This window comes from Agelaius tricolor, unplaced genomic scaffold (genome assembly GCF_023055355.1).
Source record: "Agelaius tricolor isolate 1412-34295 unplaced genomic scaffold, bAgeTri1.0.p SCAF_33, whole genome shotgun sequence".
Taxonomy (NCBI): Eukaryota; Metazoa; Chordata; class Aves; order Passeriformes; family Icteridae; genus Agelaius; species Agelaius tricolor.
The window spans coordinates 1,131,717-1,238,050 of NW_027269293.1; the positions used below are offsets into that span (position 1 = coordinate 1,131,717).

The 106,334-nt window shown below is 58.6% G+C and overlaps 6 protein-coding genes, 1 long non-coding RNA gene and 2 other non-coding genes across 15 annotated transcripts; 3 read left to right on the forward strand and 6 right to left on the reverse strand.

Moving 5' to 3' along the window:
- Window positions 1-288: 288 nt before the first annotated feature.
- Window positions 289-4,431, reverse strand: LOC139602403 (perilipin-3-like). 4 transcript variants are annotated; one of them, XM_071452243.1, is made up of 8 exons: window positions 4,120-4,431; window positions 3,165-3,226; window positions 2,895-3,090; window positions 2,570-2,652; window positions 2,305-2,485; window positions 1,536-1,882; window positions 1,336-1,449; window positions 289-962 (listed from the first exon to the last, which is right to left on the reverse strand). In XM_071452243.1, exons 1-8 carry the CDS (start codon window positions 4,259-4,261, stop codon window positions 540-542), a joined length of 1,548 nt encoding a protein of 515 aa, XP_071308344.1. In that variant the 5' UTR covers window positions 4,262-4,431; the 3' UTR covers window positions 289-539. The 4 variants fall into 4 exon arrangements, with proteins under 4 accessions (XP_071308344.1, XP_071308341.1, XP_071308343.1 ...); XM_071452240.1 differs by having other exon boundaries at window positions 1,536-1,888; XM_071452242.1 differs by having other exon boundaries at window positions 1,536-1,885; window positions 4,120-4,410.
- A 710-nt stretch (window positions 4,432-5,141) lies between these two features.
- SEMA6B (semaphorin 6B) lies at window positions 5,142-24,714 on the reverse strand. Its single transcript, XM_071452225.1, has 17 exons — window positions 24,299-24,714; window positions 12,221-12,369; window positions 11,683-11,812; window positions 11,317-11,377; window positions 11,095-11,157; window positions 10,664-10,765; window positions 10,220-10,310; window positions 10,027-10,146; window positions 9,849-9,937; window positions 9,209-9,426; window positions 8,864-8,995; window positions 8,497-8,646; window positions 7,838-8,032; window positions 7,430-7,570; window positions 7,199-7,276; window positions 6,987-7,045; window positions 5,142-6,910 (listed from the first exon to the last, which is right to left on the reverse strand). The coding sequence occupies exons 1-17, from the start codon at window positions 24,697-24,699 to the stop codon at window positions 5,934-5,936; spliced, it is 3,156 nt and encodes a 1,051-aa protein (XP_071308326.1). The 5' UTR covers window positions 24,700-24,714; the 3' UTR covers window positions 5,142-5,933.
- Window positions 24,715-26,346: 1,632 nt separating this feature from the next.
- Window positions 26,347-36,894, forward strand: LOC139602077 (keratin-associated protein 9-1-like). The gene is made up of 2 exons (XM_071451585.1): window positions 26,347-27,549; window positions 36,705-36,894. Exons 1-2 carry the CDS (start codon window positions 26,378-26,380, stop codon window positions 36,892-36,894), a joined length of 1,362 nt encoding a protein of 453 aa, XP_071307686.1. The 5' UTR covers window positions 26,347-26,377.
- A 7,733-nt stretch (window positions 36,895-44,627) lies between these two features.
- Window positions 44,628-47,889, reverse strand: LOC139602407 (uncharacterized). The gene is made up of 3 exons (XR_011683189.1): window positions 47,811-47,889; window positions 46,555-46,807; window positions 44,628-46,433 (listed from the first exon to the last, which is right to left on the reverse strand). It is a non-coding gene; the product is annotated as an uncharacterized lncRNA (long non-coding RNA).
- Window positions 45,199-53,490, forward strand: TNFAIP8L1 (TNF alpha induced protein 8 like 1). Of its 2 annotated transcripts, none has more exons than XM_071452246.1 (2): window positions 45,199-45,901; window positions 52,092-53,490. In XM_071452246.1, exon 2 carries the CDS (start codon window positions 52,094-52,096, stop codon window positions 52,652-52,654), a length of 561 nt encoding a protein of 186 aa, XP_071308347.1. In that variant the 5' UTR covers window positions 45,199-45,901; window positions 52,092-52,093; the 3' UTR covers window positions 52,655-53,490. The 2 variants fall into 2 exon arrangements, with proteins under 2 accessions (XP_071308347.1, XP_071308348.1); XM_071452247.1 differs by lacking the exon at window positions 45,199-45,901 and adding an exon at window positions 48,598-49,759.
- A 1,099-nt stretch (window positions 53,491-54,589) lies between these two features.
- On the reverse strand, window positions 54,590-58,152 carry MYDGF (myeloid derived growth factor). The gene is made up of 6 exons (XM_071452248.1): window positions 57,942-58,152; window positions 57,206-57,256; window positions 56,628-56,689; window positions 56,272-56,353; window positions 55,654-55,726; window positions 54,590-55,349 (listed from the first exon to the last, which is right to left on the reverse strand). Exons 1-6 carry the CDS (start codon window positions 58,119-58,121, stop codon window positions 55,270-55,272), a joined length of 528 nt encoding a protein of 175 aa, XP_071308349.1. The 5' UTR covers window positions 58,122-58,152; the 3' UTR covers window positions 54,590-55,269.
- A 2,149-nt stretch (window positions 58,153-60,301) lies between these two features.
- DPP9 (dipeptidyl peptidase 9) lies at window positions 60,302-79,901 on the reverse strand. Of its 3 annotated transcripts, XM_071452229.1 has the most exons (22): window positions 79,703-79,901; window positions 77,876-77,963; window positions 75,354-75,456; window positions 75,203-75,257; window positions 72,488-72,600; window positions 71,652-71,825; window positions 70,993-71,161; window positions 70,713-70,826; window positions 70,322-70,450; window positions 69,764-69,825; window positions 69,148-69,248; window positions 67,633-67,810; window positions 67,285-67,450; window positions 67,123-67,202; window positions 65,183-65,335; window positions 64,939-65,074; window positions 64,059-64,204; window positions 63,389-63,535; window positions 63,093-63,245; window positions 62,430-62,572; window positions 62,021-62,132; window positions 60,302-61,604 (listed from the first exon to the last, which is right to left on the reverse strand). In XM_071452229.1, exons 2-22 carry the CDS (start codon window positions 77,929-77,931, stop codon window positions 61,512-61,514), a joined length of 2,583 nt encoding a protein of 860 aa, XP_071308330.1. In that variant the 5' UTR covers window positions 77,932-77,963; window positions 79,703-79,901; the 3' UTR covers window positions 60,302-61,511. The 3 variants fall into 3 exon arrangements, with proteins under 3 accessions (XP_071308330.1, XP_071308328.1, XP_071308329.1); XM_071452227.1 differs by having other exon boundaries at window positions 75,203-75,456; XM_071452228.1 differs by lacking the exon at window positions 77,876-77,963 and having other exon boundaries at window positions 75,203-75,456.
- Window positions 79,902-80,392: 491 nt separating this feature from the next.
- On the forward strand, window positions 80,393-80,464 carry TRNAG-UCC (transfer RNA glycine (anticodon UCC)). Its single transcript has one exon. It is a non-coding gene; the product is annotated as a tRNA-Gly (tRNA).
- A 347-nt stretch (window positions 80,465-80,811) lies between these two features.
- On the reverse strand, window positions 80,812-80,884 carry TRNAV-CAC (transfer RNA valine (anticodon CAC)). Its single transcript has one exon. It is a non-coding gene; the product is annotated as a tRNA-Val (tRNA).
- Window positions 80,885-106,334: the final 25,450 nt, after the last annotated feature.

Here is a 106,334-nt window from a genome sequence, read left to right on the forward strand (position 1 = left end):
GACGTCGGGGATACCCCGGGCAGGCCCAGCCCCTCCACGGCGACAAGTGGGACAAAGTTCAGTGCCACACGGCTGCGGGTCACAGTCCAGATGTCCTGGCACCTTGTGGCACCCTCTGTCCCAGTACCCCAGGGAATCCCGTCCCACTGTCCCATCCTGGCACCCCCTTATTGAGCCCCCCTCGGGGGTGCCCCCGGCTCTGCCGCCCGTGCAGAGCCCCCCGGTGATCCCGGCACGGTGGCTCTGCCACAGCACTGCAGGCTCTGAGTCATTTTAAGGCCAAAAAAGTTGTTTTCTTCCTCTTTAAACTGGTTTGAAGCTGTTAAGACACGAAATTCCAGTACTCCCGGGGCTTAGGGCAGCGCTGGATCCCAGACAGGCTCACACTGTGTCCTCCATGTGCCACCAACCCCACAGGAGTCCCCGGCCGTGACGCTGGGGTCCCACGCTGGGTCACCAGGTCCATCATCCCCTCCTTCCTGGGGGGACTGGGGTTCGTGCCCCCGGGTGGGCGGCTGCTCCCCCAGCTCAGTGGCACCTCAGTGCCGGCCGCAGACCTGGGGGGCAGCGGGCACCCGGTGCGTCCCCCCCACGGTGACACAGCCCTCCCACTTGGACATATCCACCGGGACGTCCTCCGGGTACTCCACGAGCGCGGGGGCGAAAGGTCCCACGAGCCAGGGCAGGGGCGTGTGCTGCCCCACGTGCTCCAGCAGCCCCTCGAGGCTGAGCTGCGCCCGCGTCACCGCCTCCCTGCTCTGCGCCAGCACCAGCCCCGACAGCTCCTGGAAGGAGCGGGCGCTGGCCAGGGAGGCCTGGATGCCCTCCACGCCGTGCCGGACGTGTCCTGCCGTCTCCTGCACGCTGCTGGGGAACGCTCGGGCACCCACGGCCAGGTGGGAGCAGGCGGCGTGGAGCTGGTGCAGGAGCCCCTGGAGCATGGCCAGAGTCCGAGCCTCCACCTGCGGGGTGGGCAGTGGGGGCTGGGGGTGATGGACCCCACCCCTGCCTGGATGGACCCACAGCTGGATGGACCCACAGCTGGATGGATACACAGCTGGATGGATCCACAGCTGGATGGACCCACAGCTGGATGGACCCACAGCTGGATGGATCCATAGCTGGACTCCATGGCTGGATGGATCCACAGCTGGATGGATCCACAGCTGGATGGACCCACAACTGGACTCTGTGGCTGCTGTTCCACCCCTGCTCCAGGTGTCCCCACCCCAGGTGTTCCCTTGCCACGTGTCCCCACCCCAAGGGACTCGATGGCTGCTGTTCCACCCTCTCCAGATGGAGCCATCTGTCCCCCACAGTCCCCCCACCCCGTACCTCGCTGTCCTCCATGGGCACCGCGTCCTGCTGGCTCCACTCCAGCCACAGGTGATGCAGGTGCTCCCGGGTGCTGTGCCAGGGCCCATCCGTGCCCTGCTGCCCCTCCTCGATCTGGGGGGAGGTTCAGCCAGGTGGGAGCACACCTGGGGGTGCCTGGGGCCGGCACGGCGCTGGCACGGTCCCTGCCCCATCCTTACCAGCCGGATGACGTGGTGGAGCTGGCCCAGGAGGCGCTGGGCACGGAGCCGTGCCCGCTGCAGGTCGCCCAGCGAGCGCCGCAGGGCCCGGTGTGGCAGCCTGGCTGACAGGGAGCCCACGCGGACAAAGTAGCTCTGCCACCGCCTCTGCCGCTCCTGCGGGGCCACCTCCGTGCCCCTGGTCACCTCTGTCCCTGCGGTCACCTCCGTGCCCCTGGTAACCTCTGTGCCCATGGTCACCTCCGTGCCCCTGATCACCTCTGTGCCTGTGGTCACCTCTGTGCCCGTGGTCACCTCGCTGCCTCTGGTCACCTCCGTGCCCGTGGTTACCTCTGTGCCTGCTGCTGCTGCTGCTGTGGGACCAGGGGTGAGGGCAGCGTGGCTGGGCCATCCTGTGCTGGGCACTGGAGCCCAGCATGGGCACTCGCAGGATGCTTGGCCACCAGGTCATGTGGAGATGCCACCCTAAGCGCCAGGTGGCCTCTGCGGTCACCTCAGCTGTGACATGGGGCCAGCTCTGCTAATGTCACCCAGTGCCAGGCTATAAATACCCAGGCGGGCACATGGGACTATATCTGCTCTTGGGTTTCCAGGTGAGAGTTCATGCAGTGCCATCCCCTGTCCTTCAGACAGGGACTGTCCCCTGTGTGGGGTCACGGTGACCTCACTGGCACCACTGTGGGACCACCACCAAGTATAGCCAATGCCAAGACTGAGCAACAGGGTGAGGGCCTGGCACTGGGAGCTTTGGGAGATGGTGGGCACTCACCCAGCTGCTCCTCTGTCCCAGGGAGGTACCGATCCAGCAGCTCCTCTGACTTGCCCAGCACGGTGCCCACGCCTGTGGCCAGCAGCCGCCCCACGCCCGCCACGGCCCCGAGCGCCGAGCGCGTCCTGGCCACGGCCCCGCTCACCGTGCCCGACACCAGCTCCCTGGTCCCGGCCACCACCTGCCAGGGGACAGCCCAAGGACAGCTTGTCCCCACTGCTCAGCCAGCCCCGGAGCCCTGCCCGTGCCCCCTAGGTGGCGTTACCCTCTCGGGGGGCTGCTGCAGCATGGGCAGCTTCTCCTCCAGCTTGTCCAGCCCTCTGCAGGCAAACTTGTTGGCGGTGGAAACTGGGGATGGGAAAAGAGGTGAGTTTAGCACCCTGCTGCCTTGCAGGAGCTCTGCCAGGGCAGGGTTTTGGGCTACCCCAAAACCTGTGGGGTGTTTCCCCTCCAACCCTCCAGCTTGTCCAGCCCTGTATTCATCGCTGATACAAACTGGAGATGCGAAACCAGGTCCTCCCTCTCCTGGTTCCTCAGCCAGTTTTGGGGTCCCCCATCCCTTAGGGTGCTGTCCCCCACCCTGCACTCACTCTGGGGCTCCAGCCGGGTGAGGAGGGGCTGGGCCCCGCTGGCTGCCGCCGCTGTCAGCGTCCTCAGGCCCTTCTCAGCCACGCGGCAGACGGAGCCCACGCACGGGTGCCGCTCCTTGGTGCGCCCGTACGCCGAGGCCACGGCCCCGCAGGCACAGCTCACCAGGGGCAGGCTGGCCACGCGGCTCACCACGCTCTGAGGGTGGGGGACAATGAGATGGGGTCCCCAGAGCCACCCGCAGCCCCCCCGAACCCTCCATGCCCCCCTACCTGTGTCTCCGGGCCGGGCTCGGCCGGCGCCGCAGCGTTCTCGGCCGACATGGCAGCGGCGGCTGTGATGGGGACAGGGAGATTTTGGGGGGCCATGGGTGGGTGAGACTGGTGGGGATCCCCCTGGGGATGACACCCCCAGCACCCCCCAGCCCCTGCTCCCCGAGGGCCAGGAGCCCCCAACTCCTGACCGGAGTGGGAGCGGCTGGCGGGTTCTGAGGGGCTCTCGGTGCTGTTTTGAGGGGTCTGAGAGGGGTTTTGGAATGGGGTTGGCCTCCTTCCCTGCCAGGAAACGGGGGGACTGGCTCCCCTCAACTCCTCTTGGACCCCCCTACCCCCTCCGGGATCCCCACACCCCCTTTTGGGCCGGGGAGGGGTTTTTGGGTGATTCAGCGAAGCCAGACCGGACTGGTCTGTCGCAATCCCGCGCTGGGGACTGGGGACGTGCCGCCCGTCACCGCCGCCTCGGCCGGGGCAGCCCCCGCAGGGATCCGAGCCCCGGCAGCCCCTCCGGGCCCCCGGCAGCCTCCCCGGACCCCCGGCAGCCTCCCCGGACCCCGGCAGCCCCCCAGGACCCCCGGCAGCCCCTCCGGACCCCGGCAGCCCCTCTGCCCTTTGGGGTCTCCCGTGGCACCCCCGAGCTGACCCTGTGCTCTCCGGGGACGAGTTCCAGGGGGATTCGGGGGGCTTCAGGCGGGTCACTGCGGGGGAGAGCTCCCCTGGGACCCTGCGCTGTCCCCCGGAGTTTCTCGGTGTCTCTCTGGTGTCCCTGGGGTGTTCCGGGGACCTTGGGACCCCCGACCTCCCCTGCACCCCCCGGAGGCCCCCGGGGACCTCCGGACTCCCCCCGGGACCACCCGGAGCCCCCCCCGGAGCGTTTCCAGAGCCTCCAGGGACGCCCCCGGCCCCGTTTCCCGCCCTCCCGCTCCCGCCAAGCCCCGGGCTCGGTACTCACGGGGCTGGGGGTGTGGTTCTGTCGCGACCCCCGGGCGAGATCGCGACCCCGGGCCCCGCCCATCCCGCACCCGCGGGGAGCGGCGGGAGCCAATCAGAGAAGGGGCGGGGCCGGATCGCAGCCAATGAGGAGGGACGGGCATGACCGGGGGCGTGGCTTGGGGATGGGGCGCGCTCGCCACGGGGTCCGGGGACGGCGGCGGGGACAGCGGGGACAGCGGGGACAGCGGGGACAGCGGGGACAGCCCAGCCCGGGCGGCGGGAACGAGCCCCCGCTCACCCCTCACGTGTCCCCGCGCCGAGGAACCCGTGGCCGGTGTCCCACCCCCGCCCCAGGCGTCTCCGCCCCCGTTATCCCCTCCTCCGGTGTCCCCAGCGCAGGTGTCCCCTTGCCACGTGTGCCCTTGCCACTTGTTCCCACCTCAAGGGACTCAGTGGCCGCTGTCCCCACCCTCTCCAAGCGTCCCCATCCCAGGTGAACCAACTCCCGGAGACCCGACAGTCGCCAGCCGAGGTGTCCCCAAGCCAGATGTCCCCAGCCCCCGGTGTCCCCACGCTAAGGGACCCAATGATTGGCGCCCCCAACCCCAAGGAACCCAAAGCCGGGTGTGCCCACGCCACTTCAAGTGTCCCTTTGCCAGATGTGCCCACCCCAGGTGTTCCCGTGCCACCTCAGGGTGTCGGGTGTCCCCAGCCCCTGCGGGTGCTCAGGCCAGGGGACAGAGGAACGTGGGTGACCCCCGTGGGTGGCCTCGGGGGGTGAGAGACAGCCGGGAAAGGGGACAGGCAGGGGACACGGTGGGTGTGGGGTGGCACCGCCTTATCCCAGGGGAATTCATGGGGAAATAGGGTGGGGACATTCGTGGGGCCGGGTGCGCGGGTGGGTGCGCGTGTGCGCGCTGGGTGTGCGGGTGCCCACGGAGCGGGTGCCACCCCGTGCCCCCCCTGCCCTGTGCCTCCCTCCCCCGGCCGGTCCCGGCTCCCAGGGGGGGTTAAGAAGATGCCGAGGCGGCGGCGGGGGAGTCGCCTCCGGTAACCGGGTGTTTATTGGGGCCGCGGGGTACAGCCCGCGGGCGGCCGCATGCATGGCCGCTGGGGGGGGGGCTCCCGCCGCCCCCTGCCCTATTTACAGCCTGCCACCCCCTGGGGACCTGCCATCCCCCGGGGACCTGCCACTCCCCCGCGACACGCCACCCCGGGTGGGTGCCGGGCAGGGGTGGCACCGAAAGGGCACCCTTTGCCAGCAGAGAGTGGGTTCGGTGGGGACCCCCCCGCGGTGCCCCCCACCCCGGCTGTGCTTTCCAGGAGGGGGTGGTGCCGGGGGAGAAGGATGGGCACCCCCCAGGCTGGCACTGGGAAAGGGCTGACCCCAGACTGGGGGTGGGATGTGCCCCATCCCCAGATAACGCCACACTCGGGGGACCCCCAGCCCCCCGCACCCAAAATGCTCACCAGGTTCCATCACCACAACCAAAGCACCCCCAGGTGCCACTGCGGGGCTGCGGGCTGGGGGGCACAGCCCAGTGCCCGTGTCCGTCTGTCCATCCTGCTGCCCCAGGCACGCCCCTCCCAGGGTGCTGCGGGCCCTGGCTCCGGCCTGGGGAGGGGACACGGTGGACGGTCCACCCCGGCACAAGGGACAACAACGCAGCCGGAGCGCAGGGCACTGCCCCACGCCAGCCGGGGGCACGCAGGGGGTGCCTGTCCCCCCCTCACCCCACGCCCGCAGCTCCTGCCCCGCCGCCCGTCCCTGTCCCCAGGGAGCCGGGGTCCCCATCAGTGTCCTGGCCGGGGGCACGCACACAGGCTGGCACCCTATTTTCCCGAGGGAGTCCGCTCCACGCCGTAGCGCAGGAGGTGGTGCAGGTCCGTCAGCGGCCGCGGGGTGCCCGGTGCCCGCGCTGCCCGCGCTGCCGTCCCGTGCCGCCCGTAGCCGCCCGCCGCCGCCTCGCCGCTATTGAACGTGTGGTTCCTCTTGAGGTGGGCGCCGGGGCGGCCCGTGCCGTTGTTGGCGTTGAAGTTCAGCTGCTCGGGGTGCCAGGGCGGCCCCTCGGTAAAGTCTCCCCCCTCCCCGCTGGGTGCCGAGACCACCCGCCGGCGCTCGGGGCTGGGGTGCGGCGTCCCGCCGAAGTCGCCGTAGGAGCCGCGGGGCGGGCGGCGGGCGCCGGCGGGTGGGTGCTGCCGGGTGCGGGGCCCCTCCTGAGGGTCTCGACCCCAGTGCCCGTCACCTGAGGAGTCGCTGAGTTCGGCCTCCAGCTCCTGGTCCACCAGGATGGCGTGGCAGGAGAGGGGGATGCCCCGCGGCGGGCGGCCGGAGCCGCCGTGCCCCCGCCCGGCGCCCGCGGGGCCGGAGCCGCCTCCAGGGTCCCGCAAAGCCGCGTTGATGATGTTGTGACTCTGCTCCCAGGTGCAGTTTTGGAGGGCGCCGGGGCAGCGTTTCTGCTGCAGCGGGGTCTGCTCCGGCGTGGGCAGCACCCCCGAGTCCAGGTCGTGCTGGGTGACCTTGCCCAGCTCCTTGGGCCACCCGTTGGGCATGAGCGGGGCCAGCAGAGCTCCCCGTGCCCGCCGCTCGCCCAGGCGGCTGACGCTCACCACCGACTCACTGTGCGCCAGGATCGTCTCCTTGTCCTTGCGCCGCGCCAGCTCCTTGCGGTCCCGGTGCCCGATGAACCAGCACACGCTGAAGCCGGAGATGACGGCGCCGATGACGAAGGCGGCGACGGAGGAGATCACCAGGAGGTTCACCGACACCAGCCCGTCCGGCTCGTCCACGAAGCTCTCCGTCACCAGCCCTGGCGTTGGGGACACGTCAGGGACCTGCGGGCGCCGCCACCGCGTCCCCGAGCCCGGTGCCGGCCCCGCACTCACCCTCGCACTCGCCCAGGTGGGACGTGCTGCCGCCGCCGATGTCCTGCTCGAAGGCCACCCTGGGGGTGCAAATTGAGGGGGGTCAGTGGGCCCCAAATGGCCCGGCAGGGTCTCCCAGCTCCCTTCAGCGAGCAATGAGTTGGTTGGGGGCTGCAGGAGCTCTCTGGGGACACCACTGTCCCCCTGCACGTCCCCAGGGCCGGCAGCGTTACCTGGGGCTGGGCTCCAGGAAGATGCAGGAGCCCTCGGGTGTCCAGCCACAGTAGGGATCCCGGCTCCCCAGGCAGTTCCTGGCAGGGAGCAGAGATGTCAGGGTCAGCCCCGATGGGGGGACACAACAGCCCGGTCTCCACAAGGGACTCTGTCCCTGGCCCGTGCTGTGCCTCAGTTTCCCCAGCCATGTTCCCAGCCGTGCCGAGCCCTGCCCAGCCCCAGGCACTCACTTCATGCAGCCTGAGTGCTGCTGGCAGCGAGCCACGGGCACCCTGGCCACGCACGGGGGGAAGGCCAGCAGCAGGGACCCCGCAGCCTTGTCCAGCTCCAGCCCCAGGAGCCGCCGCTCGTCCTCCGTGTCCCGGCCACACCTGGGGACAGGGCAGAGCTCGTCATAGCCCCAGCCCTGGGGGGCCCTCCACAGAGCCTGGCCCAGTCCAGAGGAGATTTCCTCATGCATTCCCCCCAGCCTTGCATCCCTCTCATCCATCCATCCATCCATCCATCCATCCATGGATCCATCCATCATCCATCCATGGATCCATCCATGGATCCATCCATCCATCCAACATCCATCCAAGCACCCCACCCACCCCTTTTACTGCCCCCTCTCCTTCCCCTGGCACCCTGGCACCCACCTCCCAGGCTGGTAGGTCTCAAACTCCTCCAGGAAGATGCTCTGGCTGCCAGGGGCAGCGGGCACAGGGCTGCTGGTGGCGTTGGGCAGGATGAGGAACTTGAGCACGGTGCCGGTGCTGGAGCCCAGGAACACCACGGTGTGGTTGCCCCAGGGCCCCGCCGCGTTGTCCACCACGATCTTACGGAGCTGGTACCTGCGAGGGGGAGGGAGCAGTGCTGGGGTGTGGGGGAATCCAGGGGTCCCCAGGGAGGGGAAAGGATGAGGCCCCCAGCCCCACATCCCCATCTCCATGTCCCCGTCCCCAGCCCTATGTCCCCAGCTCCAGGCCCACATCCCTGTCCCTATTCCCAGCCCCCCATCCTCAGCTCCCTGTCCCCATTCCGTGTCCCTGTCCCCATTCCTGTCCCTGTCCCCATCCCTGCTCACGCCCCGGCTGCCCTGCCGGCGGGAGGCTGTGGCCCAAGAGCGCAGCTTAATTAATTCCCCATCAAGCAGCAATTAAGGCAGATTTAATTAGGACGAGACAATCTTGACTGTAAAGTGTCTGAGATTTATCAGCTCTCCCAGTGATGGCACAAGCATGGAAAGGCAGCACAGGAGGCCCTGGCCAGCCCCTCCCAGTGCCCCCCAGTGCCCCCCAGCCCCCCGGGCACCCACCGGGTCATGGTACGGAGGATCCAGGGGGCGTTGCCCAGGGCCGGCACCGCCTCGTCCATCAGCGGGTGCGTCTTGACGAAGTTGAGGATCTCGTCGGGGAAGGCGCTGGAGGAGTTGTAGCGCATCCCCGGGGAGGCGCAGCAGCCGGGCCTGCGGCCAGGGCACGGCTCAGTGGCGCTGTCCCCAGAGGGTCCCCAGCCTGTCCCCAGCCCCGCTGGTACTGGCTGTGGTTGTCATCACCCCTGTCCCCACCCCAGCAGAATGGCTGCCACTGTCCCTGTCCCCATCCCTGTTCCTTTCCCCAGTCCCACCACTGTCCCTGCCGCTAACAGTCCTTGCCAGCTCTGTCCCCAGCCCTGTCCCTCACCGTGGCTTTGGCACCATGTCCTCTGGCACGGGTGTCCAGATGGACTCGGGTGATTTCTGCTCCCGGAACCGTCCCTCGAAGACGGCGGCCACCTGGGTCATGTCGAAGGCGCAGACGGCAGAGCCGGGAATGCTGTGGGGACACGGCTGTGGGGTGAGCACGGGGAGGCCCCAGCGAGTGCCAGGGGCCCTGCACATCCCAAATGGAAACGAGTCCATTTCCTGTCCAGGACCCATCCCAAATCCCACTCAGGATCCAGCTTTGATTCCACTCAGACCCCAGCTGGCACCCAGCTCAGACCCCACTGAGCCCAGGCAGTCTGGGCAGGGCACAAAAGGCTCTGACCTGTTGGTGGGGGTGGAGAACACGGCCAGGACCACGGGGCGCCCGTCCAGCTCCAGGATGTCCGTCACGGCTTGGATGACGTTGAAGTAGAAGTGGGAATCGCCCGGCACGGAGCAGTTGAGCCGGGCCTTGAGGAAGGAGGTCCACTGCTTCTCCAGCACCCGCTGCGAGCCCCCCATGTCGTTCTTGCACACCCGGGCCACCCGTGACACCACCACCTGTGGGGAGGACACCCGTCACCACCCAACCCCTGTGTCCCTGTCCCCACCCAACCCCTGTGTCCCTGTCCCCACCCTGGGTGTCCCTGTGGGCATCCCAGAATGGTTTGGGTTGGAAGGGAGCAATGGGATCCTCTAGCGTCAAGGGAAATATAGGCTGGATATTGGGAAAAAGTTTTTTACAGGAAGGGTGATAAAGTTCTGGAATGTTCTGCCCAGGGAGGTGATGGAGTCCCCATCCCTGGGTGCGTTTAACAAAGCCTGGATGTGGCACTGGGTGCCAGGGTTCAGTTGAGCTGTTGGGGCTGGGTTGGACTCAATGACCTTTAAGGTCTCTTCCAACCCAATGATTCTGTGAATTCTGTGAATTCTGTGAATTCTGTGAATTCTGTGAATCTCCCTCCCAGTGGGACGTGTCCCACCTTCTCCAGGTAGTTGAACTCCATGGCGATCTCCCGGAAGAAGAAGTAGACGTGGCTCCTCCATTCCACGGCGTGCACGAAGTAGGGCTCTGCGGGGACAGCGGGGTCAGGGATGGCCCAGCCTGGGGTCGCAGGGGACACGTGCCCTGTCCTGGCACGGCCCAGGGTGGGGACACACCTTTGAACCACTTGGAGTCGTGTTTGACGGTGCGCAGGGTGGGGCTGTCCCCGAGGCTGCGGTAGATGACGGCGTCGATGGCCAGGAAATCCGTCACCGTGGCGGTGAAGAGCATCCCCCCTGCAGGGGACAGGGTGTCAGCGGGGCTGGGGGACACGGGGCCCGCTGTGACACCGGCAGTGCCACCACTGACCTGTGAACAGGGCCACGTTGGCGTGCTTGGGGTCGTAGGGACACCGGGCCATGCCGCTGATGTTGTCCCCGATGGGCTCCAGCGTGTCCATCTAGAGCAGGTGACAGGGGGACGTGAGGGGACACCCGGGCACGGGGGGGACCCGGGGTCCCCATCCCCAGGGGGGCTCTGGCTGCAGTTGGCACAGGCAGGGTTGAAGGTGTTGATGCTGCAGAACCTTCCCATGGGTGCCCCTTTCTGCCTTCACCCCAAAACCCTTCCCATGGTTGCCCCCTCCTTCCTTAACCCCAAAACCCTTCCCAGGGGTGCCCCCTCCTTCTCTGACCCCAAAACCCTTCCCAGGGGTGCCCCCTCCTTCTCTGACCCCAAAACCCTTCCCAGGGGTGTCCTGTCCTCCCCTGACCGCAGCCCCCCTCCCTCACAGGGACCCATCCAGGGGCTCACGCTGTAGTTGGCGCAGACAGGGTTGAAGGCGTTGGTGCCACAGACAAACAGGAGGCTCTCGTTCCTCACCAGCAGCACCTTGATGAAATTTCGGCACTCTGCCTGTGCCAGGAGAGGGGACCGTCACCCTCAGCACCCCAAAACCCCCCTCACCTCATCCCACCCCACCCAGACCCTCATCATTGCCAGGGGACGGCTTGGAGGGGGCTGTTCTCACCCCAGAACCGCATTTATGGGAGCTGGGAATGGGATTTCTGGCCCCCAATAATTGATTCCAAATCAATTTAGCCGATCAGCCAATAAACCAGTGACACAGCCGCTGGGAGGGAGTGGCGTGGTGACACTGGGGAGGGGACAGGGTGTGACACGGCCACAGAGGGTGCTCAGCCCCCACCCGGGGGTCCCCAGGGGTGCAGATGCCACAGCTGTACCTCGTGCTTGCCCTTCATCCTGCAGATGCTGATGTCGTGCTGGTTCGAGCGCCACGTCAACTTCTGGGTGGGGAAAAGCAGTGTGGGCATGGGGACAAGGCAACAGCACCCCCGTGAGACCCCCCTGAGGCCCCCCAGAGCTCCCTGAGGCCCCCCAGAGCTCCCTGAGACCCCCAGCACCCCCCGGGACCCCCCAACACCCCTGGCACCTGCAGCACTTACCCGGTGGTAGCGCATCTCAGCAGCCCCGCTGGGCTCCAGGCTGACCCGATAGACATTGTCCCTGGGGAGGGGGACACGGGTGTCACCACCCCCCAGCTGGGATGTGCCCCTCAGCATTGGGGGTACGGGATCCACCCCCACCCCCCCGGGAAGGTTTGGGGTGCTGGGGTGGACAATGAGGAAGGTTTGGGGTGCTGGGGTGGACAATGAGCATCACCAGGGCAGTGTCAGTGCCGGTGACCCCCCCAGTGCCCCGTGGCAGATTTTGGGGTGCCCCAGGCAGGGTCCTCCCCAGCAGAGAGGAGTGGGGAGGCTGTGGGGTGCCCCCCCCGGTGGAGGGGAGGCTTTGGGGTGCCAGCTCCAGACCTGTCCCCGATGAAGAGGGTCCTGTTGACCTTGAGGATGCGCTGGATGTTGAGGCGCTGGGTGCCCGCCCCCTCGGGGCCCCCCGGGCGGGCGGTGCCGTGCCCCACGAACACGGGGTAGTGCTTCACATCTGGGGGGGCACGGTGGGGGTCACACGGGGCCGGGCACCCCCACACAGCCCGGGTCACCTCCCTCCTGCCATCAGCCCAAAATCCCTCCCCACCAGTGCCTCCCACCTGCCTTGACCCTAAAGCACCCCAAACCCCTTTCCATAGGTACCCCTAAAAGCACCCCAAAGCCCAGCCCTGGTTCTGTCCTCTCCTATTCCAAAACCCTCCCTTGGGTGCCCCCTTCTCCCTTCACCCCAAACCCCCCAGCCCCTCTTCCCTTTCCATGCCAGTCCATGCCCCCCATGCCCCAGTGCCCTCCATGCCCCAGTGCCCTCCATGCCCCAGCCCCTCTCCCTTTCCATGCCAGGCCGTGCCCACCATGCCCCAGGGCAGCCCCCCTGCTCCCCCCAGCCCCGGTGGGCACTCACAGTCGGGGGGGGCCACGGCGATGGGTCCGGGCTCCTCGGGGAAGGTGCCCCTCGCCGTCCTCTCGGCCGCCAGCAGCAGCAGCAGCACCAGGGGGACGCGGGCTGGGGGTGCCATGGTGGCCCCCGCCCTGGCCGGGCACCCACCGCACCTGCGGGCACGGGCAGGGCTGGGAGGGGCAGCACCCACCGGGAACCCCCCCGGAGCACCCCAAACCTGCGGGGATTGGGGCCGTGCTGGGGCTTTGTCACCGGCAGCACGTGGGGAAGGCGCTGCCGGTGACACGGCAGGGCTGGGGACATGGGGACACATGGACAGAGAGACACGGGGACAAGAGGGAAGCCACAGAGGCTCTTCCCCCTCCCCAAACGCCACCGGGATGTCTTGGAAAATCTCCCGGGACGCCTCAGAGCGTCACAGCACCCCCCATGCAGACAGCCCCGGTGCCACCGCCACTGTCCCCTCACCACGCCGGGCCACCATCCCCACCTGCCGCGCGTCCCCGAGGGGCTGGGGCCGGGCTGGGTAATTAGCAGCCGGGCAGGGAATTAATTGATCATTAATTCCATGGGAGCCGGCAGCGGGAGCGATCGAAGCGGCGCCCTCCTCCCCCGCGGGGAGCGGGCACGGTGACATTGTGCGGGGTTGGGGACGGTGACATTGTGCGGGGTTGGGGACGGTGACACTGTGCGGGGTTGGGGACGGTGACATTGTGCGGGGTTGGGGACCGTGACATTGTGCGGGGTTGGGGACCGTGACATTGTGGGCGCTGGGGGTCACGGGACGCGTCCCCAGCCCCTCCGTGGTGTCACCGGCCCCGCGTGAGACCCGGCTCTGTCCCCAACCCGTCCCCTCTGCGGTGCCACAGCCCCGGGGACATCTGAGCCCGACCCTGCTGTGTCACAGCCCCGGGCAGGAGGTGACCCCAGTGGGACCCGACCCTGGTGTCACAGCCCCTGGGGACAACTGACCCCATCCCCAGGGTGTCACCACCCCTGGGACACCCAACCACGTCCCCACTGTCTGAGGGACACCCAAACCCGTCCCCCCAGTGCCACAGCTCCCAGTGACGCCCAGCTTTGTCCCCACGGTGTCCCCAAGAAGCAGGAAATGAGCTGTTTGTGCCCGCTTTGTCACACGGCGGCACCCGAAAGCCACCAAGCGCCGGAGGGAGGAAAGGGGACCCCAAAAAGCCACCCCAGGGCAGGGCTCGGTGTCCATCGGCCACCTGAGAATCCTCGGGGGGTTCGAGGGCCGGGGGGGCCGCGCCGCAGCCTGGGGACCCCGAGCGGGGCTCCGGTGTCACCGTCCCCAGCCGGGTGGTGACAGCGAGCGGCGCAGGGTAAGCGGAGCCTCCGGCGCCATAAATGCCGGCGATTGTGCGGGAAAAGAAAAGGCAGCAGCGGGAAGAGGGGGGCACGGGGAGGAGGGGGCACGGCGGGGAGGGGGACACGGCCACAGGGGGGTGACAAACAGGGACCCATTCACGGCGGCGGCGGAGCAGGGGGACGGTGCCCAGCCTGGCTGTGGGGAAACTGAGGCAGCGTGGGGGGGACAGGGGGATGTGCCGGGGGTGAGGGGGGGGCTGCACTCGGGTATCCCCGACACGCAGTGGGTGAGCGGCCTCGGGCATGGCCCTCATCCCTGTCCCTGCTGCGTGCCTCAGTTTCCCCAGCGCAGGGCACGCTCAGCCCTCACCCCCACACACAAAGCTCGGGGGGGCGGGGGGAGCTGCTTGACCTGTCCCACCCCCCCCTCCCCAGCATCTCCGCGACCCCCGGCACTGGGGACTGGGGCAGGAAAGGGGGGGCAGCCCCAGCTCTCCCCCTCTTGCTGCAATCCCAGGGGCTCTGAGCGCAGCGGGATCTCTGATCCCACCGAGGGGGTGTCCATGCCGGGGGGGCCCCCCCTTCCCGTCCCTTCCCGGGGGTGTGGGAGCCCTTCCCGTGCCATCCGCGCCCCCCTCCCCGCCCAGCGCCGCGCTCTGCCCACCTGAGCTGCTCCGGCCGCCTCCGCCGCCGCCCGGTGTCACCGCTGTCCCCTGCGCTGGCAGGGGGGTCCCATGCCCGGGGGTGCCACCCCCGCACCCCCTCCAGGACGCCCCGGCGTCCCGAGAGCCGCTCAGCTGTCACATCAACCCCCCGCGACCCCCGGGGAGGGGGCCCGTGCCCCCCGCCCGCGCCAGGTGGGAAGGTAGGGCTGATGTCACCGTAACCGGAGCCACCAACCCCCCCCCCCCGCCCCGGCAGCTGTCACCGGGGGGGCACCCCTGGGACCCCCCCCGAGCGGCACCGCGGCGTCCCCACGGGGAAGCAGCAGCACGGAGCCACCCGTGAGACACCCCCGGCCACGGAGCAGGGACAGGGGGACAGAGGGGACACCCCAAGCAGGTCCCCCATTCTCATAAACCCCCTAGGAGGGCACTGGGAAAGAGGGGGGGACACACCGGGAATGGGGGGGACACCAAGAAGGGAGGGACGCCAGGGAAGGGGGACACAGCCTGGGAAACACGGGGGACAGTGGGAAAGGAGGGGACACTGAGAAAGGGGGAGACAGCGGAGAATGGGAGGGACACTGCAGAATGGGGGGACATTGGGAAGGGGACGGTCTGGGAAAGGGGGGACACACTGAGGGATGGATGGGGGGTGGCAAAGGCGCAGGACACCAACAATGAAATCCCTGAAAATTCAACTTTTTGGGAATTGCCTTCCTGGTGTAATCTCAATGCCCACATCCCTCTCCGTCCGTCTAATGCCGGATTTTGGGGTCATTTCCTTCAGAAGGCGCCCAACGCCAATAAGAAATCAGTAATTAGTTATGCTAATGAGGCATTTACACACCCCCCACATGCTCCAGCCCCCCAAAACGTGGCCCCCCGGTACTCGCTCCGTGGGGTCACACGGTGCCACCCCCATTGGCACAGAGGGGTTTGGGGGTCACCGGCAGAGCCCCCCCAAGTGCCCCCCCCCCCAATCCCAGCTGCTGCTGCCGCCGGGGCTGGGGGGCTGAGCCCCCCCCGGGTTTCCGTTCCGGGGCCGGTTCAGATGGCAGAGCCAGGAAGCAGCTGTCCCCCACGGCAGGGACGGAGCAAATGTCACCCCGGCCACCTGGCACCGCGCGCTGGCCTTGTCCCCGTCCCCGTCTCCTGCCGCGGGTCCCCCCCTTTGCGAGCGGGTGCGGGCAGCACCCCCAGAGCCGCGGAGCTGCCGAGAGGACGGGGGAACACAAGCACCGGAAGGGTCCCCGCGTGGTGACAGGGACGGGGGGGTCCCCGGGGGGGGACACAGCACCCACCATTTACCTTGGCGCTTCCACGGCCCCGCCGGCGGCTCAAATGTCCCCCCGGGCCTCCCGCTCCGGTTACCGGCTCCGCTTACAGCTGCCGTTTATAGCCCCGCTCCCTGTCCCTTGTCCCTTGTCCCCGTCCCCTCCCCATCGCCCACCGGGTGGGGACGCGGGCTCCGAGCCCCCCAGGACACCACCAGCGACCGAGGGCGTCCGGTGCGGACCGTGGTGCGGACCCCGCGGTCACCTTGGGTGGCTTTGTCACCCACCGTGGGTGCCCAGAGGTGGCCCCAGTTGCTGGGAGCCCCCTCGATCCCCCCCAGGGTGCCACCCATGGGTGCCCCGACGCGTCCCCTCCAGCACGCCGCCGGTGCTGGTGGCCGGCCAGAGCCGCATGGTGATTTGCATATTAAATCCAGGCTCATCTGCATATTAAGAACGGTTTCCTAGCGAGGAGGATCGCGCGTCACGCCGAAATAAACCCCGGGGAGGGGGGGACGGGACACAGAGGGGGTGGCAGACGGAATGCTGGATCCCCCCTCCCCAATTCACAGCCCTTGTCCCCTGTTGTCCCCCCCCCCCCCCCAGTTCACTGCCTTTGTCTCCTTGTCCCCCCCGGTTCTATGGGACAGGACCCTCCCGTCCTGCTGCTCTCCCCAAGCCACTCGTCCCTGCTGGCACACATCCCCCCCTGTCCCTCCTGTCCCCCCAAAAACTGTCACCCCCCTTGTCCCCAAAGGGCAGGCACCTCCAAAACACCCATTGCCCTCATCCCCCTCCTCCCCAAAGCCCCCCTTGTCCCCAGGGCACTCACCCTGCTCCTGTGCCACCCCAGGGGCTCTGTGCCCTGGCGGGGTCCCCTCGGTGTCACCCTGCCACCCCTCTTTGTCACCCGCATGGCCCCAGGGCGGTGACAGGAGCAGATCTGGCAGCTCCGAGTCACCTCCTCCGGCCTCGTGCCTCAGTTCCCCTTCAGGGAGGGAAGAGGAAACCCCCTGTTCCTGCCCCAGCCTGGCACCACCCTGGGAACCCCCACCCAGAGCCCTGCCAGTCCCGGGATGGCACCACCCCGGGCACCCCGCCTGTCCCCAGGGGTTCCTGTCACCTCCTGATGGAGCCCCCGTCCCCAGTGTCCCTTTTCTGTGTCCCCGTGGGATCCCTGGGGGGCAGCAGCGCCTGGCTCGGCCCCATGGAGACCCTGCAATAACACCTGCAGTGTTTACATCCGGCTCAGGGAACCCTGCAATTACAGCCAGGACAGGGAGCCCCGGCATTCCCGGGATGGGAGGCAGCTGAACACACCCACAGCACCCACAGGCACCCAAACCCACCCCAAATTAACCCCGAACCCATCCCCAAACCCACCCCAAACCCACCCCGAACCCACCCCAAATTAACCCCAAACCCACCCCAAACCCACCCCGAACCCACCCCAAATTAACCCCAAACCCACCCCATGGTTCAGAGACCAGCCTACAATCACAACCCACCGATCCCAGAGCCAGATGAGCTGGAGGAGGCTCTGGGAGGTCAGGACCAAGGGTCAGTCCCAAAGCCAGATGAGTTTTTAAGCCCTAACAAAGTTGGGATGATGGTTTTGGGGGGTTTTGGGGGTTTTTGGGGGTTTGCTGGATTCAGGTCTCCCCTCCCTGTGCCAGCTCTGCTGTCCTGCTGGGGACAATGGGGCTGCTCCACTCTCCAGGCCCAGAACCAGCAGTTCCCATTAGGATTATCTTCAAACTCCTACTTGTATTTAAATAAGGTTAAATTTAAATATCTGCTGGCTTCAATGGGCAGAGAAGGGCTGGGGGTGGCAGGTCACCTCAGTGTCACCGCAGTGTCACCTCAGTGCTGTGCCCTGCTGTGATGATGGCCCTGGAGGTGGCACTCAGGGTGCTCCATTCCCTCCTGGAGCCCTCCACCTCCCAGGGACACCCGGGGATGGGGACACCAGAGGGGACAGGAGACACGGCCACCCCCAGGAAATCTCCTCCTGCCACCCCCGGTGTGCCCAGAGGGTGACAAAGTGACAAGTGGCTTCCGGTGCCAAGGTGTGGGTGAGAGCACGTGAGCCTTCACCCTCCTCCTCCTCCTTCCCACCCTCTCCATCCCGCTCTCTGTTTTGGAAGTGTCCTCTGAGCCGGCTGGGGACAGGTGGGGGCTTTGTGGGGTGACACCCACCCCCCCCAGCCCCATGAGCCCCCAGCTCAGGGCCCCATGGGGCTGGGATGGGCCCTGGCAGTGCTGGGGGACGGGGGGAGCGTGGGAGGGGGAGGAGGGAGGATGCAGGAGGTGCAGGGGATGTGCAGATGGAGCAGGGATGTGGGATGTGCAGGGGGACGTGGGCTGGGAGGCAGCGGGGAGGATGGGATGGAGGATGGAGGATGGGATGGAGGATGGGATGGAGGATGGGATGGAGGATGGGATGGAGGATGGAGGATGGGATGGAGGATGGGATGGAGGATGGGATGGAGGATGCAGGCTGGGTTAGGGGACACAGAGTGGAATGTGGGATGGGATGCAGGCCAGGGTATGGAGTGGGATGCAGGTCAGGATATAGGAAGCAGGCTGGGCTGTGGGATGCAGGATGCAGGATGAGATGCAGGATGGGCTGTGGGATGCAGGATGGGATCCAGGCTGGGCTCTGGGATGCAGGCAAGGCTATGGGATGCAGGATGGGATGCAGGATGCAAGCAGGGCTCTGGGATGCAGGACTCAGGCTCGGGGATGCAGGATTCAGGCTCTGGGATGCAAGCAGGGCTGTGGGATGCAGGATTCAGGATGGGATGCAGGATGGGATGCAGGATGCAGGCTGAGATGCAGGCAGGGCTGTGGGATGCAGGATTCAGGCTCAGGGATGCAGGATTCAGGCTCAGGGATGCAGGATTCAGGCTGTGGGATGCAGGATTCAGGCTCAGGGATGCAGGATTCAGGCTCAGGGATGCAGGATTCAGGCTCTGGGATGTAGGATTCAGGCTCGGGGATGCAGGCCGGGCTCCGGGATGCCAGCGGCGGCAGAACAAAGGGCCATTGTTCCCAGCGCCGCCTCTGCGCTGCCGCCTCGCCGGAAGGTCCGAGCGGCCCCGCCGCCCTCGGAGCTGCTCCTCGTTCTCCCGGCACCCACCGGGCACCGCTGCCACCGCTGCCACCGCCACCACCGGCGCCAAAAGCCTCGGGGCGCGAGGGTGTCCCTGTCCCCTGCCAGGCCCTGCCAGGTGTGCCAGCTGTGCCAGCTGCCAGCTGTGCGTGGGGGGTGTGCACGGGGTGGCACGTGTGTGCGGGGGGTGTCACCGTGTGTCATATGTGTGTGTGTGTGTGTGTGTGTGTGTGTGTGTGTGTGCAGGTGTCGGTGCGCACAGCAGGTGTCACACGTGTCACATGTCACAGTGTGCGTGTGCAGGGCTGGCAGGAGGCAGCGGGTGACACACATGTGCAGGAATGTGGGCACCAGCTGGCACCTGTGTGTGACACTGTGCGGACACCGGGTGGCACCCATGTGCCTGTGCCTGGGGTGTCACGCGTGTGCAGGTGTGCAGGGGGTGTCACACGTGCACGGGTGTGAACGGGGTGCCACACGTCACATGTGTGCCGGTGTGTTCATGGCTGTGACACGTGTGCAGGGGGTGTCACACGTGTGCAAGTGTGCAGAGGGGTGTCCCACATGCACAGGTGTGTTCACGGCTGTCACACGTCACACATGCACAGGTGTGTTCATGGCTGTCACACGTCACACATGCACAGGTGTGTTCATGGCTGTCACACATGTGACCAGGGCTGTGCAGGCATTGCTGGCACAGCAGGGACGGGTTATTTTGGGCACATGGCAAGGATGGATCCCAGCTCCCACCTCCCAAAGCTCCACCTTGACCCTTCCCGGTTTCCCGGCGCTGTGTCCCAGCGTTGCCGGCGGGAGGCGATGGATGGGGCGGTCAGAAATGCCTGCGATGCTCCCACCATGCATCTCTCGGGGTGACCCGTCCCACCCTCCTCCATCACCCTGGGGCTGTCCCCAGCACCGCCTCCCTCCACTCCCGCTCCCTGCTCCGTGCCTCAGTTTCCCCACCCGAGCCCCCCGCAGGCTCCCGCAGCCGCCGCTCCCGAGGGCCGCTGTGTCCCCTCCCGCGTCCCCTCCCGTGTCCCTCCCAGATCCCCCCGGCGCCAAACCCGGCGCTGAGCTCGGCCGCGGCGCTGCCGGGTTTGATGGGATTATCCCGGCGGGCGGGATTACACGGGAAGAGTGAGGATTAGGCACGGCGCATCGGCACGACACTGCCACTGCCACCACTGCCACGACACTGCCACTGCCACTGCCATTGCCACGACACTGCCACTGCCACTGCCATTGCCATGACACTGCCACTGCCACTGCCATTGCCATGACACTGCCACAACCACAGCCACTGCCACCACTCTCACTGCCACTGCCACTGCCACTGCCACGACACTGCCACCACTGTCACTGCCACAGCCACAGCCACGACATTGCCATTGCAACAGCTACTGCCATTGCCACAGCCACAGCCACTGCCATTGCCACCACTGCCATTGCCACCACTGCCATTGCCACCACTGTCATTGCCACCACTCTCACAGCCACTGCCACAGCCACCACCACCGCCACTGCCATTGCCACAGCCACTGTCATTGCCACGACACTGCCACCACTGTCACCGCCACCACTACTGCCACCACTGTCACTGCCACAGCCACAGACACTGCCACCACCACTGCCACCATTGTCACTGCCACAGCCACTGTCACTGCCACAACACTGTCACAGCCACCGCGGTGCTGCCAGCTGCCCGAACTGGGCTCAACTGGGAGCAACTGGAGCCTCGGTGTGGTGCCAAGCCCCAGCCTGGCAGGGCTCCTCCGGGAGCAGTGGCTTCAGCAGCCGCTGTTTAATTAACCGGCTGCTGGGAGCCGGCACAAAGAGACGAGAGGGATCTCTTTATCCCCCTTTTTTTTTTTTTAATTTGACAAAATTGTAATTAAATAGGGAGCAAAATCCCGGTAGCACACGGCAGCCCCTCTGGGAGCTCCTCCGTGCCAGCCCACTGCTCTTCCTCTCCCCCTGCTTCACTCAGGGAATCCAACCCTTCATCATCCCCTTCTGGGGATGCCACCACAGCCTGGGGGTCCCTGGATGGCCCCGAGGCCACTGTGTCCCATTTGCTGCTGGGCCAGGCACTGCCAGGGCTGCAGAGCCTCCTTTGGGTGCCCCGTTCTGGTTCCACCTCCAGCCCCAGCCTGGGCATGGGGGGCAGAGCCCAGAGCTCCCCAGGACGCGGCTCCCGAGGCTCCGGTGCTGATCTGGAGGTGCCAGCGGCGATGGGCACCAACAGATCCCAGAGCTGGGATTGCTCCTGCTTTGCTTTGCCACTCTTTGTGTCCCCCAAACACAGCGAATGCCACCACAGTGGCACCACAGGGAAACCATCCCGACCCTGCCGGCCTGGCACAGTGAGGGATCCAGCCACCCTGGACAGTGCAGTGTCCGTGTGTCCCTGCCCTGTGTCCGTGTCACCGTGCCCGGTGTCCCTGCCCTGTGTCCATGTCACTGTGCCCAGTGTCCCTGCCTGGTGTCCGTGTCACCGTGCCCAGTGTCCCTGCCTGGTGTCCGTGCCACCGTGCCCGGTGTCCCTGCCCTGTGTCCGTGTCACCGTGCCCAGTGTCCCTGTCCTGTGTCCGTGTCACCATGCCCGGTGTCCCTGTCCTGTGTCCGTGTCACCGTGCCCAGTGTCCCTGCCTGGTGTCCGTGTCACCATGCCCGGTGTCCCCACCCTGCCACGAGCTGGGATCCGGCCCCAGCACGGGAGATGCTCCAAGGGCCCGGCACAGCTCAGCCCACTGAAAAATGAAATCGCATCCAAACTGGCAGGTTTAATTAAAAATATTCCAGCTTGTCTGGGGATACAAACCGCATCCGGCACTGCAGCAGGGATCTGCATCCAGCTCCAGGGCCTGGTGAGCAGAGCCCGGCCGTGCCCCCGCAGCGCCGGGGGAGCGCTCCTGGCAGCGCAGCAGTTACTGGTTTAACTGGGAGCCAAACCCAGCCAGGGCCGAGGGGACAGGGACACCCAGCCCGGTGGGGACAGGGACACCCAGCCCTGTGGGGACAGGGACACCCAGCCCGGTGTCACTGTCCTGTCCCGTGCCTGGGGGCTCCTGCTGGGGCTGGAAGGGACGCACACACAGCAGGGCCCTGGGCTGGGGGAGCACGGGAGCCCCCCCAGAGGGGACAGCTCTGCCGTGGGGGGCACACATGGGCATCCCTGTGGCCGAGCTGGGCTGTCCCCCTTTGTTTATGGGAACGGCACCAGAACCATGGGGGGCTCCTGGGAGGGGGGATGAGCTGTGCCCCCCACACCAACACCTGGCACTGCCACCGGCACCCCCAGAGCTGAACCTGAGCCCCGGAGCCACCTCCTGTCCCCCTGCACAAACCGTCCCCGTGCAGCCACGTGCCCCGGTGGCAGCGGTGGCAGCGGTGACCCAGTTCCTGTGGCACCCCAGGGATGCTGCCCGGGGGCTGCAGAGCCACCCTGGCACCCGAGACCCGCCAGGATGGCACCCCAAGACCTGGCGGGGACACCCACAGCACCCACCCCATGTGGGAGACACATGGCACTGCACGGACCTGGCACCCTCGGCCTCATTTTGTGGGGTAAATGCCGGGGGGACACACAGGGGGACCCCCAAAGCGACCCAACGCCTCCCCAAGGCTGTGTCTGTAGGGCAGGGAGCTCAGGGAGCCCTGTGCCCCCTCCCAGCACATCTCGGGGTGGGACCCGGCCCTGCCGGACCCAAAGAGACCGAGGGGGACACCCGGAGGGGGGACACGGCGGTGCCACTCGTGCCATTGTCACCCCCACCCCTCCCAGGCGAGCAGTGCCCCGTGGGGGGGTCACTCATGGCAGGTGCCTGAGCCCCCCCGCACCGCAGGGCTGGGGCATGGATGGGGGGGGTCCCCTCTGCAACCCCCCGAGCTCATGACCTGGTTTGGCAGAGGGAAACTGAGGCACGGCGGGAGGCAGAGCTCACCCAAGGTCACCCCGTGCCGACGGCACAGCCCCGTGGGCATCGCCCCCCCTGCTCTAACGGGGGGTGCTGAGCCCCCTCCCCAAAGCCCCTGCACAGGGAGGGGCTCCCCACTCCCCTCTGCCCCATGGGGGGGCCTGGGGGGCTCGGGGTGCCCCAGCCCCCGACTGCTCTGGGAGATGTGGGACATGGAGGTCAGGCTGGGGGGGGCAGGGGGGTTTGCGGGGTCTGGGGGGGCTCGGGGCACCCGAAGTGAGGGTGGCAGGGGAGGATGGGGGTCAGGCAAAGCCCCCCCCCAGCCGCGGTGGTTTAGGGTCCTCCCTCGCCTCGGTGCTGCGGTGCTGAGCCCCAAAAGGGGGCACAGAGCCCCCCCAGCCTGGCAGGCGCTGCCTGCACGGCGCCCCCGGCCCTGCCCTGATATCGGGGGGGTGTCAGAGCCCCCCCGTGCACGGCGGGTCCCCCACTCCTGCCGGGTGCCCCCCCCAGGTCTGGTTCCCACCAAGTTACAGCCCCGAGACAGAGCCGGGCACCCCTGGATTTGTGGGGATCTCGCTCTGCCCCCCACCCAGCCCTGCGGGATTGTTTGAGGGGGGGCGCAAGCACCGAGCCCCCCCAGGCTGAGCCTCGCTGCTCCCTTTTGGGGGCTGCATTGGCCGGACCCCCCCCATTTCCGTCCCTCTGCCCCCCCAGGCCAGCAGAGGCTGCCCGGGGTGGGGGGCACAGACCAACCCCTCCTTTTCACCCCCACCCCCCCAAAAAATAAAAACAACGAGCTCTGGCTGCTTCCCAAAGAAACAGCGGAGGCAAAACGGAGCCCGACGAAGCAGAGACACCCCCCGATCCCCATCCTCATCCTCATCCTCATCCTCATCCTCATCCCATCCCATCCCCATCCCATCCCATCCTCCCGGCTCGGGGCGGGGGGGGCTCCGGCTCCCGCGCCCATCGCCGTGTCCCGGGGCTGGGGGGGGGGGGTCGGGGTGCCGGTCCGGGGGGCTGATGGGTGCGGGGGGGGCGTGGGAGGGGATGCGGGGTGGGACGGGGGTTCTGGGTGAAGGGGATGGGGGGGGGGGGGGCTCAAGGGTGCGGGGGGGCTGTCGGGGTGCCGGGCTGGGGAGAGGGGTGCGGGATCGGGGCGCTGAGGGGGGGGGATGAGGATGGGGGGGGCACATCGGGGTGCTGGGGAGAGCAGGGGTGCTGGGGTGGGGGCGTGAGGCTGCGGGATCGGGGTGCGGGGAGGGTCTCCGGGGTGCCGGGGGGGCCGGGGGTGCGGGATGAGGGTGCCGGGATGCTCGCGGGGTGCAGGAGAGGGCTGGGGGTGCGGGATAGAGCTGGGGGGTACGGGAGGGGGCTATGGGGGACGGGGGGGGGAAGAATTGGGGTGCGGGTGGGACCCCCCCAGGAGTGCCGGGGTGGGGATGGCGATGCGGGATGGAGGTGCCGGGGGGGCTCAGGCTGCGGCGAGGGGGGGACAGAGGGGTGCGGGTTGGGGGGCGCGGGGGGGGCCCCTCCAGCCCGTGACCCTTCAAGGTTCCGCCCGCTCCGCTAACAAAAGCGCCGCTTCCCAATGCAGCAGCGGCGGCGGCGGGAGGGGGGAGGGCTGAGGTGGGGGGGGGGGGGCACCCCGTTTTCTCCCTTCCCCCCCAGCCCAGGAGGGGCAGCGGATGGAGCAGGAGGAGGATGGAGCGGGACGGGAGCGCATCGGGAGGGGGGCGGCATCGGGCGGGGGGGGGGGGCAGCGGCCGCGCTCTTACCTCTCGGTCCCGGGGGGTTCCGGGGGGGGCTCGGGGCACCGCGCACCTGCGCCCACCGGCAGCGGCTCGGCCCGGCCCCGCTCGGCTCCGCTCCGCCGCGGCGGGAGAGCCGGTACCGGGGCCGGGCGGGGCGGGGCCGCGGGGGGGGGCGGGGGGCCGGGGCCGGGCCCGCCCGGTGGCTGCGGCGGCACCGGGGCCGCTCCGGCAGCAGCGGCGATGGAGGAGCCGCCGCCGCCGGCGCTCCCGGAGCGGCTGCGCCCCCCGCCCTGCCCCCGCCCCGGGGAGGCGGCTCGGCCCGGCCCGGCCCCGGGCCCCCCGCCCCCGGCAGGGAGGGGGGAGCGCGGGGGGAACCGGCCCCGCCTGCCTCGGCCCCCCGAAAAGGGGCAGCGCTCCCCCCGCATTCCCGGGCACCGGCAGGGCTGGGACCGGCCCCCCCCCCCCCCGCGTCCCCTCCATCAGTTTCGCCCATTCCGGGTGCCGGGAGGGGCTGGGGTTGATCCCCCCCCATCTCCTGCCTCGGTTTCCCTCCATCCTTGGCACGAAGAGGGGCTGAGGCCGATCCCCTCCGCCCCTTGCCTCAGTTTCCATCATTCGCATCCCGGCGAGGGCTGGGACCCCCCCATTCCCCCGCAGCCTCGATTCCCCTCCGCTGCTGTCCCTGTCCCCAGGCTGGACCCCCTCCCTCGCTGTGAGCCCCCCCCATCCCCTGCCTCAGTTTCCCCTCACCCCACGGGTGCTGCCCACCCAAATCTGCCCCCCTCGGGCTGCAGGGCACGCCAGGATGGGCCCCGGGGGGCACCCGGGGGTCCGGGGGTGACACCAGGGTGGGGGCCTAGCACGGCGTTCCTTCGGTCGCTTTGTTGCTTTGTCCCGGTTGTTTTAGCCCGAAAAACCCCAAACCAGGGTAAAACTGAGCGGTGTCAGGGGTGCCCCGAGCTGTGCCCGGGCCCAGCCCGCCCTGGCGAGCGGGAGGTTCGGAACTGATTCACCCCTTCCTGCATCCCTCCGGTCCCTGCCGGTTCCCAGGGCAGGGAGGGCACGGCCACCCCCGGGGGGACACTGACGGAAGGGGGGGTCTCCAGGGCAAGGAAACACAGCCATGACTCAGCGCCTGAATCAGCGTCCCCAGGGGGACAGCGAGGGGACACCGCAAACCCCTTGACCTGTTCACACAGCCCCGGACCTCCGCTCCCCCGGCTCGGGCTCATTAGGGCTAATTAATCAACCCTCCTCGGAATTCATTCCTCCACAATTCCTGTCCTGACGCCTTTTGCTGAACATCCTGGGGCAGGCACCCCGATATCCCCACAGATATCCCGTGGCACCCCAATATCCCGGTACCCCCATCCCACTGCACCCCACACCCCGTGGCACCCCAATATCCCGGTTCCCCGCCATCCCACAACGTCCCATGGCATTTTTAATATCCCACTGCACCCTAACACCCCATATCCCACGGCACCCCGACACCCCCCGGCCGTGGCGGTCCCAGGACTCCTCCCGTGCAGGAATTTTGGCCGCCACTTTGGAAAACATCGGCCCTGGGAGGGCTCTTCCCATCCGCAGCCTCCAGCTCGGGATTTACTCCGGGATTTGGGGATTTGGGTGACCTTTAAGGGAAGAGCGGCGCCGCGGAGGAGTCCACGGGCTCGGGCGAGCCCCACGTGCGAGGAGCGGGGCCGGTGGGGTTGGGGGGCTCAGGGCAGGGTCGGTCTCACCGCGGGGTGCGGTGGAATCGGGGGGGGGGGGGTCGGGGTGTGTCGGGGCCCCCCCGGCTGTGCCCGCCGGCCTCGTGCATCCCGAGCACGCGGGGTGGCAGCCGCGACCCCCGGCCTGGCCCGGCACGCCTGGGCTCGGCACGAGATCCCAGCGCCGACCCCCGGCCTGGCCCGGCACGCCTCGGCTCGGCACGAGATCCCAGCGCCGACCCCCGGCCTGGCCCGGCACGCCTGGGCTCGGCACGAGATCCCAGCGCCGGCCCCGGCCCCGCCGCTCCCTGCGGGGGCCCAGGCCGGGCTTTTGGGGAGCGGTGCCTTCACAGCCCCCCCGGGAGCACCGGCAGATCCCCCCCAGCTGGGGATGGAGCCCGGCAGCCCCTCTGCCCCGGGGGGAGGGAATGTGGGGGGCAGGAGGAGCCCCCGCCCCAGGGGACCCTGGCACAGCAGCCCTGGGCCCCTCTGCCCTGGGGGATGGAATGTGGGGGGCAGGAGGAGCCCCATTCGGGGGTACCCCGGCGTGGCAGCCCCGTCCCCCTGGGCAGAACCCCTGGATCAGGAGCCCTGGGCGTGCCCGTCCCTGTGTGGGTGTGGCTGTGCACACACGTGTGTCCGTGGGTTTGCACCTGTGTTCACGTGTGTGTCCATTTGTCCGTGTGTCCATCTGTGTGTCCGTGTGTCCATCCATGTATGTCCATCCGTGTGTCCATCCATGTATCCATCCATGTGTGTCCATCCATGTGTGTGTCCATGTGTCCATCCATCCATCCATCCATGCATCCATGTCTCCATCTATGTGTGTTTCCATGTGTCTGTCCATCCATCCATGTGCCCATTCCATGTGTATCCATCCGTGTGTCCATCCATGTGTCCATCCATGTGTGTCCATTCCGTGTGTCCATCCATCCATGTGTCCATCCATGTGTCCATTCATTTGTTTGTCCATCCGTGTGTGTCCACCCAGGTGTCCATACGTGTGTTTCCATTCACTTGTGTCCATTCCATGTGTATGTCCATCCATCCGTGTGTCCATCCATGTGTGTCCATCCATGTGTGTCCATCCGTGTGTCCATCCATCCCTGTGTCCATCCATCTGTGTGTCCGTCTGTGTGTCCATCCACATCTTCCAGCCACATCCAGGGCCTCCCTGCACTGCTGTGCACACGTGTGTGTGTGTGTTTGCACACGTGTGTTTGTGTGTGTGTGTGTGTGTGTGTGTGTGTTTGCACACGTGTGTTTTTGTGTGTGTTTGCACACGTGTGTTTGTGTGTGTGTGTGTGTTTGCACACGTGTGTTTGTGTGTGTTTGTGTGTGTTTGTGTGTGTGTGTGTGTTTGCACACGTGTGTTTTTGTGTGTGTTTGCACACGCGTGCGCCTCTCCCGGAGCACCGCGGCCCCCGCAGCTGCCGCCCCCCGGCCCCTCCGTTCCCGTTCCCGTTCCCGTTCCCGTTCCCGTTCCCGTTCCCGTTCCCGCAGCTGCCGCGGCCGTGCCGGGGCCGGCCCTTCCCGGCACGCGGGCGCTGGGGAGGAAGAGCGGTAATTAAGTTAATTTGCACATGCAAATCATCCGCAGTTGGAATCTGTTAATTTTATAATTTGATGTTTAATGTACATATCTGCTGTGTTTTCCCAGGCAGAAACCCAACATTTTCTGGGTGCTAATGACAGGGGCCGTGCCCCGGGCGGGGGGACAGGGACCCCCGGGGGTCTCGGGTCTGGTGGGGCACCGGGGCTCAGCCACCACCGGGATTGGCTGTGTCCCACCCGGCGAGGCCGGTGTGCGCTCGGGCCAGCCCCAAAACTGACGGAATTTGCCCCATTCTGGAGGCAGGGAGGGTTCTTTCCACCCCTCCTGCCCAGGAAGTGTTTTGGGGTGATGGTGATGAGCCCTGGACACTCAGCTGAGGGGCTGTAGTGGCCACCAGAGCGTCCCCACCCTGCAGGGTCACCGATGGCCTTGGTGGCAGCACCCAGCACCGACCATCAGCACCCCAAAGTGCAGGAGACACAGAATCCTCCCCCTTCCCCTGCACCCCGGGGCAGCTGCAAAAACTGGGGCTGTGCCCAGGCTAAACATGGCCCCAAATACTGCCCTGAGGGTGAGGAAAACCCCAAACACTGCCCTGAGGATGAGCATGGCCCCAAATACTGCCCTGAGGGTGAGGAACACCCCAAACACTGCCCTGAGGCTGAGGAACACCCCAAACACTGCCCTGGGGATGAGGAACACCCCAAACACTGCCCTGAGGGTGAGAATGGCCCCAAATCCTGCCCTGAGGATGAGAATGGCCCCAAATCCTGCCCTGAGGATGAGAATGGCCCCAAATCCTGCCCTGAGGATGAGGAACACCCCAAACACTGCCCTGAGGCTGAGGAACAGCCCAAACACTGCCCTGAGGATGAGGAACAGCCCAAACACTGCCCTGAGGATGAGGAACAGCCCAAACACTGCCCTGAGGCTGAGCACCCCAGGGCCTGGCCATCCCTCCAGGGCTGAGCATCACCTCCAAGCCGAGCATCACCCAAGGCTGAGCAGCTCCCTGGGGCCCTGCAGCACCCCAGGGCCAAACCTCACCCCAAAGCCACCCCCCCAAAGCCAACCACGTCCCAGAACGAGCGGCTGAGGCCACCCCAGGCCAGCCCCCGGTTATCTGCAGGAGCAGCTGGGGCTTTGCATGTGCCGGATTTGCGGGTTCCCTTTGAAGCCGCGGCCCCGCGCCGCTGCCTCGGCCGAGATAAGGCGGTTCCCGCAGCCCCGGGGCTCGGCAGGACGCGGTCACCGTCCCTGCCCCGGGCTGGATCCGGCCGGGAGCTCCCGCGGTCCCCAGCAAGGCAGGGAGCGGCCCCCGGGGAGCAGGGGAGGGTGATGCCACCTTTCTAATGAAAACTAATTGCCATTAATCCCGTCTCATTGTTTACTCGGGGCTGATTTAAGCACATTTCAGGCAAGACTGAGCAGTTGAACATTTCTAATGTATTTTTCTTTCTGCTTTAATGACCTTGTTCCTGCCACCCCGCTGCCATCTCCCTGCTCCGGGAGGCGACTGGTGACTTCATCGGGTTCATGGGGAGGGAGAAGGACCCTCCGTGGCTGCTCGGGGATGGGGCGGGAAGGAGCTGAGCTCCCCAAGCCCCGGGGGGACCTGGGCCAGCCCCTCGTCCCCATCGGTGTCACCCAGCCAGGGCTGTCACCTTCACCGGCCTCTCCCGCCCGGGTGCACCCCGAGGCCAAATCCAGATGTTGGCAGCCCTGCCCAGCCCCAGATGTGCCCGCCATGCCCCCGGTCCAGCTGTTCCCGCTGGCACCCCAGGGCCGTCCATCCAGCTGCTGCCCCCAGGCTCCCAAACCAGCTGTTCCCGCTGCTTCCCCATCCAGATGTGCTCCCAGGAGCCCGGTCTGGCCCAGCCCAGCTGTTCCGCCCCGGTCCATGGCCCGTGCCCCCCGAACCCCACCCCATGCCCGTGCCCCCGTGCCCCCGCACCGAGCCCGGGTTATTTTTATCCTCCTTTCAGCTCTCTCCTGCTCCGGTTCCATCCGGAGTCAGTGACTTTCACAACCTCCTTTATTCCAAGCCCAGACTTTCAGTTCTCCCTCCCTCTGGCAATGAACCAGACCCGGAGGGGAGGGGTTGGGGGGGGCCCAGAGGTGCTCGTGGCCCCCAAATCCCCGCTGAGGGACTTTGCCACACGGAGGAGCTGCCCCCATGCCTGCTCCCTCCTCAGCTTTCCTCCTTTCTCCTCACGAGGATGAAATCCCCAAGATTTCCGTGTCCTACCGAGGAGGAGGAGGAGGAGCAAAGCCGAGGCTTTTGGGTGTGCAGGGTTTTTTCCCCCTTCCCGCGGTCTTGGTGTGGCGGTGGGGGATGCCTGACATCACCCCCAACCCCTGTCCCCTCCCACCCTTTCCCTGAGCCCGTTCCTCTCAGCTCGTGCCTCAGTTTCCCCAGTGACCCAATGCACCAGCAGACCCCCCCCAAACCCACCCCCAGCCCCCCAAAATGACCCTGCCAGCTCCCAGGGCCCCCCCATGCGGATCCCCCCTGGCTCTTCCCGGGGAAGCTCCGGGGCCGGCTCCTGGCGTGGGGCCCCGGCAGCGATTGTGATTTTCCCCTCAAGCGTGGCTAACGCCGGCCCCGCGGCCCAAGCCAAAGCATTTCCATGCCCCGGGGGGGCTCCAGCAACAGCCCCTGCAGGGACAAACCTGGGGATGGGGGTCCCCCCCCACAGCCAGCAAAGCCACCGTAAGGATTTCACCCAAAATAATGGTGCAGACTGGGAGCAGGCTGCTGAACCCATCCTGACGTTTACTGGGGATTTTTTGCCTTTTCCATCAGCTATTTTCCAGCTTTCAGCCCAGTGCTGTAGCCCTGATGTCGTCTCTGCACGAGGATAAATCCCTAGGAACTGGGGTTCTTTCTGTTTCTCAAAAAGATTCATTAATTCAAGGGCAATCAGAGTCAAAAAAGCCGCTTTAAAATCCCCCAACTCTTTATTTATGCCATTATTACAGCCACCGAGTAAAAATGATGCGCTCCTGGCTTTGAAGTAGAGCAAACAAACCGCCCGAAATGGTTAAAAAACCCCAATTAAACGGTGAAAATCCTGCCCTTCCTCCCTGCCTAAGGACTGGAGTTAAGGTCAGCTCTTTCCTTCCTTAATCTGTGATTTTTTATCTGGATAGCGATTTCCCCTGGGCTGCCAGCCGGTTGGTAAACGGCCTCTTTTGTCTTTAGCCCTTCCTTTCTCCTCAGGAAAATGGAATCCGATTTTTTTTCCGTCGCCGTTGTTTGGTGCCACGGGCCGGGGATGCTCCCGCCGCATCCCGGCCTGGGCTCGCTGCCGTTCCCGGTGCCTCGGGAGCGGCGGGCCCGGCTGCCTTGGGCACCCGCCCGTGCCTTGTTGAGCGTCCCCGTCTGTCACGGCGAGCGCCCGGGACACGGTCCAGGAGCGGTTTGTGGCGAGGCAGTGCCAAGCCGGCAGCCGCGGGCGCCTGGCAGGCGCGCCCGGGGTTCATCGGCGTTTCCCATGGCCCAGCACGTCCCCACCCCGCCATCCTTTGTCCCCGCCGAGGTTTCTGCACCTCCTCCGGCCTCCAGACCCCAGGCAGGACCCCGCACGCCTTGCTGGGGAAGCCTTGGGCCTCGCTGAGCCCGGGCTTTGCTCCAATCGATGCTCCAGCCTCTCTTAACACCTCGCAGGGATCGATGGACAAGGCAGGGAATTGCCGGCGCCGAGGGACGAGGATGATCCCCCTGGCAGGGCTCTGCCTGCAGCGCTCACCTCAGCCCTGCCCTGCCCTGGTGTCACCAGGCTCCCGGGCAGTGCCACCCGCCTGTGCCCATCACCGGGGCTCTGCCACCACCGCCCCCAGGGCTCTGTCTGCGCCTGCCCTTCCTGCGGCTGCAAACAGCTCCCACAGCCGCCGAGAAAACACCAAAATCCACCAAAATCTCCCCAAAACCGGAGCAGCTGGTGGCACTGGGGTCATTTCCCTGAATGGGGGGACGCCACCGCCCGTTGCTGAGCTTCCCCTTCCAGGCTCCCTTCCCAAATCCTTTCCCTGCCCTGCCAGACCCTTTTCCAGACCCTTTTCCAGATCCCTTCCCAGACGCCCTGCCAGATCCCCGCGCTCCACTTCCACAGAGCAATTTAATCACTAAAAGGCGATTTGACACCTTCAAATGACGCTCTGCAAGCGGGTGCGGGGCTGCCCACGCTGCTCCCGGGTGGGTGCGTGTCCTGAGCGGGCTCCAGGCCGGGCAATGCCCTCATCCCTCCCTGCAGAGGAGGAGGAACCGGCCCGGCCCACGGCAGAGCCCTGTCCCGGCTCAGCCCAGGGGTACCTGGGGGGTGACACGGCCAGGGGGGCGCTGGGGACAGCGACATCTCGGCCAGGAGCTGGATCCCATCCTGGGCAATCGGCTTTCGAGGAAAAGCAATGTGGGGAGAGGGAAGAGGAAGCTGGAAAAGCTCCAAGATCAGCGGCACTGATACGAAACCATAAATTATCCTCCGGCTGTGCCGGCTGCGGGGCCGGGCAGCCCCTCGGAGAGCCGGGGAAGCGGCACCGCCGGCATCGACCCCGGCCCCGCCGCCGCGGCTCAGCCGCTGCCATCGTTAGCGGGAGCTGCAATTTCTCATCAATCCAGAGCGACTAATTAACAGGCGCCGCGGCCGGGGCTGCTCCCCGCATCCATCACGGCACGCGGCCCCGCATCCATCACGGCCCCGCCGCCGGCGGGGTCGGTGCCCGCCGTAAATCAGCGGTACCGGGGCTCTGCGCCAGAGCTCCGGGCCGGCGGGAGGGGCCCTCGGTTGGCGGGGAGCAAAGCCCCGGTTCCGGCGGCACCGGGATGCGCCGGCTGGGTCGGGAGGACTCCGGTTCCCTTCATCGCCCTCCGGCAAGCGTTAAGCAGCTCGGCTTCCCGGCATCCCCACCATCTAATTACAGCGAAGATGAAGCAGGGAACGATACCTCGCCGTTAATTAATAACTCGTCACGGCTCAGAGCAGGCGGAAAGCGTGAACGCCGGGTGCTGGCGGATCAGGGCGCCCAGGTTTTGGGGTGCGGGGTGGGGGGGGGGGGGGGGCACAGGCACCCCCGGAGCCGGAACGGGAGCGAGGAGCTGAAAAACGACATTTAAATAATAAATTCCAGCTATTAAGAGAGGCTGTACCTGGGAGCGCCGGGCAGCGCCGGCGGCCAGCGGGGTAATTAGACCGCGGCTGAAATGATGAAAAGATATCTGCAGGCTTTGAGGCCGAGGCTTTGAAGCTGTAAATCCTGTGAAGGCAGCATCCCCGCACGCACCCGCCGGGAGATATTTACCCGGGACCTGCTTCCCACCATCCACGTGGTGTGCAGAGCCCAGGAAAAAAATCCCCCAGCCACGGGAAGATGATGAGCCCGGAGGGATGTTCCTGGGCACCCCAAATTCTGTGCTCTGGGGAAGGGTGACCCCCGTACAAGGGATGCACCGGGCACCGGGTTGTGCCGTGGCTCGGCCGGGGCTCCCCCGGTGCTGGAATCGGCTGTGCCAGGGGTGCCAGAGCCTCGTCCTGTGCGTGCTGGAGCTTCTGGGACCAAGTGAAAGGTTTCAGTCCGAGCAGGGGGTGGGTGAGCTCGGCAAGAGGGGCCAACACCACCACGTTGCTGCTGGGTTGGTGTTGCTGAGGGGTTCGGGGTTCCACCGGCCTGGCCCGGGGCGCTCCCCCAGTCCATGGAAAGGTTTGGATTTCAAACACCCCTGTCCCAAGCTGGCCTCGCACACCCCCACGGACACACAGACGGCCCCGCGTGTGCCCGGGCATTCACCAGGCCACTCACGGCAGCCCTCGCTCCTTGGCACCGGTGTGGCTGTGCCAGGTCACCCGAAGGGACGTGAGCAGGGTGCGGGGAGGCACCTGCCTCAGGGAGGCCATCCAAACGGGGACATGGTTGGATTTGGCCTCTCACCGGCCCAAAACCCCCTTGGCACGGGGGTCTGGGCCCGGCGGTGCCAGGGACGCCACCGGGATGCGGTGGGAGCCGCGCGGCGTGGCCGGACAGGCAGAGCCCAGCAGGAGCGATGCGGCAGCTCGGCACAGGGGTAATTAGCAGCTCTGATTCCAGATCCTCATTAGGGGCTGGCACCCCCCGCTGTTGCGCTCCGTGCAATTAGTCGCTAAGTAACACACGGATATTTATACCCCGGCACAGAACCGGGGCCGGCACGATGCCGGCATCGCCACGGCCGGGATGCTCCGGCTGGGACCGGCCCTGGCCGTGACGGGGACATTTTGGGACAAACAGCCCGGCCTCGCAGGCCAAGGAGCTGGGATGAGGGTCCCAGAGCCGCCCCGGGGTGCTCAGTGGCCGGGCAGCACCCAAGGGTGGGCACCCACAGGGGCACGTGTGGCACGGTCACCCTGGGGCAGCCACATCGCTGGCACCACCGCGAGGGACCGGCAGCTCCAAGAGGCTTTTCTATGGGGAAGATGTTTTATCTTCCCTCTCACCCCACCCTAATTAATTGTTTTAATTAAGGAAATGCCACCTCCACTCCCGACTGCCATTTGCCTGCAGAAACGTTGCTAATTACGGCGAGGGAATCGCGCCGGGGCTCGTTCGCAGGCAGCTGGGAGGGGGGTTGTGAATGGCGGGGGGGGGGGGGCTGGGGGGCTAAAAATATATGAGAAAAAGGAAAATAAATGAGCTCTAAGATGCAAATCTTCCTCCAGGCAGCGGAGGGAGTTTGGGGTCCCCTGTGAGGGAAGGGGTACCGTGGTGGGGGATGCGCTTTGGTGCCTCCATCCACCCCCTCCGCCCGGCAGCGGGTGGGTGCCGAGGGAGCCGGGGCCGTGGTGGTGTCACCCAGCGGGAAATCGGTTTGGGAAGGGGGGGCTGAACCCCGAATTCGCCACTGCACGGAGCTGGCACCGCCGCCTCCCTCGCCGGCTTTGTCAGCAGCAGCCGGGAGCTCGCGCTGCGCTCTGCTTTTTAACAGCTTTCATGAATTTTAATGGGCAGTTGCTGCTGGATTTCTCCTCTTCCCGCTGCTTTCCCGCCCCCCGCAGCCCTTCGGGTCGCCCTTTTCCTCCTCGGGGCTGCTCCGGCTCTCGGCACCCTCCGAGCCTCCCAAATCCTCCCCTCGTCCCCCCTGTCACCCCCGCAGAGCAGATTTGTCCCCACCAGTGCCGGCTGTTGGAGGGTGCCGCGGCTCTGCCCGGTGCCTCCGGGCACCCCGGTGGCTTCTCCCGAAATTCCACGGACACAAAGGCTCCGGAGACGCCACTTCAGAACCATCCGTCTTTATTAGCAGCTGGTTAACACCTCCCCGAGGGACCATAACGAGGGGAAGCAACTTAATCACCGTCATGCAGCAAAGTGCGGGCGGGCACGGCTCCCCCGGCCGCTGCCACCCCCGGCGCCGCCGCTTCCCGGTGCCCGCGGTGTCCCCGGGTGCTCCCACCTGGTGACAGGGTCCGTCCTGGTGTCCTCCGCTCCTCTGAGGGTGTCCCTGCTGTGACAGCATGGCCCCTGCGCCTGAAGGTTTGTCCCTAATGGTCCCTCCATGTTCTCCTGGTCCTTTGGTTCCTCCAGACCTCCTGGTTCTCCAGCCGTGTCCCTCCTCGCCCCATGTGATGATGCTGCTCTGATGTCCCCTCTTGTCCTTTCAGGTCCCACAATCACATCCCTCCTGGTCCCTCCTGGTCCCTCCTGGTCCCTCCTGGTCCATGATGGGGTCCCCCATGGAAGGGGGGCTGGATTTTGCCCTTTTCCCAGGGGATTTGCAGCATGGGGCCGGGACTTTGCAAAGCAAAGGGGTTTGGCTCTGTGAGGGAAAGGCCACAGGGTCACAGCTCCCCAGACCACCTCAGGGACAGGGACACAGGACACAGCCTGTCACCAAGGGTGGTGACAGCCCCTGAACAGCCCCTGAGGTGCCACAGTGCAGGGGCATGGTGGGGGTGTGGATCCCAGCTGCCAAACCCCACCAGCCCTCGCTGTGGCTCCATCCCAGCTCCCAGCAGCTTTCCCAGAGCTCCATTCCCAGCTCCTTTAGATTTGGGTCCCATTCCCAACACAAAGCGTCGCTTCCAAATGACTCGTGCTTGCCAAAGGGATGGAAATAACATTTTCTGGCGAAGATTTCGCTTTGTTTTTTAAAAACGCTGCTTAGAAATGGCTCGGCACTGTCGGTCCCTCCCCTGCCACCGCCAAATTCCAGAGATGTTGGAGCTGATCCCACCTGGCTCCAAAATTCTTCTTATTCTGGGAGAAATTTCTCAGCTCCATCCCCCGCCCTCAGAGCCAGTGTTGGACCTGGGTGAGATTTGGGAAAGATAGAAACAAGCTTGGATCTGCTGTGGCTCTGCTTGGCTCCCTGGGCTGGGAAAAACTTGTTCCAGGAAGAGTGTGCAGGAGCAGGGGGAAGGAGTGGGAGCAGCTGGGTCAGTCCTGCCCAGGGCTTCTGCTGAGCCAGGTCCTGCTGTCCCAGCAGGGTGGAGGGAGCATGGTCCCACCAGAGAGTCTCTGTTCTCCCATCCCTGGTCATTGAAGTGCCCTGCTTGAACGAGGGGATGTGGTGGTGGCCATGGGGGCGAGATGGTGGTGGCCATGGGGAGGAGATGGTGGTGGCCATGGGGGCATGGTGGTGGCCATGGGGAGGGGATGCTGGTGGCCATGGGGGGATGGTGGTGGCCATGGGGAGGAGATGCTGGTGGCCATGGGAAGGAGATGGTTGTGGCCATGGGGACATGGTGGGTGTGGGGAGGAGATGGTGGTGGCCATGGGGAGGAGATGATGGTGGCCATGGGGACATGGTGGCCATAGGGAGGAGATGGTGGTGGCCATGGGGAGAAGATGGTTTTGGCCATGGGGGGATGGTGGCTGTGGCCATGGGGAGAAGATGATGGTGGCCATGGGGAGGAGAAGGTGGTAGCCATGGGAAGGAGATGGTTTTGGCCATAGGGGAATGGTGGTGGTGGCCATGGGGGGATGGTGGCTGTGGCCATGAAGGAATGGTGATTGCAGATTCAAGCACCTGATCCCAACCCCAGGGCCACATCCATTTCCCCAAGGTCACACCCATCTCCCTTTCCCCCATCTCCATCCTCCCCCCCAGCTGTGCCTTCACCCTCCACTCTTCACCTCCATCACTCCCAGTCCTGCTTTCCTCTCCCCCACCCCTCTCCCCCATCTCCCCCAGCTCCTCCACCGCCACTCCCGGACCCCGCGGGTGCCACCGGCTCCCGCATCCCCACGAGGCGAGGGCGCCGGGGAGGAGCGCCGGGAACCGGCGGCGGTGGAAGATCAAGAGGGAAATGATCAAAGGAGGGATGTGGGTGAGCGCTGGCAACCCTGTCACCCTGGAGACGGGAAGCAAATATTTGGGCTAATAGCACTCCCGGGGAGCAGGACTGGGCTCTTCCCATTGTCGGGTGACAATGGGGATGGGCAGGGGTGACAATGGGGATGGGCAGCTGCCACCGAGCCGCTCTCAGGGGCAGCGCGGGGGGAATTTGAGCTGTGGGCGGCTCCTGATGGGAATCGGCCACGAGGCAGTGCTGGGTACCCGGCCCGAGGGAGGCCCTGGCTCAGGGATGCTCGTTTGAGGGATGCCCTGGCTCAGGGATGCCTGTCCAGGGATGTTTACCCCGGGAATGCCCTGGCTCAGGGATGCTCTGGCTCAGGGATGCTCGTTTGAGGGATGCCCTGGCTCAAGGATGCCTGTCCAGGGATGTTTACCCCGGGAATGCTCTGGCAGGGGATGCTCGGCTGGATTCAGGGGCTGTTGGGAGGGTGAACGCTCACGGTGCTGGCGCTGTCCTGCAGTGCCACCGTGTCACAAGTTCAGCAGCACCGGGGGCGCTGCCAGCCCCGCTCTGTCCCCTCCCGTATGGATCTGTCACAGACCTGGGCTCAGCCTTTCCCTGGGCTCAGCTTTTCCCTGGGCTCAGCCTTTCCCTGGGCTCAGCCTTTCCCTGGGCTCAGCTTTTCCCTGGGCTCAGCCTTTCCCTGGGCTCAGCCTTTCCCCGCCATCCATTCCCCAGAGGCAGCAAATCCTCCCTGAGCCTTCCTCCCACAGCCCCGGGGTGCTCCTCTCATCCATCTGGGAGGGAAACTGAGGCACGGAGCGCTCAGACAGGCAGCGAGTGCTGGGAAGGGGCTGCAGGAGCTGCAGCCGTGTGTGTACACAAATAAATACACATTGCTTTTTTAATATATCTTTTTAATAAGCTCGAGCAACTGGTTGAACACAGAGAACACTTAAAATTAAATATAGCTTCAAATATGTGCAGTTTTAATCCAATGGTGTGTTTGTAAACACATCTTTAAGGCACTGGGAGAGCGCCCAGGCTGCCACCTCCCACCCTCCGGCTTGGGGACACCTGCAGAGGTGACAACATTGCCCTTGGTGGCCCTGGGCCACCCAGCCACTGGCAGATGTGGGTCTGTCTGTACTGGGCAAGGCAGGGTGGGCACAGCCCGGGGTCCTGGGGAGGACAGGAGGGTGGTAACAACTGTAATAATACCAATATTATCAATAATGATAATAATAACGATGATGATAAGAGCAATAATAATAATACAATTATTTTTAAAATCTTAATTTTAATAATAACAATGCTGGCAATGGAAGTACTAATACCATTAATAATATTATTATTAACGCTAATTATTCCCGGGCTGTCAAAGGGCTCTTGCCTGGTGCCCAGGTCCGTCCCCACAGCCCAGCACCTGACGGGCCCCCGTGGCTTCCAGGAGCACGATGGAATTGGAGTGACAGGGAGGAAAATCAATCTGAATGAATGAGGTCACCTGCCTCATAAATAATTCATCAAAGGCGCGTGGTAACACACCCCGGCCCGGGAGCCGCGGGGGCAGGCGGGGAGCGCGGGCCGGGATGGGTGCGGGGACAGGGGTGGGTGCTGGGGGCTGGGATGGGTGCAGGGGATAGGGGTGGGTGCTGGGATGGGTGCTGGGGGCTCGGATGGGTGCAGGGGATAGGGGTGGGTGCTGGGATGGGTGCTGGGGGCTCGGATGGGTGCTGGGGATGGGTGTTTGGGACTGGGGTGGGTGTTTGGGATTGGGGTGGGTGTCAGGGATAGGGTGGGTGCTGAGGTGGGTGTTTGGGCCAGGATGGGTGCTGGGGACAAGAGTGGGTGTTTGGGACAGGGGTGAGGTGCTGGGAGCTGGGGTGGGTGCTGGAGATGGGTGTTAGGGGCTGGGATGGGTGTTTGGGACAGGGATGGGTGCTGGAGATGGGTGTTAGGGGCTGGGATGGGTGTTTGGGACAGGGATGGGTGTTTGGGACAAGGGTGGGTGCTGGGGATGGATGCTGGGGACAGGGGCGGCTGTTTGGGACAGGGATGGGTGTTTGGGACAGGGATGGGTGCTGGGGATGGGGACAGGGATGGGTGTCTGGGACAGGGATGGGTGTTTGGGATGGGTGCCGGGGACAGGGGCGACTGTTTGGGACAGGGACGGGTGCTGGAGCCAGGGGTGGGTGCTGGGTCCTGCTCCAGCTCAGCCATGCCAGGTGCCAGCCTTGCCCAGGGCACAGGATGATGGTGCCCAGCCCCAGCAAGGCTCAGGGTGGGGGTGGCACAGTGTCCTGGGGTGCCTGCTGGGTGCTGGGCCCGGTGCCACTCTCAGTGCCCTGAGGGACAGCCCAGCACAGCCAGGGCTGGGCCTGCAGCGTGGCAGGACCCCCATCTCTGGGAAGAAGCCAAGGGGTCCCTTTGCAGCCCCCCAGGGCCCAGAGTGACCCCCCAGCACCCAGCTGCTGCCACCAGCTGCCCCCAGACGTGGCAAAGGGGCTTTTGTGCCCTGGGAGCAGCGGGCAGGTGCTGGAGGTGCGGGCAGGAAGGGCAGCAGGCACAGGGATTACAGAGGGAAGAAAGCACTGCAGTGTGAGCCCGGCAAATGTTTTAATTCCCTTGAATTCCTTGGCTGCACCGTGGCCCTGGACTCATCCCCGGGGTCATCAACCCTCCCCATGAGCACAGGGCTCTTCCCAGCCTCCCTCCTTGGAGCTGTTTTGGAGGAAGGCGAGCAAAAGAGCCCAAAATGTTGGAAAAGAACATCTTGAAGCCCTTCTGCCATCTGTTGTGCTTTCAGCGCAATTAAGCAGGCAGCAGCCGTGCCAGGCAGCAGGAGCATCCCTGCCTGCAGCAGCCGTCCCCCTGCCAGGCCTGGGAATGCACCCGCGGGGCTGCGGGTGCGTTTTTGGGTGCCCGGGGCAGCTGGCAGAGGGCACAGCTGTCCGGGCTGTGTGCTTGGCAGGTGCCTGCGAGGAGCAGCTCTGCTCTCCCGGCTCTCCCTGGTTGCCAGGGGGTGCCAGCCCAGCTGTCCCTCCCCGCGGGTCATTGCGGGGTGCAGGTGTGGGGCGGGAGGGGGACAGCGAGACGCTGGCAGGGGCTATGGCCCCCAAAACCTCCCCTCCTGCCGGACCCGGGGAGGCTCGGCCAGGGGATGTGGCCGGCTGGGGTCGGCACACAGGGAGCAGTCACAGATGGGGCTCAGAGCAGGGCTGGGACCTGCGGGCTCATCCCGGCAGCGCCGAGCCCGCTCCCCCCGCAGGGCCCGAGGCTCCGCTCCCGCTGGATTCGCCTCCGGCTGCCGCCAGCCCCGGGCTCGTCACCGCCTCCCGGAGCTGCCGCCGGCCTTAACTTCGCCGGCAGCATCGGTTTATCCGCTCGATCTTGACGGGAGCTGGGAAGCACGGGGAGCATCCCCAGGGAGCCGCCGTCACACGCTCCGAGCGTTAATTGGGGCTGGGAAATCGCCCCGAGAGCCGCGCGGGGAAGCGAACCCGGCACGGATTGGGGCCGGAATTCAATGGTCTGCACCGAAACGGGAGCAGAGCGCTCCGAGAGCAGCTCCCGGTGCGGGAGCAGCCCTGCCCGCCGGGATCTCGGCAGATGGCTGGGACACGCCGCGGGGAAATGCGGGATGGAGCCGGCCCCGCAGCAGCTGCGGTGAGAACAGCCCTGGAGCCGGCTCAGATGGGGATGGAGGAGCCGCTCCCAGCCCCCTCCCCTGTCCCCAGCCCGCTGGGACCCCCGCGCTGCTGGGGACAGTGGGGACAAGGCCCCACACGTGGGCAGGCACGGGGATGCACCGGGCAGGGCTGGTCCCCCGCACCCTCCATGGCACCACTTCCACAGCAGGGGCTGGGGACACGTGTGGCACTAGTGACACGCATGTCACCTCCCCCTGAACGGCCCAGATGGCACCGAGGCACGCCACAGACGGGTGCCCACCCACCAGCCACCCTCCTGCTGTGCCAGGGCCATTCCTGTGGTGCCACCCAGCAGTTCTGGGGTGAAACCTTGCAAGATTTGGATCTCGGGTGTGCACAGGGGTGAAGCCACCACCCGAGCCCTGGGGGATGGCATCCATCCCCTCCCTGGGCCAGCGTGGGTGTCCTGGCTCGGGGACACCCAGCACGGTGGCACTGTCACCATACCCAGCTGTGTCAGCACAAACCAGCAGCTCCCAGCCCGGCTGAGGATTAACCAGCCAGCTCTGCTGCTAATTAATAATCCACTTGATTAAGAATTGTCAGTCAATATGTCACCAGCACAAGGACAGGCTTGGCAAACACGAGCTGGGGACATATCTCCATAGGGCCCCGTCTGCTCCTGCTCCTGCTCCTGCTCCTCTTCCTCCACATCCAGCTGTCCCAGCCTGCTCGGGCCCCTCTCTCTGCCCCCTGTTCATGGGCACCTGGTGATGTCACAGATCATCCTGATGACGTCACCAGCATCCTGTCTGTCCCCTGGCCCATCCGTGCTGCCGTCACCCAACAGGCTGGGGGTCTGTTTGTCCCACTGGTGACACAAGGACCCCCTCTGATGATGCAATTTGTCACTCAGGCTCCTGGTGGTGTCACAGCCTCCCACACTCACCCCAGGTTCCCACTCCACAGCTTGGATGGAATTTGGCCACGAGGGATCCTGAAGCCTTGGGGTGCAGCAGGACACCCCCAAAAAGGGGAGGGGAAGCCAGATCCATGCCTGGTGTTAAGGACATTGTCCCCAGCAGGTGACACCAGGGATGTCACATCCAGCGGGGCTGGGAACAGCAGCTTTGGGGGGGCTCCCCTTCCCTCCATCCTGAGCCCCCCAGCGCTGAGCAGCGCACGGGGGGCAGGCGGGGGGCACGGTGCCCCCCAGGGCAGTTTTATCCGATGGAGAGCGAAGCAGGGAGCAGTGACAGGAGCAATTAGCTAATTGCAGCGGTGGGCCCTGCCCCGGCCCCTCCCCGTGCGGCCGAGCCGCAGCACTTTGTGCTTAACCTACATTTGCTTTTGTCCCGGCCGCCGGCCGCCGCAGCCGGAGCCGCCCGGGGCTCTGCGCTGGGCTCGGCTCTGATGTCCGGGTCCCTCTCAGCAGCCCCCAGCCCCAAATGCAGCAGGCAGGGCTCAGCTGAGCCGGGGTAAGTGGGTCACGCTCAGGCGGGACACACGGCAGTGTCCCCAGGGCAGGGATGGAGGTTCGTGTCCTCGCAGGGAGGGGGATCACAGAAACCTCTTCCCTTCCCCTGGAGCATCCTCCTCCATCCCTCCCCGGGAGCACGGCAGCGCTGCAGCCTCTGGAGGAGCGGCACTGCCTGACAGCTTCGATCGAGCTTTAATTTTAATTAACTAACGAGGCTCGGTGCTCCCCGCTCCCTGAGCGAACACCGGAGAGAGAAGGGCCCGATCCAGCTGTGGCACCAGGCCAGATGTGCAGCGGGGAGGGTGGGAGGGACAGGGGATTGCTCTGCTCAGGAATGTGGCACTGGGGACCCAGGAGGCCCCTGTGCCCTGAGAGGGCCAGCAGCTCGGTTTGGATCCAAGCCCAGCACTCAGGAGCCACAGCCTGTCCCCACGGCTCCAGGACAGCCCCAGGGTGTCACCAGCTGCCTTTGGGCACCGCCAGCACCCCTGAGTGACACCTCCAGCGTCCCTTTCCTTCCATTCGACACCAGCTAACAATCCTGGAGCGTCACTGGGATAACTGGTCAGGAGAGTGTGCTCTCCTCCGGAGCCGGTGCCTGCCAGGATGGATTTTTTTTCTCTTTTTCTTTTTTTTTTTTTTTTTTTTTTTTTTTTTTTTTAGCTGGGATGAATTTTTCCGCCTCGGCTGCCAGCGGGGTGGCTCGGCCCCGGGGAAGGGGCCGAGGGAGCGCAGCCGGCGCCGGTGACGCGGCAAGAAGGGGCCATTGTGGCCAGGCACAGCTGTGCGGCGCGGGCAGGGAGCAGTGGGAATGCAAAATGCTGCGGAGGGAAGGGCCTGAGGGATGCAGCGCCCCGCCACGGGGGTTCCCCCACCCCGCACGTGCCCCGGTGACAATGGCGGCTTTATGGGCAGGGACACCAGCGCCTGTCCCAGGAGCTGCCGGGGCCCAGCGTGTGCCACCACGGGCACAGGTGGGTGTTGGGGACACGCTGTCCCCATCCTGTCCCCATGTGCCACCACGGGCACAGGGGGGTGTTGGGGACATGCTGTCCCCATCCCGTTCCCGTGTGCCATCATGTCCCTGCTGTGCCCACCTGTCCCCATGCTGTCCCCCTGCTCAGCCAAACGAGGTGCTGGGTCCTCCTGGGGCCGGGCAGGGCCAGCAGCCTGCTCTGGAGGGTGATGGGCCCTGAGCTGTCCTGGCACAGTGACACCGGGGCTGAGGGCAGCACGGAAAGCGGCTCCGTGCCCTCCCCAGCGCCCTCGGCGGCCGGCGGGCAGCGGATCCCCCTTGGCTCGCTGAGCTCTCCTGAATTATTCAGGCGCTGCCTCCCTGGGGATGCTCCCCCTGCCCGCAGCGCAGCGCAGCCCCCGCTCCCGGCCCGAGGGGAGCAGCCGGGACTGGAGCTCCTGGAGATCTGGGGGTGTCTCAAGGAGGAGCAGCCGGGACTGGAGCTCCCGGAGCTCGGGCGGTGTCCGGGTGGGACCTGCCCCAGCACAGGGACGGGGATGAGCCGTGCCGCCTCCCCGAGGACGGGCGATGCTCTCGGGCAGGAGAGCGGCGGCTGCAAAGCCCCATTTCATCTCCCTGAAAGGAGAGGAGGGACGGGGGGAGAGGCCGCTCGGAGCTGGACCAGATCCTGCTGCCTCTCTTTTTTTATTCCCTGTTTTCATGCGGCGCCAGCTCCCATCCCCGCTGATCCGCAGCGGCTGCTCCATCCACTCCGGGCAGGGACATGGATTTGTGGGGGCTCCCCCTGTGTGACCCCAGCCCCGCTGATCCGCAGCGGCTGCTCCATCCACTCCGGGCAGGGACATGGATTTGTGGGGGCTCCCCCTGTGTGACCCAGCCGCTGCAGGGAGGTGCAGAGCTCCGCGAGACGTGGGGACATTGCTGAGATTCTTCCCGAGCTGGGAATTGTGGGATCTGCGTGTTGGGCACACCGGAGTGCGCTGGGGGTGCTCCCCACACGCCCACCCCATCCCATCACCCTCCAAAACACCTTCAGCAACAGCCTGAGCCAGGTGAAAACCTGCGGGGTGTCCCAGCGATGGGAATGTGGGATGGGACAGCGGCGGGGTGCAGGACAGGGCAGGAATGGGGACACGGGGTGGGGACACGGGATGGGGCAGGAATGGGGACACAGGACAGGGCAGGAATGGGGACACGGGATGGGGCAGCAATGGGGACACGGGATGGGGACACGGGATGGGGCAGGAATGGGGACACAGGACAGAGCAGGAGTGGGGACACGGGATGGGGACACGGGATGGGGCAGCAATGGGGACACAGGACAGGGCAGGAATGGGGACACGGGATGGGGAAATGGTGCCGGCACAGGACAGCAATGGGAACGTGGGGCAGGACAGCAGTGGCAGTGCAGAACAGGGCAGTGATGGGGACACAGGAGCAGGCTCCTGGTGGCCACCGGGATCGGAGGAGCCCGCAGGGTGATTTATGCCGGGCAGGCTGGGGCCACAACTGTTCGGAAGTGCGGTAACAGCTGCTCCGGCTGTTCCGGCACGATCTGGCACCAGAGCAAATCCTCGGGGATATCTGGAGTGGGGGCCCGGGGGTGTCGGGCACTGCCGTGGGGCGGGGGGCAGCAGGGCCAGGGGGCTGGTGAGGATCTGGGGTTCGCTTTCCAGCCGCTGCGTGAGACCAAGACTCAAGTCAAGGCTCCCGTTAATCCAGACTTTAATCCGCTCTAAATCCCACCTTTAATCTGTTTAATGCCACCTTTGGGAATTAGGATCCCGTGCCGCGGCTCGTACCCACTGAGCCGGGAGGAGGAAGAGGAAGGATGCTCCGACACTCCCGATGCTGGGCAGCTCCGAATCTCTGGGATGTCGGGGGGCTCCCAGCACCGGGATGAACGGATAGCCACGGCCCTCGGGCCCAAACCCTCCCGCACCCGCTGCTCCCGGCCGGCAGCACGGCAGCCCCCGCGTGTCCCATCCCCTCGTGGGGCCGCGGTGTGTGGAGGAGGAGGAGGAGGAGGAGGAGGAGGAGGGGGAGCTTTGCCGGACCCCGCGGCGCTGCCCCCGCTCCGCCCGGTCCAGCAGCGCCATCCTCAGCCCCGGTTCATCAGCGCCGCCGCTCCCGCCCGCCGTCCCGCGCCTCTCCCACGCGTGACGCTCTCACCCCGCGCCTCCCCGCCGCCCACCGGTGTCCGCGTCCGCCCCGCGTGTCCCCGTCCCCCCCGCGTGTCCCGGTTCCCCCCGTGTAGCCTGGGGAGCCCCGAGCCCGCCCCGTGCGCGTTACCGGGACCGGCCCACGCGCGCGGGACCCACGGGGACGCGCCCGCCCCGGCCCCGCCCACGCACCGTCCGCGCCCTCCCATTGGCTGCTTCGTAGCAAGCCCCGCGCCGCCATTGGCTGGCGCCCACCGCGAGACACGCCCCCCGGCCACGCCCCCGCCGCTCCCGGCCCCGCGCGGGACTTGGCGGCGACCGCGGGCGGGAGGCCCCGACCCGCCGGGAACCGGCACCGAGAGCCGGGAACCGGCACCGCCAACCGGACACTGAGAGCCGGGAACCGGCACCGGGAACCGGGAACCGGGAACCCGACACTGAGAGACGGGAACCGGCACCGGGAACCAGCATCGGGAATCGGGAAACAGACACGGGGGACTGGCACCGGGAACCGGGCACCGGACACTGGACACTGGGAAGCGGTGAACTGAACGGGAGCCGGGAACGGAATATCGGACACCGGGACTGGCACCGAGCATCGAAGACCGAACACCGAGCTTCGTCACCGGGCGCCGGCATCGGGGACCGGGCACTGGTAGCGTCTGCGGGGCCCTCCGGGCAGGGAGAGGCGCCGGGGAAAGCGGGACCCTCGCCTGGCCCCGCCCCGTCCAGCCCCGTCCCGCCCCGTCCCGTCCCGCCGGGGGCACCGGAGAAGCCCCGGTCCCGGTCCCGGCGCCGCTCTCCCCGAGGCAGGCTGCAGGTAAGGGCCGGTTCCCCCGGTACCTCCCGGTACCTCCCAGTTCCTCCCGGTTCCCCCGGTTCCTCCCATCATCCCCGGTCCGTGGGTGCGGGGGCGCTCGGTACCGGCACCGTTCCGTGCTTGCTCTGGGAGGCGAAGCCTCTCGCCCCCCACCCTGGGAATCATCCGTGTGTGTCCCCCCCGCCCGGTGTCGGGAGCCCGGGGGGAGAGGAGGCTCGGGGAGCGGCGAGGGCCGGGAGCTGCGGGCGGGCAGAGCCCGGAGCTGCCCCGGCACCCCCCGGCTGTGCCGCGGCTCTCCCAGGGGGATAAAACGCGGGGCAAGGGCGATTTCCCCCCGGATTCAAGGGAAACGCGATGGGGCTGGGAAGGGCCCGGCGGGTGCTGGATAACGGGAGCCGGGAGGAGGCACCGGAGCCACCCCCGTGGGGCTGTCACGGCCCCACGTGCCAGGGCAGGGCCGGGTGCCCCATGGCAGCACTTGGCTTCGAGCATCGCCTGTCCCTGCGCTCCAGAGGATGAAATTCCTCGATTCCTGGAAAGACGAATCCCTTGGGAGAGGCCGGATCGCCCCGGGGGCAGAGCTGGGTGTAAAACTCCCAACTCTGCCCGATCTTCCCTGGGACACGGGAGGGTTTGGGCCGTTCTTTACTGACCCCAGGCCCGGCTTTGGATCCGAATCGTCCCGTGGAGTTTTCCTCCCTCCCAGAGCGACTTTGTCCTCCCGATCCCGGGGCAGGAAGCATGTGATGTGCCCTGGCCCCCTCCGCAGCCGGACAGACGGACGGATGGTGGTTTGGCCTCAGTTTCCCCTCTCCCAGCCTCTGTTTTCTACTTCCCCATGAGGCTCCGTCTGCTCCGAGTGAAGGGGAAAGGAAGTTGCTGCCAGAGAGAGCAGCTTGATGGCAGCTGGAGAAAGAAAAGGAGGAAATGGAAGGCGAGACAGATGCTCCAAAATAACCCCCCCCTTCCTCCTCTCTGTAAAATACCCCCTTCCTCCTCCTCTTCCTCTGCCTTTTCTCCATAGAATCCCCCTTTCTTCCTCCTCTTCCTCCTCCCCTCCATAAAACAACCCCCCTTCCTCCTCCTCTTCCTCCTCCTCCTCTCCTTAAAATAACCTCCATTCCTCCTCCTCCTCCTCCTCCTCCTCCTCTCCAATTTTGCAGCTGCCTCCCCCGCGGGGCACAATAATCCCAGGGGGAATTCCTTGGTGCCAAATCAACCCCCAGGATGCCCCCCTGCCCTGTGTGGGGGTGAGCACCCCTGAGCCCCCTCCCTGTGGATCCAGGGTCCCATTCCCCACCCATGCCCGGGGTTGGCACTGCCGGAGCCCCCTCGGACGGGCGGCTCAGCTCCTTGCACAGACACGTCGGAGCTGCCAGGGCGGATCAGCATTCCCAGGCAAAACCAAAACCCGGCTCCTTCCCATGGCTGCATCTGGAGCCCCGCAGGAAGGAGATTTTGGGATGGAGGAGCTCAGCTCTGTGCCAGAGGCGGAGGGGACGGTGATGGGGACACGCCAAGTGCTTGGCACCGGCGCTGGCACCGGGAGTGAGCAGGGCAAGGGGGAAGCACCAGGTGTGGCGGTGCCTGCAGCATTCCTGGTCCTCCTCAGCATTCCCGGTGCCCCTCAGCATTCCCAGTGCCCCACAGAATTCCTGTTCCCCTCAGCATTCCCAGTGCCCCTAAGCATTCCTGTTCCCCTCAGCATTCTCTGTCCCCCTCAGCATTCCCTGTCCCCCTCAGCATCCCCGGTCCCCCTCAGCATTCCCAGTTCCCCTCAGCATTCCCTGTCCCCCTCAGCATTCCCAGTCCCCCTCAGCATTCCCAGTTCCCCTCAGCATTCTCTGTCCCCCTCAGCATTCCCGGTGCCCCTCAGCATTCCCGGTGCCCCTTCCAGCCGCGGATTCACCCGGCCGTGCCAGGAAAGGAGCTTTTCCTGGGGCGAGGTGTTTGCTCAGTGCCTTCCTCCCGGCCTCACCCCGCTGGGCACACACGCGCCCGGGCAGCGTCTCCGGCTGCTCTCTGCACCCATGGCAACCTGCGAGGGCCGGCACGCGCCCTCCCTCCTTCCTCCCACTCCTCTTCCTCGGCTCTCCCGGCGCTGGTAATGGGGCCTGGGAGCTGTGTGGGGGCACGGAGGGTGGGGGACAGGATGGAAACTGCTGGGGCTGGATGTGGGGTCATGGCTGGTGAGGGACAGGCTGGAGACGCTGCTGGGGCTGGATGTGGGGTCATGGATGGTGAGGGACAGGATGGAGACGCTGCTGGGGCTGGATGTGGGGTCATGGATGGTGAGGGACAGGATGGAGACGCTGCTGGGGCTGGATGTGGGGTTGTGGATGGTGGGGAGAGGATGGAGATGCTGCTGGGGCTGGATGTGGGGTCATGGATAGTGAGGGACAGGATGGAGATGCTGCTGGGGCTGGATGTGGGGTCATGGATGATGGGGACAGGCTGAAGATGCTGCTGGGGCTCTCAGGTTACTGCCCAGCGCTCCGACCTGGCTCCTGTAATCCAGGAGGGTTTAATTAATTAATAGGGGTTGGAGCACGGGGAAAGCGATGCCGGGGGATGGAGAGCAGAGCAGTGGGATGCCATCCACCAACTTGGCATTCAGCCACGGATTCAGGGGACTGGGAATGCTGGGGGACAGAGCAGGGGTGTTTCCCAAAGCAGTGGGAGGGAAATCCAGGGAGATGGCCGCAATTCAGTGTTTATCCTGTTGGGAAACGATGTTTCCATGTTGGAGCAAACTTGTAGCAAGACAATCCAAGTTACTACGGCCGCAGCGGGAAGGTGGAGGAGGGAGGGGAGGAGGAGGAAGAGGAGGCAGAGGCGCCTTGCTCTGAGTTGGAGCTTTGTGGAGCCTCCCCCTCTGCACTGCTCCATGAATTAATTAAGTGCTTTTCCTTTCCTGCATGAAATATTCACCTGCTGCCAAGGGAACTGGGGGGGCTCGGGGGACCAAGTCCATGGAGCTGCTGGTGGGAGCCAGGTGGAAGGGACAGGCAGGGAGAGGGATCTTTGGAGCAGGTAAAAATGATAATTGGGATGATATCGCTGCTGTCGTGCCATTGGCGCCAGGTGACCACAGGGTGACAGGGTCTTGTCTTCCCCCCTCAGACAGGAGCTTTCTGATGATGATTGATGATTGATGCTTGTGCCCTCAGTGCTGTGGGAGAGGTTTTTTTGGGCAATAGAGGTTTTTTTGGGCAATCAGGTCACAGCTGGGTGTTGGGTGAGGCGCAAGCCCAGCGGGGTGAACGCCAAACCGGAGATGAATACGGCACGTGTCTGTCCCCAAGGGGACCGTGTCCGTCCTGTGACAGGGCCACCCTCTGTGTGCTCACCCCAACCCTCACACCACCACTCAGGGCTGCAAAACTTCCCCCAAAACCTCCAAGATGGGTGGAAACCCTCCAAGAAAGGGCTGTACCTGTCCCCAAAGCCACTGTTGGGACCGCAGCCCTGCCGCACTCTTCCGGAGCAGGGAGGAACTGGGTGACAGCAGCACTGGGCTGCTCCACTTAGGAAGAAGAAGAACAAACTGTTTTTTAGGGCGTTTTCATTAAAAAGAAGAAGGGGGGAGCCCAAGCCCTGAGCTGGCCTGTAAACTTCAGCGACAGACAGGAAGGAAGTGGAGTGGGTTATTTCAGGCTCCCGTTGGCTGCTCGGGGCAAGGCTCGACTCTTCCGTGCTCTGATAGCAGCCCCTCGTGAACAATGGGGGCCTGGGGCCCTTCCCGGCAGGAACACGGCTCATTCCGGTGAAATCTCCCGCTGCTGCTGACTCAGCAGCTCCTGCTGGGCCCAGTGTGCAGTGCAGGGCGCCAGGGGCACCATCCCGGTGCAGCAGGAGGTGAGCCTGGCTTTCCTCGGGGTTTGCAGGAAGCAGCCTACAAAACCATCCCTGGGCACTGGAGAGGGAGCTGGTTGCATTTTTGGGATCCCCATACCCGCCTATACCATTTTGGGGTCCCTAGGACCCCCCCAATAATGCTTTGTGCCTCAGTTTCCCCCCTGGAGCAATGCTCCTGCTCTGGAGCATGGGAGGGCTGTGAGCAGCTGGGTGTTATTGGCTGCAGGGAGCAGAGGGTTGATCCATTATTGCAGCTGGCATTTAGGAGCCGTGGGCAGCTCGCAGGACTTGGCACTTCCTATTTTTCATGTGCTCTGGAGGTGGAGTTTGCACTTGGCTTTGTGTCTGTGGTCACCCAGGGCAGAGCTCGGGTGTGGGAATTCCTATGGGTGTGGGAATTCCTATTTATCCAGGCAGCGTTCCCAGGGCACCCCACAAGCCTGGGGAGGGAAATTCCAGGCTGTCAACAGCACAGCACAGCCCTGCTCCTTCCGGACAGGATGCCTGGCACGGGTGAAGTGAGAGGAGCTGGAGCTGCCTCTGCCCATCCTGCCCATCCCTCCCTCCTGCATGCAGCCATTGGAATTCCATGAGCCTGACCCAGGAGCTGCTGTCACCAGGCTCTGCGCTGTCATTTTTGTCTTATTAAGCGCGTGAGCCTCAGCTTGAGGCTCAGGCTGACAAAAATCAATGTTTTCCCACCGTAGGAAATGCTTCCAAACCTCCGTGTTTTTCCTGAGGGCTGTAAATAACCCTGCAGGCGACGTCTCTGTCACTGCTCCCGGCATTCTCATCCCCACGGAGCCTTGGCTGCCCTCAGGTTTGGGAGCTGGTGGCTGGGAGATGCTCAGGGAGCCAGGGCTCAGCTCCATCATCCTGGCATGACTGCCTGGGCAGCCTTGGCCACAGCTGGGGAGCCCTGAGGAGCTGGGGTTTGCTCCTGAGGGGCTGCTGTGCGCTCCAGAGTGGTGGGAGCAGCACTGGGGATCCCCACAGGGGTCTGGGGCTTTCAGCTTGGCCAGGGGGGAATGACAGAGCTGCCTGTGATGGGGACAGACTTTGTTTGTGACAGAACCCCAGAGTCGTGGAATGGTTTGGGTCGGAAAAAGACCAAAATCTCATCTCATCCCACCCCTGCCATGGGCAGGGACACTTTCCACTACCCCAGGCTGCTCCAGCCTGGCCTTGGACACTTCCAGGGATCCAGGGACAGCCACAGCTGCTCTGGGCCCCCTGTGCCATGGCCTCAGCTCCCTGTCAGGGAACAATTCCTTCTTAACATCAAATCTAAACCTTCTCCCTATCCATGAGCAATTTATCCCCATCCATCCTCACACCAGCAGCATCCTTCAGCTGAAATATCTCCTCTCCCCTCCCCGGGGATGTATTTATAGGCTGATCCACTCCCCTCCTGCTCTGCCAGGCTGTCCCTGCCATGTGCAGGCTCTTGCAGAAGCAGCTCCCAGCTCTGCCCATCCATCCTGGTTGTTTTCCTGCTGTTCTCCCCTCCCTGTGATTTGTAGCTCTGCGGCTTCCCAGGCCAAGATGCATCTCCAGGCTTGGTTTTCACCGTTCTCAGCAGAGTTTAAAGCCGTGCTCTGCCCCAGGTGATGGATTTGGTCCCGCCGGGATGTGGGAGCGGGGCTGTAGGTGAGGCTCCTGTCTGGGTGAATTATTCACCTCTGGAGGAGGCTGGGGCAGCAGCACAACAAGTCCCAGCTTGTGTGGGTGTTCCAGGGTGAGCAGTGCCAGGGAAGAGGGCTCCCAGCCATTGCTGGGTGCTGCAAACCGGCTGTGCCGCCCCGACCACGGCCAGAGCGGGGTGGATGTGGCACATGGCAAAGGGGGTGACTCAGCTGCCACCTGGGCTGTCCCCAGCTCACCCTGCAGGAAGTGAGTCAGGTTTTGAGGAAGGAAAAATGTTCAAAAACGATGGGGCAAGAGTCCTTCCGGCACCAGAGGGAGGGAGGCGTCGGTGACAGGAGGGACAGCGGGATGGAGGGTCGGTGCTCAGGTAGGGACACCTCGCTCCCTGCAGCCTCTCCACAGAGTTTGGGAAGAGGGAGGTGGGAACACCTTGGAACTGATCCCACCAACCAAACCTGGGGGGTGAGCTCAGCTCTCACCTGCCCTGGCAGCCAGGAGCTTCCTCAAGTCTTGGCATTAGCTGGAGATGCTCTTTCTCCTGCCAAAAATCTGTGTGGGGAGGTGAGGAATCACAGAACATGGCCTGGGACATCCCCTGCCATGGACTGGGACACTCCACCAGCCCAGGTGAGATGGGGATGGATGCAGAGCAGGGACTGACCCGTGTGTGCCTCTTCCCCCGCAGAGATGGACACCTTCAGCACCAAGAACTTGGCCCTGCAGGCCCAGAAGAAGCTCCTGAGCAAAATGGCCACCAAGACCATCGCCAACGCCTTCATCGACGACACCAGCAGCGAGATCCTGGATGAGCTGTACCGGGCCACCAAGGAGTACACCCACAACCGCAAGGAGGCCCAGAAGATCATCAAGAACCTCATCAAGATCGTGATGAAGCTGGGCGTCCTCTACCGCAACGGGCAGTTCAGCCCCGAGGAGCTGCTGGTCATGGAGCGCTTCCGCAAGAAGGTTCACACCTTGGCCATGACGGCCGTCAGCTTCCACCAGATAGACTTCACCTTCGACCGCAGGGTCATGTCCAGCGTGCTGACCGAGTGCCGGGACCTGCTGCACCAGGCGGTCAACGGGCACCTGACGGCCAAGTCGCACTCGCGCATCAACCACGTCTTCAACCACTTTGCGGACTACGAGTTCCTGTCGGCGCTGTACGGCCCGGCCGAGCCCTACCGCACCCACCTCCAGAGGATCTGCGAGGGGGTCAACAAGATGCTGGAGGAGGAGAGCATCTGAGCTGGGCTGCTCCTGGCAGCCGGACTCTGCCTCCCGCGAGGCCGAAGATGCGATGTCTGCTTTGGCCTTTGCCGGGCTCGCCGTCCCCTCCTCCTCCTCCTCCTCCTCTGTAGTGCTGGCTTGTGTTCTCCTCGTTTCTCCAAGAGATTGAACCTCTTGGCTTTATGTCCCCCTTGCCCAGGGTCTGCAAACCCCTCCCTGTGCTGGGCTGAGCCCTCTCCAGGCCATCCTGGGATTTTGGGCCCCTGCTGTACAGTTGGATTTCCTTTGCCCACCAAGTGCCTTTAGCTCAGAGTCCAAGGGTTTGGACTCTTTGCCTTGAACTCTGTTCCCTCTGAGGGGAAACTGAACCAAAGACTCGCGGTGTGAAGCACCTCTGAGGTGTCTCTGTGCAGGGGGGATGTTGTTGGGGGGATCAGTTCTGAGACCCCACAACTGGAGGGCTGTGGAACGCCGTGGTTTTCTTCCAGCAGCTCCACAACGTGGTGGGAGCAAATCATGGTCCAGACTTGTGCTGGCTGCCTCAGGCAGGAAGGCGCTTCTGCCTGGGCTTAGGTGTCCTCAAAGACAAATCCCTGAGGCCAGGAGGATCCCTCCTCTCCTGGAGGAGAGCTGGGGGGAGCTCATCCTGGATCCCTGGAAGCACCCAGCACCCAACTGCCCACCAGCCTCCAGTGGTGGTGCCACCTGGCAGCTCCAGCGCTGTCCTTGGTGGTCACCCAAAGCCCCCCTGGGATTTCATCCCTTTTCCACGCCCTTGACTGAGTGATGTTCGTTTTTGGCAAACTCTGTAGCCCTGATGAGTTATTGAAATAAACTCACTGTGTGGCCTGGGAGCTCTGTGAGGGTGTTCTAGCAGTGGTGACAGTGACAGGATGAGCCCTGGGGACAGCTGGCTTTGCCCCCAGCTGCTGGTGGCTCTCTGTGACCTGGGGTTTGTGCTCTCTGTCCCCTGGCACTGCTGCTGGTTGTGCTGTCCCTGCTCAGTGGCCCAGCAGCTCCTGGATTTGCATGGACAAAGGGGAATGGCTTCCCCTACCAGAGGGCAGGGTTGGATGGGATATTGGGAAGGAGTTCCTGTCTGTGGCACCTGGCACAGGGTGCCCCTTGCCTGGAAGTGCCCAAAGCCAGGCTGGACAAGGTCTGGAGCGATCTGGGACAGTGGAAGGTGTCCCTGCCCATGGCAAGGATGAGCTTTAAGGCCTGTCCAAACCCCAACCGTTCCATGATTTGGTGAGATGCCACCTCCAAGGGCTCCTCTGCAGCCCCATATCCCCTCAGGGCCCAGGAGCAGAGCCCTGGCAGCAGGGGTGGCTCTGCAGGCACAGCCCAGAGCAGAGGGGATGCTCAGGTCACTCCCAGCACACTGAGCTCAGCTCTGAGCACTGGAAATTGCCCTTTTAGCACCCAAGACACCACACAATCTCCACTGGCCTTATCTCTGTGACCTTCTGGTGCCTCCTGTTCCCTGGATGTCTCCAGGCACGGGCTCCTGCTCCCTCCCCACCCCTGGCACTGATAACTCTCAGCCTTAGAAGATGAAAGAAAAGACACAAAGGCCCTGTCTCTGTCATTTCACAGGCCTGGCTGCAGCTGTCACCGATAATTGTGTGACACAGCTTGGGTGGGGGCAAAGCCCATTCACAAGGGGGTGTGGAGAACAGCAGGAGCCCAGGAGGTGCTGGTCCCTCAGAAGGGCAGGAACCAGAGCTGGGAATCCCAGGCAGGTGTGGTGGGCTGGGGCTGAGGAATGCCCAGCCAGAAATGCTTTGCTGTTCCCAAGGTGTGTGTCTGTGGCAGCTGGAAAATCCCCCTAAACCCTCTGCAGCCCCCAATTCCTGTGAGACACCTCAGCTCCTCCTGGCCAAGCAGCAACAAAGGTCCACACAGCTGGAGAGGGGAGGAGGGACAGAACAGAGCAGCTTCAGGCCAGAGCACGATGCTTTATTTCTTTATTGGTGCTGTATTTACACAGGAAAGGAATTGCACATTCCCTGTTATTACTCTGGATAAGAAAAAGATCACTTTTCTGTAGGTATAAAATAGTCCCCTGGTTGTGCTGACACGGGGAAGTGTTGCCTGGATTGATTCCTGATTGTGTCAGAATAAGCTGCTCTGCCTTCCCCCAGCCCAGCCCCACACTCAGCACGGAGTCAGAGCTTTGGCCAATCCCCTCCCTCCCTCCCCCTGAATGAATTATTTCCTCCTGTCACGCTGGTGGAGAGAGCAATCCCATCTCCCCTCCAGGGACTACAGAGTTAAAACCTCCCTTTAGCAAGCCCTGCTTAAGTCCAGCCCCTTATCTCCCTGCACTGCTCTTCCCAGGCAGGCAGATAAGGAGCCCCTTTGCAGGGAGCTCTGCCCTGCTCAGCAGCTCAGCCAAGCAGGAAGGGGCACAGGAGGATCAGGAGCCTCCTGGGGTGTTACTCTGACACAAGGCAGAACAAATCTGTCCCCAGCCCTCCAAGCCCCCACTCGTGTCGGTCCCCAGCACATTGCAGTATGGAAAACATAAAAGGTTTGGTCAACCAAAAGAAAAACCCTGCAGGTAAGCAGGAAATGCCTTCCCTGCCGTGCTGGTGTGGCCATGGCCCCTGCCCAGGGCTGGCCTGGCCTCACAGCTCGTCACGGGGGGTTTTTGCCACAATCATCAGCTTGGACAGCTCGAAACGGAACTTGCCTTCCCTGTGAGACACTGCAGAGAGACAGAGAGGACAGCCCAGGGTCAGCAGCTGGAAAAGCAGGAACAAAACAGCCCCACTGAGCCCTTCCCAGGGTGCTGGGCACTGCTTTTCCCACTCCTGCACATGCCAGGCTGGGGGAGAAACCCCTCCTTAGCCAGGGATTTAACTGGGATGGACCCACAAAATCCAGCTGCCAGTGGTGGATTGAGAGCACTGTACCCCAGCTCCATGGCACTGCCACCAGGATTGGAGATAAACTGCTGCCTGGCATGTCCCCCAGCCCAGCCCCTCTCTCACAGCCCCTCAGGCACACACCTGTGGTTTCAGTGACTCCAAACTCCTCCTGTTTTAAGGGGATGTCGTTCAGGGCACCCGCAGCAGCCTGAGACTGAAACAGGAAGGAAGGAAGGAAGGGTGAGAGGCTGAGGCAATCCAACAGGTCACAGAATTCAAACCAACTGAAAATGAAGGGGTTTGAGATTTGCATGCAGGGAAAAAATTAAGTGCACAAAGGAAGTCTGAAGGAAAGTCTCTGTCTGTTTTTCTATGTCCTATTAAACCGCAGACTCGTGTCCTTGGGGTGAGTGAAAGCCTCTCCCCTGGAAACTGGGAAATGGAAGAATGAGCCAGACAAAAACACCAGCAGAGGTTTCATTTGCTTTGTCACATGCAATTTGTTGAGGCAATCCAAGACTCCCTTTGTGCCCTGGTGCCTTTGGAGCCCCCTCCCAGCAAATGCTGTGACTGAGGGCAGGAACACAATGGAGCAGGCTGCCCACCTGCAGCCCCTCTCTGCCTGCCACCAGCCTCTAATTAGGGACGTGATGGAGCACATTTTATGGCACAGATGTCTAATAAATGTTTTCCATGTCTAATTCATGTTTTATAGCAGCCTCCCACACTCCTGCTTCCCCGGGATCAGCTGGGACTTACATAAGCCATGGCATGCTCTATCTTGGCTCCTTTCACTTCAGCTTTAAACTGGGTAAAGAAGAGATAAGACTTCCCTTGGGGCCTGAAAGAAGAAAGCAGAGCCTTTGTCATCGGCACAGAGGTGCAGAGGAGGAGGAGGAGAGGAGTGAAGGATTCCTGGCTCCCTCCCTGCCCCCACAGCCACCTCTGGATCTCTTATAGCTTTGTGCAGAGCAGGGGAGAGGGGAACAGAGAATTTCTAAACCAGCAGCTGCACCAAAAACCCCCAGAGCATCCCTGGCAGAGGAAAACCCTCCCTGCCCAGGTGTAAATCCCTGCAGGGTCCTTGTCCCTGCCCCGCTGTGCTCAGGACACACCTCCAGATGGAGCAGGAGAAGAGCCCGCTGTCCTCGCTCACTCCGACCGTCATCTGCCACTGCTGCACGGGGAGAGCCGGGGTCAGCGTGGGGAGAGCCCTGCGGGGCCGAGCCTGCCCTCCAGAGGCAGCGGGAGCTCCAGAATCACCCAAACCCTCCCCTCCAGAGGCAGCAGCAGCTCCAGAATCACCCAACCCTCCCCTCCAGAGGCAGCAGCAGCTCCAGAATCACCCAACCCTCCCCTCCAGAGGCAGCAGCAGCTCCAGAATCACCCAACCCTCCCCTCCAGAGGCAGCAGCAGCTCCAAAATCACCCAAACCCTGCCTTCCAGAGGCAGCAGCAGCTCCAGAATCATCCAACCCTCCCCTCCAGAGGCAGCAGCAGCTCCAGAATCACCCAACCCTCCCCTCCAGAGGCAGCAGCAGCTCCAGAATCACCCACCACCACCCCCAGCCCTCCCTGCTGGCCCCTCCTGCTCCCTGCAGTTAGGACTGTGCTCTCACACAAACAGTTCCCAGCCTCTTTTCCTTTCAGGGTGAGAAAAAGGAGCTGATTGCAGCAGGAGGGGCCCAGCTCACCTCGTTGGTGCCGCCCTGGGCCGAGTAGGTGAAGGAGCAGCTGTAATCCCCCTGCCAGAGAGAGGAACAGCAGCAGCCTCGTTTAGCACCAGCTTTTCAGGAATTGCTGAGCTTGGAGAAGCCCCCCAGGCCACCAAGTCCAGCAGTGCCAAGGCCACGCTGAGCCTGTCCCCAAGTGCCACATGGCCTTAAATCCCTCCAGGGATGGGGACTCCGCCAGTGCCACTGTGCCAGTGCCCACCTCCCTTTCCATGAAGAATGTTCCCCAATATCCAGCCTAAACCTCCCCCGGCACCACCATTTCCTCCTGCCTGGTGTGCTGGGGTGAGGAATCGTGTTCTGGGGTGCCCAGGGACCCCCAGCCCCTTCTGCACTGGGGCCCTTCCCTTGCTGAACCCCCTCCCATGAGGACCCTTCTTTCTTTGACACCCCCCTTCCCCTTGCAGACTCCCGTTCTCCCTGGGGACTCCCTTTCACTTGCAGACCCCTAGGGTTCCCCTGCCCTTGCATCCCATTTGGGACCCCCTTTCCCTTGCAGATCCCTGGGGTCCCCCTGCCTTTGCAGCCCCCTTTGGGGACCCCTCTTTCCCTGGGGACCCCTCACCACCCGCTCGCCCCGCCCTCCCTCGCGCCCAGCCAGTCCCCACAGCAAGCGATATGAGTGACGTGTCGCGCAGCCAATCAGCGACGGGCGCGTACCCTCTCCGCTCCCGCTCCCTCCCTCCGGGTCGCTCACCAGGCTCCGGGAGAAGGAGTGAACCTCCCCGCCGGGCCGCACGTCGAACTCGGCCGTGCTCGAGGCCGCTTCCGGGGCCGTGCCCGGTCCCGCGGCCGCCCGGGCCGCCAGGCACAGCAGGGCCGCGGGCACCAGCGCGGCCCACGCGCGGCCGCCGCTCCTTCCGCTGGGCGCCGCCATCTTTGAGAGGAAGCGCGGGTACGGCGGCCGGCAGGGGTCAGCGCGGCGGCAGCGGCGGCACGGCGGCCATTTTGGGTGTGGGCAGGAGGCCGGGCGGCCAAAGCGGATGGACAGGGGGACATGGGGACAGAGGGACACGGGCCCTGTGGTCAGGGGACAAAGGCACCAGACATTCCTTGGCATAGAGACTCTTCCACCCTTGCCAGGCCTCCTCCAGGGCAGGGTCCGGCGCTGTGGCACAGCCCAGCAGGGCCAGCAGCAGCCCCAGGGTCAAGGCCATGGGAAGGGGAGAGGGGGTCAGGGGGCCCCGGGCTGAGCCCCCCAGCACAGCCAGGGGCTGGGAGCAGGAAAATCTTGGATTAGAGCAGAGGGGAGGTACAGAAATCCGTGCCAGCTCCGAGAGGGGCTGGAGGGGCACCAGGGACAGGAGGGTTCTGTGCAGAGGCTGTGCCTGAGCATTCCCTGAGTCCCAGCACGGAGCTGGGATGCCTGTGATTTCACCGAAATCCCTCCCAGAGGATTCTCCAAGATCAATTTACACCCTTTGGTTTGGGCAGCACAGACACACCCAGAGCCCAGCCCTGCCCTGTCCTTGGACACCCCACTCCTCCTTTGGGGGACCCTGGGATTTCTGAGCTGCTCCAGTTGTTCTGGGGTGCAGCCTGCATGGCCAGGACAGAGATCAAGTGCCTGAGACCCCCAAGCACCCAGAGTTTCCACTGACGTGGCTTTTCCAGAGCCAGAGCTGTGGTGGCACCTTTATCACACCCACTTTGGGAATGGAGATGCCAGGAAGTTTTCCATTCGAGCATCTTTCAGGGCAAGGAGTGACTTTTCTGAGCTAATTTTGTAGCTTGAGGAGTGATTTTGTTTTAAAAATAAGTCCTCCAGAACATCTGTTCTCCCTCCACACCATCCACCTAAAAATAAAGCCCCACAGGGTGAGTTTTGGGAGAGAAATGCCTCCCAAGCCCTTCTCAAGTCCCAAATTCTTGAGGAAAAATGGTTTTTGCCTGGTTTCCCCAGCACCTGCTGGTTCCTCTGTCATTACCACTCACTCAGGAAATTAACTCAGCTTCATTTCATCCTCCAGCTGCAAATCCTCCACCCAGAGCCACCCTGCTCTCATCGCCCTTCCCGGGGTGGGGCCTCCCACATCATTTGTGTTTCAATCCCCGACAGAGCCTGTTCCATATGGAACAGCTCCTCGAGGAGATTTCCCAGCTAATTCCTCTCGGGATTCTCAATCCTCAAAAGAAGATGACCAACCTCTTTTTAGGGTGCCAAAAAATCCAGCAGCAAGCTGGGGGATCAGAGGAGCCAACAGATCTGCAAACTCTTCTAGACAAGAGTGTCTTTAAGACATTTTAAGAAACACTCAGCCTTTTGGGGACAGGAAAAAGCAGTTTAAATTAGGCCTAAAAATTAAATTAGGGAAGCACAGAAACAAACTCCGCAAAAATAAAGCTTCTTACCATCCAGCAGCACCCACCCAGCTGTGAGGAACAGAGGGTGCAGGGTGCTCCTATAGACACATCTCCCAGGTGTAACTTCCTCCATCCCAGTCCCTCCTTTCACCCCTTTGACCTCAAAACTCACACCTGAGGTGCTTTGTAGCAGCTAAACCACGACTGCAATACTGGGACAATTATTTGAGCACAGGGACAAGAAGAAGGAGGGGAAAATCTGCTCCCAGTCATCCCCAGGAACCCAAATGCTCCATCTGGAAGAAGTTCTGCATTTAGAACAAGCCTCCAGCAGCACCCTCAGGCCATTAACAGTGGGTTAATTAACAGCAGCTCCCACGGAGGAAGGCAAAGCAAGGCCAGGTTTGGGAGCTTTGGGCTGGGAGGGCGAGCAGAGGCAGGCCCAGCTCTGCACAAACAGCTCAGTGTGTCCCAGAGTGGGAGCAGAGCAGCTGCACCCCCAATCCCATCGCAGGGAGGGAGGTGCCCACCCCAGGCTGCTGCTGACTGCTCAAGGTCACTGTGAGCCAAGCACACAGCCCAGGATTCCCAACCCTCAGTTGCTTGGATCGTGCTTCCCCTGAGGAACATCAGGGATTTAATATTCTCTCCACTGCTCGGCACAGAAAGAACAGAGCACTTGGCTTGCAGCAGAGCTGCGCTGGCTGTGGCAGCAGCTGCTGCTTCCTCCTTTCCCCCAAAGCAGCCACCACGTCTCTTTCCAATATTTTAATGAGTCGCTACATCTTACACTCATAATTATAAAAGAATAAGAATCCATAAAAATATTTTCTTTTCATAATACGCACTTAAAATACTCCAGGGCAAGTCAACGTGGTTCATTTGGGTGGGTTTTGTTTGTGTTTTCGTTTTGCCCCTGGCAGAACCCTTGGCTTGAGGGGGGGATGTGCTCCCCTGAGGTGTGATTGCTCAATCCCCCTCCCCAGAACTGCAGTTCCTGTTGCCCAGGTAAATAAAAACCAGGAGAGAGCATTGCTGAGTAGACGGGCAGGGGGACCAGTCACTGACCCGCAGAGAACTGAAGCACAGCCAATTTCAGTGCACATTGGAAAGCTCAGGGAAGGACAAGGGGACAAGGAGGCGGCACAGAGAACGGAGGGAGGGAGGATTTGCATAAATATCATCCATCTTGTGTTGCAAAAACCCAAATGCTGCTGTGAGCTCTGGAGAGAGGCTCTGGCTGTAGCCAGCTGCCTGTGCTACCTGTTGGCACAACTCTGAGTGAGAGCGGCCATGAGAGGAAGGATCAGAGGGCGCCGTTACTGGCCCCGGCCACTTCCTCCATCTGCTCTGCAAATTTAAACTTGAAAATAGATAGATATAAAAAAAAAAAGACTAGTGTTGCATGCTTCTGTAGACCTCTCTTCAGCTCCCAGGGCTCCAGTGTGGCAGCAGGGCCAGGACACAGAGCAGATCCCCAGGTGAGCAGTAGGTAGTTCTCTTCCCTCACACTCCTGGCTTAAGGCAGCTTCTGATTCGGCTCTTCCATTTCCAACACAGGCACTGAGTTCTTGCAGGTGAGAGTTTGGGAACTGCACAGGTGCAGTGGAAGAAGAAAAGGATTGGGGAGAGAGAGATGGACACAAACCTCAGCCTCGGGACAGACCACTGTCCATTGATTCCCAGGAGAGAGGGAGTAGCAGCAAAAAAAGCATTGAACAGCCAGGCTGGAGGAGAGGAGGAGGACGAGCAGCCGAGCAGGAGCAGACCTCCAGCTTGGAAAGTGAGAGAAGGTGGCACTGTCCAAAGGGAAGGTGCCCTCCAGCTTTTCCCCCTGGCCTGGGGGTATCCCCAGCCCAATGTGGGCACTCAGCCCCTTGTGCTCAGGGTTGGACGCTGCTGGGGAGCGGGAGGGCACGGGGCAGGTGAGCTGTCAGTGTCCAGTTTGCAGAGGCTCGTGCTCTCAGAGGTATTCTTGTAGAAAGTGCAGCAGCGTGATTTCGTAGTGCTCTCCTGACTCAGGGCACCGAATACTGTGTCTCTCGTTGGGGTAGATCTGTGCCAGGGCAGACACGGGGCATTGGTCACTCAGCAGGCACAGAACTCCCTCCCCTCAGCCCTGCTCCCTCCATCCAGTCTCCATCAGGACAAAGAAGTGCCAGGGAAGGTCTGGAGCACCCCCCCCCCCCCTCACTGCAGCCACCCCTGCCAAGTGGGACACAACAGCTCATGGAGGAGGAAAGTTCCAGGCCCCGGGGCACCAGCTCTGCCTGCACATGGCACATCTGGCAGCCATGGAACAGCCACAGTGCCACCTCCCGGCCTCCTCTGAGTCCAGCGAGGTCTTCACTGGCACCAGCATCACAACGGCACATGGGGATCTGCCTCCATCCCCTCCCATCCCCAGAACACACAGCAGGGAACTTTCTCCAGATTGATGGAACCTTTCCTCCCCACTCCTGTCCCTCCTACCTGCAGCTGGTAAGGTTTTCCAGCCCGGATTAGCTGCGATACCAGGAAGTTGGTGTGAAAAAAGTGCACATTTTCATCCAAAAAGCCATGGAGGATCAGCAAACGATTTGGCCTGGACACGGGGTGAGAGATAAGCAGAGAAACAGGATGAGAAACCAGATGGAAAACACAATGAGGCACCAGATAAAAGGTCTGCAGAAGGTTTGAGCAAAGAGCTTCCAGCTGGACAAGCCAAACCCAAGCAAGGGCAGTGCCAGGCCATGGCCGTGGGCCTCAAGCCCTGCCTGGCAGCGGAGCTGGGGGTGCTGTGGCCCAGCTGCTGCCGAGTTAAAGAGGATCAGAAATCCTCCATTTCCATTCCTCTGGGATTGAGCAGAGGTCCAGGAGCAGGTCTGGGGTGGGTACTCACTCATTGGGAAGCTTTTCCACGTGCAGTGCCACCGAGCCAGCCTCGTAGCCCTGCTGGTTGTTCTCGGGGACGTCCATGTAGCGCTCGGTGTAGCCGGTGTCGTAGGCCATCCACACGGTGACAGGGGCACCTGCTATGGCAATCTGGCAAACAGAGAGGTGCCACCAAGCCTCCATTAGCACCTGCTCAACAGCCCAAGTGTCCCCTGCTTTCCTGGAGAGGCAGCAGAAAGGCTCTGGGCTGTTCTGTCCCTGAGAGCAGGATTCTCCTTCAGCAATCCCACACACAACCCAGATTCCTCCTCCTGCTGTTCCTCTTGCGGTCACAGTGGGAAGAATTCCTGCACATCAGCACTAAAGGCTTCCCCTCTGCAAGGAGGAGCTGTGAATGATCCAGAAACTGTGCTGGGGGCTTGGGATGGGGATTAGCACATCAGTATCTCCCTGTAGAGCAGACCAAGCCCATCCCAGAGCCATCCTCCTCCAGCCCCCACCAAGGATGAGCTGCAGCAGGACACAGGACTGGAGTCAGGAGCTCCAGCCAGGTAGGACAGGGGGACATTTCCACCACACATAAACAAAAATGCCAATTCCAGCTGCCAAAAGGGACAGAAGCTGTGAGAACCAAGTGTCCCAAAGGTGCCAGCCCCACGTGCAGGCTCACCTTGAAGACATTGGGTTTACAGATGAGCCCCATGAGGGACAGAAAGCCCCCATAGGACCAGCCGTGGATGGCGACCCGGCTCAAGTCGATGAACCCGTATTTTTCTGCTACATAATGTAAACCTTCCACCTGGTCCTCTATCTCCACCTGACCCTAAAAAGCAAAAAGAAGGCTCATGTTAGTGGACTTGATAAATGTAGAAACTTGAGACAGAAACACTCACCCAGGAAATGAGCAGCCACAACCCTTAGGAAGGACAAACCATCAGAGATTCCCCAGCACAAGGAGGGCGTTACCATTTGGTTTTTCAGGGCGCCTTCAAATTTGAGGCCTCGCTGGCACGATCCCCTTCCATCAATCACCACCACAGCATAGCCCAGGGATGCCAACGTGTTCAGCCGCAGGTACTTGATGCCTTTGAAGGAGTTGTTCACCAGCTGCACCTGCACAAGGAGGGAGGAAGAGTTTCAGAGCTCAGCAGCTGCCTTCCAGTGCCTTCCTGTGTCATGGAGGATCCTGAGCTGGACAGCAGCCACTCATCGAGCTGTCAGAGCCATAGAAATCAAACCACATGCTGGAAAAGTCATCTGAGGTTTGAAGCAGAGGTCAAACACAGGGACAAAAAGAGTAGGTTTAGATTAGATATTATGAGGAAGGTTTTTGCTGTAATGGTGGTGAAGCCCTGGCACAGGGTGCCCAGAGAAGCTGTGGCTGCCCCATCTCTGGATGTGTTTGAGGTCAGGCTGGATCTCTGAACGACCTAGGACAGTGAAAGGTGTCCCTGGCCATGGCAGAGGTGGGACTGGATGGGCTTTAAGGTCGCTCCAACCCAAACCATTCCATGATTTCATGATCCCATGACAGTGTTCATTGCTACCCAAAGTGCAAGTCCTGACGCATGACTGACAGAGCTCTGCCCTGGGCAGCAGCCCCAGCCCTGACCCCAGCATTCCCCTGGGTTTTTACCTGAGGGCCTCCATACACAAAGAGCACCGTGGGATGTTTCTTGCCAGGCTGGACATCGTGGGGTTTGTAGACCATTCCGTAGAGCTCCACGTCCGACTGCGTGCGGAAGTGGAAGATCTCCGGGGGGACGTAGTCTGGGGGACAGCCTGGACAGGAGGGTCACACACAGTGCTGAGGGACTGAGCAGGCTCTGCTCCCACCCCCTGAACCAGCCCTGTCCAAAGCTGACCCTCAGCACGGCTCCTTCAACACCAAACCACACCAAGGCTTAGCAAAGCCCCTCCCTGGGAAGCACAGCCTCCACCTGCCTGCACAGGGAGGGGATTCCACAGGAAAACCTCCCCAGGTGGGAGCTCTCCAATGGGCACTGTGCCCAACAACAGGGATGGGAAAATGTGTTTGCAGCAGGGGTTCAGGTGCTGCTGTGAGCTGTACCTAAACCTTTAAAACCTGCAGTGCAGAATGGAGCAGCCACTGTATCCCAGGTACTTGTCCCTTCCCTCTTTAAAAAGCACCTTGAAGTGTTCAAGGCCAGGTTGAACAGGGTTTGGAGCATCCTGGACTAGTGGAAGATGTCCCTGTCCATGGCAGGGCATGAGAACAGGATGGACTTTAATGTCCATTCTCACCTAAACCATTCAGTGATTCCACAGTAAAACCACATCCCTGTGTGTGTGTGTCAACTCTGTACACCCTGGAGCAGGACTTTTGCTCCATGTGTGAAACGCCGAGCAAAAGTGAGAAATATCTCCCCCACAAGTTAACATGATTCACCTTCCCTCAGAGTGAAGGTACTCAGACCCCTTCCCTCCCCATCACTCCTGGCCACTGCTGGGGAGTTCTCACTCAAAGGCCCCACTGCCCCCTCCCCAGGACTTACTGGCTGCCTCCATCATGCTGGCCCAAAACTTGGGCTGCTTGTGGAGAGGGTCATCGTCAGAGCCGCTGAGCTTGTAGATGTGCACACAGGGAGGAGTGCTCACACTGCTGTAGTGGCTGATGAACATGTCAAAGTTCTGGCAGGGAACACAGCACAGTCAGGGCATGAGGTGATGCACTGGCCACGAGTCATTGCCATTCCCAGTTAGGATCCCTGGCAGTCAGGAATCCATGGAACAACAAACCTGGCTCATGGAGCAGCTGTGGGAGAAGCCTGGAGTGGTGAGGCGCATGATCTCCCCAGGAGACTCGTAGCTGACCACGTAGAGGTGGTGCTCCAGCGGGGTGTCCTTCGTGCCTTGGAAATACACCAGCTTGGTGGCCTCATTGACCCAGATCTGTGCCAGGAGAGAGGCCTCAGGGACAGGCAGGGACAAGCTCTGCTCCTCTGCCAGCCCAGAACACGCACAGACCATGACAGGGCTGCTCAGGGCAGGGGGTTGAGGGGCCAGAGAACACACACAGCACTTGGGAGAACTGCAGCCAACACAATGCAGTAACAGACAGCAGTCCCTCAGCCCTTTTGTTGAAGACTCAAAACATTTGCTTATTAATGGGCATAAAAAGCTGGGCTTTGCTCCCTGCAGGTTAACAGGAAGCCATCCTCTTAACAAGGAACATTCTGTGCTTATATGACATCTTACAGAACCATGGAATCATTTAGAAAATGGAAAAACTCCTCCAAGATCAAGCATGAACCCAGCAGCACTGTGTTCACCACTAACCCACATCCCCAGGTGCCACATCCACACCCTGCTCAACACTTCCAGGGGTGGTGACTTCCCACTGTCCTGGACAGCCTGTCCCAGTGTCTGATCACCTTTCCAGTGCAGCCATTTCCCCCATTTCCAACCTAAATCCCCCTGGAGCAACGTGAGGCTGTTTCCTCTGCTCCTGTCCCTTGTTACCTGGCAGAAGAGCCCAACCTTCACCTGGCCACAGCCAGCATGGCTGGATTATAAAGGTACAGGTCCCTTTTTTCCAGCCATCATGGTAATGAGTTCCCATTCGTGGGAGGACCAGTCTAACAGCTCTCAGCACCAAACTTTGAGACACATTAAAATAGGTTTTACTGTCCAGATAAAGCTGTTTCTAAAAACCACCCGGTCAGGCAGGAACAGAGGTGACAGCTTTTAAATCCTGCATTGATTCAGCAACAGTAACTGAACTGTTTTTCCACCTTACAGTTTCCAAGTGCTATTTCTGGCTAACCCACAGTTTGAAGACCCCTGTGAACAGCAAAGGGAAAAACATCCAACTCAATTGGCCAGGAAAACCAGGCAGAGCCCTGTGGAGCAACAAATGCATCAAAATAATTGCTGCTAACACAATTTTAGCCATAACACATGCAGGGAAGAGCTCTGGCCAAAATCAACAGCATGTACAGTGAGAATCCACATGGGGAGGGACAGCAGGTTAATTGCAGATTGAGGAAAAGCAGCAGAAACCAAAAGCTTGGAGCTGTTGGTCTTTTAAAAAGCGAGAAGTGAAAATCCAGATTAATTGGAAATGAACAGCCAAGGTCTTTATTTTGACAGAATCACCTGGGAGTGTTAAAGATCAGACTCGGAGTTAATTCCTGAAGCAAAAATGAAACTGGGTTTCTACAAGATTAATAAAAATTCATTTCTGGCTGTTCTGCAAGTGACAACAGATACAGCTTCTCCATATTCTAAATTGCTTTATATTCCCCAGCTGCCTTGTTCCTAAAGGCTCTGTTGAGGGATCAGCTGGAGACCAAGAGTTCACTCTGAGTGCCAGGACACATTTCCACATTGCAAGAACTCATTGGAGTTAAAATGCCTCAGCAAAGGCAGCAATCCCCAGCTTCTCCACAAAATGGTTCTTTGTTGCTCTTAAACCTCAGACTTGTGTCCTTTTTTATGGCCTGACCCACTCCTGGGATTTACCTAAGGAGCAATCTGAAGTCTGATTAAGAAGGCAATCAGATCCATGTGCACTGGCCTACAGCACTTCTGGGGAAAGCAGAGGCAGCAATAAAAACAGCAACAAAATGAAGCTTAAGCAGTTCTAGCAGGTCCCAAGTGTAAGGGAGGACTCAGGCCAGGACTGGGAGCAGACAATGCAGAGCTGAGCACTGCAAGAGAATAAAAATAGCCCCTACCTTGGATCCATGCCTCGCCAGCACCTCCCATTCCCCACCAGTCAGGGCAACCTCCTCCTTGATGGGACATTTGAAATCATCTACAAGAGAGACCACGAGCATCAATCACTGCCCTCCCCAAAGGCCAACAGGAGGGGGAGCTGCCAGGGCTGCAGCCCTTACCCTCACTGTGGACACAGGGCTGCACCCAGTCGTGGCTGCCTGGCTTCAGGATTGCTGTCACCCTGTACAGGTGGCAGAACCCCGTTTTGCACTCGTTGGCTCGGATAAAGCAGAGCTCTTCCTCCTCCCCCTCCGGCTGGATGAAAGGATAGAAGATGTCATGTACCTGCCACACAAGATGAGAAACCTGTGAGTGATTTACCAAACCCCTCATTCAACACCAAATTTGGGACTGAGTAGCAAAGCTGCCACAGCAAGGACTTAACTGGACACCAATCAACATGAGAATGGTTAACTGAGGGGAGGAGGGGGCAGCCTGTGTTCTCCTCCCAGCCCTGAGCCTCTTACATTTATCCACACATCAGTGGTTTCTTCATAGATCACAAATGGCTGGACATTTTCTGGCACAGTTTTGGCAAATTCAGCACGCTGCTCCTCATTTTCTGGGACTGGAATAAAGAGTGCTGGAGGCAGAAGGACTAGCTGGAGCCTCTGCTGAGGTCTGTCTAGGAACATAGCCCAGGCACTGGGGAAAGAAGTCGGAGGTGAATGTCAGCACCACAGAATAGAGGTCCCTTTCCAACACTCAGAACATGCATCCCTTTCTTCCCCCCGCAGCCAGAAAGGATTTGGGCATCTGAATGCAAAGCTTTTCTCATCACTGCTGCTTTCTAATCCCCTGGAAGCTGTGCCAACACACACGTACTGCCAGACAGCTCTGGTATTTCACAGGGGTACCGCTCAGGCGAGCTGTCTGACAGATCTGCCAGTGCCTGTTCCAAGGGAGCACTGCTAACACAGCCCTGTCTCCAGAATGGAACCCCTCCACCAGGAAGCACTGTTTGTGCTCCAGCTCTCCTCCAGCTCAAGTGAGCACCCTCCCAGAGCTCTGTCTGCAGCCTCCTCCTCGTGCTCTGCCAGGGAGAGGCACAGACCCAACACGGGTGCCAGGGGAAGGAGCTGCTTCAGTCCCAGCCCTGCTCCCCTCCAAGGAGAGTCCCTGGAAGTGGTGCTGCACTGCAGCTCTCAGCATGACAGATGGCAAAGCACAGCCACCCCAAGGCCTGTGAGTGCATCCAGGGGGGTTTCATCACGAAAGACAGATTTGAAAAGAGCCAGTTCTCCCCCAGCACCGCAGGATTTCAGGAACTGAGATATTCAGCACATTTAGATAAGCTCTGGTGCAGAACATCACAATCACCTCTGGGATTACCTGCTGGAAAGCTCTCTAAATTTCCTTTCCAGAGCAGAAAATTAATGATGAGTTACAGAATGCCACCTTCAAAGACAGCCAAGTCACCTTAACTTAATCTGCACATACACCAGTTAACAGCCAAGCTTGGGAGGGGGAAAAATTAAGAACTTTAAAATTTCAATCAGATTGGGGTGAATTCTGTAACTCTTCAGGCAAGACTGTTTGGAGCAATAGCCAGCCCCAGAGTAATCCTTCTCTTTGGACACACTGCATGAAGAATGTGGCACCACAGACCCTGCCCTTGTCCTGTGACTCAGGACAAACTGCCAATGAACAAAGATAAAACTGCCCACAGAACAGCCCCATTTTCAGCAGGAAACACCTTGTACCTGTGTTAAACATCTTCAGCTCCAAAGAATTCCCCAGGACTGCCCACTTACTGTATCAATGTCATTTAACTCTGGTTGTGACAAACCCCACAGCCTGTCACTCTGCTCTGCTTCGCTCCTACTTTTAGGATGTTACAGCACTGAAGAAGCCAAATATTCATGTGCCATTTCTGGCACTCAGGGCTTTAAAACCAGGTCATGAACACAGCAGAATCATGCTGAGGGTCTGCAACCAGAGAAGCCCTTGGGAAAGTTATTTTGGGAGGAAAATGAACTTACTATTTGCCATCCCGGGTCCATCCAGCACGGGCAATGTACTCCACAGTGGGAAACAAGGCAGCAAAGGGTTGCACCAGCTCCTTGTCCTGAGCACACACAATCTGCAGCAAAACCAAGGCCCAACATCAAATCAGAGCACCAGAGCTCATCACCTTCTCCCAGGGAAGCTCAGGGAGAGATGGCAGAACAAGGAAGTTTAGCTACTGGCATCAACAAGGGTCAGGCCAGGAGAAGCAAGCCTTGCTACAAAGAGCAGGAAGAGAAGGGAAAAACAGCTTCAAAGCAAAATGATTTTGGCATTGAGCCACAGGAAAGGACACAGGCAGGGACTGAAGCCCCAGATTAGACCTGGCTCCAGCCCTCCTGTCTCTGCCATGGTGCACCAGGCAAGCCCCAATTCCCCCTTCCCTCCACATTCCCAGCTGAATCTCCCCCAGAATGATTCTTGTCAGCATTTTCAAGTCTTTCTATTTCTTGGATAAACACATTAGAGATCCAGCTATTACAAGAGAATAAAAAACCCAGACTAACATTATTTAGGATTTCTTTGTGACCTTGTTTCTAGGGAGCTTCAAAAACCCTCCTGTGCAATGTCCCTTTCTGAGTTATCACTTACCTTACCCTTGCTGTCTGTTTTAAATTCTGCCAGTTTCAATGTAATCTTGGGGTTTTTGCTGCCTGCAGAGAAGAAGTGAAAAAACACCAAGATGATCAAGTTGAACATTCTGTGGTTACACAAAATACAGCTTCTAAAGGAGAACTGCCCCTGGTCCTACTGAAATGGCTCTGTGTGAATTTACAAATACCAAAAATGTATGTGAGCAAACACCAGAGTCATTCTGGGAATGGGAACAGTTTGCTTTGCCTTCCCTTGCTGGCTGTGCATATTCCCAGGAGGCAGAGGAAAGATGGGATTCAGAATGTATTCCACAATATGCCACCAGATATATTCCACTTCCTCAGCAATCCTTTCATTTAGGGTTGGGATTTGAACTTCAGACTTTCTTGCAGCAGGTTTTGGGATCAGAGAGTCAATTAGGTGTCAACTTTTACAACCTGTTCCTACATCCCAGTAAGCACCCAGATTAATGATGCCAAGTTTATGGCCTCAATTCCAGTGCTGATTCCAGCAGGAGTCCAGAGCTGCCTCAGCAGCTCCACGTGTTTCACCCACCTGTCCTGGGGTACCGATAGGAATCTGTTTTTCTCTCCTCCAAGGCAGGTGAAGGAACATGAATTATCTCCACCTCTGACTCATCAACTTCCTCATACAGGATCCGCAGTGTTTTCAAATCCTCTGAACCTGGGACAGAGAGCAGGAATGTTTACAACAGCATTTCCTGCTGTTTCTGGCTTGCCTGGAGCCCTGGTGCAGAGGCAACACCTGTACAGCCCCAGCTCTTAGTGACCACCTGCAAACACTCCACAATTATAATCCCCACAGTGCTTTGTTCCTTCAGGTGATCTCCCCAGAACAGCCCAAAGGAAAATCATGCTCAAAACTCATTCCTAGCCAGAGGCAGCAGTCCCAGTGCCAGGATTTGATGAGCAGAACAGTGACTGACCTTCTGTGGAAGCTGTGGGACACCACCAATAGCCCGTGAACCGATCAAACTCCTCCTGAATGACAAAAGTGGCTACACCAGCAGACTTGGGGTCATCCAGAACATTGGATAAGCCTGGAGAGGAACAAAGATGAGACAGCATTTGCATTTTGCATTTACATCTCCTTGGAAAATGCTGACCCAAAAGACAAATGCACTTGTAAGAAATAAGGCAGGAATGTGGGCATTGCAGGCCAGACTCCTCAGAGGAATTCCCCTTGGGGTGGAGGGAGCCCCACACCTTTATGGCAGTATGTCAGCCGCCTCTCCTCGCCCGTCTCGATGTTTGCCACCCACAGGTCATTGTTGTTAATGAAGGAGAAGAAGGCTGGGTCAGCAGGGCAGATTTTGGGATCCATCCGTGGCCCCGTGCACTGAGTCTTGATCTCCAGAGGCTTCATTGGAGACACCTGTGGCAAGAGAGACACACACAGAGCTGGGTGCCACATCAGCTCCCAGCTCTGCAGAGAAAAAGCCTAAAAGAGACACAGCACAGCCAGGGGATGATGGTAAAAGTGGCCCTGACAGGACAAAAGAGCAGCCACCATAACCAAAGGGATGAAGATGTGGAAGATGTGGAGAAGACCTCAGAGCCCTTTGCAGTGCATGAAGGGGCTCCAGGAGAACCTCCTGTGAGGGTGGGAGGCCCTGGCACAGGTGCCCAGAGCAGCTGTGGGTGGCCCTGGATCCCTGGCGGTGTCCAAGGCCAGGCTGCATGGGGCTTGGAGCACCCTGGGATAGTGGAAGGTGTCCCTGCCCATGGCAGGAGGGGACACTGGGATGGGATTTAAGGTCCCTTCCACCCCAGTCCAGCCTGGGATTCCACGTGCAGCCATCTCCAATCCAAACCATCAAGCCCCTTTGAGGTGAGTCCATGAAATCAATCCCTGGCAGACTCACCATGAAGCCATTCTTGCCCCCATCTCGACAATGGAAGAGGCTGTTGCTGGCCTGGAAGAGGAACAGGCCACTCTCACTGTGGAAATCATAGGATGTTATCCCAAAGACACCCAGTCTCTTGCGCTCCCTCAAGAGCTCCTCCTCTCTGGAATACATCCCGTGGTGAGGGGTTGCCTGGAATGGAAGGAAAGGAATATCTGAAAGGATCTGCAAGGAGAGCAATGTCCACAGGAGTGCTCTGAGCCTGTCACAACACCCAGCTCAAACAGGCAGCACTGTCAGGGTACAGGTGCCCAATTCCTGTACTCCAGGCTACAGCTGCGGGGTCCAGGAGACCTAAACCCCCCAAAATTCCCCCTACAGGAGGGCTGAGCTGTGAATCTCTCAGTTCTACAGTTGGCACTTCAGCATGAAGTGAGAGAACAGCTGCACTTGCTCTGCTTATGCAAATCAGATGTAACCAATTAACTTAATGACGTTATCTGCAGCCTTCACAAACAGTTTCCATGTCAGACACTGCAAACAAAAGTTCTTCCGGGATCTTGAATTACCCTGGAGAGAACTCACAGCCCAAATGGGGTCAAGACAGATAAATTCTGTTCCACCTGGAACTTTTTAAGTAGGGCTGAAAAGACCAACACCCTCCAATGCTGCCAGTGACAAAGGACATGAGGACACTGAAAGCAGGCAGGGGAAAGTTCCCTCCCTTTCTGGTGCACTCACAATTTAAACTCAACTTTCCCAACTTTTTAAAAGCAGGAAGGATGACAGACACCACACAGATGTCCCCACCACAGCACCACCCAGTTTCCCCAGGTCTTCCCACTCTGGCTTACCTGAAAGTGATCCAGCATCTGTTTCCAGGACAAGAGCAGCAAGGCCTCCTTCCGTACCTTTTTGGGAATCTCTGAGTAAAGAAGGGAATTCTCTCTGCTACCATATGGCATTCCTATTAGGAGGACAAAAGCATCATTCTACTTAAGATGAATTAGCCAGGACAAAGAGCAAATTCAAACAGAAGGCTGGAAACAGGGGCTGGGGCTGCCCAGAGACCTTTACCCACATTCCTTCCCAAGCAGCTCCCAGATCAATCCCAGAATAACATCTAAACCACTTAGATATGGATTTGTTTGGAACTTTCCTAAGCAAGATTTAACACTACCCCACCTCTCCAGAATGTTTTAGGTCCAACTTTCCCCTCTGTGCCTGTCCTCCCATGCTCCAGATCCACTCTAAGAGCACCACTCCCTGAATGGGTGACTCAACATTACTCTCCACACTTCTCATGCAGAAATTTGCTACAGGGATCTGATTCAGGCCAAGGCAGCAGCTTGCAAGGGGGGAAGGAAAAGCTTGGAAGCTCCAGAGAGCCCATTCAAATGTGAAACAGTATCCTACAGAGTCAAAAGCCCTTGTCATTTTACATAAGCCTTTGACTGCGGTTATCAAATGAGCTCCTGGCCTTAATCCAACTTCCAAAACAACCATCAAATATCCTGACTTGTGATTTTGACAGTTTCCACCAAAACAAAGACCATGAACTTGCCCTCTACTTATGCTGCAGAGACTCCCTGGATCAGAAATTCACAGAGGGATCTGTGCCCTGATACTGCCTACTCTGCACATGTTTTGGGCAGAACAGAGAGATTTCTGAGCTGGCTGACCCAGCAGTAGTTACTTCAAATTAAAACTGAAATATTAATAAGTGCTCAGGAAGCAGAGCAATATGTGAAGATCTAATCCTCAGAGATCCAGGAACACCAAAGTGCTGAGCATGTGGTGTTTAACATAAGCAGCATCTGCCACGATACAACACAAAACTCTGTGGGGATGGCCCAGGAATGATTGAGGATGGCCATACAGGAAAAACTGCAGAGAGGAACAAATGACTCTGGACACACATATCTGACACTGAGGCAAATGTGACCTGGACTTCCCTTCCCCTTATGTTAGAACTTTCTCCAATGACCTCAGGCTGACTACAATCAATTGGCATTTACAAGGAAAATATTGCCTTCCTTCCCAAAAGAGAGTTTACTTTGCTTCCAGATGAAATATTCAACCCTACAGCAAAGTTCATCAGGACTCTCCATCCACTGCTCAGCTTTATTTAAACACTTTAAAATGTTATTTCATGCTGGGGCAGTAACAGCACACTGAGTTAAACACTTGTGAACTTACAGGCTGCCCAGAGAAGCTGTGGCTGCCCCATCCCTGGGAGTGTCCATTTATTATGGAAAAGAATCAGCATCTCAATCAGCATTTACCCTTTATTAGGGACATCTGAGCAGAGGTACCCTGAGATTACCTGGCTGATGCTGATCTTAACCGAGGGATTAATCTGCTCTAAGCCCTGTACAATTCCTTAAGGAAGGAAACACTGAAAAGGCACTTGTGTATCCTCATTCCTGCTTCTGGCTCCTGAAGCAGTCACACCCTGGCAGAACACCAACCACCCCGTAGCTGGTTTGGTTGCCATTTCATACAACAGAACATTAAAAAAAATTTTAAATTAGCCACCTAGTTCTTTAATCATCTAGATCAAAACCAGTATCAAAGTGAACTGGAAATACATTCAAGCTTTAAATCAAGCCTCACTGCTCAGACTTGACAAGAAAAATATGCCAGTTCTAGATCCTGCCCTTCAGAGCAGCACTTGTGTCCCAAGAATTTATGAGAACTACACAAATCAAGTCACTGGCACACAGGAGCTGCCTAGTGACAACACAAATCAGTCCCTCAAATCCAGCAACCTACAGTGACCTACACTCAAAACCTGGAAAAAGAAGGAAGAACAACAGGGTCACTTCAGGGCAGGGATAACTGCACAGAGTTGCACATCTGGCAATTTTTGTACTGGCCCAGTAATGATCAGCTCATGCCCCAAAGCACAACAAATTCTTTATAGTCTATAAAGCTTCCCATGTTACCAGCCACAAAATGATCCAGTTACTAAAATCCAACAACTCTGTCACTAATTACATCGTGGCTCCATCTGTAGCAAGGGACCTGTACAACACAGAATTCTGCTTTCAGTCCCACTGAAGGAAAGGGATATTTCCCTGCAAATGCCAGGAACAGCTCATTCCCACCTCAATTTTCTTCCCTGCTCTTGCAAGCATCCTACCTTCATGATACCTAATACAGAGGAGACACCACCACCTTGCCATTAATATGTTGCAACACGTAATTAGTCATTACTGGCAGCGAATTTCTTGGAAAGTCAGTCTGGTTAATGAAGCAAGTAAATCCCACTTCTCCCAAGCTACAGAGGCACGAGGCAGTCCCTTCTCTTGGCCCATCCCCTGCGTGACAAAGGACACAGAAGGGCTGGCTGGCCAACGCTTCCTCTTGTCACAGCCGATCCCTGTGTTCGAGGCTTGTCTGGCACTGGGGAGCCCCTGCTCAGTCCCAGGCTTTGCAGAAGATCCTGCAGGCCCTGAGCCAATCTCAGTTCCCAAATCTCACAGAGGGAGATCTCTCCCACCCCTCCCCTTCCCTGCTGAGTTTGGAAGAGCCCCACGTTCCCCCAGTGCTGGCACGAGGCTTACCCAGGTAATAGAGGCGGTGAGAGTGCGGGCTGGACTCCTCTGTTTTCCGGACAAACTGGAAATCATGGGGAGCTTTGTTCACTATCATGCCCGAGTACTTCCTGCTGCTGTGAATAATGTCACGCAGCCCATCCCAAGAATGCTTTTGCACCTGGAATTGGGAAGGCACATCCTCCATCTCGACCACTTCGGAGCTGTCCGAGAGCGTGTCCACTGCAGTCATCCTCGCTTCCCCTTCAGAGCTGGGCAAAAAACTGAGGGAGGAGTAGAGGGACAGAATTGAGCCTTAAAAATCAAGCAGGTGCTCCTTAAACTACAGATCTCTGGGATTCTCTGCACTCAAGGATCACATTTTAAACACATTGAAAGGAAAAGTCCATCTCCCATCCCATATGGAGTCCTGTAAATGAAGATATTGACCTCAGAGAACTCCCTCTCCCAGGGCTGGCTCTAGAATAAGCTGTTAAAGGAAGCTCAAGCAGCAGATCTGGTGCAGACAACAAGCAGCTTGACTCAAAGGAAAACCACTCCAGGAATTCGTATGGATATGTCATCAAAGTTATGAGCTATCATAAAGGCACAAAAACTCCTGACCTGTGAGACCACAGAAGTGGAATCCCCTTCCTATCCCAAAGGAAAACCTGCCCATCACTTGGGGAGAGAGGTTCAGACCCATTCACTCACCTGAGGAGATACTGAGGCCAGGAATGATGTAAGAGAGATGGGAAATCAGGAAAAAAAAGTGCAAGTGCTTTGCTAAGAGAGAGAAGGCAGCAGGAGCAGACCCTGGTTGTATCCTGAGAAACGTGGGACACATTCCTCAGAGATTTCCAAGTGAGCAGGTGTGGAAGGAGAGGATAAGAACCACCTCCACAATTAACACAAATGTTAATTTGAGGTGAGGTGGACCCACAGACTTGCCCAAGGTCAGTGATGTCATCCACTGCAAAGCAGGAATGAGCTGAGGACTAGGGAAACCTGTTTCTGACACCCCACTTGAGAAGCAGGATGTCCCTCCAAGAGGACACTTGAGGGGTTTTGGAGGTACCTGAAAGAATGTTACAGAGAATTTCAGAAGAACTTCAGTTTACTGCACAAAATTAGCTTGGATAATTTTACTCCAAGGAAACAGAATCAGCCTTGTGCAAGGGCTGAAAACGTAACATCTCCTCAGACTCTTAAGTCCCAAAATTGTACAAAATGTGCCAATAGTAACACAAGAACAAGATCCTAAAATAATTCTTTAGGTACTCCTGGTACCCACTGCCCAGCAGTAAATCCACAGCTTGAAAATGGATAAAGAGGAGTATTTTCCAATCAAAGGCAGGCAGGAAGCCCAAGTGAAACCACAAAAGAGATGTGGGATGTTTTAAGACTGTGTGTCTGCGGCCTCTGCCTGTATCCAGGCTCTCCACTGCAGCAGCTAAAATCACAGCTGAAGGCAGAAGTGCTGCCTGTCAGAAACACATGACAGAAAGACCATGAAAATGCATAAACTGAGAGCAATTCTCCCAACCCCATCCCACTGCAGGTCAACTCAGCCAGTTAAATACCCTGGCTTTAGCTCACAAAGCCTGGCCAACTCTCACCCAGCTGATGAATCCATCTCACTCAGCCAGGCTGGCTCCTCACAAGTGCAAGTTTAACCTTTAAAACCAATCCACAAATGTGATACTGGTACCTGTCCCCAGCTGAACTGGAGCCTGGAGCCCCTTCCAGAATATACTGCCATGATTTTATCATGTGAATTGCACAGCTCCAAGCTTGGCACTGTTCTCATCCTGGTGATTTTGACACTAGAATGGAGTGGGGAAGTGGGATAAGCACAGTAGCCACCACACAAACTGAGGTGAGAGTGTTGAGAATTACCACTGGCACTGCTGGAGTTTGGTGGACTCTCACAAAATCACAGAATGGTTTGAACTGGAAGCAACCTTAATGATCATCTAATTCCAAACCCCTGCCATGGGCAGGGATACCTCCCACTAGAAGGGAAAAAAAAAAAACTCCTAAAACTTAGGTCCTGGCATGATAGAGAGTAAAAGGAAACTCAGATTTCTGCCCCTGTCACTGCAGCCACCTCTGAAAAAGTCGTAGTCAGTGTTTGGCAACGCCGTGTATGTAAGTAAATAAGTGCATGGAGTAACTTATCTCAGAGTAGATTTGGGGATTACATTACTCAAACGTGAGCTGGATCAAGACACCAGTTATTAACCATCTTAGACAGGCAGCAACAGCACACAGAAGATTTCCACCTTGCTGGAGAGGCCCTGTCCCTTCTGCCCCATGCTGAGGCAGGGACTGAGATGACTCAGAGCTGTTGCAGGATCACTGCTCTCTCCACCCCCAAAAACATGGAGCTGCCTCTTGGGGGTCTTATAATACCCTTGGTGCCCTGTCAGGTGAGGTGGGTGAGCCACCAAGCCCTCCTCTGAGCAAGGTGTTAGTCTGGAGGGGACAACAAGCACAGGTGGGAAATCAGAACCCAGAAAAAACTGTAAAGCTCAATACTGGAAGTGAGTGAAACAAGTTATTGTCCTGAGTCACTTCCTGACTCACAGATCCTGACACAGCTGCCTGGGCAGGACTGTACAGATGGGGTTTCTGTCAGTGCAGAGGTGATGGCTGCTCTGTCCCACAGTGCACAGAGGCCACACGGGGGCCTGGACATACCTTCTCCAACTTCCTGCAGTCTCGTTTTCCAGACGAACCCTCTTTATCTTCTGCATTAACTACTCAGAGAGCTGGGCAGGACAGGAAACTGGGGAGGAAGAGGGGAGAAAGGAGATTTCATACAACTGCTGGGTAAAAGCATCTTCCATAGGTCACATTTCCAGCTGAGTGGGGAATCCTTGGGTTTCATTCCTTGGTCCAAATCTGTTCTGTCAGCCTGGGTTTGAACAGCCCTGATAAATATGAGAGAGTTCATCTGAACAACGAGGCCCTGTGAACTCTGTGGTGTGCCTCGTTCCTTCCCAGAAAATTCTTAAAATCCGAGAATCTTGTGTACTGAACCTTTCTGTCATCCCCTTCCCAAAATCCTGGAATTCCTGCAAGTATCAAGCACTAAAATCTGATAAAACAGAGGTCTGGTCCATACTCTTAGAGGGAAGAGTCAAACAAAGGACACACCATAAGGAGCCAGCTAGAGGGTCACAGTCCCACCTGGGACATAAAAACCACATTTATCTTCCAAGCCTGAATGCTGCTCCCTCAGCCTGCTGTCACGAGGAACCCTGGCTCCCCACACCAATCTGCTCTCCAGGAGCACAGGAAGGTGCTTCACTGCTGTCCTGTCTCCCCAAGTACAAAGGTTTTTAGCTCTGAATCACAGACACACTCAAGACCCGCCACTGCCTTTTGTCGAGGCTCCCCAAACAGCCATTCCTCCACCAAAAGCACACTCACAGGGGACCAGGAGAGACAAAGCCTCACAAAGAAACTCCTCTGCTGCAGAGGAGGGCAGAGAGGGAGGAAGCAGCAGCGTTCAGCAGTTTAAGGGCAGTTTTTGATGCAGGCACGAAGGGCAGCAGAGCGATGCTCAGGAATGCTGAGTAACCTGGTCTGATCTCCCAGCTGACCCTGCCTTGAGCAGGGGTTGGACCAGAGACTTCCCCAGGTCCTGCCAGGCTCGGCTGCTCTGTGATTTTAATGAGGAACATCTTCACCCTCATTGCACCCAGCCCAGATCACGCATTTCACACAGGGAAGGAACGGTAAAATCTCGAACCAGGAAAAAAAAACCAAGAAAATGAGCAAAATACACAAAAGAGATCAGGAACCAGCATGAATCATTCGGGAAGAGCCAACGGAACACAGGAACAAAGTCACCTACAGGAGCCCTTACAACGTGGCCGGGAGCTTTAAGATCTCCAAAAATTAAAGCACCGAATGTGCGATAAAGCTGTGGAGATTTCTCCAGAGAAGGATGAGCTCTGGCAAAGGCTGCCAGCAGCCCGTGTCCCTCTGCAGCTCTCGCCGGGAGCTCTGCCCTTGGTGCGGAGGAAAGGCCGGGATTCGGGACAGCAGGAGAGGGGGAATCCCCGGGGATGGAGCATCCCGTGCCCCTCGTGGCTCCTTCCCGTGCAAGGGCAGTGAGCAGCCCCTCACCCTCCTGCGCCCAGCGGGGGCTGCTGCGGGCACACGGGACCTCCTCCAAGGGCAGGGACCCCACATCACCCCATCCATGGGCAGCCTATGGGGGAAGTGAACTGCAAACCACGCCGAGGGCCAGGCCTGGGCCTAACCCGGGCGCGCACACGCCCCCCGGGGCAAGGAGAGGCCGCCGCCATGCCTAGGGGGGAAAGAGCCCTCGGAAGGGGCAAACACCGCAATCCCCGGGCACCCCCCGCCCCGGGCAGCGGGGATGCGGCCCACGGAGCGGGCAAGCGCTCCCCGCCCGCCTCAGCCGCCCCTCACGGGCGTGGGCCCCACCCAGCCATGCCCGTGCCGGGGCGGGACCCTCCGTCCCCGCCATCCCCCCCTCCCCTCCTCACTCACCGCGGGGCGCGGCGACCTCCCCGTGCCGGGCGGGGGTGGGGGCGGCTCCTGCGCGGGAGGGAGGGCGGGGGAGGGAGGGAGCGGCGGCGGCTTCGTCAGTGCCGCTCCATGTCCCGGGCGCGGGGCAGCCCCGGAAACGGGGGCGCGGGGGCGGCGGCGGCCACGGCGCGACCTCTCACCCGGCGGCGGAAGTGGCGGGAGCGCGCGGGCGCGCGGCGGGAGCGCGCCCGGGCGGCACGGGAGGAACCAGTGCCTCTAGCGGGAGGGAGATGCCTGCCGGAGTACGGAGCTGTTAGAAAATGAACACATTAGGTGTGGGAAAAAGCTCTCTGAGGTCATCCAGTGCAACAATGATCGATACTCACTTTATCATCCAGACCATGGAGCTAAGTGTGTCCTTAAACACCTCCAGGGACGGTGAGTCTGCCGCCTCCCTGGGCAGAGCGTGCAACACCTTCTTGGAGAGGGTGGGCACGGAGAGAATTGAGGCTGATACAGGGTAAAAAAAGCACGGAGAAAAGAGCCTTCTCTCCCTCGGAGATGGGCCCCAAATTCAGCATTTATTGCCGTCGTGGGGCGGCTGTGAAACCATTCTCATCTTTCGTTGCGCTGTGCTTCCTGTTTCGGAAGAATAATTGGGTCCCGCAGAGTGATGTTTCTGAGGGAAGCCAGGAAGACTCATATCAGCGGGCGTTGGTGGTATAGTGGTTAGCATAGCTGCCTTCCAAGCAGTTGACCCGGGTTCGATTCCCGGCCAACGCAACTTCGTTTTTTTTTTTCTTCTCCATTATCTTTTTTTTTTCCCGTTTCTCATTGATCCGAACCGAATTGAGATGCACCGGCGCGCAGAGCGCCCGCCCGACTGCGCTTTGCCCACTTGAGCCCTGGCGGGAGGCGGGCGCTGGTCAGCGATGGGGCGAGTGCTGCCGGTTACTTCTCTTCCCAAGTCGAGAGGAGACGGCGGGGAAATAAATACATAATTCAGAATAAATAAATTAAGAAAAAACACAAAAGAAAAAACCAAACCAAAAACTTAAACCCCCTTAACCAAAACAACAAGGAAATGAACAGACACAAAAAACCACCCCAAGACGAAGGAAAAAAACAGGTGTTTCCGCCCGGGATCGAACCGGGGACCTTTCGCGTGTGAGGCGAACGTGATAACCGCTACACTACGGAAACCGGCCATGTGAGGCTCTGGCTAGCAATGGCTGATGTTCCCGCCATGGTGGCTGAGGGGACGCGGACCTCCTTCACGGCGACCTCAAAATAAACCCCCGCAAACCCCTGGAAGCGCCGCGCGGAACACCCAGTGATTATCATCAATGACTAATTGGAGCTCCCAGACACCCGCTGGTCTCATGAGAGGACTGAGGTGCGTGTCCCGGGCAGTGTTTCGGGGGTCCCCTCAGAGACGACACAGCCCCACAGGGAGGTTCCCGCTGAGGGGGCGCAGGGCGCTGCTGAGGAAATGTCGCTTTTCCCTAAGGCAGCTGCCACCAGATGTCGGTAGAATAGTGGCGACAGGGAGTGGAGCTCCCTGGAGAGCCGCCTGGGATGGACAGAACCCGCCTGGCCCAGGGGACAGGGGCTGGAAGAGGAACGGCCCCAAGGACAGACCTGTTGACAACCACAGACTGACAAGATGCCAGACCGGTTTGAATTGGAAGGACTTTAAATCTCATCATTCCACACCCTGCCATGAGCAGGGACACCTTCCACTGTCTGGGATGCTCCAAATCCCATCCAGCCTGGCCTTGGACACTTTCAGGGATCCAGGGGCAGCCCCAGCTGCTCTGGGAATTCCATCCCAGGGTCTCACCACCCTCAGTCAAAAGCTGACAATCCCAGATAGTTCTAAGTTTGTTCCTCTCACCCTACTGCAATGTTATCAACTTACTTAATGGCAATCTTTCTCTTTTTGGTAAAACCTTGGCCCTTGGAATCAGGTGGTAACATGAGAATTATGTTTTCTTGTTTTGTTTTCTTTGTTGAAGTGGTGGAATCAGGTGGTAACATGAGAATTATGTTTTCTTGTTTTGTTTTCTTTGTTGAAGTGTATTTTATGCTCTGCTGGTTGCAGAGAAAAGCTTAGAAGGGAGAAATGAATCATAAACTCAGATGAAAGCAAAAAGAACCTCACTTTTAATAACACTTGCTCTTAATAAAATCTCCTTTGATTTTACAATTTCATTTTACAATTTTGTAGCTTATCTTTTGATTTGGGGCCAAAAGGGGTAGAGAAGAGGTTGTCACTTGTCCTTTAACTTCAGGGCTTGCCAGTGCTTTATTCTGCTCTGATTTATGATAAGGATTATAATGTTACATCCAATTCCGTGACAAACCTGATGTCTTGAGACTTGTTTGCTTCGTGTTGTTGTTAAACATCCTGGAATGAAACCCTTTTTGCCTGCAGCTGGCAGAGCTGCAGAGAGGATTGGTTACAACCTTTGCTCTGAGCATCAGCTGAGCGTGCTGGGGCAGAGCTGATCAATAGCTGGGGGCAAGGTCCCCTCCCTCGAGCAGGGGGAAGTGGATCTGTGAGTGACCCAAGAGCATCCATGGGAAGATTCAAACCCTTTGGGTTTTGCTGTTTTCTGCAGCCCTCTTTCAGCCTGGCGATGGTGGAGAGAGGAGCCGCAGAGCAAACAGCACCAGCGAGGAAGCTCCTGGAAGGTCCCTGTGGGAGGCAGAGGCAGGAATTCCATGGAAGATTGTCGTGCTGTCGGTGTGAACTCCCAAACCCACCCGGATCCCGTGGTGGTGCCGGTTCTGGCAGCACCACACCGAGCTGTGGGCTCTGGATGCTCCTCGTGTGGGCAGCGCTGGCTTTGGGGCCCTCTTCCCGCTGCTTCCTGCTTGCTGGAGTGGCTCCCGGGGATGGTCTGGCTTTTCTGACAAAAATCCATTGTCAGGGACGGCTCAAACTTTGCCCACAGGACAAAGATCCTGCAGCATTCCCCCTTCCAGTCCGTGACCTATCCCACTTCCTCCGCTGCCAGCACTTCCCACCCGTGTGGAGCTGCACCCCTGAGCCTCACCCGCTCCCCAGAGCAGGAGGAAGGACTGTGGCAGGGAAAAAACACCCCGGGGGCTCATTTGGAGGTGAAGGCTGGATATTCTCTTCTATTATCACCAGCATCTGCCCTTTCTGAGCGAGGAGCCCTCCCCCAGCTCTCACCGGCGGCCGTGCTCGGCTTTGTTTCCCTGCCACGCTGCGCTGGCCGCACAGTCCCATTCTCCCCTTCTCCTCCCTCCACTCCCAAAGCCTGCGTGGCTGCTCCAAGAGGGAAGCTGGAAGCACCGTGGAGCAGGAGAGCCGACAATCAGGGCCGGGAGACGACGCTGCTGCCGTGCACAATACCCCCCCAATTAGCCATTCATTTCTTCTGCCTCTGAAACGGGGAGCACAGCCCTTGTGCTGGGAGATAAAACAAGAACGGCTTCAATAGCGCTGATTTAAATTAGGTCAGGCTGGCTTTTGTGCGGCAGGGACCACACAATAGCTGTCACACGACGGCGGAGGGGAGCAGCATAAAGGAAAAGAGGCCAAGCAAGCGGCACAGATGCTGGGAGTTGGTGGGTGCTGGGACCTCGGGGGTGTGTGCTGGGGATAGCGGAGGGGCAGACGCTCACCCAGCACGTGATGCTGAGGCATAAAAGGGGCGGCATGGCCAGCGGGGGACACGGGGGTCACACACTGCCTGGGCACAAACAAGCTCTGCCACACCACAGCCATGTGCCCCTGGGAAATTGGTCTTTGACCATCGCTGGTTATGAGACAAAGGGGTGACAAGTTTTGGATCTCTCAGGACAAGAAGGACATTGAAAGGCTGGAGTGTGTCCAGGGAAGGGAGCAGAGCTGGGGAAGGGTCTGGAGCACCAGGAGCAGCTGAGGGAGCTAAGAGGGCTCAGCCTGGAGAAAAGGAGGCTCAGGGGAACCTTCCTGATTGTTGGGATGTCCTGTGCAGGGCCTGGAGTTGGACTGATGATCCTTGGGGACCCTTCCAACTCAGGGTATTCCATGATTCCATGACCTGAGTTGCAATCCCCAGCGTTGCCCGATTTCTCTCCCCTCACAAGTTCCCCAAAAGTCCATGCCTGGCCTGAGCACCTGGTGTGCTGTGAAATCCTACACTGGCTTCTCTATGGATGGGTGTATTTGGGGAAATGCCAGCAGCTCCCTCAAAATGATCTCAGCTCAGGTTCTCAAAGCCATCCAAGTGTCTGCCTTCAGAGGGAGGTCCTGGGGAGAGATTTCCAGGAGGATGTGAGCACTGGAGCCTCGTCCCAGTTCTCTCCCCCAGTTTCATTAATATCCTCATTGCTGTTTTTACAGGGGCAATGCAGATGTTCATGTTTATCTGGCCATGGGAGGACACAAGAGCAGCGTGCTCAGAGCTACCAGCAAGAGCCTGATCTTTTCAGCAAGCTGTTGGCATGGTCTAAATTAATTTATCCAGGTAAATCCATATGCAAAGGAAGGGCAGGTAAGTGTATAAATAAGAGTCCACCCCTTCAAGTCTCCCAGGAATAAATAAATGGTCTTTTGTGCCCCAGATTGGACTTTTACAGGTCCCACTTTGCTACATTGGGCCAAAAAACAGTGGGGGAAATTGTGGGTGTGGAAAAGTGGAAAGACATAATCAGCCATTTAATTCAGTCCTTTTGGAAGGACAGCTTTATATTCTTTTTCAGTTGCAAGAAAAAGCTGTAAACAAAAAACAATACTTAAGAAAAATGTTGATTGTATTACAAAGTCATAATTTGCATGCTAAAATTGCAAGTGTTATAATTTCTACTACTGATAGTAAAGAAGTAGGTGAGCCAAAGCACTGAGTGTGCCAGCCAGTGCCAAAAGGAGGAAACTAGGTTAAGCTGAAGTATCAGTTGTTCCTATTCCCCTTCATTTGTTTGTTCACACATGAATAATTTTTTTCTTAAATACAAGACAGCTTAGAGCTACCCTGGGCCATCAGCTCCAATGGCCTACATAATTCCCAGGCTGATTGAAACACTCTGCTTCCCATGGGCACACACAGGCAGCGGAATATTCCGTGGCCACCAGCTGATACTGGAAAGACAGGCACTAAAAATAAGTTGTCCTTTTTAACAGTAAATGTAATTAAGCACTGAAATAGTGCCTGTGTAGGGAGGTGGCCCTGAAGGCACGGAGCCAAAACGAGACATGTTGTTAAAAGGTATGTTCCCTTCAGCAGATGGTCAGAGCTCTGGTGCATGAAGCACCCAGTGAAATTATCCACCCAGCTCCTGTAGGAAGCCCGTCTGGAGCAGCCATAATAGCCCTAATTTCTCTCAACATACAAATATATGGTTGCTAGTTTTCACTGCTTTACAGCCATACTATTTGGTGTATTTTTAGCTGTTTAGTTGTGAGAACACAACAAAAACAGCAACAGCCCACTTTGGTTTGTGTTATGATTTACATTCTAAAGCCCACACTGAGGGGACACTGGAGGTGCCCAGGTACCAAAAGCAGTTTAACTGTGATAGCACAAAAATGTGCTGTCTGTCAGGGGAAGGTTAGGTGGAATATTAGGAAAAGGTTCTTCCCCCAGAGGGTGGTGGGCACTGACCAGGCTCCCCAGGGAATGGTGACAGCCCCAAGGCTGCCAGAGTTCAGGGAGCATTTGCACAACACTCTCTGTCCCTGCACGTGGGGTGACCCAGAAGCAGAAGAGGCAGGAATCCAGCTCTTGTTTACAGCTGAGGAATGTGATCATTGTGGGTTCCAAACAAGAAGACATAAAAGCTATAGCTGATCACGTTATTAGTGCAGGCATCCATATATACAAATAAATCAGAATGATACAATTATGTGGATATAGGTAGAGATTGTTATTCTCCAGCAAATGGCATCATCTGGGATGCTCCTGAGTTGTGACTGTGTAAATCCCAGTATTCCTGAGATGGCCTCTATAACCTGAAATACTCATTGGAGTCCTCTCCAACAACCCAAAATCCACTGCAGAAAATAATATGTTCTGCAGATGATTGGTTCATTCTCTGAATATTTATTTGCTGGTTTAGGCTGGGGTATTTTTCTATTCTTATTACTACTATTATTTGTTTTGTTTATTTCTTCTCCATTTATCAGCTCCAGCTGAGACAAGGGAGGGCGGGAGGAGGGTTTTGTTCCTCTGGAGATAACAGGAGGCTGTGCCTGTGCAGCCATGGTGACAAGATCCAGGGCGCTTTCTGGCTTCCAAGCAATTTGCTCCCCACCCCTGGCTCCCAAGTAAAAGTGGGGCAGAGATAGAAAGGAGCTTTTGTTTCTCAAGTGCTTCAGCTGTTACTTCTAATTAAGCGAAGAGCTCCAGCGCCTTCCCGCTCCCCAGCCGAAGGAGGATGGAGTTGGGGCAGAAGGAGAGCCAAGGGGCTGTGGCAGCTCTCCTCCTTCCAGCTGCAGCCTGCCTGGGTGACCTGTGCCATCCCAGGGCCTCAGATTCCCTGGCTGCAGGGGGGGAAGAAATGAGAGAGCCCGAGCCCAGCACGAGGCCAGATGGAAAGGACCACCCTGCTGTTCAAGGTGTTATTATCGGTTTAGTGCAATATGTTCCCAGCTTCCCAGACATGCTGACTATCAGCAAATTGCTCTTTCCTTCTCCAGCTTTCCCTGGATGCCATCCCCTTCTCTCTGAGATGCCAGCCCTTGCCTTTAGGTCTAACAGCATTTCTCCAACCTCCCCAGTGTGCCTCTTTTTAACCCCTGTTGGTGTCACTGGGATGTGCTGCAGGAGCCAGGTGAAATGTCAGCAGCCAGGGACTGGGCAGGTGGCCTTGGCACAGCCAGGTGGGGTCTGTGGCACAAGGAGAGTGGCAGAGGGCAGAGCTGTGACAGCTGTGAAGCACACAGCCCCTGCCCAGCTCTGCAGCAGGGAACACAGACTGTTCCACAGCACTGCACGAACATGGGAAGGACTGCCAAGAGGAAAAGAGGGTGGAGATGTGGAGAGAGAGAAAAAATAAATGAATGTAGGGAAAAGGAACACTCAGGAATCCGACGGCCCCCAGACTCAGGGTCCAAGCCCTGGCCCAGCTCTGGAAGTTGCCCACCAAGGACTGAAGGAGCCCTCCAGGTCATGGCTGCTCCCCTGTGCCTCTGCGCCCACGGAACTCTGTTGGATCTCTTCAGCCCAACAGAGATCTCACAGGGAGAAGTTTAGGGCTTCACTCACAAACAGATGGTCTCCCTCTTGGGCCCCATCTGCCAGGCAACGCTGGAGCAGTTGGTCTCTGCAGTGCTGAGCAGAATCTTGTTTACTTTCCCCTCCCATCCCTAAGGTGATCGCAGGGCAACCCAAGCCTTCTGTTTCAGCCCAGATTTCCAGGAACTGCCAGGGCCTCCAAGGTGTGGGAGTGTTACCCAAGAGCAAGAGAGGGCATGTGGCACTGGCCAGCCCTGATCTCTGTCACTGTTCAGTGATGGAGAGATGGAGCAGCACCTGGCACCTGCCCCTTTCCTTCCCCCCAGGACACAAAGAGTCTCCATCCACCAGGGATGCAGGGAACTGTCTCCTGACAGCATTAAGCACACACAAAAATAGGTGAGACCAGCTCTCCTTGAGCAGCACCAGCCAAGATTATTGCTGCATGCCCGACAGAAGTACTTTACTTCTTCTTCTCTGGGTTCTGCTGCTGCAACTCTGTGTCAAGGACTGGAGGAGACCATCCATCCATGCACCAGCCCGTGTTTTCCAGAGACCTCAGCCCCAGCAGCCAGAGCAGCGAGGTCCTGCTCTCTCAGTTGCCAGGTTAGGCAGCCAGTGCTCTAATGGTGCTCGCTGAGCAGAGGGCACGGAGCACGGCTTCATCCCTCCCCCGAGGGTTCCCATCCAGCCGGGACTCTGCCGCTGGCAGCTCTGCGCTAATCAGCCCCGAGGCAGGAAGTGGAAACTTTCTGCTTGCAGCCACTTAGTTTCATTAGAAGCATCACCAGAGAAAACAGGGCCTCAGGTGAGGCAGGGAGAGGCAGGAGGTGGGGAGAGGGGTTTGCAGCTTGTTTGTCGTGGCACTTGGCATGGCAGCTTCAGCTGGAAAGGGTCAGAGACAGCCTGGAGCTGGGGCCTGTCACCCACACGGGTCAGAGCTCTGGAGGTCATGTAGCTGGGCACTGATTGTTGCAGGGTATATTATTCCCATCACTGCAAAGAATTTTTCCCCATGTCTAACCTAGATCTTCCTTGTTCAACACAAACATGGTACTGTGCAGAGGTGGAATATTAGGGGCTGGAGTTGCTGCCTAATCATGTATTGATTTCAGTGGAGCTGAGCTGAGTCTGCCCGGCCCTGCTCCATCCCCCTCGTGCCCCAGGAGAATGTTTTGTGTGAGACTAAATGCCTCTGTAAGTGCCTCTCAGCTCCCTGCTCATTGAGAGCTGTTCTGCACAGACACATTGGAGCAGGGAGGGTGCAGGATCCTGGAATCACATTTCCTTTTGGCAAGAGGGATTTTATCTACCTCAGTCTTCCTGGGCAGCGTGCATGGTGGGGCTGTCAGTTCCCCTGAGCAGGACTAAGAGCCCAGCCAGGCAGGAATTCTGGCACCACCAGCAGCCCTCTATCCCTTGCCTCCCATTTCACTCATGTCCTCACACAAGAGCAGAAATAAACTCAACTGCTCACCTCTAAGTCTGATTTCCCTGCTTACATTTTTCACTGAGCCAGCTCAAATAAAGCAACACTTTCAGGAATTGGACTTGATGATCCATGTGGGGCCCTTCCAACTCAGGATATTCCACATTCTGTGCACCCTGATGGCTCTGGGAGAGATCTGTGACAGGGACAGAGCTGGCAGGATAAATAAGACAGGAAAAAGTAACCAGAAGAACAGAACTCAGATTCCTGAAGTCTCATTCATGAAAAAGTATTGCCCCTTGTTCCTGCTTTGTGCCTCATTTGTGAAAACAGATGTTCTGTTACTCCCACATGGATGAGCAGTTGTTTTCATGTGAGCTCCCACATGGACGAGCAGTTGTTTTCATGTGAGCTCCTGTCCATCTTCCAGTTAAGGGTTCATTTGTTGGCCTTGGAGATTTCAGCAGCAGCAATCCTGTTTGGAGACACCCACGCAGCCCTGCAGGAGCTCTGCCCTGGGATGGAGAGGAGCTGGGTCAGGGAATGCAGCAGCCAGGAGATGGAGCAGCTTGGCTCCTCAGCACAGAGCAGGAGCAGGCTTGGGAGAGAAAGGCCAGGCCCTTACAGGGCTCTTGTCCCTGATGGAACAGATGTGGCAGCTGCTTTGTGCCACAGCCTCCGCGCGTTTGCGGAGCGGCCAAAGGACTCCCCGGGCTGTGCCTCGGGCTGGCACATGGGGCCTTTCATTTTCCTCAAGGGCTCTCGAGGAAGAGCTCATTGTACCTGCTCGGAATTAATTCTGCCAGTCCCCAGCCTGCTCATGGACTCCCCATGCTGGAGTTCAAGACATGCCTTTCATTTTTTTTTTCTTCTCTCTGGGACAATTGATATCCTGGGATGGAGCTGCATCCTGGTGCACACCACACACACCTGACTTGAAGCCTCCGGGAATTGGATTTTCCAAGTCTCCCCACAGCAGCTGCTGGCTGACAGCTTTGTCCTGTTCCCTGGCTGCACAGCCCTCATTCCTCCAAGGCCAAGGATCCCCCTTTGTGCTCCATCAGCTGGAAGTGCTGTTCTGTTTGGGGCTACCTCAGAACTGCTGGCACAACAAAGCTGTTTTGGTTCTGGCTGAGCACTCGGCATCTGAGCTCTCATGTGGTTGGAGCCCATTTTTTTGCAAGAATGAAAACAGTGGATTAATGAGCTGCTTGTGGCTAATGTGCAGGGTTTCTCAGAACTGGTGCTATTAGAGCCCAGCGTCATGTAGGAGGTAAATGGCAGCACACGGTGAATAAAGCAGTGATATAATAGGTTTAAGTAGTCCATTTCCCTTTGGAGTGTTACTGATAACAGGCCCAAATGCATACAAGACCATTCCCTTAATGAATAAGACTGCTCTCTAGCAGAGCACACGCTGCAGCGCCTCACAAGGGGTTTATTTTCCATAATTTTCATCCAAAACAAGGCTTGGGTGTTTGAGTTGGAGTGGGGTGCAGGGAGGACTATAAACATGGTCTGACTGCTCCACAGGAGACATGTCCTTATCCCAATGTGCTGGCCGTGGATGCAACCAGAGGAAGATAGCCAGGACAGGTCACAAGGCTGTGTAAAGAATAAGGCTTCTCCCAACTGCAGTTTTGTAGCTTCCAGCAATCTGTGGGGTCTGCTTGGATGTTGCATCCAAACTATTAGGTTTAATCATCACTGATAGACCAAACCTCCATAATCTTGTCTAAAACCTTTTGAACCTATTTATATTTTCAGGCTACAAGATATCCTGTGGCAAACAAGTCCAAGATTTAATTATGTGCTGTGTGAAAAACCAATTCTTTTTGTTTGTTTTAAACTGGCCTGGTAATTTCACTGGGGCACTGACTCCCTGTGTTGTGAGAAACAGCGTCTAAAATACCTGAGGGAAGTAGAATCCCAGTTTTTATTGGAAGGGCATGTGATTATGACTTCTATGTGTTAAAAGCACTTCTGAAAATGGAGCACAGGTTCTACTTTTAATGCTTGTGGAAATATTGCCTCCAGTGCTCTTGTTTGCTCTTCAGCTTGTTTTTATTTATTTAATTTTTTTCCCTTAACCTCTCTTTACAATCTACCCTAGTCCCTGACAGATCCAGTTCTCAAGCTCCTTGTTTACTCTGTTTGCATGGGCTTTGTTTTTTACAATATTCTCCTCTGAAGTGCTGCAGCAGCCGAGCGTCTCTCGCGGGAGCTGCGAGCACAAACCCCACCAAGGACAGGCACACGCCTCGGAGCGACCTCTTCCTCCTCATTATGTTTGTGATGGTCTCAATGTCACCAGTTCAAGCACAGGCACACGGGGTTCAATGCAGCACCGAGATAAAGGCAGGAGAGACATCCCCACTCCCCCGAGGCGTCAGCGACTCTGCCGCTCCTTGATTGTGCCTTTGGCAGACACCTCATTAAAAGTGGGTTATTCCACACAAACACCCCCTTGTCCTTTTGCAGGCGTAATCTGAGCGTGGAGGGGGAGCTCAGCCCCACAGCAGCGTCTGAGTCTGTCCAGACCTCCACTCTAACGAGCTGCTGTTCATTTGTAGCCTTCTCTGCCCCTCCTGGAGTTGTACTTTCCTGGTGCATCCTTCACTTAACACTGTCTCACAAGCAGTTTGGATCGTGCCTCCAGCTACTAGAATGAAAATTAGCATTACCCAAACCAAACCCAGGACACTCCTCTTGCAAATCCTTTGGTCTTAGTCCAAATAACGTTTCTCCTCAGTCGGATACACCTCCTGCATGAAACCTTCTGATGTATGTATAAGTTAACAGGTAGAGGAACCAGATTCTGAATCTTTCCCTTCCCATCATGTAAATGGTTTAGTGGAAGGTGTCCCTGCCTGTGACAGGGGATGGAACTGATCTTAAAGGTCTCTTCCAATCCAAACCACTCTGGGATCCTCTGTCCTGCAGCCTCCTCCTGCTGTGCTCAGAGCTCTGGCTCTGAGTACTCTCTGCACTGCAGAGACCTTTTCAGAGACTGCCCGTGCCTCAGTTTCCCTTTGCACTGGAAGGTTTGTAGGTAGATTTGGCAGTACTGAGTTAACAGTTGGACTCAGTGATATTAGAGGCTTTTTCCAACTTAAACTTGCCCGTGGCTCTCTGCTCTGTGTGCACACAGGCGGGGATTACTCCAGGGCTGTGTGGTGCTCAGAGCCCGATGCCTTGCAGGTAGCACCTCCACAGGGAGGGACTGTGGAGGGAGGTGTGAGGAGCTGCTGTGTGCGGAGGCTGCCACGCCTGCCTGTGGGCAGAGCTCCAGCTGCATGTGCAGGGAAAGGGATTTGGGGGAGGGAGAGGAGATTGGTCTACGTGGGAGCTCTGTGCCAGCCTGCAAAGGATGCAGGTAGGCTGGATCCACGCGTGCAGTGGTGGAAAGCTTCCACCGAGGCCTCTGTCATTGTAAGAGACTTTTGAAACACACCTCAGGAAAGGGGTTTCAAACGTGTCCTGGAGCTCCTCTTGCAGAACTCGCACGGAGCATCTCTGCTCTGGAGCTGTTGCTGAGTTTGCGGTGTGCTTTGCTCAGATGGGCGTGTGCGGGGTGCGTGGGCTGGGATGGGCGTGCAGCGGCGGCCGGCAGGGCTGGGCCAAAGGCAGCGCACGGCTCGGGGAGCCGAGCACGCCCCGCAGGGCTCTGCCCGAGCCGCTCCGCCAGCGGCACCACCGAATTCCACGCCAGGGCTTTCTGTTTCGGGCGTTCCTCCGCACACCTGTGCTCCCCTCTTCTGTCCGGCTGGCGTCAGCCCTCGGGACCGAACCGCGACTCTCGCTCACTTGTTGAGGAGCATCGGCAGGAGAGGGAGCGGTTCCCTTGGAAACCTCTGGATGCCCAGCAACAAGTCGCTGACAGCTGCCATGTGACCAGGTGCATTAATCAGAAATGTTGTATGGATCAGGTCAGATGGGGCCAAAGTCCAGCACGCTCCCCCTCCACTCCACTGCTAATTACTGAGCTGCGAGGGCTGCTCAGAGTACGGGGTGGAAAACAACTCAAAATAATTAAATCAAACAGTGACCTTTCTTGTTGTGGATTCTAAGTTCATCCCAGAATATCTCCACGAAAAAAATCTGTCTGATCCCCTCTTCCACTGAAACAAATCTTGAATGCAAATGAGTGGGGCAGAGGAGTCTCCCCAGGTGGAAAAACCAAGGAGAATGAATGTGCCATGGACACAGAGAGTTCCCAGCTCTCTACTCAAAATAATCCCAACATTTCAAAAGAATCTTTTGAATACATAGATCAGACTTGAGATAGTTTGGGCTGGACAGGTACAGCTTGTGTTCATCACTTGGATCCTTTTGAAAATCATATTTCTGAAGCCTCAACTGAATTTTCTGGCCAGCATCACCAATTAGAATGGAGGGAAAGGACTTGAGTCCAAACTCCTGCCCAACAGCCCTAAAAGAAGAGGCTGCAGCTCTCAGGAAAACAGGCAGTGCCTGTGCACGTCTCATCCTTGTGAACAGCTGCAAAATGGCTGTTCTTTGTAATACAGAGACCTGGAGCCCCTCTGCTCTGGAGCCAGGCTGGAGAATTGGGGTTGTTCCTTTACCCTGGGAGAATTGGGGTTCCTTTACCCTGGGAGAATTGGGGTTCCTTTACCCTGGGTTTCCTTTCTAGGATCTTCTGAGGGAATTAGGTATCCAAGGACTTGGGCACCCCTCAACATTTTCCATAAGATGTTGTTTACAGCTTCAGCTCTCATTCTTTTCATATTTCCTCCAAATTTCTGCTTTGCCTGGACCAAGGGACAGCAATGGCTTCCAGATTTGTCTCCTGAAGGAAAATCTCTTGCAGACGCACGTCCAAGGTCAGGCACCAGCAAGGCTGTAACGTCTTCTCTTACCCCAACACCAATCTTACATTCTTTGTGCTGTGACTAATTCATGGAAGGTTCATCAGGTCCTGCCAGGCTCATGCCCTGCTGCAGGGTTTGTCTCCTAGGTTGTGATTGGTGTCACACACTGGTACATTCTGCCCCAAACCAGCTTTTATCTCAGGCAAAACAATGGTGTTGCTGTGGCTGGGCAGGGCCTGGACCGGCATTTGGCCTGTGATCCATGGTAGTGGGGGAAGACAAACAAACAAACAAACAAACAAACAAGAAGAGTTGGAAACAGAGCACCTGGCTTTATTGTAATCGCTCTGTAATTTGAATAGGATCCAGTGCCACTTGAAAATGGGCTCCTTCATGTCATCTGCTCTTACTTGCAGGTCTTAAGAGCCCCATTTTACCCACAGGGATCCATTCATAGCAAAAATTTCCCAAATCAGACATGAATGTGGGTCTCAAGTATTACCCAGACAAGCCTTCAATTCTGGACCATTTTGATTTCTATCTAATTAATGTTGCCACCAATTATTATTTTTCCTTTGGTATCATGTGGTAACACATCCCATGCACAGGATATACCAAAAGACAAAGCTTTACTCAACAGGCTGACCATCCAGGGTAACTTAGGGCAGTCTTGAAAAATTGGTGTCTGCAACCTGTGTGTTTTCCATCCTAGAGGTGCGTCTCAAACCCATCCCTGCTGACACCCCCAGTCAAACCCAGGGACATGAGTGTTTCTGGAGGTGAGGGTTAGGAAATAAATTTGTTCTCAGTGCTGAATGCTGTGCTCCTTGGCACACTTGTCTGACCTCCTTGCTCTGGAAACAGGAGAGGTCCAAACGAATCCAGCTACTCAGACCTGGGCTGTCTTTCAGTTTGGTGTGTCTGGGAAGAAATGGAGGGTTGGGGTTCGTTCCAGCCCCAAAAACAGAATGATCAGGGCTGAAGCTTGGCTTGTTCATTGGAGTGGGAAAGCAGCGGGTACGAGCCCCTCAGTCCGAGGGACACCGCGGCAGGATGGAGAGGACAGGCTGGTCCTGGGGAATGCGGAGCGAGCGACCCGCACGAAGCAAAGCTTCCGTGCTCACGCTGGAGCCAGGTGCGCTCTCTCTCCCTGCGGGCCGTTCCCGCCGTTCCCCCTCCCGGGGAGAGCTCGGAGCGCGCTCCGCCGGCGCTGCCCCGTTCCCGGGGCTCGCCGCTCCCCGCACGGACCTGTTGCCGTGCGGCCCCGGTGCCGGGCGCCGGTGAGACTCTTACACTGAAGGCGGGCGGTCCCATGATGTAATGCTGCCGCAGCTGCCCGGAGCGGCCGCTGCCGTTGGCCGAGGCGCGGAGTCCCCGCCCGGGCGCTCCGCCCGCCGCCCCCCCGGCGGGCCATAAAAGCCCCGAGGCAGAGGCAGGGCAGCTTCCCCGGCCCCTCCGCCGCTCAGGTGACCCAGGGACAGGTGAGCCCCGCAGGCTCGGGGACGCTGCCAGGGGCTCCTCGGCCACCTGTGGAGCCGCTCCCGCCTCTGCCGGGCGGCTCGGCCGGCGCAGGGACCCGGCGGCTGCGGGCAGCGCTCGGGGGACGGGGCCGCTCTCCGCCGGCCCTGGGGGCAGCCGGGGCGGGCGATCCGGGGGGATCCCGACCGGATCCCGGCGGCGGGGCCGCGGATCAGCACCACGGACAGCGCCCGGCGGCGCCTCCCAGGCGGGGCTGGACCGGGACGCGAGCCCGGCACCGGGAAGCGGCACCGCGCACCGGCGGCTGCGGGCAGGACCCTCCCGGGACATCACCGCCCACCCGGAGGCACCGAGGCGGCGCTGGATGTTGGCCGGGGCCGGGGTGAGTCCGGCCCGGAGGGGTCTCTGCGGGAGAGGGGCGGCAGGAGAGCGGCAAAGGGAGCGGCACAGCCCGGCCACCTGCCCGCAGGTACCGGCCAGGGATGCCCGGCTCGCGTCCCCATCCAGCCCTGCCCGCACGGAGCCAGGGGCCCGGAGCCACTCGGGAGGGACTCGGGCTCGGGCTGGGAGCCCAGGGCCGGCTGAGGTGGGAAGGGACGGTGGGATGGGGGCGTTTTCCAAACATCCTCAGGTAAGACACGCTCACAGCCTCGGGTAGGGCAGGGATTGAAAACATTTGGGAAGCACGGTGTGATTGCATGAATCCAAATGTAACCTGCACTTCGCATCTACTCAACATCAAAGCTTTATGCTGGAAAAGCCAACACTCTCGTTTTGAAAATGTGCCTGACTGGTAGTTCATGTGTAAAGTTGCTCTTAAAATTCCCTAGTTTGTAGGAGAAACAGGACATTTCACCAAGGTACTGTTGGAGATGATGCTTCATGAACAGTTAATTGAAATTATTTTTCCTCCATGGCTGATTCTATGTGACTACTCAAAATCTGTGCAGTAGTGGCACACTTTGGGTCCATTGACAGATTGTGTTATCTTGAAGTGCTCAATGGCTAAATCAGAGTGTATTTTTTCCCAAAATGCTCACCTCCAGAGAAAAGAAATTTAAGATTGAGTGTGATCAAATTAAACACAGTTGTTGTGTTTTGTTTTTAATTTTGACAAAATTAAAACAACCAAGTATTTATCTCTGGCTCATGCTGAAATAAAACATTATTTTCTTTTTAGATTATTAAACCAAGGATCTAATCTAGAAAATAAAAAAAAGATAAAATGTTCAAGTGTTTGAGCACTTTGGAAATTAAGCATTTCACAGAATTATTGCCAGCTGAAGTGATTTGCTGCATTTGTTTTATGTCCATTTTTGGAAGCTGGGATATTCCCTGAATGAATCCCTGTTCATTGGAAATTCTGCCCCAGCTCTACTAAATGTGTGTTTAAACACTTTGCTGAACAGAGGCTCAAGGTGATTTAATCCAGGCTCAGCCTGGCCACATCTGTCCTTACACTTGTATTTTTCCTGAGTGATGTTGGCCTCTCGGAGGAAAAGGAAACAAGCTGTTCTCCATTTTAAGAAAACTCCTATTTTTTACTTCAGAATTAAATATTTCTGGGGAAAAAAAGAAGAAAAACACTTGAAAAGAAAGTTATTTCCTTTCAGGCCTTGACTATCCACACAACCTTTAGACATATTTTACAGACATTGAACAAAGTAAGGGTGGTAATGTTTCCCTGTGGAACTGGAGTGGGGAGATATCTTTGTTATCTCTCTGTAAATCTTCTAACATCTCCCAACAACTGCTGAAGTTCAGTCTGGGCAGTGCCTTCTCTCTGCCAACACCAATATCAGGCTTTTCTCCTGAAGTGCAGCTGTAAAATAAGGGGGAAAAAAATCCCATATTCTTCACCTCCTGCCCCAAAAAGCCATGCAGAAGCAGCCAGAAAATGATATTGTACCAAATACCTATTCCTGCTTTTATGGGTTTATCTCCACATTCTGGGAAATTACCTAATCAGATTTCATATTTAATATAAAAAATAGCAGGACAGATGATATCATATCCTCAAAGCTAACTAAATTTTGTATTGTGCAGTCTTGCTTAATCAAAGTTTTATTTCCATTTGTTCAGGGCATATTTTGTCACCTTTTTATTTTATTTTTTTTTACTGGCAATTTTCTGTAGATCTCATAGATGGATCCAACCCAGAGGTCTCTGAAGAACAGGGGACTCAGGGTAAGGTCTGAACTTAATTCAATTTAATTCCTGACCCTTTAAGTATTCTTCAAAATGAGTAAACTCATGAAATGAATCTGGCAGGAGGGTTCCATGTCACCCGCTGGAAGCAAATATTTGAAGTTTTACCAGAAATAAACACCATACAGACACCCAGATTTTTATTGTTTAAAATTCAATAGAAATAAAGCCTGTTCAAGGCAAGATCCTTCTTGGCCTCTCCCCTCCCTCCACACAGACAATGTTCCAGGCTCCTGGCTCTGTGTGCCTTGCACAAATATTTGTCTGTGTGTCGCTGCCACTCCGCTGCAATCGTGGCCTCTGGTAGTAGCTGGGAGACTGGGAGGTGCTTGGGAATCTCAGCAGGAAAAAGAGAGTGGATTTCAGACACCAGATCTGCGACAGCTTTTGAGCCTGGGCAAACAGGATGAGGCTGTTGTGCCTTTGGCAGGGATTTGTTCTGCCCCTGCAGGGATTCACCTCCAGCCTCTCTCAAACGCTGCCCTGGGGACACAGCACCTGCCCCACCCCACTCCTGCAGGCTTCAGGCCACAGCCCATGGCCAGAGTGGGATCTCAGGGAAGTCTGAGCAAAGGATTTGGTTTTTCTGCCCCTCCACATCATAGAATCACAGAATGGTTTGGGTTGGAAGGGACCTTAAAGCTCCTTGGGACGTGGAAATTGTGTTCCATGTGTGTTCAGCACTTAAAGATTCAGATTCTTACTCTGGGACTGGCTCAGGGGTTTAGGAAGGGCAAAGAAAAGCTCTTTCATGGCACACCCTGTCTGTGGCTCTGCAGGTGAACACATGGACCTGCAGCAAGCCAGCAAACCCTGGCCTCAAGAAGAGAACTTTGTCTTTTGATTCATTTTAATTTGGAGACTCAGAATTTTTCATAAACCTACAGTAACTTACACAATGTCAGGCTCCACTTCAGGAGAATACAAATGCACAAACTTCAGCACTGAACTCCCTCAGGAATCAAACTAAAGTCAAGCACTTGGCTGCACTGAGGATTAAAGGATGTTTCCATAATGTTATGCAAAGATCTTTTTATCCTGTGTTACTTAAGGCTGTACATTCTTCCCAAGTCATGTTCAGAAACACAGCTCCCTCCCCTGTGATTTTCCAAAGCATTTTACTGTTTTCAGGTGCTCAGCATGACATATTCCAATTAATCCTGATTTTCAGGGACTTCTAAGCACCTGCCTCTTGTAAACGGTCCCTTTCAGAGTGTCTCAAACACAAATATAAGGTGTCCAAAATTGCTAACTTTGAAAATCCAGAGCCATGACGAACAGTCCACCTACAAGATTCCAGCCCAGGTGAAAATTGCATGGATTCAAGCCCCCCAAACTTAGAGGCAATAGTCAATACCTGCTCCTGTGGGATGACAATGCACCCTGCCATTAGAGCAAAGTTTCTCTTAGAAAGGAGAAAATTGCACAATACCCAGTGAGAACAAGTGCAAATCTTTTCAGTTCAGCTCACAAAATTATTAATGTTGCGGTCTGTAATTCTGGCTAATCAAATATTCTGTTGCTCCGTGTTGCCAGTCGATTGTTCATGGAGAAATCAATGCCACAAAGAGATGGAAAACTTATCCTGAGTTGCTCTCCTCAGACAAGGAGTCCCCACCTGGGGGACAAAGGCTGCAGCAAAGGGCAGTGCTCTGCAGGCTCACACCTTGCATGGATCAGGAGCACTGGGAATTTCTCAGGAGAAAGGAGAGCAAAGGCCCGTTCAGACAAACCCTTTCCCAAGGGGGAAAGAGCTGGGAATGTTGAAAAAGTTTTCAGTTGCTCCAATGGGTTGTTCAGACCTGCTCAGAGATAATCTGTAGCCTGAAAGCAGAGGGGACAGACAGGAGGACAGTGCAGGGCTGAATGCAGATCCCACCAGGCGCAGGGAGCAGCAGCAGAGCCGTGCCCTTGCACAGAGCCTGCCTCTGGGAACAGCTGCAGGTGACAGGGACAGGGACACCCCTGGGACAGGACAGACTGCCTGCCATTCTGGCTCAGCTGGGAAAAGGTGGCTGCAGCTCTGCTTTGACCAGCTCCTCCTCGACCCTGCCCGAGGCACAGCGAGAGGTGAGAAGCAAACTAAGAAAAGGCAATGCTTTGACTGATTTTTGTAATCCTCGTCAGAAACCTAAAGCCAGTCCTAAATGAGGCACCTCAAATCTCTTGTCCATAAAGACAGACCTAGTGATCCCCATCTCCAGGGTACCAGAAAACCAAATTCAGTGAAATCTGTAAGGCTCTGGTGATCTGAGAGCAAATGGAACCAGAGAACAGAAAAAGGTGATTATCCTGTCAGGTTTGGCCTGGGAGGAAGATTATCCATCTATCTTGCCAGACCTATTTATCGTCTGATTTTCTCCTGGCTTAGCTTTTATCACCTTTCTAATCCTCCCCATCTAATTCAGCCAACATTTTATCTCAGCAGTTCTCACCCAGTGCTGACGACGGTGGGCTTGGAGCTCTGGGCAGGTTTTACGTGACCTCACGGGGGCTGCACAGGTGGGTGGAACATTAATTGCCAGCTAATGAGTTCACAACTTTCAAAAATAAATGAGCTGGTATATTTTTCTAGGAGAGCAGTGTTATATCTCTCTGCTGGTCTGTCAATGAGGGAATGGGTTTGGAAGAACTCCTTTTCCAGAATTTTTTAAAAATGGGCTAATTCCATGTAACACATAAATCTAAGTGTGTGTGTGTACACCTATACCTGTTGTACAATGTGTATTTAAGTGGATGTGAGGTATGAAATTGGTTTCTGGGATGGAAAGTACTGGGATGCATCATTTGAATCAAGCGGGACTCAAAGATAAATTTGAGGCAGATGATGGTTTTTGAGTATCGCTCATGGTTTGAACCCACTCAGAGAAAACAATGAAATTCCAGGGCTCCCAGTCCCTCACAGGGTTTAAGGCCCAAATCCCAGTGGGATGGAGGTTTCTGTGTATCCCACAGCCCTTTGCCTTTCCCTTTTCATCCCAAATCAACGGGCACTTTCCTCACCTTGCTGCTGGTGAATGCGTTAGGAGCTGAACTTTATCCTGTCTGCAGCAGTTCCTGGAATAGCTGCAAGCTGAGCACTTGCTTAGGGACAGCCAGGAGGCTGGGAGAGATGATTACCTTCAGGCAGTCTCCGTGGAACATCCCAGGGTTCCTACAGGCACAGCCTAATGTGGGACTTAGGATGCTGAACAGGCTCCCATTACAGGGCCAGCCATCTCCACACTTCCACACGGAGAGGGCTCCTCGTTAACATGCACACCAGTGGCTCCAGAACACAGCAGCCCAGTCGGGGCTCATTAAGGGCAAAATCATTCCAAGGGACATTGTTTCAGAAAGGAAAGAATTTAATTTCTCTCAGGGCTGGGGTTGAGTTGCAAAGAGCCTGGGGATTTTGCTCAGGGCTGTGTTGGAGTGTGGAGCTTGGCCGTGCCAGAGGCTGTGGTGGGGTTACCCTGAGAGGGACCCACAGCATCTGCCCCAGAGAGACCCTGGCTTGCCTCAGGGGCACATTAAACTAAATCTTTGTTAAAAAGGTGACTTAAAAGCCTGTGTGTCCTCTGGGAATCAGCAGCTGAGGTGGGAATTGCTCAAGTGTGAGCCACAGGCTCTGCTCTGCTGATGGAGGCTCTGTCTGTGTGCCTGGTTCTGCTCTGTCCCTGGCCCAGACCTGCAAAGCTTTTGAAACCAGGAGGGGCAGTTGTGATGAGGAAATCTCAGTCCACTTTTATCAGCAGGTATTAAAAACCCCTAAGAATTATCATTAATAGATACAAATGAGTCACTGCACAGCTGAAATGTCCACTTTCTACTGTTTACCATGGAACAATCCACTGGAACACACAAGACATCCAATGCTTTAGTAATACACTGCAAATAAACATCTAATTATCAGGGCTGAGAGGGGAAGGCCTAAAAAGCAACAAGGATGAAGCCATTTGTCATCTCAGTTTGATCTCCTGTTTGAGTCCTGCATGAAGTGTGCTGGTAGCTCTCCTCTCCCACGTGTGCCACTGCTCCTTGGGAATAACTCTGATGCCTGCTCGTTCAAAGCTCAGCTCTATTTTAAAAATCTACTCTTTCTGAAAGGGCTGTCTTTAAAAAACCCCAAAAATTGTACAGGAAAAAGGACAAAATTGCTTCTCAACAAAGGGGCTTATCAACAGCCTGTCAATAATGTGCCAAAGGCCAGAACCTGCCTTTCAAAGAGGCTCTGAAGCCTCCACATGTACTTTGAGAGCAATTAAGGGATGTAAGCAACATGATTATTATCTCATGGGTGACATTTTCATCGGCTCTTTGGGAAAAATGAGAGATGGGCTTGAGATGGCTGTGATCAATGTTCACCCCAGTCCCGCAGAAATGGCAGAAAAACATGTGGTAGATGGGCCTGGAAATCAAAATGCACAAGGAAAGGAAGGGTGGGAGGAGGAGGTGATGAAGCCAGAAGGATTTTAAATCACAGAAGCTGAAAGAATGAGTTACATGAGCAGGAGAGAACCTGAGAAATGTGAGTGGGAACCTGTGACTTCCTTTGCCCATCTCAGGCCAGGTCTTCCACCTCTTCACTTATCAGGGCACAGCTCCATCCTGAGCCTGAGGAAAGAGGAGCAGAACATTCCCAGGGCCTGAGGGGATGCCTCAGGGCTGACATGTGTCATGGGCACTCTGCTCTTGTCCAGAGTTATTGCACAGAGCCACTGAGTTTGGGGATGAGCTCAGGCCTGGCTATCCCGGCTGGACTGGAAGCACAGAGCCCACACAGACTCTGCTGCCAGCCCAGGACAGAAGCCAAGCAGGAGCTCAGATGTTGCACATACCCAGCTGTTTTGGAGCTAGGCAAAATGTTTCATGGAAAACACATCTGCAGAAGCCCATTTGGCTGCAAGATTTCCCCAGTTTTGCTGAATTTCTTGTTTAGGAAAACAAACTTAATTGCAGCAGAACAAATTGTTGCTTAATTTGCTATAAAAAATCTTCTTCCTACATTTCATTTTATGAAAAAAAGTTAGAAATGTTAACGTTGAGTGAAAGAAATGATTTTTTAAATGTTTGGAAATCTTCCTTGTCCCAAAAGATGCTGTTATATTCCCAGCTCCTCTCTGCATGTATCAGCTTAGAGGAGCACATATCCAAATTTCTGTGTGCATCCCCACAAGTGTGCACTCACACTCTGGGCAAACAACTCCAGGCAGTCCTGACAGGCATAAGCTGCTCTGCATTCTCCAGGAGTGCCTTTTTTTTGAAGAGGATCTTAATAATAAAAATAATGTTATGTTACTAGTTAAACACTGGGAATAATTCCTCCATCACAGGCGAACTGTGCTGCAGGCAGGAATGAACCCCCACGTTCCCTGGGAGGAATCCCTGGGGTCCCAGCAGGATGCATTAACAGCACGTCTCTCCAGTGAGCCGTGATGGGAAGAGCACGGAGCAAAAAAAAAAGGTAAAGTGGTTAAAAACAACTTGTATTTTTAGAGCCCAGTCTCCCACAGAAATCTTCCGAGATGCTGAGCTCTCCACTTCTGATTTGCAAGGAATAATAGTTTGGAAGCCCAGCTGAGACTCCTGGGCTGTAAATTTTCTGTAATGTTTTTCTCCAGACCCATTTGCTGTCCTGCTAATTAATCCAGGTAATGGCTGGGTTGTTTTTTTTTCCCTTCAGCAGCAGTTTTCCCTTTTTGTTAACACGAACAGAGAACCGAAGAACCGATCTCTCGAAGGATCCTGGCTGGCAGCGGTATCACCATCTGACTGAAGAGAACTCAGCCACACGCATAATCCTCGGGAAAATTCATCTCCACCCTCCCGCAGACCCCGGTGAGAGCCCTTGAAGTGGTAATTAAAGTCTATTGAGTGGCAACTGCACCTGTTTAGAGAGGAGAGTGCGGGTAAGAGGTGCACAAAGGGAGATGAGCAGCGCGGAGAGAGGAGCTGCTGGAGGTGGGGAGGAAGAGAAGTGGAAAGAAGGGGGGAAAAGGTGTTTGTTGAAGTCGATCCAATCAGTTGTACATTTCCATCCTGCCCTAGATTTGCTCCCTCCGCGCTCTCGCAGCCACTGATGGAAGCTCCGGGGGGGTTTCCCCACCAGCCCAGCCCCGGCCCCGCTGCTCCTGGGGTGGAATCCGCGGTTCCGAAGGGTCCGGGAGGGCTCACAGCAGCCCCGGCTCAATGAAACCCGCGGTTCCGAAGGGTCCATGAGGGCTTAGAGCAACCCCAGCTCAGTGAAACCCGCGGTTCTGCAGGGTCCATGAGGGCTCACAGCATCCCTGGCTCAGTGAAATCCGGGTTCCGAAGGGTCCATGAGGGCTCAGATCAGCCCCAGCTCAGTGAAATCTGCGGTTCCACAGGGTCCATGAGGGCTCACAGCAACCCCGGCTCAGTGAAACCCGGGTTCCGAAGGGTCCATGAGGGCTCAGATCAGCCCCGGCTCAGTGAAACCCGCGGTTCCCCAGGGTCCATGAGGGCTCAGAGCAGCCCCAGCTCAGTGAAACCCGCGGTTTCACAGGGTCCGGGAGGGCTCACAGCAGCCCCAGCTCAGTGAAATCCACGGTTCTGCAGGGTCCATGAGGGCTCAGAGCGGCCCCAGCTCAGTGAAATCCACGGTTCTGCAGGGTCCATGAGGGCTCAGAGCGGCCCCAGCTCAGTGAAATCCGGGTTCCGAAGGGTCCGGGAGGGCTCACAGCAGCCCCGGCTCAGTGAAATCCACGGTTCTGCAGGGTCCATGAGGGCTCAGATCAGCCCCGGCTCAATGAAATCCGGGTTCCGAAGGGTCCATGAGGGCTCAGAGCAGCCCCGGCTCAATGAAACCCGCGGTTTCACAGGGTCCGGGAGGGCTCCCAGCAGCCCTGGCTCACTGACGCTGCCCAGCGGCCCCCGGCTCTTGTCCCTCCCGCTGCAAGAGGGTGATCTAGGTGCAGGCTCCAGGAAAATTCTCATTCTGAGACCCATGGCTTGATCACAGAACTCCTGGCTCCTGCTGTCATAGTCCCAGTGTGACCTCAGATGGCAGCAAGCAGGGTCCCAGGCTATTTGCCTCTAAAACTTAAGTCAAAGACCCCTGCAAAAGCTTTTTATTGTAGGAGTAAATAACCACCCTTCCACTCTACACAGGCAGTAGTGATACCCTTGACTCCCCTTACCCAATCCCAAAATCCATTGTTTTAGGTGGCATTAGAACAGTAGTGTGGGCTTTGTCCCTTGTCACTGCAATTCCCTGTGTGCCCAGAATCAACTGGGCTGAACCAGGATTCCTGGGGTGAGGACAGGAGGGGCCAGAGGTTCATCCTGAGAGCACCCCGAGGCTGAGCTGAGCAAACAGGTCAGGCAGAAGAATTCCACCAGTGCTGGCAAATTCTTCTCTCTCACTGGGCTTGATGGCAGCCAGTCCCCTGTGAATCCCTGACCTTCACACTCCACAGGCTGCCTGGGATGGCTCACAGAAACCACAGGAGATTCTCTCCTGTTCCTGATTGTCAGAGCACACAGCAACTCTGGTGTGAATGTTGTTGCATCTGCTTTGGACAAGTCCTGTCAGCAGCACCTCTGCAGCTTCCCAAAGCTGTGCCAGGACATGCTTCAGGGTGAGAATGAGGATAGGGAAGAATTTGCACTTCACAGAATCCCAAAGAGTTTGGGCTGGAAGGACCACAAAGCCCATCCAGTGTCTCTGCTGCCATGGCCAGGGACACCTTCCACTGTCCCAGGTCACTCCAAGCCCCATCCAGTTCCATTGACTGATCCAGGTGGGGTTTGAAATCGGTTGGGTGTCTGATCCAACCATTGGGCTGCAGTTTGTAGAGACAGACGGACATCCCTGGACAGCAGGAGAACCTGCCAGTCAAGTCCTGTCCCAGGGTGAGAGGAATTGTTGGGCCAGCTGGGCAGGGAGGCTGCATGACCACACTGAAAGCCCAAATGCCATAGAATCCTCCCTGAAATACCCTCCTTGCCCCTTAAACTCCAGCCCTGTCATGGATCAGCTCACTGGGTGGAAGGGCACCATGTGATAACTCGCCTTGTTTCTGCCTTTTGACTCCCAAACACTCCTCTCTCATTTTCCCTTTTAGCCCTTCTGTCCCTCAGCCCTTTTCTCTCTCCACCTTCCCTCTGATTGCTGAGCAGCTTTTTGACTTTTCCATCAATAAGTCTAAAGAGCATTTGAACCGCTCTGGTCCCCCTTCTCTCCTCCCTCCAGTTCCAAATCAGGCAAGCTCATCGATCAGAGGAGCTCAGGAAATATCTGGTGTTTTGTTGTCAGGCTGATAATAACATTGCAGTTGTGAATGGGCTGCTGCAGGCCTGATCATGGACACCTGCAGGGTTTGTTTAATTGCATTTAATGACAAATCCTATACAGAGGAGCATTGCCAGAGAGATTTATTATCCGCCAAAGAGGCAAAGCACAACAGCTCAAAATATAATTTGCACTGAGCATTTTTCCCCCTGCCTCTCTTTAAAGCACGGTAATAAATGACAAATCGGGTAAAGTGGGAGACACGGGGCTGGGGAGGAGGTGGAGGGCAGAGGACAGAGATTGAAACCAAAGGAAATAACAGCAATAAGGCCACATTGTTCTCTCTGCCCTCCCTGTGGTCTGGTGTGCAGGAAATTCTGTTTGTTTAATTTACAGCCTGGAAGTGCAGCTGGGGATCTCTCTGTGATGAGCCTGCTTGGAGATAGCTGCAGGCCAAGAGTCCCCACTCTTTCCAGACAGGCTTTTTCCCGTGGTCCAGAGCTAAGTTTAGCTCCCATCCTTAGAAATGATTCCCAAGGAGCCTCCCAGTGCAGGGGAGAGGGGCGAGGTCCAGCTGCCACAGGACAAGGAGCCAGGTCCCTGAAATGTCTGGGACAAAGCAGGAGTGGCAGATCCCCTCCTGGCAAATGCCACACAGAGAAATACAGCCCCACAGAGACAGTCTAGACAAAACCTCACGTGCCTCTGAGCCTGCAATTTATGTTTCCTACTGAACACCTACCTCACTCTGAACAGGGAATGGCTGGGTGTGAAACCAAGAGAGGAGCTCTTGCTCACATGTCTCTGTCTTGATTTTTACTTGACTGGCTGGCAATGATTTGTGGTAAATCCCTTGGTGGAGCTGTGTCCCAGAAAAAGGACTGAAAAGTGTCCTGGTCACCTGGAATTCCAGTCCAGCTTAGCACTTCCCAAACTGCCTTCTCTCTCAAATTTATTCTTCTTTACAATTCATCCTCTCTTCCAGTTATCTTGGGCCGAAGACTGAATTGTCCTGAATTTCTATTTCTAAATATTGTCTGACTCCCCAGATGTTTTCACTGCACACTCACTACTGTTCCACTTAAATATTCAGATTAGAATCACAGAATATCCTGAGTCGTAAGGGACTCACAAGGATCATCCAAGTTCAGCTCCTGGTTAAATTTTACCCGGGAGGTTTGGGGTGACAGCACTTTTGTACAGGAACACATCCCCCTGTGTTCAGCAGCTGGCTCTGTCCTTACACAAACAGGGTGTTGGGTAACACCTGGGCCCGTTT

Excerpts from the sequence above, each read along its gene's own strand:
- LOC139602403 (XM_071452240.1), bottom strand. The coding sequence starts at position 4,261 with ATGCCCGTCCCTCCTCATTGGCTGCGATCCGGCCCCGCCCCTTCTCTG. Across the intron at positions 3,227-4,119 it reads AGAACCACACCCCCAGCCCC|CCGCCGCTGCCATGTCGGCC; the intron begins GTGAGTACCGAG and ends TCCCCATCACAG. Across the intron at positions 2,486-2,569 it reads TGCAGCAGCCCCCCGAGAGG|GTGGTGGCCGGGACCAGGGA; the intron begins GTAACGCCACCT and ends GTCCCCTGGCAG.
- SEMA6B (XM_071452225.1), bottom strand. The coding sequence starts at position 24,699 with ATGCGGGGGGAGCGCTGCCCCTTTTCGGGGGGCCGAGGCAGGCGGGGC. Across the intron at positions 11,158-11,316 it reads CTGAGATGCGCTACCACCGG|AAGTTGACGTGGCGCTCGAA; the intron begins GTAAGTGCTGCA and ends TTCCCCACCCAG. Across the intron at positions 10,147-10,219 it reads CAACGTGGCCCTGTTCACAG|GGGGGATGCTCTTCACCGCC; the intron begins GTCAGTGGTGGC and ends TGTCCCCTGCAG.
- LOC139602077 (XM_071451585.1), top strand. The coding sequence starts at position 26,378 with ATGGAGCCCGGCAGCCCCTCTGCCCCGGGGGGAGGGAATGTGGGGGGC. Across the intron at positions 27,550-36,704 it reads GGCGCTGGGGAGGAAGAGCG|CTCCTCCACCGCCACTCCCG; the intron begins GTAATTAAGTTA and ends CATCTCCCCCAG.
- TNFAIP8L1 (XM_071452246.1), top strand. The coding sequence starts at position 52,094 with ATGGACACCTTCAGCACCAAGAACTTGGCCCTGCAGGCCCAGAAGAAG.
- MYDGF (XM_071452248.1), bottom strand. The coding sequence starts at position 58,121 with ATGGCGGCGCCCAGCGGAAGGAGCGGCGGCCGCGCGTGGGCCGCGCTG. Across the intron at positions 56,690-57,205 it reads CCCAGGGCGGCACCAACGAG|CAGTGGCAGATGACGGTCGG; the intron begins GTGAGCTGGGCC and ends CTCCCCGTGCAG. Across the intron at positions 55,727-56,271 it reads TAGAGCATGCCATGGCTTAT|TCTCAGGCTGCTGCGGGTGC; the intron begins GTAAGTCCCAGC and ends TTCCTGTTTCAG.
- DPP9 (XM_071452227.1), bottom strand. The coding sequence starts at position 77,931 with ATGCAGAAGATAAAGAGGGTTCGTCTGGAAAACGAGACTGCAGGAAGT. Across the intron at positions 70,451-70,712 it reads TCCCACAGCTTCCACAGAAG|GTTCAGAGGATTTGAAAACA; the intron begins GTCAGTCACTGT and ends TCTCTGTCCCAG. Across the intron at positions 62,133-62,429 it reads GTGGAAAAGCTTCCCAATGA|GCCAAATCGTTTGCTGATCC; the intron begins GTGAGTACCCAC and ends CCCCGTGTCCAG.